The sequence below is a fragment of the Neopsephotus bourkii genome, unplaced genomic scaffold (genome assembly GCF_033783945.1).
Source record: "Neopsephotus bourkii isolate Nb327-2 ecotype Australia unplaced genomic scaffold, CSIRO-AGI_Nbou_v1 NB_1765, whole genome shotgun sequence".
NCBI classification, from domain to species: Eukaryota; Metazoa; Chordata; class Aves; order Psittaciformes; family Psittacidae; genus Neopsephotus; species Neopsephotus bourkii.
The window spans coordinates 6,796,453-6,922,128 of NW_026902239.1; the positions used below are offsets into that span (position 1 = coordinate 6,796,453).

The 125,676-nt window shown below is 39.2% G+C and overlaps 2 protein-coding genes and 1 long non-coding RNA gene across 9 annotated transcripts; 2 read left to right on the forward strand and 1 right to left on the reverse strand.

The window, feature by feature from the left end:
- Window positions 1-19,275: 19,275 nt before the first annotated feature.
- Window positions 19,276-105,564, reverse strand: AKAP7 (A-kinase anchoring protein 7). Of its 7 annotated transcripts, none has more exons than XR_009729238.1 (9): window positions 105,315-105,563; window positions 102,143-102,292; window positions 101,025-101,170; window positions 97,313-97,449; window positions 91,875-92,035; window positions 80,014-80,126; window positions 69,239-69,383; window positions 59,860-59,962; window positions 19,362-19,489 (listed from the first exon to the last, which is right to left on the reverse strand). XR_009729238.1 is itself a non-coding variant. In XM_061378386.1 (9 exons), the coding sequence occupies exons 1-8, from the start codon at window positions 105,499-105,501 to the stop codon at window positions 38,311-38,313; spliced, it is 1,065 nt and encodes a 354-aa protein (XP_061234370.1). In that variant the 5' UTR covers window positions 105,502-105,562; the 3' UTR covers window positions 19,363-19,489; window positions 38,306-38,310. The 7 variants fall into 7 exon arrangements, 6 of the variants coding, with proteins under 6 accessions (XP_061234366.1, XP_061234370.1, XP_061234369.1 ...); XM_061378386.1 differs by lacking the exon at window positions 59,860-59,962 and adding an exon at window positions 38,306-38,336 and having other exon boundaries at window positions 19,363-19,489; window positions 105,315-105,562; XM_061378382.1 differs by lacking the exon at window positions 59,860-59,962 and having other exon boundaries at window positions 19,276-19,489; window positions 105,315-105,559.
- Window positions 73,184-75,715, forward strand: MSH5 (mutS homolog 5). Its single transcript, XM_061378270.1, has one exon. The coding sequence runs from the start codon at window positions 73,184-73,186 to the stop codon at window positions 75,611-75,613; it is 2,430 nt and encodes an 809-aa protein (XP_061234254.1). The 3' UTR covers window positions 75,614-75,715.
- A 152-nt stretch (window positions 105,565-105,716) lies between the features above and the next one.
- On the forward strand, window positions 105,717-108,762 carry LOC133225696 (uncharacterized). The gene is made up of 3 exons (XR_009729241.1): window positions 105,717-106,341; window positions 106,800-106,887; window positions 108,415-108,762. It is a non-coding gene; the product is annotated as an uncharacterized LOC133225696 (long non-coding RNA).
- Window positions 108,763-125,676: the final 16,914 nt, after the last annotated feature.

The window sequence follows — 125,676 nt, forward strand, 5'->3', positions numbered from 1 at the left end:
GTAGAGAGAATTGTATTTGTTTAAAGGAACGGAGATGCTGAGACCATCAAGCATTTGGTTTCTTGGGCACTACTGGCATTTCACTTTGAATGCACAGAATGGCATTAAGGGGCTCTGCGGGGAGGTTCCAGATGGAGGTGGTGGATCTGCAACATGGGGCTGGGCTTGAGGGCCCTTGGCCAGCCAAGAATGGCTGTGGTGCACACAGAGTGCTCAGTTTCCCTCAAGAAAGATTAAGAGCTTGTCCCAAGACAAGCTCAGTGATCTTGTTTCAATGGGAAGGGGCTTTCATAGAATAGTTAGGGCTGGAAAGGACCTTAAGATTATCTAGTTCCACCCCCATGCCATGGGTAGGGACACCTTGCTCTAAACCGTATCACCCAAGGCCTCGTCCAACCTGGCCTTGAACACTGCCAGGGATGGAACATTCACAACTTCGTTGGGCAACCCATTCCAGTGCCTCACCACCCTTACAGGAAAGAACTTCTTCCTTATATCTAACCTAAACTTACCCTGTTTAAGTTTTAACCCATTACCTCTTGTCCTATAGCTACACTCCCTCATGAAGAGTCCCTCTCTAGCATCCTTGTAGGCCCCCTTCAGATACTGGAAGGCTGCTATGATGTCTCCAAGCAGCCTTCTCTTCTCCAGGCTGAACAGCCCCAACTTTCTCAGCCTGTCTTCATACAGGAGGTGCTCCAGTCCCCTGATCATCCTTGTGGCCCTCCTCTGGACTTGTTCCAACAGTTCCATGTCCTTCTTGTGTTGAGGACACCAGAACTGCACACAATACTCCAGGTGAGATCTCACGAGAGCAGAGGGGCAGGATCACCTCCTTTGACCTGCTGGTCACTCTCCTTTTGATGCAGCCCAGGATACGGTTGGCTTTCTGGGCTGCAAGCGCACACTGAAGCTGGCTCATGTTCATTTTCTCATTGACCAACACCCCCAAGTCCTCCTCCTCAGGGCTGCTCTCAATCTCTTCTCTGCCCAGCCTGTAGCTGTGTCTGGGATTGCTCCGACCCAGGTGTAGGACCTTGCACTTGGCATGGTTAAACTTCATGAGGTTGGCATCAGCCCACCTCACAAGCGTGTCAAGGTCCCTCTGGATGGCATTCCTTCCCTCCAGCGTATCAACCGAACCGCACAGCTTGGTGTCATCGGCAAACTTGCTGAGGGTGCACTCAATCCCACTGTCCATGTCACCATTTTGCACTGAATGAAGCTATTTCTGGTGAAGCCCAGAGCTGAAATGGGGTGTCCTGGCCAGGTGGGAGGCCTACTGCCCATGGGCAGCCCACTGCCCAGCCAGCATGGTGGCCAAGAGACACTGTGTGCTGGAAAGGAAAGAATATGCCTGGGAGCACTGGGTACAGAGCGAGGAAGTCCAAGCACACTGTCAGGAGAGGTGCTGGGTGTCCCAGCCTTTGCTGTGGGTGGTCAAACCAAAGCTCTGCCTGCCTGCCTCACCCTGGACAATGGCAGACGAATGGCACAGAGGAAGGAGAAGAAATCCATGTGAACAAACCTTGTGGACAAATGAGAAGGGTTGGGAAGTGTGGGCAAGAGGCAGAAATAAAAACCAGACCAAGAGCTTCCTCACTCACTTAAACTCTCATCAATACACCACACAATACTTAGGATTTCTATGCTGGAACCTGGGACTTTGGCAGGAGGATTTCTCTGCTGAACTGGGAAAGAAAGTCTGTTGACATCTATTAGCATCAGGAAAGGCCTTTGCAATGGAGAACATCACTACAACAGGTTTCTCATGTCTGCCTTACTACTTTTCTGATCAAAAAACGTTTGTAACAACAATTTAAATTTCAGGATCTGCTATTGTCAGTGTTTATTCGTATTTTTTCTTTAAGTAACATATGGCTGAAGTTGATTCATTCTGGCAGAAGGATTCAGCACTGATGAAGTGGCATGTTGCCACTTGAGTGACTTTCAGTTCTGTTCTGTGCAGGCCAGGGGACATAAGAAAACACGGATGTGGCAGTTTAGCACAGGTTTTTCCTTACCTAGAAAGTTCAGCTGTCCTCTGCAACTAAATCTTGGTACAGCTTTCAAAGTGTATGTTGAGAGTCCCATCCTTGCTTCTCGACTAGACAAAATTTAGACTGTGGGAATTATGGGCCTCAGTAACTCATTAAAAGCTGTACATTAATAAATCTGTAAACAGCCTGAACACAAACAACTGCAGCCCTTTTATTTGCTGGCAGTTGCCATTCAGTGACATGCTACAGCTACCCACTGTTTTGTGCTGCATCTATCATATCAGACTGTTTCATCCATGGGTATCCCTGTGTACATGTCCCTGCAAACATGGCCATTCTGCAGTGAAGACTGGCTGTGTCTGGCAGCAACAGGAACTGCAGCACATATTGGCAGTGTCCCGTAGGTACCAGCTCATCCCAGTTTGCAGTATTTGGTGGTGAGCCACAGATAGGCCATACACAACATACGTATGTATCTTTAGGTCTTTTAAGGTGGTTTGGTAGAACAAATTGCTCTCTTCCCCACTGTTCTTGTTCTTTCCACACCAGGTCCAGCCTTTCTGGTCCTAGTGGGGCCCTTCCTGGTTGCGTCACCCAGAAGTGGAGTGGACACATGTGCTGCCTCCTCCCCTGGGGGAAAGCAGCAAATTGGGGACACCTGAGAGAGGATTCTGAGGCCACACCACCCACAGAGACCTCTATCCCTTGCCACCAACACCAAAGAGGGCACAGGGAGGGAAGGGAATATGTGTCTGAAATGCCCAGACTTTGGGGGATCAGTTGCTTTTAAGGGCGTGAGTTTGTTCCTCAGTAGCTACATGGACCTTAGAACCATGTTCCACTCCTGCCTGACAGCTGGTCACTGCTTCAGCAGCTCACCTAAAGACTCTTAAATCCATGTATGAACAATTTAAAACGGAATCGTTTAAAATACAGAGTATGGATCTGTCAGGGTTTGCCACAAAAAAAAAGTTTCACTGTTGAAGTGAATGAGATTTTTAATTTGAAAACTGAAAAAGGAAAGTCCTGCTTTCTGAAGGACATAGAATTGGAGAGGAACACAAAACATGGGGCAGTGGCATCCCCCAGTGACCATGGGGAGCTTGATGTAGCCCCAGTTGCTGTGAGCACACGGCCTCCAAAGGCGTGGATTTTCTTCACCTGAGGTGGACAAGCCATTTTCACAGGCATCAGCAAATCTAGAAATAGAGAGGAGGCACCAGCTGGAGAAACGGACATGCCTGGATGGGAGTGCTGTGGCTTTATGTCACGAAAGAAAGCTTAGGTCTGTGTAACAGGATTATGAATTCATGTATTGTAATGACCTCGTGTCACACCCCCGGCTGGAACAAGAAGTCAGGGTTTTTCCATGGCTCTGTTAGGGTGTTGTACTTCTCAGCATGTCCTAGAGAGTAGCCTAGAGGGCATGCTACAAAAAGAGCTCATAAATGCCTCCAGTTAGGTTGTGAAAACCTCCCACTTCCCAGCCTAGTATCTGGTTTAATAGATGCTGGGGGAGAGGCAGGGAGAAGTGATTTACTAAGGGTTCAGAGTAAAGAACCTGCAGAGACAGGTAAAATTGCTTAAAAGGTTGCTTTAAATAAAATATGAAATAAAAATATTGCTTTAAGTACAACTAGGCAAAATTAGCATCAGATATCATCAAAATGCCTAGGAAACAGTAAGAGGGTTTTGTTAAGTAGCAAATAGAAACAGGAAATGTACTTTTCTCTGTACAGCAGGGAGGAAAAGGATCAGATCGATATGGGACTAATGAAAGTATTGAACAATTAAATTGCCTCTGGCATTGCAAATGAGAGCTGTAGACAACTGTACATATAAAGCTCATTTTGCAAGGTCAGAAGAGGACTCATGCAGCCCACAAAGAAGTGGCATCAGATCACACTTAAGAGATTGAGAATATTTTAACTGAATGAAGACCCTCAGCTGGAAAAACATACGGAGGTCCTGTGTTTGTTTCTCGATGTTTTCAGCATTGCTCTGAGGGAAGAGAGATTATTCCAAGCAAAGAAAGGTGTGAGCAGGTTTTCCTCAAAGAAAGGTTTCCACATGAGGTTTTCATTTCAAAATCAAAACAAATGTCAAACAAACTTTATGGGATTTTTAAGACTTGTTAATTTGGGGGTTTTAATCAGTTGTTCTCTGTTTCACAGATGCTGTGGGGATGGGGACTGCTGCATAGTTGTGTTAAACCTGTTCCCAAGGATTATTCAATCCAAAAAGAAACAGGAAATCCCAGTAATCATAAGGAAAACTTTGTTCTAATTCAGGCACAAGGTTTAGGTGCTTTTTTACTTGCTTATCTAAACACCTGCTGTTATCTCTAAGTTAATTTTCCAGGATTACTTATCAATGGCGGTTGTGATATCTGGAGCCAAAAACTGTTGCATTTGTTTGAAATTTATTTAAAATATTGACAACACATCTTGTAACCAAGGTTCAAATGTTTGTACCCTTGCAAATGAGGAGATGTACGCTATGGACTATGTCTAAATATACAAGAAAATTTCTGTCTGGATAGATCTGTTTCTCTGTCATTGTGGAAAACATAATCCTAAAGGTACATTTGCAGGTAGGTTTGCCCTGATGTAGAATAAAGCCACGTCAATAACACTACATTGACATATGCCAAAGATGTCCAGTGCTGAGTTTTGCATTTGTAAATAAAGACTTAAATTTGGTTCTTGTACCTGTTACTCTTGCCACATCCCTCAGAAGCCTGATGGGATCTGGAGTCTTTCACGTTTGCCTCTGCAGTGCTAAAATAGCAGGCAGGGTTGCCACCATACTTAGCAGGTTGGGATCAAGCCATGGTGCGAAATCTGATTCTGTTTCTAGCACTAGCAGAAGGGAAAGTGCTGTAACAGGCTCCTTGCAAGGACACAACAATTTGCAAATTAAAGAAATGGAATATCTGTAGAGAAAATCAATCCAATATTTGGTGGCCAATATTTAGTCTAACTTACGCAATATTAGTATCATAACTGAGTTTTAGAGATCGCTGAAACCAAGATATGCATCTTACACAGGAAAGAAAATATTTCCTGCCTGAAAACTGGAACAGAAGTCCAGATGGTGCAAAATGACTTTAGTATGACAGAAAATTGAAAGCAGTTTTCTTTCCGAAGGCCAAAAATAAATTTTCTTGTATAAAACAATATTAATTTCAGCATGCGGGATTTTCTTTTTGTTAAATTATTCCTCTCGCACAGAACCTTATTTCTAATCCCTTGAATTGGCTAAATCTAAATACAAGCAAGAGGAAACGAGTCTAGACCAAAGTTATTGTAATTGCTTGAAAGATCTCCCATCTTCTCCTTCTGACAAAGAACTGCTGTCTGAGTTTGTGTCCTAATTTCACCTGCGTGAGTCTTGGCAGAAGGATGAAAGGGGAGGCCCATGCAGTTTGACCTCTACCAGTACCTCTGTTTTCTCCCCTGAGGGCTCACCTTGCATGGGAGCTTTGATTAGCCAAACAGTTTTCTGAAAGGGAAGAAATACTCTTCTTTCTTTTTGGTTGCAAGGCCATGTGTAGCCCAAGGTTCTTCTGGTTACTGTTGTATTGAAAATTAGGTAGTTGTATATGAGCTCAACTATCTGAGCTTCTTACACAGCAGAATTAACTAACCCATGCCAGTTCTGTTACACTTGCACTGATAAAGGATCTAACACAGCGTATTTTGACACGAGGACCACTAAAACCTTTCATTCGGAAGTGCACCGCGCACTCATTTAAGGCCACTGGCAAGAGGTACCTGTTCTTACTACTTTCTGTTGAGCCTTTATAAGTAGCCTAACAATTCCAAAAAGTCCTGGACTTGAAAGCAGTTGATACAAAGCAAAGGTCTGCTCATCTGCAGGTGGGTGAAGTGCTAAGCCTGAAGTGTGGCACTGCTTTTCCTCTGTAATTTCCCACAGCAATGCAACAAAACACAAGGTGAAATCCATCTACCGAGCCATGAGTAAGTTCTGCTTCATTCAGTCCTAGGATGGTTTGAAATGACCAAACTGTACCCCATTGCTTAAAATCACCTGAGATCCCAAGGATGGGAAAATGATAAATGTGGCATCAGTACTTAATAAACCCGCTGGGGAAATGTGGAGAAGTACAGGGAGATAAAGCTAACTTGTATACTGAGCAGATTAACAGAAAGAATATTAAAAAATATATAAATGTGTTACACAGGGAATGAATCAACATGACTTTTAGAGTAAAATCTGTTGGAGTTATTTGAACATATCAACAAATGTACAATTAAGCATGAGCTAATCACCAAATCATTTTAACAATGCTTCTCCTCATAGCGCATTGAAGCAATTATGAGTATAAACTTAGCAGTGTAATAGGAAATTTAATAGCTGTAGAACTCCATAATGCTTGCAAGTGATCATGAAAAGAATGTGAAGAATTAGGAGACATACTTTGCTGATGATACTGAATTATTCACAGTAAAGATCTGTAAAAAGATATCAGTAAATAATGCAACAGCTGAAGAAATTCAATATTGATAAATACAAAATAATGTAAAACCTACCTTAATTACACATTCACAATAACAGTCTCTGTATTGCTAGTCAGGAAAAAGATCTTGCAATCACTGAGAGTATTTCTCTGAAAATTTCAATTTAGTTCAGGGCAATAACCAATAAGTTAAAATGAATGTTAGGAATTATTAGGAATGAAATAGGGATATAGAAGAACATATTATCATGCCAGACTGCATGTGTCTCTGGAATGACAACTGTACCTTCAATTCTAGTCACATCAGCCCAAAGGGCCTGTCCTAGAGCTAAGAGGTATAGCAATGGCCAAAAAGAATAAAAATACATAAATACAGAACAGTGCCCATACAAGAAGAAAACATTCACAAATAAAAGAGAAATTGCAAGTAGGTTATTTGTGTTCGTAAGGAGCTCTAAATTGATCTAAGGGGAAGGAGGATAATTTTCTGTGCTGGTGGTGGGAAAGATACTGCTGAAGCATGAAAACTCCCATGGGCTATGAAAGAGCAATCTGCACATCGTATCATCTCCAAAAGGCTGTCCTGAATTTTATTTATATTTTTATCCATAATCTGATCGCAGCTTGGTAACAATGCTTTTCATGTATATGATCATACATACAGTCAGCAATATTCCATACTCAAGGAGTAAGGATAACAAATTCTTACAGCTTTTACAGATGATCTCAATAAAAGACTTCAAAAAATTCGTATTTTAAAAGGCAGAAATAGTTTTACAGTTGGGACATTCATGAAGTGGATATGGTTTCTGTATCAATTCACAGTGGATTTCCCCTCCAAATACTCATCCATTCATCCCCCTGAGCCATGTAAAGATTTTACACTAACAAGATCCTTCTTCAGTACGTTCCACAGATCGATTATCTGCTGTATGATAAACCCATTGTTTGTTTCGAGTGCTGACAGCTTCCTCTGATGCCCCTTACTGCAACAGATAATACTGAAAGCATTCAGGCTGTCAAAGCCCCAAATAACAATATACCCCCAGCCTGTTGCCATGTATTTGAGAAGAACTATAATTTAAAAAAACATACATAAAAAAGGAGCATGACAGAAAGGGAATATGAATAATACTTTCTCTCAGGTTACCAGGTTTGATGCATTAAGAAGAACCAGACTTCTGTTAGCTGAGGGCTTTGCTATTTCACCCCATAACCAAATAAAAAAAAATAAATTGCAATTTCAATTCTAATTGCTATTCAGGCAACATTTCCCCTGACCTAATAACACAGTAAGACCATTTTCTTTCAAAATACATCTTTATTTTCGGCAGCCACAACTCTATCATACATTAGCTGTTTCGCCTAATGCATTGCATTTGACCCTCTGGTCATTTGAAATACATTTGCCCTGGGAGGGTGTGAATTATCCAAATTGCTTCTCTGTGAGAAGAAAACCTTGCTAATGTCAATACATCTATGTCAGGCAGAACCCCATGGCTGCTCCTCAGCTGGTGGCCATGGCCTCTGGGCCTCCCGTGTGGTAAGGATTTGCAGTGTCCTGTTTGAAAAACAAAGCTGTCCACCAACTTGCTGCAGGGAACATCCTCCTTACCACAACAGCCAAACGTTTCTGATTCAGCTGGGCAATAAAAGGACAGCTGTCAATCTCAGTATTTAAGTGCTTTGGGCAACTCTTGCCATAGGATGCTAAGAACCATGGTGTAGTATGAGCTTTGCTATTTCCTGTCCATGGTACAGGACATGGACATCCATGGACAGATTCATAGATAATAGTAGTAGAGCAAATGAGCAACTCAATCCACTCAGCATCTCGCAGCCCACCTTGACTGAGAGCTGGGACTATACCAAATAATACTTGATTAATTATTGTTAAATAGAACCGAGTTTCTCTCTAGCTCATTAATTCACTGATGACTTCAGCTGTCTCTTATCATCATCTTCTTTTGTCTCTTCTCTGCTCCTTGGAAATAATTTTAATTTTTGGCAATCAGGCTGGTAATCAGAGCCTCCAGCTCCACACACAAGCTCCCAGTCACAGGATCCCTGAAGGGCTGATTGCTCGAAACTGGGAGGATCTGCCAGGGAGAGAAACATTCAGCTGCCCCTGTTGAAGCAGCCATTGCTGGCTGCTCCTATAAGGCAGCAACATGGAGCTTTGCTCTGTCTCAGTTGTTACGTTCACATGAGCAAAGCAGATGGGGAAAATTTCTGGTTTGAAATATGCTTGTGCATGTAAACTACAGTTTGATATGTGCAATACCTGTTCAGACAGAATAGATTTCCTATTCTCATTTGGCTCTGAAATTATATAGGAAGGGACACAGTCAAAACAAACAAAAAATGCTGAGTTTTTCTAATGTTATATTCAATTATTCCTGCATATTTTTATGCATAATGATTTTTAAGCCCATAAAAAGCAATAATGAGACTTGTGGAATGAATCTGTAACTATGTTCACAGGTTTGCTTTGCATTATTTAACTGTGTTTATCCCAGAGCCTTGGAACAAAAGTCTTAAAAGTATTCACTGTTGGCTTAGGTTTACTTCCATTTCTGCTAATGTAAATGCCATATCCTGGGTATGTTTTTCCTGTAGACTGTTAGGTGAATTTACCTCATGTGGGTAGCAATGGCATTTTCAGTTTTTTAACACACTCTAAAGTAGTCTGACGAAAAATACAGCTACTTCACACATCAGCCAGCAGCCCAGTCTATAAACAACTGCCTAACAAATACTGAGTTGCTCAGGTTTGGTATCCTGCTTCTCCATCTGTCCTTTCATCTGATGAAAGACCTTCCTGATGGTTACTTTGATTTTAAATCTAACTTTAAACCTAATCTTCAAATCTAACTTTGGTGTCTCTTAGCCCAGGTTTGCTCAGCTTATGTTTGCTGCCACTCTGATCTTTTTCTCTCCATTGAAGCACCTTATGGTGCTCTTATGTATGAGCAAAACCCTTCTTGTCATACAAGACAAGGCATATGTGACATGGGCTGCTGTAGCTGCAGTATGAAGTGGAGGGGATACAAGTGGCCCATGTATAACCGTGAAGGAGTCTCAACATAGCCACCAGGTGAGACTTTCTGGCCTGTACTTGCTGCAGAACCTAGTGTACCCACCTGTACAATTCTCTGGTTTAAGAAATGTTTCTTTTGACAGCTTCTTAGTTCATCTGTATGATTTCCAGGGTAAAAGTTGGTAGGATACGAAGTTTCTTTAATATGAAGGGACCGGAACTCAGCTGCTGCAACATGGCCACACCAGACTGTGCTAGGTCTTTGCAAGGCTTATGTTTATTTTTAAATTGGTCTTATACAAAACTACAAGCTAAACAACATGGACAGTGAAGGATGAATTACACAAAACAGCTGAACACAAGCACTTCCATGTGCCTAGATGATTCCCAGGCTGCAAGATGATTCCCAGGCAAATCAGAGAAAAGACAGGATGACGTGCAATACAGAGATTTTATCTGTTTGTTCAGCATCCACCTCCTCAGGTTTCCACTTGATCTTGCCCATATTTCTCCTGTGCCTCTGTGATTAACCATCTGAGGCCAGCCATGGCTGAAACGATTTTCTGCTTGGATTTCTCTAGAGTGAGAAAAGGAGACAGGGTAAGAATCATTTGCCAAACAAACTTTAGCAGAATCAAGTGTTGTAGGACTTCTTTCAAGAATAATGATTAACAAATGTTAGCTAAGACTGTTCTGAAACCTCCTTTTTCTAGTCCTCGCAAGGACCAGTTGAGTCTGGAATATTAATAGTAACATTAATCCACTCATGCATAAACTAATGTAGTGTTTGTACGGAAATGTGTGCTGGTATGGGGAATGACTCTCATGACAATGTGGTGGGTGGCGAGGTTGCTGGTCATGTTGTGGCACTGGGGGTGATGTGGTGCAGGAGGCCACCTACAAGCATGTCTTTCTTAGCTCCTCTTCCCTTTTTGTGATTTTACCTTGGCTCATGGCAAAGCTAGGCCAGCCTCTGTAATACATCTCCCTCCAGCTGGGACTCAGCTGCTATCCCACCCTGGTGCCAAAGTCCTGCTATGACACATCCCCCCTGAGCAACTCTGATTCAGGCTGCTGAGAAAGATGTGAGACACTGTGGCAGGATCCCCATGCCAGGAATCACTGGGTCACACAGTCAGTGCACCAGCATTGGTAGAAGGGATGGCAGGCGACAGCTCAGCACCACAGAGGCTCCAGTCAGGAGGACTCTGCAGACCGACCCTTCTCCTCCCATCCAATGCCCACCTGGCCAGCAGAGGCTTTGGGGTGGGAAGCATGCAAATGATTAGCTTAGTAGTTTGTCTACTCTAATTTTTTAAGTTGGGTTATGTTACAAACTATCACTTCTTGCTTCTGAGTTGCACATGTCCCATTTGCAGTCTCTTTGTGCCTGGTTAAAGGTGCCCAAATAAACTGACAAAAAGAGAGGCCATAACATGCTTTCAGCTGAGACCTACTTGTGCTCGCCTTCCCAGCCCAGGTTTTCCTGTGCTGATGGGGTAGGTTGTTCACCCAGCCTCGTAGAGCACATTGCTCTTCTCCACAAAAAGAGGAGAGTCCCCACACATCTTCTTTTAGTCTCTGTTCTTGAGCCTGGTGACTTCAGTAACTACAGGGAAGATCCTACTTCCCTTTGATCCCATGGCTTCCAGCCTCTGTTAGTCCACCAGACTCCCTAGTGTAAATTATTAATGCATATAAATTATTAATTTGCATTGATGGACCAGAAATGCTACACTGGTAAAAACCCCAGAAACTTAGTAAGTAATTATGAAGGATCATCTTTGCAGTTACCACAAACGAAAGTGGTCTTCCAATAGTCTGAAATTACAGGATAGCAACGAGACAAAATGGCACAAATTGATCTGTGGCTTCTCTGTGCGTATCTTCTGTGTGACTCACTAAATCCAGTGATGTCCGGTAATGTGTTTAGTCTGAGTTATTTTGCAAGTATTAAACCCTGATATACTAAAACTGTCTAGTATGTAACTTAGTAAGATCATTTCCAGTCCCTCAAAGAAGTGCATAACTTCATCTGCTTTTTTATAATCTTTAAAGGTACAAGTGAAATGGGAGCCCTTTGTATTTCAGTGTTTCCCCTGTATTTCTAGAAAAAATATAACTATGTCTACATGGAAAATTACAGAATAAGTATGTAACAAAAATGCCAGGTAATTTATAACAAATGTTAACTTGATGAGCAATGAATCTATTTCTATATGTCTGCTACATGTACCATTAAAAGTAGTTTCAGCTATGTGTTTCTTTGATTAACACATTTTTTATGGTTCAAGTGTAATGGAGTTATACCTGCACTTGAATAGACCTGTCCTGTGCTTGAAGTTTTGCTGGGAAGGGTGAAGTTAAGAATATCTGGATTTACTAAAAAATTAAATTGCTTTTTCCTATTGCACCTTCACTTTTGAAACATTTTAATTACCTTTGCAGTATTACTCATTGAGAATGTTGGTTTATACACTCACCATATATTCCTTGTGTTAGCAATCATTCTACAAACATGAGCATCCACCCTGGAGCAGTGATACATCTCATTTCAGAGCATAATTGTAAAGCAGATTTTAATTTATCCACTTATCATATTTGCTTGATGATTCTGCCTGGTCTTGAAGTGCGTCTTTTTTGGTTATTAACCTAAGTAAGTTTGCTGACGTTGCCTATACAAGGAATAGAAATTTCCATTCCTCTTACCCCTGATTCGTATTCCAATTTACTGTACTTTTACAGGCATGAGGTAAAGCAGCCAGCAGCCTGATGCTGCAGCCATCACATTCACCCATTCGCAGGCATTCAGTCAACCATTCGCTTCTGGAGAAGGAAGGTTGGCTTCCCACTCTGCTCCGCTGGCTGGCAACATGGGTACCCCAGAATTTTGTATTATTTGCAGTTAACATATGTAATCTCTGTGCACATTTAAGGTTTGACTACTTAGTCCACTTCTATTGCTAGACACAGAAGTTCAGTGGACCTACACAATGATAAAATGCATTAGGAAAAGGAGCTTCAAATGTGTGCTTTGTTCCTTTGCTTCTTCCTGCTCTCCTAGAGAACATGTCCCTGAGCTTTGCCTTGACTTCGCCTCTATCCTGAATACTTCTTGTAGCCCTTCAAGTCAGTGCTCTGCCAGAGCAGGATTTCAAGGCTGCATGCTCATCCATCCTCCCCTCTCAGATGCATTTGATTGGAAAATGTGACTGGGAAATAGGACATTTGCCTGTACGGTACAGCTGAGTGACAAACACAGGTGTGCACCGTTCCACTGGCCAGATGCAGAGAACACTATCATTTTGCTTCGTTGCGTCCTTCAGACTTCTAAACATTTTGACTTATTACATCATTTATTTTTTTTGCAGAGGCAGTTACCTTCAAATTTTATCGGTAGCTGCTGGAGTTTGTTCTTGGTGTTGCTCGTTTTGTTACATTTTGGGTGCATGAGTTATGACTGAAGTTAAATCATATCAGCATGTTTTCTTCTCTTCTGACTGTTCCAGTGCCTGAAGTTCTCTGTATGGCTGGGGGAAAAAAAAAAAAAAGGATTAAAATAAAAAGGATTCTGAAACTGCAGAGCTTTGCCTGGCTTTGAATTCTAATTGTACTTTTGCTAGAATCTCTAGGGTCAATCCTGACCTCAAAACATCTCTGCCTTTCTTACCTGAAAGAAAAATTCCTTTTATTTCAAATACGCTTTTGCTGAAATACTCATGTGCAGTTCCTTTATCAACTCTTTTTAACTGCCCTAAATCTGCATTTTTGATTGGTTTAATCCTTAATCATCAAAAGCAAAAGAGGGCTTTATTTCCCAGCAATGAAGAGAGTCTCTTGCAACAAACAGTTCTGCTAGTGCATTTTATGCCCAAGAGTCACTGAACAAAGCACGTGAACAGCAGTGGGAGCAGAGACCAGCACCCAGCAGTTAAACTCCAGCCTCTTGCTGCAGAAGTATTCGGTTATCAATGCCAAAGTGCCCTTTTTGTTATGCCAGAAATGGTAGGCATATCACTTTTTGTTTTCCTATGTATTGTTCTAATTACTGCTCCTCTGCGAGTGTGTTTTATTTCTCATCCCAGCCATCTCTCGGGACTGATTTTCATTCAGTACAAATGTTCTCATTATAGAGACTTAACATGAGGAGAATATAAATGAGAAGATGAGTGCACGCTAAGAACTTGCTTATACAGAAACTGTATTGATCAAACGAACAGCGGAGTAAAACACATGTCAGCATTAACGTGCTCTATTTCCACAGTTCAAAGTGTTTCTTTTCCCATAAGAATGGTGTGACTCCTTGCCTCCAAAACCAGGTCAATGTAATGGTTTTGTTTGACTGAAAAAGTGCAAAGCACTTTTATAGAACATCATGGTAGGGCACTAATGAGCTCTTGAAAGCAAATGCACCTTCATCAGTTTCAGAGATTAAGACCCCTTATCACTCACTATGTGAACACTTAGGGAAGAGTCAAAATTCAAAAGGTTTTTACAAAGTAAATTACAACATGACCATGACTTAGTACAATTTTCATAAACCTAAAGCACCGCTTACTTTATCCAACTGCCCACTATTCAAGCAGTTGACCCACTCACCTTCTCAATTCTGGAAGGTGCACCCCTTTGGAATCGCTTATATCTGGTTTTGGGCTGTCTCTGCTACCTCAGGATCAGACAGTAGTCATCTCTAGATGAAGACTTCAGCAAACAGTCATGCAGGGCCTCCTCTGACCTCTGGCAGCTGGAGTCAAACCAGAGGTGTCTCTGCAAAGACATCAACCTCTTTGGGAATTCAGTGACAACTTCCTCCCTCTTCCAAAGGGGTGGAAACAGCGGAAAGCTACAGTATGGATTCAATCCCTTCTTTTCTCAGGCCAAGACAACATGCCATTAACAGCTGAACAGAGGCAGAGGGCATTCACAGATAAAAGACCGCTTTGAAAAATATTGTGCAAAACAAAGCCCCAGGTTAGAAGCAGAGTGAAGCAACCCTGAGGTGTCCAGGTCCACCTTAGGCAACCAGATTCCCTCCTGGCTTCCACAGGGCTGCACGTGGCTCTGCAGGTAATTCTTCATCTGCAGTGATAAAGTTTCTGTTTACACTTTATTTTACTAGTGTGTTCTGAGACATAACTGAATTTTGAAAGTAAGTATATATTTTTACTAAACTTGAACTTACAGCTCTACCGAGTGCTGTGGCTTTGCTCTTCTATTTTTATTGCTTGGAGACAGCATAAATGTGTGGGATCTCTCTCAAGACCTTTATAAAATCAGAATTCTAACAAGAATATATGAGTCATGTCTAGACTGATATAAAAATGAAATAGTATCATTCTTGTCACCAGAATGAAGCATAGCTGACACCCTTTGATCCATGACACACTCACATAGCCTTTAGGCTAAAATAGCATACACTAAAGAGTGCAGTTATAATCAGAAACTCTGATAAATGTATAATGTGAAGCCTCTTGAATCCTAACTGCGAGATTGTATAACCTTGCCATAAAGCAGTATTCTACCACTCAAATCATCTTACTTTCTTCAGTAGGATAGGATCATCAGTAGATACGGGCATTATCCAGTGTGGGTCCCATATCTGTATATCTGGCTACAGTGTCTGAATCTGACCTTAAGCTCCAATGCTTTTTAGATTTGTATCACGTTCAGTCAACACAGAAACACCATTTAGTTTCCTTTCTACAAAGATGCACATTCATCTGCTGCATTACTATCTAGCTACCAGACTGAGCATCCTTATTAGCAGGTCCAGCCATCCTTGGAGGTAATTGGTTTCTACAACAGCCTTTTTTCCTACATCAGAAAGTTGTTCAGGACTTACATGGATTTAGTGAGTTCTCTGGTTACTCTCGTCAATTCTTAAACGTTTCTAATGTACAGCTCAACAGTGCAGGCAATTTATGGCAAGGGCCACTCAGGTATCAAACATGTGGCTTCTGCAACTCCTGTGCTCTATACCCAGACCAATCATAGGAAACTGTCAGGAACAGTTTCTCAGTGGGTCATGGGCAGTCAAAAGATTTCTAGCTAGCCTAGTCCTGGAAGCTGAGCTACTGCTTTTAAACCTGTCACAGACACCACTACAATCAGCAGTATATAAATACCCTTGAGTATGAACAAAGTAGAAGGTAGAACTGAAAATAAAACATGGACAAACTTGCACCATCTGTTTTGAAATGCCAATACTTTCCCAGAATAACCTGTGCATCGCTGCCTCCAGACATTACCCAAAAGAAGCACTTAATTGGAAAAACAAATTGTTGTATGAAAATGATTTGTAAGTGTGAAGAAGGCAACATATTGGTTCTGGTGTGTGCGGCTCAGAGTTTCACAGTCTCTATGTATCTGCATTCTTCAGTGCTCATCTCACAGGTCCATACAAGAGATTTATGCTTTAATTTGGCAGCCAGGCTTCACTACCAGCAGAAAAAAAAAAATTATTAAGAAGAACAGCGAAAGAAAGAAGAAATGTTTCCATAAGAGAATTAATCCAGATGCAAGTTTTGGGTTTCTTTTTTTTTAACCCTGTTCTGTTTTCAAGTAAATTAATAGCAGTGTCTCGTCAAAACCAGAAATGAAGGCTATGGTTGGCATTTTAAAAGAGTGTGAATGGTTTAGAAACAAAAACTGATTTGCATCCGTCAAGACACCTGAAAATCAAAGATGGGGTTTAGTTGCTTAAACATAGGTATCCAGTACCTTTTTGGAGGCTCTGCGGTATCCTCTAGCCCGCAGTTCCTCATCCAGAATACATGTCTCCTGTAGGGTTTGTGTCATATTTGTCAGATCCATGCCAGGCCCACTCCGGGGTGCCTCAGATGATACTGCCTATATTGAGGCAATTAAGTCTCCTATATTTCATAATTTTTTTTCAGGGTTGCTATTCTTGATCCCATCCCTAAGAAGCAAAGTCTCTAATAACCAGGTCACTCATCAAAGTGTCTCGACATAAATTCAGTGATTAATTTCTACAGTTTTACTTTAAACTAGCAATGACTTACAATCTGAATGATGTAGAAAGTCACTTAATCATGGTAATGACTTGCATAAAGCAAAGGGAGATGCTAACCTGAGATTTAGATAGAATACAGTACACTGCTTTCCTGTTTTCTCAGCTGCTTGTCTGGTTTTGTGTTGTCTGCAAGTTGGATTTAAAATGCTTGATACCATATGAAAGGCTGTCTTTGACTGAACTAGTATTCAGTGAAGTCTGATACAATACAGAAACTTCTCTCTTCAGCCTATGGAATAAAGGAACAGAGTCACTGTGCAGGGGTGTAGAGATCCACCTGTGAAAGCTTTGTGTGTTTTGGGTTTTTTTAATCTCCAGGGATGACTACAGATTTTATTATTATTATTCTAAAGCAAATCTGAGACTAGTCATTAAACTCAATTTTTGACGCTGAAGAGCAGACCTCTAGAAGTTGTACCAGTACTTCCGTCTTACACCCACACTGCCCAGAATACAAATTAATGGCTGGAATCTCACAATTTTGTTATTTAAACCAAGACTTACTTGGGACTAACTTATCTGCATTAATGTTTTCACATGATTTCAGGACCCAAGCTCTAAGTCAGCATCTTGGCACAACAACCGTAGTCAATAGTGTGATTCATTCAAGCACTGTTTCTGTCAACCTTGTTATTTGCAAGTGCTCTGTTTTACTGAAGTCCATTTAGAGACAGGTGAAAACGTACATAGGGTGCAAAAGAAAACTACTTTATTGTGAACATAGCACGTATGAGATGCTTCTGAATATACTGTTACGTATGAGAAAAAAGCGCTCTGATGCATGAGATAAATGACCAGGGCTTGAGACCAAAGAAGTATATGCACACAGCTGTTCTATCAGCACAATTCTGATACCAATCACAACACATATTTTATAGTTTTTATGATCAGAGGCAATTTTAAACAATGTTTATAAAAAATGTAAATATTGGATCTACTCCTGCACTGTTGTACATCCAAAGCTTCAGTGAATCTTGCAGGTGTGTGGAGGGAGCAATGAGAGCAAACTGACACCCCACCTTGGGCAGCAGAAGGTAGAGATGGAGGAAACATCAGAAACAAAATACAAACCCACTGTTCTACAAAAGTAAAAAGGCAAGTATTATCCCAAGGAATATTATTATTTTCACAGGAAATCTTAATTGCAGCATCCCGACTCCATTAAAGCCAATGAGAGTCTGCCATTGAGATTAGTGGAGCCTGAATTTCATTCAGAAATTTAAAACATTCTTGCATTAGTGTAAACATCAGCAGAAACATGTCAGCATTTATACATGTATTCAAGTGCTGTTTAAAAAAAACCCCGAAAAACAGACAGTGCTAACCCAAAATGCCAGTACATATCCAAAAGGCAGATAATTAAAAGTTTCTTTTCAAATACACATTTAAAAGTATTTAAAAGCATCCATTTTTAATATTTGTATATCATTGCTAGGGAAGGGATCTATGAGAAAAATCTGAATTATTTGCAGTGATAAAGGAAGGGCACAGTGTTTGCTCAGATTTATTGGAAACCACTATTTTTCCACTTTGGAGTCATGACATATACCTGCACATTCAAGCACGTTTCAAAGGAGTGCTGAGGAGTGACTGCACTCCATCATTATGAGACATAGTCCTTCTGTGCAAGTATCCCAGCATGATCCCTCATGACCCATTTGCACCCATTCATATTTTCTGTATAAAAGAAACAGAAAGAAAAGTTCCTTGAAGAAATATTTTCTGTCTTTAAACAACCCGATGACATTTCACATCATGGCAATTTCCAATCATGCATTTGGAGATCCAGAGTCAATACAACTTTTCCATTTACTGTTAGACTTGTGCCTGTCTTCAAATAGTTCTTTGCTAATTTTCGTGCGGATCTCAGGACTGGATAACAGCTCCTTTATCTGATTCAGTCTGGATAACAGGGCCTGCGTTTCTCTACGTAAAGCTTCCTTTACTAAGGCTGCTTCATGGCTCTTTCCTAGAGGAAAAGAACAATATAATATGTTTTATAACAACTAATGTCTTTTAGAATCATTAATGTATGGAGAAAAAGAGATCATATCCAGCTTGGACAGTAGTAAATTCTCACTCTTTTTACACATATTCATTTTTATAAAAAGGAACTTTCTTGAAAAATATAATTTACATCAACAAATAATACCAAAAAGTAAAGAACAGTACAGTGTGAAGTTTAAGAGAAACTCCTGTCATATTACATACTGTGTAATAGTATCTGCGACGAATATCTGTAGTGGTAATTTTTAGCTTGGGGTTGACTGCTGTTGACTAGGAAACAGCACGTGCTCTCATATGGAGTAAGCAGCCCTGCGGCAGTGCCAAACCCTCGGGCAAAGGGCATTGCTTCCACTTATGGCCAGGCCTCTTCCACGGCCATTCATGACAATCCAAAAGGCAAACAAAAAGGGTTCAGTTTCTCTTCAGAAGCAAGGAAGGGACTCTTGGTATCATGAACAAGTGAAGACTGAAGCAGCCTGCTTTGCCATTCCTGTCTTTTTTCCTGTGTCCGTCCCTCCCAGCATTCAACAGATTTTCAGCAGTGCAAGCACATATTACACCAGCAGACTGTGTCCTTCAACTCAGAACAAACTTTTGATAAGAGACTCACAAAGCAGAGCGCCTGTCACCCAGCACCACTTAGCAAATTTCAGCAGGGAGCTAGGACATGTTTTTGTGGTTATTCTTGGTGGGATATTTGCTCCCGGGCTTTTTCCACAGTGCTCACTTGCTGTTATCATTGTCGCTCTCATTCTTACTGCTGCTTGCTGCTTCTTCAGTTTTCACAGGGCTTCCATCAGTCTGTCTGGTTTTGTTTTGAGTTTCTTCTAAATATTGCTGTACAGCCTTCAGCACTGCGTTCTCCACCAGCCTTTTGCTGAGGCTCACCAGCTCTGCATCGTCTGGCTCTGCTGCATGCTTTTCACCTATGCGTCACAACAGACAAGAGAAGGAACTCATTGCCACGGAAAGACAGGAGCTGTAATTGTATCAGGAGCCTCTGTCTGAGCTGGATTTTAAGTTATTAACTGCCTCTTCTTGATTGCAAAAAGTAATTCCCCCCCTCCTCAAGCTCTGAATCAGAAGTGTTTCATGAAAATGTATACAGTATATCATAAAAAATATTTCACTGCTCATCTTTATTGTAACCCTCAATAAAGCCATTGGCTAACACTGTGAGCACCCACTCAGCTTGTAAGAGTAAGTGTGCAAATTTAATTTCTTCTGGCCATGAAGAACACGGCACATGATAAATTTACATTTTTGCAGCATTCCTAAATTTAGCTGCCCCTGTTCTGTGATTTTGCTTAATAAATCTAAAATCTATTTATTCATTGATTGTAATGACATAGTTTCTCCTAGGAAAAATGACTAAAATACTCTAAGCACAGGATAGAAACATTCTTGGAAAAAACATATACTCCCTCCCTGCCTCCCTTCTGTCTTCTAACATAAAGCTCTCACGTTGAGGGAATGCAAACTCCAGCAGTCTATTCTTAGATACCTGCCAATAAAAGCAAGAAACTGGCATTTCCCTGCTTTGTTACGAGTTCACATGAATAAATATATACAACAAAATAACTGTATACATAGAAAGGACTCTCATACACCATTACATGTATTTTGAAATGGTACTTTTCCCAGCTAAATATATAGCCTATTGCAGCATCCTCCTTTTATGAGGTATGAAATCCTCTGGATGAAGAATGAAAATTTTCACTGGCCATGTAATTTCCCACTACGCAATTTTTTGTGTTAGGTATATAACTGTTTCCCTCCATCTATATTTAAAGGTCATGCTTTTAAGGTCCTTTTCTGAAGTTAGCATTCTGCAACCAGTAATAAGAGGCTGCTTAGTCACACACATCTGGTGAAAGAGATACTATTGTATGCTCTCAGCACAAAGCTTTGTACTGTTCAATTATCTAAATTTGTTCTTTTTCATACAAGTAAATTTATTCTAGTTTGCCAGCACATATAGATTATAATTATAAAGCACTTTCCTTAGTCTTCCTAGTGGCTTGCACAACCCAGGAGTGATTTCACTGATAAAACATAATTCATACAGGGATTTGTGGGGGAGAGGGAGAGGTACACAAAACTCTTGACTTTCAGAGGCAGCACTTTTATAAGCTGCTAATATAAGCACCTCACTCTGGAACAGCAAGACAGACCAAACTCTTCCAGTTTTGTGCCTCCACAGCACCATTACTGTGGGGAAGGAAAAACTGCACCCTCCAGCTCAAGAGGTCATCAGGCTAGACCCTGGCAAAGCATTTCATTGTATTTTGGAAAAAAAAATATTGGAAAAATACTCTAAAAAATATTTTAAAAGCAGCTATGGGAACAGTTTTGGTTAAAACAAAAAACAAAACAAAAACAAACAAAAAACCCAACCCAAACAAACCCCCTCCAAAAAAACCCCACAAATCTCCCACACCAACCAACCCAAACCATTAAAACAGGTTTAGCATTTTCAAAACCAAACATTTTAGGTTAATATGACAGTCCAGCAGAGGAACAGGCGCTATTCTCAAACAGCTACATACTCCATGTTGTCTGGCCCACTGCTTACCATGTTCCTTTGCTACCTGTAAATCCTGGGTTTAAGTCTATCCTTTAGTTTATTTAGAGAAGAAACTTCATTAAGGCTCTTATCTCTCAGGAGACCTCAGATATATATGAGCAGCATCTCCTCCCAGCTTTTACGAATTGATCTCACATGTTCGTTTCAGTGCAACCCTTTGATTCCAGATTTCCTTCACTTTTATTAAAGATGCCTGAAAAAATGTTTTTGTGGTTTCCAGCTGGAGAGCCTCTCATTTTTCAGAACTGCTAATGAATCACAGAAATTGTTACTCACAAACCCCTAACAATTTGTCCATGTAACTCTAAACAAAATCAATAGGAAATATGGTGCTCAGCCACTCCAACACTTGACCCTACAGTATTTAATATGCAGAACATGACTAATCAGTTACAGAAGCCTCCAGATACCATGAAACGGTAATGATTATATTTACTCAGAATGTAGTTTTACTTGTAGAACATTATGTGTTATTCTTACAGTCTAAAAAAGGACAGAACTCTTATGAATATTTTTTGTGAAACAGTTCTCATTTACATACACAAGTATAAAATCCATGTATCTACTATTGCATTCAAAACTTCAAAGCAAGTAGGTAGCTCACTGTGCAAGTAATTTCTCAAGCATGAAAGAAAAGTCAGACTGCTTAAAATAAGCCTTTGAAAAGTACAGTTTATATAGCTACTAAAGAATGTTTGGGTTTTTTTGTTTATTTTTAGTATTTTGAGATATTCACGGTTCACCAGCACCCTGGAGTTGAGCCTATAGCACCTCTTAAGCGAGCTCTACACTCCCACTGGGAAGACATACATGTGGTCTGATGGTGAGTGTGAATGAGTGCACATCCCTGTGCAAAGAGTGCCCTTGGATTTATTCGTCCAGCCACCTTGCTGGACTGGCACATGGGGCTACGTGATTCCCTCATGCTCTGTTTATATTCTCAGACTCCTGAAATAGCATTTGTATGAGTGTCTGTGCAATGCTGAGGCTCATTGGCAAGGTAGTCGCATACTGTTGTATCATTCCTATTTGCAGCTGCTGACAGAAAAGAAATAGGTCACGTAATAATAACAGGTATTGATCCTCTATATTGACTTGAATATTTAACACACATATATGTCCTGTTCATATGTCTCTCTCCATGCTGCACCTACTGTTTGCCCACTTCTTAGATATATATGATTCTTTTGCAGCATGTAAATGCTTCTTTGTGTGGACTCTCTTACATCATTGGAATTATCAGAACACCAATGACAAAAAGTCATTGTAGATATGAATGGTTTAGATTTAAAATGGAGGTCTGAAAAGTAAAAGTTGCTTTGTTTTTAAGTTCTGTTCTGAAAAGGGAACAGATATACCGTGTGCACTGTATCTGTATCTATGCTGTGCCTCTCAGTACGTGCTATGCCACTACTTTACTTCTTTGTCCATGAATATAAAACTTCCACTGCATTGTCCTGTATGTGGCTCAGAATAAAAACAAACAAAAAAAAAAGCACTTTCATTTTGTTTATCCCAGAATTGTCTTCCGGAGTTTTCAAAAGACGAAAACAAATCCATAATCTGTGAATGTATCTCAGTGCATCCACACTAAGCAGTGCTTTTTACTACTGAAAGTGAAGCATACCTATTGTCCTGAAATGACCACCAGTTTTTACAAAAGGGAAGTATCACCTACACAGAAGTGTTCAAAAGGGGTTTTACGATCCTACAGCATGCTGCTAGCAGGTACGGACATGAACCACGTCTGCATGCGAATCCAAGTTGGATTCAAAGTCACTGCTGTATCTCTCTATTGGACTGTTTATTCTCCAGCTCTACATCCCCTTACGCTTTTCAAGACTGTGATGGGGATTTTGAAATACTGCATTGGAACACATCAGATTTTGTGGTCCTGGTACAACATTTTCATAGTGACATGAACACAGCCTGTTTTAGAGTCCTTGTGGATATCGCAGACTGGGAGGGAGATGGAACAGTTACTTGGACCCCTCTCCTATTTCTACTATTAGAACGTGGGGTTTTTTTTGTGACAGATTTAATTGAAGGAACCAACAGTGGATCCCTTTGACAGGAAAAGCCAGTTTTACAACCTTTTACCACGTACACTCCAAGACAATGCTCTGCAATCCTTGCCTCAACACACTGGCTTTTGTTTTTCCTTTCAACAAACTTTCATCACTACAAAATAATGCCAACACTGAACAAATTATAAAGAAGACACTTGGTATTCTGAACAGGTGACTGAGACCAGCTGGGAAGTCCATGCTTTGGCAGCAGAGGTTACAGTGTGTACCCTGGGTAGGGCTGTGGTTTAACAGACATGCCTCTGTCTACCTTTTGGTTCATCAGTTTTCTAACACTGTTTTTACAGACTTTAGAAACAAAAAAAAAAAAAAACCCATGAGGGACTCAGGCAATCTTTCAAAACCTAAATGTTAAAAAAATTCCTTGTGAATGCTGGAAAAGTTATTTTTTTCTACTTATACTGTGCCTCTTACTGACAGCAAGAGGATAAGCCAAGTTGCTGTTGCATATATGCAAAGCTTTCACCACAAGACTCCTTTTCTATGGTGACTCCTCAGTGGCTCCAACTCATAATAATCCCTCACTGTAAGATAACTGATTATTAAGGCCTCTGTGCAGGGGCAAAAGCTTTGCTGGTATGATGTAGAAGGAAGGAGACAACTACCCTAAGCCATTGATGGACTAGGAAACCTTCAGCAGATTACTATCGATTATTTCTGTATATGGCAGGGTTGGAGAAAACAAAGGAAGGTAAACAAAACAAATGCCAGATAGACTTCAGCATGTGAATTCATACAGTTTGTGATGTCAATGGCTGTGCCTTTATCATAGTTCACTGTCTGTATGCTAGCATGAGAAGACCTAAGAATGAAGAAGTAATTTATACTCGCAAAACTTAGGGAGACATAGAGTATTGCAAGGCTGCCATGCCTGGCTGCAGCCTGTGCAAACATCTAGTTTTTTGCTACACTGTTGTGTCTGCAGAATCTGATTCAAACTTAAATTAAATCTCATTGACTTCCATGGGAATCAGATAAGGTTCCCACACCTATATACTGAACTGCAGTGTCCCATGCATCAAACCAATGTGTTTAAGATTTTATTTACTGAGGACGTTTGGATAAATTTGGTAGGCCATATATATTGACTGAACTGTAGCATTAGAGAAATATCGTCCCTCTTTGCCCTGCAGAGACAGTGAGTTGACAGTCGGTAATAAACTAAGTAACAAGCTATAAAGAGGCACCAGACCATTGCTTCTCACCCTTGCAACAGCCTGTGAATGAGCCAGCACATTCAAGATCATGGTTTTGAAGTAATGAACACAAACAAGAACATATGCCCATATCTAATCAACACAATAAGCATAGACAGGAAGTCGCAATTCTGAACACTTCCTTGTTAATTAGGAAGGACTTGCATGAAATGTCTCTTGAGTGGTCACTTAAGGAATTGGCACAAATAAGGACCTGAGAGGAAGGGTGAAATCATAATTTCATTATGACATGATGGTGGTGACATTTGTGTTGCTGGATGTTCCCACTTAATGTTAAGCAACATGTTTAGTTTAGTTCTCCTCTTGGAAATCAAACAAACTTCTTTAGTTTTACATATGTTGCTCTGTGAATACAAAGCTCTCTAACAAGGCTATACATGCAATACTGTCCTTCATGCTCAATATGTGAGTTTCTAGTCTGCTGGAAACATTTTTGATTTCATATGGATCACCATGGAATAAACCCAACAAAACTGGGAATATCAGGTAAAGATAAAATGGAGGGTGTTGCAGCTATTCAGGGAAAATGGTGCTTTTTCCAGTTTCAGTGGTGACAGTAAAAATACCTCCAGCTCCCTTTGAGCTGGAGGCTTGGCAAACATGCCAAAAGTTTGTTTTGTTTCAGACAAAACCCTTTGAAGGGTAATCTAAAATTTCTGACTATCTCGAACTGAAAGTGGAGAAACAGGATGTGCTCTGCTAAACCTACCCTTCCTTCTGTGAGCACTGGAGGATATGATGCCACAGGCATGAACCTTCAAAACAAACATACAAAAAAGGTAACTAAAACTCTACTTCTGGCATACCCCAAGCTCTGTTAAATATCTTGGGTTTATTTTCTATTAAAAGACACTTGCTGAAAAAGAAATTTCCTGACTCCCTTAATGATGTAGGTTATTACTTAAACTTAATCAATTTATAAGAAGTCTAGTGTAACAGGAAACAAAGATAATGTAACAGCTGAAGGAAAGATGGCTTAAAAAGCTATGAGTTTTACTCAATTTTCTCATCAATACGCAAGTAGAGAAAAAAGTCCAAATGACAGAGGAGATTTTACATAACCAGAGGAACATCCACTGTGCATGCTGATAATGGGAGAACCAAAACATCCAGTCAGATTATAATAGCAATCATCCAGGCAGAATTATTCACATACACCCCCTTCACCATTCACAGTGCTGCGTGGTGCTAACAGCAGGAAACAGTGAACAGGAGCTGTCTGGGATGGCAGGAAGAGCAGAAGAGTCCCTACTCCTCCAAGACAGAGCCTCCCACTGTTTACAGAGCCTGAGAGAAAGACCAGGCTTCCTGGCATTTGTGAGAAGCTGAATTCTGGAAAAGGACAGATTCAGCATCGTCAGTGGCCCTCCAGAAATACACTGAGAATGTAATGCATTATGTGAGACACTGTAGGTTGCTTCCCCATCAATCTTGGTCGCCAGTGACCACAGACCTAGATGTTCTTGAAGGCATAAAGTTCCCCTGATAGGTTACTAAGTTGAGAGGGACGTCTAGGCCTCAAAAATTCAGCATCTAACCAAAATAGGATGTACACAGAATTTAATTACTGAAGTCCAAATGTGTTGCCAAATTCTCAAAGTCCCTGCTCATGAAACAGTCAACTGCAAAAATTGAATGTTTACTCGCAAGCATGATGAGGGAAGTCATTTAATAACCATTCACCTCTCATTAGTTTATCATAGAATAGTTAGGGTTGGAAAGGACCTTAAGATCACCTAGTTACAGCCCCCCCTGCCATGGGCAGGGACACCTTACACTAAACCATATCACCCAAGGCCTCGTCCAACCTGGCCTTGAACACCACCAGGGATGGAGCATTCACAGCTTCCTTGGGCAACCCATTCCAGTGCCTCACTACTCTCACAGTAAAGAACTTCTTCCTTATGTCCAATCTAAACTTACTCTGTTTAAGTTTTAACCTGTTACCCCTTGTCCTATCACTACAGTCCCCAATGAAGAGTCCCTACCCAGCATCCCTCTAAGCTCCTTCAGATACTGGAAGGCTGCTATGAGGTCTGCATGCAGCCTTCTCTTCTCCAGGCTGAACAGCCCCAACTTTCTCAGCCTATCTTCATACAGGAGGTGCTCCAGTCCCCTAATCGTTTCATGGCCCTCCTCTGGACTTGTTCCAACAGTTCCATGTCCTTTTTATGTTGAGGACACCAGAACTGCACACAACACTCCAGGTGAGGTCTCACGAGAGCAGAATAAAGGGGCAGGATCACCTCCTTTGACCTGCTGGTCACGCTCCTTTTGATGCAGCCCAGGATACAGTTGGCTTTCTGGGCTGCGAGCAGACACTGAAGCAGGCTCATGCTCATTTTCTCATCGACCAGCTCCCCCAAGTCCTTCTCCATAGGGCTGTTCTGAATCTCTTCTCTGCCCAGCCTGTAGCTGTGTCTGGGATTGCTCCGGCCCAGGTGTAGGACCTTGCACTTGGCATGGTTAAACTTCATGAGATTGGCATCAGCCCACCTCACAAACGTGTCAAGGTCCCTCTGGATGGCATTCCTTCCCTCCAGCGTATCAACCGAACCACACAGCTTGGTGTCATCGGCAAACTTGCTGAGGGCGCACTCAATCCCACTGTCTGTGTCAGCGACGAAGATGTTGAACAAGACCGGTCCCAACACCGATCCCTGAGGGACACCACTCGTTACTGGTCTCCAGCTGGACATTGAGCCATTGACCACAACTCTTTGTGTGAGGCCATCCAGCCAGTTCTTTATCCACTGAGTGGTCCGTTCATCAAATTGATGTCTCTCCAATTTAGAGACAAGGATGTCATGTGGGACAGTGTCAAACACTTTGCACAAGTCCAGGGAGATGACATCAACTGCTTTACTGCTGTCCATCAGTTCTGTAACCCCATCACAGAAGGCCACCAAATTGGTCAGGCAGGATTTCCCCTTAGTGAAGCCACGCTGGCTGTCACCAAGCACCTTGTTGATTTTCATGTGCCTTAGCATGCCTTCCAGGAGAATCTGCTCCTGTCCTCCTTAAACTTTCTCTGAGCTACATTTTTATTTCTTTAGAATTCAATTGTTACTATACAGCTTCCAATGGGGCACTGTTTTGGCTGAGACTTCTTCACGCTTTTCTCAAGTTGTCTAAAAAAAGAAACCTTTTATGGACTAAGACAGATATTAAACAAGTACTAATAAGTGAATCTTAACAAGCTGATCCTGTGTTGTTTCTCCTCCTGACCATAGAAAAAGATTCCATACAAACTCATGCTATCAAATAGTCTCTCACACAGTATGTGGCTTTCCTCAAGGAAAATGACTGGATATATTTGTAAAATGTGGAGATAAAAGTCAAATTTTAATCAACATGCATTTTCATTTATTTATTTCAATTGCAGCAACATGAGTTGTGAAAGGCAGCTGCATACTACTTGAACTGCAAAAGGAGGATGAAATCTTGTCCAGAAAGGATTAAGATGAAAGCATAATTGCAATTCAACAGGATGTCCAACTGTGTTGCACACATCCATAAAATACTGTAATACCATGCAATTTTTAATGGAAAATGTCATTTGCAAGGTGTTTGTAATGTAACTGTAATCATACTTATTTAGACCCTAAATCTAATGGAAGGTTAGCATCACCTCTTTTAGTAGGAGCATCTTACATAGGTTTGAACTGGTAGTGTAACTATATTCTAAGGCTGTCAAAATAGTTGGGTCTAACCCCTTTTCCTCAGGGTCTTGCATGAAGGAACTGCACCCACTTCATCAGTTTCTTGGGCAAAACAGGAGGCTATGTATTTTTGAATGTAAGAGTAGTACTGTTGCTGTCTTTCATTTAATAGATCAAGCCTACGGAATCTGACTAAATTTGTTAATAGTTTTGGGAACACCCTTCAGTCAATTTGAATGTCACAAAAAATTATTAAGTAATAGCAACACTTCTTCCCTAAGAGTAATTTCCTACAGCTCTTACACTGTACTTTAGCAAAAGAGTAACTCCCTTCCCTCTCTTCCCCCATATTTCTACTTCTCAGACTCTGTGAGTCAAAGCCTATTCTAGCAGCAGTTCAATGAAATCAATCCAGAAAAATACAACTGCTATGCCAAAACCTGAACTAATCCTCACAACTTTTACCAACTTACACTCTGTACCATAATGGACTGCTCATTACCATGCCTTAAAACTGACTATTCTCTTACCATTCCTTTCTTCACTCAAGAATTTTATCTCTTCCTACACAGTATATGCAATTCCATCCCTTCCTCTTCAGTTTCCTAATAATTCTAATTCTGTCCCATTAATATCAATGGAGAACTGCTTACTTATGCCAGCTGGTCTTTTGGTCCTTTAGTTCTATCAGGCTTAACAGTTCTAAAATGTAGTTTCATCTTTGTTTCTTTATCCCCTCCTACTTCAATATTTTTCTGTCTTTCTTCAACTCATATTAAAATAATAAAGGTTGACTATTCATGCCAAAACCAATTTTTACATTTCTCTTCATCACATTCAGAACCAACTGTGAAATCAAAAGCAGGTATTTTTTCTTGCTCCTGCTAAACAGCAATGCATTTGATTCCATAGTTCCCTTTGCCTTTATGTTTTCCACATAGAAAAGTTCTCCCACTTCTATGTTTGGACACAGGGGCCAAGAAAAGTTCATTACGAAAAGAAACGGGTATTCAATCACTAGAACTCAGCTTAGTCACAGGTTCTACTTTGCAGAACTAGAAGAATAAACTTTTCATTTGTGCTGGAAAATCTTTTCACATTCTATTAATGATGTGTATGTGAAAAGTCAAAGGGCTGAGAGCAGAAAGGAAGAAAAGAAAATCTTTTTGATTGCATTAGGCTATAATGGATGGCATTAGGCTATAATGGATTTTTCAGGCAGCAAAAAATGTTACTCATTTGCTCATTCTCCTCAGCCACAGTAAGTGCTGCACAAAACATGCCTGATACCAAATATGTTTTTGTTCAATCCTTGTGCTTTGAGCTAAAGTGGAAAATTGGATAAAATGCCTTTTAAAAAATTATTGCTAGGATGTGAAACAGAGTGAATAACACAATAATAGACCATGGCATAAGACATTTCTCATTTTAGCAAAAGGATACAAGTTCTCTAGCAAGAGCAGGTGAATTATCCATGCCTGAGGATTTTAACTCACAGGAAACTCAGCAAGTGCCCAGATGAAATTCACCTGAGACTGGCAGACATTCAAGGGGATTAAATCATCAGCAGAAAAGATAAAGTTAATAGTGGATTTGGGGATTTTGGGGATTTTGGGGATTTTGGGGATTGGATCCAGAGGAGATACCTAAGAAGGAGTAAATTTTCTCTATACCAACTTAGGACATCAGTTTCTGAGGTTCATGAGAGTTACATTCAGGGTGAAGGGCCTGACAACTTCAGCTGCATATGCTAACATCCAGATTACAACTCTAAAAGCACTGACTGTTGTAAAAGTTTGGCAGTGCCAAATCTATCACTGGTGCGGTGTACTTGCAGCTACTTAAGGCCCAAAGACTTAGTCTGTAATCAAATGTTTATCAATTGAAGGTATGCGAATTTTAAACATTTGTGACACCAAGTCCATTTTCCTTTCATTGGGCAGAATCATTTCCTAGCCCTTTGTCCATGCTAGCTTCTACAGCACAGAAAACCCTATAGTCCAAATCCCCCTAAATCCCAGTCTCTTCTGCCAATTCTACACTTTAAGCTTATGGAATCACTCACATTTTAGGAATGGCAAAAGGTAATATGCATGAAACATTACTAAAACAGTGATAATCAGCTGCTGACCAAGGTGCCAGTATGCCTCAGTACAATACATTTCAAGATAACATATTTTCCACTCTGTGTATAATTCCACAAATAATAACAGATCAGTGTCATCTAAAGGACAACCCCTCACTGGAGCAAGGACCTTTGCTCGCCTTGTTTTCTTTGTCTGCATTAATCTGAAAATGTCGGTCACAATAATGCAAAATGTAGAGACTCTTCAGTCCAGAATCTGTCACTGACAGGAAGCTTTCCCTGAAATATATGCAAAATGTTCTCTCTTGTACTCATTTCACATGACGCAACTGAAGTAATCCCATGCTATCTTAAGAGTTGCTTAATCATGTTAACCAGTCCCCCCTCCTGCTTTCTGGCTTTGCCGCTTTGTTTTCTGTTTTAACACCAAAACTAGCTGGTTCCTATTCTCAGAGCACGTGGGTTCCCAAAGATGTAGCTCCATAGCTCCCCAGGCCTTTTCTGCAAGTGCAGCCTTGGCTCCCGTTTCTCATTTGGAGCATTATTTTCTTTTGAAAATATACCCTTCCTCCCAGCTTCTTCCTCCTGTGCTCCAGGATTGTGCCTCCTGAGTTTCTAGGACAATAGTTACACTGATCTTTAAAGGGCAGTTTTAGCTAGCACTGCACACACGCCATTTCTGCTATAACGTTGTAGGTTTGGTGGCACATGATTTTGCTGGAAAAAGAGACAGGGTTTGGCTTTGCTTTTTAAATTCAAGAGGTGGACCTTCCCATAGATGAAACCTGTTTTCCTCCCTTTATCCCTTATCCCTTTTTCAGAGAAGACTCAGTACAGCCTCCTGATCATTCCAGGTCAGTATAGAAATATCAAATTTGAGAATCTGATTATTCGTTTCTAGAGACCTTTAATGGAACAAAATAACTTAATTTGTCTTTGTTAATTATATGGTATCTTTAAGAGAGGCTGTGCAGACTAATTTTATTTTTTATATATATTCAATTGTAATATTTTAATGGTTTCTGGAATAGAGGTTAAAACCTGCCTGCCTACTTCCAGGAATACCATTCTCCATTAGAAAATAAAGCACTCCATTAGGTAGCATTAAGCACCACAAACAAGAGACTATAAAAGAAAAACAACCACATTTAAAACATCAGGTTAGGAAGTAGACAACTGCCACATTTTGGTTGTATAACACTTTCCCACTCCCAAATGTGGCTATTCTATTTCTGTAACAGGTATTTTTTCCATATGTTACAACTTCTACATTATGACTGGCTCCACTGTAAACCCACAGGATTAGGGTACAGTAGGACCTGTCACATAGCAATACAACAGGTTGAAGCAAACAAGTATCTAAATTGGGGTAGTGGTTCATATATAGTAACAGAGAACGCTCTTTCATGTTTAGCATGTGACACTTCTTTTTTAGCTGTTTTATGGATTTGCTCACACATCACTTTCAAGCAGAGAAAAAAAATTCAGCTTGGGTTCTATGTTAAAATTAGTCAAACCTCCCGTCCTCACAGTAACATCTCTGATACCCAGTGTTTTGTTCAGAGGTACCTGGCTACATTTACATAAGTGAGCTCTGCAGTGCCAGTACTTGTTCTTTGGTTATGAGGTCAGTTAGCACAGAGCAGCTCAGGTCCATCCTACCAGCTCTGCAAGCCTCTAAAATGGTGTTGCTGCACCCAAACTGCCTGCTGGGAACAGACCTGGGTTGGTCCTAACTCCTGCTCAGGAGCTGCTGCAGAAAGTGCCCTTTTGCACTTTGTCAGAACTATGTTTTGGTCACGGCATGGGAAAGACAGTCCCAGTGCCCAGGCTCATCCCCAGACACCCCACTGTGCAGTACAAGGGAGTATGGGACATGTAGAGTGGTCTGCAGAGCTGGGGTGTGTCTGTAGGTGGCAAAGCTGAGAATACACTGAGCCAAAATCTGCATTCACAAAACAGTTACTTCTGTGGATTTCTACTGGCAGAGGTTTTGACTCATAACTTCAAATCAGCCCTGCACAATGAAAACTGAAATATGAACTAAGAACAGTTTCAGAGAGTAATGCAGTAGTATCTAAAGGAACGTGTGCCAGAGGACAGGATCTGGCTCGTGACTCCAGTAAAGCTGTGGGAACAACACAATCCCCATTTCTACTTCCACTACAATGAAATCCTACTGCGTTAGTGATGATTTGATCTCCAGAAGTAAGGAAATGGAATAGTAAAATTCATAACTAAGTATTTAAACTTTGAGATGCTTTCTACTTTTCAGGGCAGGTCTTACAGCACCTCAGAATACCATGCCGCTCCTTCTGTTTGGTGAGTAACAAGTGGCACAATTTGTATAAGAGAATTGAGAGGCACTGTGTCAGAGTATACATAAAACTCAGTAAACTCAGAAAGGAGCATGTAATACTGAATATGAGAAAAGATACTAAGGGGATTTCTGGACTTCCATGGTACAAAATAAGGTATTTGGACGCTGTTCACTGGGAGCATAAGGCAGCTTTTCATATTACCTGGTAGCAAAACCTGTAATTTACCTTTTGCAAATCAACAGAAAGACAATTTTGTAGCCTTTGCCTTATTCAGTAGTAAACTTGGGTAAAGAAGAGTTCCTTTGAGAACCCAGTCTTCCCTATGTGGTGGCAATGGCGTTACTAATACAGTTTTTAAATCATCTTAACTGCTTAAAAGGCAGAATCTCGTATGTAGGTGCATACGGGGTAAATAAAAACATAATTTCCATCAATGAGCAATTATGTTTACCCTGTGTACTTATAAAAGTATGAGAAATCTAATACACTTCCTTTTAAGTGGAGCATTTGCATACAGGACAGTCAGTGAAGTTACTCTCTTCAGTTCACCCATGTTTCCTTTGTCTTTTGCTCTTTATTCTCCCTTTCACACCCAAAAGGATATAAGGTAGCAGCAGACTCACTGCTTAAGCAAACCAGTGCAAATGCAGAAAATTTGAAAGTGATCTTGTTTTCCTTCCAGGCTGACCCTTGCTTTAAGAAATCATGCTGGAAGTCTCCTGCAAGAGCCATGGGAGCAACCTACCAGGCTGATTTGTAATGCCCAGGGCTGCAAGAACAGCATTTTACCCAGGCTCCTTCCCTTATTATGCACATACATACAAAGAGGATTCCAGATGGAGTTGGCAATTTGTTGGTTTGCCATCTGAACCAATCTCTCTGATATTATTTATAGAAGGTCTGCTTTCAAATGGGCTAGCTGATATTCTCATCCATCTCGCTGCAGCCCTTGACTCCAGCGACTGCCAGTGACTGTCACAGCCATGACACTTGGCAGGCCAGGTCCTCGGTTGGTATAAATCAGCACTGTTCTTGCTCACTGCTGCTAAGGGTTTCACTTGACATTTTCACTACTGCTTGATTCATGCCCCAGACAATCTGTCTTACATTCATGGATTTACTTGCATGTTTAGCAAAACCCTTAAATGCTTATTCTTGAATAATAGCTTGCTTGTAATTAAATATTTCAACTGAAGTGTCCTTTTAGAGAGCTTCCAACACTGAAGTGCTAAATGGTATATTATAATTGAAATTATTGTTTTTAGTGAGTATAAACATTATTAAAATTTCCAGTTCAGTTACTGTATGTTGGACATTTTTCTGAGATTTCATCACTATCAGAAAAGTATAATTTCTATTATACAGAAATAAATTTGTAGGCAAAAGCAACATGTATTCTTACTTACATTATGTTGCAAACTGACAGACAATAGTTAAGTATCATTATTTCCCCTTTATTAAAAATAAGAAGTTATTGTCCATTATAGTTTATTTTAAAAGAGTTATTAATTTCTATTCAAGTTTTTGTTCTAACTGTATGCTGGAGATGCACGAAACAAAACCGACTGCACTATGAAAATGTGGCCCAACAAGAAAGAGTATTCAGCATTCTTTGGTCTGTACTACTGTTCGGTTTTTTGAACCAAGCAGCAGCACAATTTGGAATATTAAATGTAATTTTCAGCTGTAATCTGCCACTGCAGCTGGTGGCCCACAAGAATGCCCAGGGATATTTGAAAGCTATTACAGCAGAACTCATATTCTAAATCACTGTAAAGCTTCCTTTTCCCTGGACTATCATATGGAGTGTTGTGGATATATTCTTGGGCCACCCCTCCCTAAAAACGCAAGGAAATAACCTGTGGTGGGTGGAATTTAAACCAGTATCTGTATTACCTAAGAAATACAGGGCTCAATTCTGTATCTAACTTAAGCTTCTTGTCTCCTCAAACATTTGCCAATTCGTTTAATTGAAGGAGCATCAGTGCACTCAGTAAAGAAATCAAGAAAATAGTACTGGACAATACAGAATGGAATCTGCTCTTTTATTCATATGGTTCTTTGAATTAACTATCTTCCAGAAACAATAAAATGTCTGGCTAATGTCATGGTTAAACATCTCCACATAAGCAAGCTTCAGTGCACTGCCTCTCCACGTGGACTGCCTGACCTTGTAGCAGTTCTAAAGTGTACTAAAAGGTTACTTGGCCATAAATTTTAAAACAGTCACCAAAAGCAAGGAAACAAATGAAGGAAATAAGTCCGTGTATCAATGTGCAGTAAAGTAAATATTTAAGGAAGGTGCCTCTCTTTGACAGGAGATTTTTTTTTCTTTCCTTTACAGTGCTATACATGTAATAGCAGCAATACCACATGCTACTGATCATCATCTCTTACTATGTTTTATTTCCACCCAGAAAGAATTGCATACCCATAGTATAACTAGGAGTGCCTTTTTCACAGCCCCTTCAACCAGCAGCCTCTGTTCATCTGACAAGTGTGCTGACTAGTTGCAGCAGTGGTGACCTTTGCATTGGGCTCACTGAGATCACAGGCTCAGTTCTCATAATCTTCAAAGAAACCTTCACCTGTAAACAAAACTATTTCAATACTAACTCTCATCTTTGCTCAATGAAAAAAAATCCCATAACAAAGTTATCGATTGCAGTACTAACATGACTAAACAATGAAGAACCTGCTCTGGTATAATTAAATAATTATTTAGCCTAAAAATCCACAAATAGCTCATACAATGCCCTTCACAGAAGAAATGAGGTGTAATCTTGCATTACTTGTTTCATTTTTTTCTGTGGCTCTTAACATTCCCAGACTGGCATAAATTATAACTTCTTTGTCAATAAATCAATTTCTGGTATTCTCAAGTGAATTACGGTTTTGCGTATCAGAAGAGGATGGGGAAGCATACAAATATGAAGGTAATCTTGTGAAATATAAGCATGATAAATGGTGCAGGACCTTGGAAGTCAGCCAACCAACAAGAAGTACAGCACTTTATCCTGTGGGGCAGAAGCCACATGAGGCAATACAACTGAGAGGGATGGCAAAAGGGAGATACATAGTCCATATACCTCTCAGAGATTCATCCTTCCAACGATTCTTGCTTCAATTTACAAAAGTGTTGGACTACAATCAGCCAGATTCTCCCTGTTCTCTCCATCTGACCAAGTGTAGGTAGAGGCATCATTTCACTGTCCTGAGAATGCTGAACTTAGTGGGAAGGCTGGCCCATCTGGTGTCTACATGATTTAGTGTTTGATCCACAAGTATCAGTGTATCAATCTGCACAAAACAGAGCTTATTACTTTAGACAAAGTAAAATCCCTTTCATTGCACCAAGGGAGTAGTGAAGTTTTACATTATCTCAATATAAATATTACTAACAGAGCCTGTTGAGAAAGACACCATAATCAACCTATTCTGGTCAGTGTCTCTTCCCTTGCCCAACTAATCCTTCTCACATGCAAGGAAAGCTTCAGCTCCTTGTCACCCCAGCATCCTCTGAGGCAGCAGGAAGCCAGCATCACCACATGTGCACATGTTCACAAGGTACTGAGGCTGCTCAGCACTCTCCAAGACTGACCCTGTTCATATCTGAAGCAACAGATACTCTTTACTAGATCCAGTCATACAGTGGAAGAAGTTATTGTGGCTAGGTGATGGTCACCATCATGTGTCCTTGTATGATCTCGTACTTCTTACTAGAACTCACTATGAAATATGGCAGCTTGTAGCAACACACCAAAAAGCACAGGCAGGGTTACCAAAAATGTGGCCAGTTTCCATCTTGGTATCAAGGAAGGCACACAGTGGGTAAAGAGGAACGTGATCATAATGAAGGTGAAAGCAAAACACAAGAGTTATCTTACGCCCCCTCTGCCAGTCAATTTAAGCAGATCCAATATATATATATAATTCTCTCTCTCCCAATGTGTTTGGGACCTAATACAGTTACAGAGGTGCTGACAGTAAAATAATAGTGATATGGTTTAGAGCGAGGTGTCCCTGCCCATGGCAGGGGTGTTGGAACTTGGTGATCTTAAGGTCCTTTCCAACCCTAACTATTCTATGATTCTATGAATAGACGATGGTACACTTGACCTCTATATGGAAGATACATGCAATTTCAACAATATAGGAGGAATCTTCTTCAAAACATTTTATCACCCTATAGCTGAAAAGATCCTTATTTTTTCCACCTACTTCAAGCGATGGTCTAGCAAATACACTGACAGTAAGATGGCCATTTAGCTATTTACTGTTGAATACTTCAGATAATGGACAGTCTAGATAAATCTGACAGGAACAAACTGCCCCAAAAACCATCCAGGAGGGAAGTTTTAAGAGGATCTTAGCCATCATGACAGATATTTTCTGTAGCCAGTTCCCAGTGGTACCAGGGGAACACAGAAAACAACCAAGATACTGCACTAACAGCAGGCTGCCCTGAGGGACTTGGGCAGTTCTCATCTTGCTACAGAGTCACAAATGACTGGGGGCTGGTTCTTTGCTGACACATTTCTTGAAAGCTGATCATTAAGTTAATTAAGTCCCAACTCTGTCAACATGGAGTCAATTCTAGCAACCTCATCTCCATTTCAAAGTTTCTCACTGGTGTCTTCTGAAGATTTTTATTACTTTTTTTTCATTTTTTCATCTCTTAGCGTGATCAAGAAGTGTTGGTAACCATCCCACCATGAAACTCATCATAGCCACCTATACCAATGAGCTAGTCCTGGTCTTCTGTCTGCTACAGCTGAAATGAAATCTCTTCCTAACTTTTCATGGGTAATTCTTCAAGTCGTTTAATACAAACAGGTTTGGTTAAGGGCTTTGCTCAAGTTTCTCAGTGTTCAGTAGTTATGGATCACTGTGGTCCAAAGTACTCACACACGCCTTCATCTCAGACATAACTGCAAGTTATAAAGATTAGACTTTTAACCGAATTTACAATTTTCATTGTTTCAGAACACTTACAAATTAGTCTGGGTATTTTTCTGATTATGAACCAAAGAACTCTCTGTCTTTGCTTATGTTTCCTTTCAGTGAAAAAGCAGTTCTGCCATATCTCTAAAGAAATTCTATCATAAACACTGCTACTTTTTTCCCCACCAGTAACATAACTTAATAGCAAGGCCACTACATTTGACTTGGTTTATGTCCAGAATTTCAGGTTGCAATAAATTTTACATAGAACATCATGCCAGGAAGGAGGAAGGGAGCCTAACATCTGAAATCTAATAGTTTATACAGCAAGACAGTCTGCTGCATACTCAACAAATAGGAAAACATAGCTTAGTTGTAAAAACAATACAATTCTGCTCTTCAAAATTAAAAAAAAACACCATGAAACAACAAATAAACAAAACACCAAAACACAACAAAACAAAAACTGAACAAGCAAAAACCAAAACAAACCAACAAACCCCACCACAAACCCAAAAATATAGAGGCAATTTCATTTCAAGGAGAATTGCCTAAGGATGCACCTAACATAATTTTAAAACCTCCCCAATTTCACAGTTGCTATTCCTTTTATTCCCTTAAAGATTACTATATTCTTTTATGGGGCCACAAATAGGCATTCACTGCTGAAGGCTCTTTAAAAGTCTCTTTCCTCTTCTTCCTCCACCTCTGCCTGTGTATATCTTGTGTATATGAGTAGAACCTATGTGTAAGAGTGAAGAAACAACATCACACACAGAGACTGGCAAGACACAACCAAAGTATAAGCACTGAAGAATGGAGTGTATTTAGGACTCACCAAGCTTATCTGATGAGTGTGTTTTCACATTCTGGGAAGAAGGGAAAACGATAATGTCTTTCTTTATATTGCCACAGCAGGTATTACTCTGATCAACTAAGAGTTAAAAGCTCAAGGAAAAGGACATACAACCTGCAGGACAGGGAGCTACCAGTACTGGAAATTAGTTTGACAGCCTGGCAAATGTACAAGGGCTGTTCAAAACCAGGGATTGACTTACTATTTGTGTAGGAAAACCTGTCCTTTCTCTCCTGACAAAGCCAGACAATGCATCTTTTGTACTATTGCCACATAAATGCAAAATAATTCATAACTTACAATGAACTGCAAATTTGACCAAGCCATTGATTTGCAAATGTAACTTTAAGGACTTTGAAAAATCAGTATAAGAACTAAATAAAATAACTGCATGTCATTCACTGAACTTTCTTTTATCCTCAGCAACCAAGTCCTAGTTTAATGCAGTTGGGCAATTTTTGGTCAGGTCCAAAAAAGGCCTGAATGTCGCTGGCCTGGCTGTGTGTTGGAGCTCTTCTGCTTCCTGTGCACAGGGTGCATAGCCCCAGGCTCTGTTCTTTTACTTATTTCCATAACTATTTGAATGTGTTATATTCAATATGGTGCACCATAAGCACTCACATTATTATTCTCTGCCCTCTCAAGTTGTGAATCTCATCTTTCAGAACACAGATAAATTTCGCATTCTATTTTGATGTGATCAGACTTATTTCATGTCAATAACTGCCTGACATGGGAATTCTGTATGTATCCAATATTCAACAGCCTTTTTTAACAATTTCTGGCCAGTACAACAAAGACTTTAATCTCCAGTTTCCTATTAGGCAGCAAATGGGCTAACACATGTGCACCTAAAATGAAGTGTACAATGTTTATTTTGTAAAATGCTTTATTTTATGCCACATTAAAACGTGTCATCCTATGAAGTTAAAATAAACAACTTTAGACCAAGCTTTCAATGATCACCAGCAAGCTTTCAATGACATAATTTCAAAAAGCAGCTAACGATCATTTGAGATCATTTCCAAAATGAAAAAGTACTTATTTAGCATTAACACAAGCAAATCAATACCAGCTTTAGCTCCAGGGTTATCATACAGGGAATTGCTTCATGAAGAATTGTTTGTTTGACTATACACTAGCCATTTTTTGGAATATACACTCTTTCAAAAGCTCCTCCTTATTCATAGCAAGCCAAATTTTGAACCGCCCACTGGAATTTAACATTTTTGAATGAGAAGAAATACAGTTGGGATTTTTTATTGTGTTGTTTGTTTGGTTTGGGTTTTTTTTTTTTTTTAATCAACCAACCAAACAAAACCCCAGATGTTTATCTTAGGACTTCTTATTTTGGAAAAAAAAAAAAGAAAAGAAAAGAAAAAAAAGGAAGATCTTCATAACTTCAATAAAATTTCAAAATTCATGTAACCTCAAAAACTATTTCCATTTACAAGCATAACTTCAATCAAATTTATAAGAACCTGAGGGATCTCTTGCACAAGATCAGGATAATAATATCAATATGGCTTCATCTAATGTACCTAAAATCAAAGAAAAAGTCATCAAGCCACTAGTTATTTAAGAAGAGTTGTCTGGTAAAGGACTCTGCACAGGATGCATAGATGAATAGACATAAAGGCATCATTTGGAGATGCTGAATCAGGTGTCTGCATCACTGTAGAGAAGCTACATGACCGTACACTGAGACAACTGAAAGAATAGGCTGTGAAGGTCCTAGATGTCTAAATCATAACAACTTCACTTGTGTCTCTGTTCCACAAACAGTGGTGAGGACAGATCCTTGCTTCCTTCCCTTCTCTGCAGAATACCCTAGCTCTTTGCTCCCCAGAGTACATTCTAAGAATTGATTTCTATCAAGCGTGGTGGAAAAACTCTTGATTTAGATAGTACTCAGTAAACATTCTATTTTTTGGCGTGGTTAATAAGATTCTTCACCAAATATGTATTTACGCATTGCCAGATGTTAGCAGAAATACTAAAAGTTTACATGGATTCGAGAGGTGACTGGAAAAATTTTGGAAGAAAAAATTATTAAAGACTTATAATTATCAAGGATGCCACCCCACTTCACAAAGTCTAGAAGCCTTAACTGCTGCAGCACCTGGGCTGTGTTTTGAGAAAACACCTTCTTACGCCTGCCCTTTCATAATGGTTTTATAAAGCACTCTGCGCCTACGATGCTGAAGAGAGGGATCTTAAACCTGGTCCAGAACCATTCTCTTACAGTCTTACCACAACCATAACTTGTCTAAATGTTTTGCAAGGTTATACCTGTATCTGAAGAGAACAAAGAGGGATGTAAAATACATACTGTGTGTGGATACAAGACACAAGCAAGTGGCCATTCAAACCTGATAACTTAGCTTCCATTTGTCAGTACTTTGGTGCATTTCAGTCATAGGCATCTCTTAATTTCTATATTTCTTTCTTTTTTTTTCCTATTTTTTTTTCTTTAAATGAAGGTTAGGTAATAAGCTGAGGCTGAATTCAATCCAGACTTGATGTAAAATAGATCTAAATTCAAATTTTAATAAGCACACCATGAAAGCAGTGAGCTTTTACTTCATTCAACACAAATACATACTATGTAACAGTAACAGATAGTATCATCCACTACACCTTTTGAAACCATGCTATACATGAAATGGAAACATTTTCTTACTGAGTAAGCAATGAAATCTTAGCAATTCAGTAACTGGCATTTGTCAGCTGTGTTTAACTTGAAGAACCTCAGATGAAACAAAACTTACAGGAAGACCATAATGAAGTTTGGACTTTTTCATCTTCACTGTCACCAAAGCAAGTCAGGTTGCCTGGCAAGCTGTTGTTTGCTGCAAATGCTTGCCTTCATTTAATGTACTTTTTGTTTCTCATATACAATAATCACATGATCGTGATTTGCACCTGCATGTTTGCTAACCAGGATCATTTAGTGGTGATAAAATGCCTACATTAATTTCCCAACACAATTAGTTTAAAGGCCATCATGATAACATGACAGGAAGATAAAAATGGATGTGAAAGTCATTCCCTTCCTCCTGTTCTGTGTGCCCAGCTTCAGACTACCTGTCTGACTGGGGCACAGCTACGCTGGTTATACAGCAGCGTTTCCTCCCACTGCCCAGAGGGAGAACCAGGTGAGTCAGAAGAGATGGAGGGGGGCCATGGGACTAGCTGAAAGGAGAGCCCTTTCTTTTCTCTCACTTTCCTCCAGACTGGGCTGGACTGCCAGAAAAGACAACCATAACCACTGTGCTCGTCAAATACTTCCTCTATCTCTCAGTCTTTAAGGTGTCTCAGTCTATTTTACTCCCCAAGGAACACTGGTAAAACAGTGCCACACCTACTTTTTCTCATCTCAAACACTGCTCTCTTACCTCGTCCATAGCCAAACCTTACTTCAGATTCCCACTGCCCTTCAAGTATCCTTTTTGTCCCCTCCTCCACTCTCAGGGGTTTGTGCCACACCTTTCAATTGCTACATGCCAAAAGCTCACCTCTTCCAAAACCTTTTGTGACTTTGCATGCAGTGACATCTTCTGAATGATTTTTTTCGACTACAAGCAGTTCTAGGTCATGCTACGCTAAACATTACATTCAGTGTATAATCCATGCACTCACAGGAGCTCATATGAAGAAAGCTGGTGCATGACAGGTAATGCCAGGAAAGTTGAACAGCAATGCAGCGAGGGGACCGAGAGAAGCAGGATGCAGAAGAATCTATTGCTTTTTTTGTATCTTGTATTCTGTGTTAAAAGAGCAAGCTTAAAATCAATTGATATTTGTTGTGTTCACCTGTTTTGTATATTAGAGCTGAGATGCACTACTTACTTTTCTATTCTGGCTATGTGATTAAGAAGTTCTGAAATGTAAAAAATTCCTAGCCATTTTCCCCATGCAATACTTGCAACATTTACCCCCATACCATGACCTGTGAAGGAAAGATATTTTAAAACAGCCAACTCATTTCCTTGAGATTTTCTTCTAGATTTCTTGCACTACTGGTGTACACGTTTACTTTTTAAACTCTCATTTTATTTATGCCTAGGCAGATTTTCCTGAGCATCAAGAGTGAAATACAAACCAGATCAGAAAACTGGATTTTCTAGCCTACAGCTAATGAATTACATGAATTTAGCTAAAACTCATTTCAGACACAATGTGACAGAAATTTGGCTGTATCTTCTAGAAGAAAGGTTGAAAATATTTCACTGAGCAAAAAGTCAACAGTAAATATTTTATTGTGTAACCAAACTTAGGACAAACATCATTTTCAGCTCATAATTTAAGCGTAACAACATTCCAGCCAAATTAGCTAGCTTGATTCAGTGTACCAAAGGATACTGAATGGGAACTGCTTCCTCTAATTTAACTTGTATTTACCCGACTAAAAGCAAAACCAGAGATAGATACTTGCTAGTCACTCCAGGCACTACCAGATGAATACACAGAGATAAAGTGTAACTATTACCTCACTCATCTGAAAACTGCACATCCAACCAACACCCAAATGGAAAATGTACTGATGGTTTCCTTCACTATCCCTCAACATTGCCACCAACAAAATATCCATTCTATCTGTTCCTAATGACCATTAACATCAGCATGTGCACCCCAGCATCAAACCGTTCTTTTACTCTGAATTGCACTTGTGAAAATCGCACTTGCATTTCGTCCTTTTTCACCTCTTACTCTACATCACACTTACCAAAAAAGGAAGATTAAAATGCTCACTTTGGCTACATTTGCACAGAGGAATGGGCTGCCAAGAATGCTCAGAAACAAAATCAGACATGATGACTTATCTCTATTACAGAGAAACCTTAATCTGCTTAGTGGAAATGCTGCCCGATTTGTCTCCACCTATCCCCACCCTTTCCCTAAAAAGCAGGCGGTTAATTTTCCAAGAGGAAACCCCAAACCCCAGGAACGCCGCCCGCTCCTATCCCCGCAGCTCTCCCCTCCCCGCGGCGGCAGCTGACCGCAGCCGCTGCTGCCCACTTACTGATTTTTTCCTCCCCTCTGGAGAAAGGGAAGCAGCAGAGCTGGCCCATGGCATTTACTGCTCTCCTCTTCCTCGTCCCCTCTGCCTGCACCGCAAGCTAGAGCTGCAGATCAGGCTGTAGTCCTGCTCGAGGAGAAGGGGGGGACCCTGAGCGAGCGGTAGGGCCGGCCCCGCCCCGCTCCGCCCCTCGGCTCCGCTCCGCTTCGGCACCGGCACTGGAAGCCCCAGCCCCGGACCCTGTGGGGGACAGGGCACCACTCACACCCCGCGCCCTCCTTCTTGCCACGCACTGTGTCTTAAAAGACAGCTGCCGGGTCTTCCCTTGCTCGCCCTTTTGCTACAGGAAGGATGGGCACGCAAGAAAATCGGCACCCTGTGGCCACATTAAATAAGGCAACGGCCGGTTAAAAGCGACAGTGTGGCCGGGTGCCGCCTGACACCACAGTTCCCCGCCCCTCCCCAAAACCGTGCTGAGAAAGGAGATAAAATGTGGTTAAGTATACATTAAGCATTTATGTATTAAAGTATTTATACTTAATAAAGGGGCTCTCCTTTCCCCCAGAAACAAAACTGAGATTAAGACTATAAGCAAGGAAAAAGCTGGTGGAAGAAAGATGGGGAGAGCATTATTAGCAGGGGCTGTTGTGATAGGACAAAGGGTAATGATTTTAAACTAAAAGAGGGGAGATTCAGACTGGATGTGAGGAAGAAATTCTTCACAATGAGGGTGGTGAAACACTGGAACAGACTGGCCAGAGAGGTGGGGCATGTGCCGTCCCTGGAGACATTCCAGGCCAGGCTGGATGTGGTTCTGGGCAACCTGAACTAGATAATGTCCCTGTGCACTGCCAGGAGGTCTGAACTGAATGAGCTTTGAAGGTCTCTTCCAACCCAACTATTGTATGATTCTATGGAGCAGTGGGAGGAGCAGCAGCCCTAGCAGGAGATGTTGAGAAACAAACTGTGATTATTGCTCCTGGATCAGTGGGGATTCCATACCCACTACAGCAGAGACAGAGCTGGTCACCTTCAATCCCGGTTAAAAGCCTTCCCTCCCAGCAGGGGTGTGTTACAGGTATGGGGGGTGAAGGTCCCCCTGGGGGTGTAATGGTCTTTGGCTTCTCTCAGGTAATACAAAACTAATGGAATGCAACATCAGTAAGGAGTAAATTAGTGATTAAAGAGGAAAAATAATCAAGGAGTCCCAACATTACCCAACACAGTCATTAATTACTCAAAAGTAAATAAGTAATAAAACACCTAAGAATGGAAGCTTGGTATACACAGGGACACAGGACAGCAAATGAGCACAGCCCGAATGGCTTGGCCAACTGGGTCTATTCATTCAGAGTGTGTAAATAAAGCCAAATGTAAACACATGCATTTTGTTTAAGTATTCTTGCATTCACCAGAACCAAAACCACCGGCTTCCTACCTATTGTGTGTTCTGGGTTCACTGAATTTCTAAAGGAATTAGACAAACACTACTGGGGTGTTCACAGGCTGTTGGCTATAGAAGCATCCTTGCAGGGTAAGCCAATTGTGAACATCCCATCTTTTGCTGCAAATAGCTGTCATCACCAACTGTTCTGTTAGACAACAAAGAAAGCACATGAGGTATGTTGCTGAGAAGTAGCTCTTTGGTGTCCTGTGAACTTCTATGGAAGACTGATGCACGGTAAGCCGTTGAGAACAACAACAGCCACTGGATGCCCTGTGGCTCTTGAAAGCTGAGCTCATACTGCAATTTTTCCATCATTGTGGGAATTAATAGAATCTGTCTCTTCTACCTGGATGTGTATTTCTGCTAACATGTAGATATTTAATATTTTGAGACTTCTACATCTGTTTAATTTACCAGAAACTTGCCAACAATTCTTAATGTTATTGCTGTAATGGGCAGACAACACACACACATACACATCATTAGGCTACTAACAAACACATGCACATATGCCTAGAAATTGTGGGATTACAGTATAGAAAGCCTGCACACAATTTCCTGCCCAGGAGATCCAGGAAAACCATGGTGTTTCACTGAAAGACCATCTGCATGCACTGGAAAAGCAGCCTTTCATGCCTGCAGTCACTTTGCCTTTGAAAGTATTTTTTTGTGTGTGTTCAGAATGTTAAAAAAAAAAAAAAAGAGAAGAAACCAAATCTAGACATACTTTCCATTAAAAGACGTACTCTTGCACACCTCCTCTGATAATATCTGCAGGTCACTGATACATTTTGAGTATTGATACATTTTGGGTATTGAATGTAACAGAGGGCCTGTGACAGCAATGGTTCTTGACATTTAACATTAATATGAAGAATGGATAAAGCATGTACTTGTTGTCCTTATCACACTGATAAAATAAACAATCAGATTTAGATGGCTTCTTTTTATATTCTTGTTTGTATACTAAAGACTAATATTTACAGTTGAATAAAGAATCCATTTATCACAAAATGAGGGTATGAACTGTGCTACCATTAACCTGCATTTTTATAGTGCTTTAGTTTGTATGACAACAATAATTTCACCAGTAGCAGAAATTCCCCACAAAAATGTCTAGTGCTTCATATTCAAACTACTATTTGATTCACAAAATTATATGTTTGTTTTCCTACATGTAAAAATCTCAGACTGGAGAATCCTATGAATATTTCAGATTTCTTACAGAGACAAGTCAGCTTACCTAGGAAGAACAAGTGTAATATATTTAATATATTTGTAGGGCATGGATCTCTATGAAAACAGAACTGTCTTTAGTTTAAGTATTACTCCAATACTAACATGCATTAAAATAAGACTAAGAGGTTTTAATTTTTTTTATTCTTTTCCATCACTACTTTGTTATTAACCATACTTAAATAATCTACTGTTTTAAGAAAATATCTTCCAGTAGCAGAAACAAAAAATCAGGATGGTATGCAAGTTTTTAAAATAACTATAACAGTTATTAAATTCTATATTCATAGAAACTCATTTCAGCTGTGCCATTGCCTCATTCGAGAAGATGCTGCTAGCCTAACTAAGAGCAAAAAGGAAAGAACATGACCCATATTCTACAACATCAGTGAATTAAACATGAATACTACAGGGCATATGTGGAGCCAGTCATCAAAGCACAGAGAGACTATTTCTAAGAATGAGCACTATCTTCCATTCTGCTCAGGATCAAAACGAGAACATAGGCAACATTTTAGGAAAGAAAAAAAATATTCTCCACCAGCAAAACAACAACAACAACAACAAAAAAAAAAAAACCAACAAAAACCAACCAGAAACAAACAAACCAACCAAAAAAATTAGAAATATTCAAGTAATATACCCAATAATATTTTTTGGGTTTATGTACGCATAGTCTCCTTCTATAGGCTGATCACATCTCCACAGAATCTAAATGAATATAAAACTCCTAGTGTGGTCTTTTGACAAGCATATTTAACAAAGCAGCATAGGAAGCATAAAGTCCTCCTGCACTTAAAACCAAGCATCCTTCTGTTAAAACTATAGTTCTTATTGATCACTTTCTAAGCAGTCCTGGCAATCCATGAATGTCAGGCTGACAATACTCTATTAAGCAATTCTGGAATAGTCATGACCAGTGACAGATCTCTTTCATCCATCTACTAGCCAACTAATTTTAAACCAAAACACATATGCACAGATGTGGATACAAGGAAGAAAAAAGAGGATTCAGGGAAGATGATGGCCTTTTAACACTGGCTACATCAACGCACATTCTCTAACTGGAAAGATGTGGGTAGGGACCATGAAGTCAATGGAAACCTCCAGAGTTTCATCTACCTTAAGAACTGGTCCACTGTAAGTATTTGGGCATATATTCGGTAAGAAAAGCGGGCCTGATCACATTTTGAGTGTTTCGCTAACTCAAGGTCTGTAGTATGTTCTGTTTGACATCTCTCGAAATTTTGGTGAGATATACAACATACATTTTGAGAGAAGTTACAGCGCAGTGTCACAGCTCTCAGCTGTTTCAGGTACATAAGTGTAACTGGATATAGAATACTAATAATTCTAGCTATATGAGGCCTAAACAGCCAAAGTATTATTAAAAGTGAACAATCCCCCAAAAGCATGTATTTTGCTGGGAGGTGGAGAAGCTGGAGGGCACCTGGGATTGAAACTAAGGCGTGGAATATTTTCCAGGTGAGAAGCAGCAAGGCGCTATCCGTTACCAAGGATGGATAGCACTGTCTAGACTAGCCAAGACAATCTAGTGCAGAACCAGCAAACCGAAATACCGGCTGCCACCAAGCAAACCTGTAATATTGAATCTAGGAAAGTGTCTCTTTTCAGAGCAGGTAACAACTAAGAGAAACTAAAAGGTTTTCATTCTAAGCAGAGGCAATTTCAGCCTTCTTCAGGCTCCTGAATACTGTTCAGCTGATGCAGAACAAATCTAGCAAAGTTTTTTTTAGATTATGCTTGTGGTGCAAATTATGTATAAAGTGGGTGAGGAAGAAAAGCTGATCTGCATTTCAATTTAAAATTATTTCTGCACTTAAAACTTAAGCTGTTCTGAAGCCTACGCATATAAACACACATACATGCACAGAGTGCAAAAGACAGCGTGTCACTGTCAGTGTTGTTTTGGGAGCACCTACCAAATCAGAATGACAATCCTGTCCTGGGTTCAGCAGTAGCAGTCATTTTTCTCCTTCTTAGTAGCTGGTGCAGTGCTGTATTTTTTACTTTCAGCCTGGGAACAGCGCTGATAACACCAATGTTTTTAGTTGCTGCTCAGTAATGTTTACTCTGATCAAGGACTGAGTCTCGTGCTCTTCCAGGGAGGAGGGGAAGCTGTGAGGAAGCAGAGACAGGATACCTGATCCAAACTAACCAAAGAGGTATTCCATACCACAGCACGTCATGCCCGGTATATAAACTGGGGGGCAGTTACCCAGAAGGGGTAGATCACTGCTCAGTGAGTCTGGATATCGGTTGGTGGGTGGTAAGCAGCTGCATTCTCTTCCCTTGTTATTTCCCTTATCATTATTATCATTGGTGGCAGCAGCAGTGGTTTGTGTTATACCTTCGTTACTGGACTGTTCTTAACCTGTGGGAGTTACATTCTTTTGATTCTTCTCCCCATCCCTCTGGGAACCTGGGGGGAGGAAGGGGGGGAGTAAGAAAATGGCTGCATGGCTGACTGAGTTTAAACCATGACAGTTCTTTTTGGTGCCCAATGTGTGGCATGAAGGGTTGAGATAACGACAGATCTGACCAGAATGTGTCTAATCGTATTTGTGATAAGCATTCCTTATTTTGGATTAAGTCACTCGTCACAATGCTGATTTATTGGCTCTCAAAGTTGTTTCTCTTGATCTCAGTTTCAGCATGTCGTACCTTAGTTAAAGCCGGTATTTGTTGTGTTAATTGGCTGGGGGTTTTGGGCTAAGGTTCTTGTTTCACTGTACTTTACCATAATGACTTGTAATACAATAGACTCATTGATCATGAAACTGATCTGGCTTGTGTTCCCAATGTGGTCACCACCTCTATACTTTGGGAGGTATATAATAGGAGTATATAGCAATTACACATCTTTTTTCCCCTCCTCGGGTGGTCAGCCTATGAGGGAGACATTCCCACACACCCTAGTGACAAGTACAGCAGTTACTCAAAATCTGACTACAACAGACAACACAGCTATTCTAACTCCAAGTACAGCAGCTGCACCAACCCCAGCAACAGGTTCAGCAGCTACTCAAACTCCGACCACAACAGACAGCGCAGTTACTCCAGCTCCAAGCACAGCAGCAACACCAGCCCCAGTGACAAGTATAGGAGCATCGTTTGAGAGTTCTGAAGGTTTTGAATGGTCTTTGGGTACCCTTAAGACCTGCCTGCTGATTGTGGTGGGGATCCCATGTTGGCACACATACAGTGTGTTTTATCCATGACTATTTCGTCTGATCTTGAAAGTTAAGTGGAGTCATGTTTGGGCCTTGTCTAGGATTAGGCTACAATATAGGAGGGCCACGAGATTTTCCCCGAGGCTGGACAGTCATGAGTGGCAGGGTGCGTGGGACAGTATAGGCAAGTATCTAGTCCACTGGGCCCCTCCACTGCTTTGGAAGTGTTGGAGATAGAAGCAGCTGTATGGAGTCCACAATGACAAGTTGCAGAAACTGCTGAAGGGAAGAGTGAATTATTTTGAGCCTGGCGGGCCCATGGCACCTCAGGCCATCAGGGCAGAGATACAACATACAGATGGACTCATGACTGAGGGGTGGACTTAGCAATGGACACTATTGCTCAGGTTATTCACGAGTGTGAAATGTGCCGCAGTTAAGCAAGCCAAGTGGTTAAAGCCTCTTTGGCATGGAGGAGGACAGCTGAAGTACAAATATGGGGAGGCTTGGCAGATTTACTACATCACACCCTCTCTTCTCCTCTGAAAGACTGCTACAAGAGATGGAGCTTGACATTGTGGACCGGATGGACTTAGCAGCTTTATAGGGATGGGTCCATGCACTAAGGAATGATCTCTCTCTCTCTGTGTATCTGTGGATGTATACATATGTATATATACGAGATAAGAGTGATGGTATATTGAAAATGTGGGATCTGAGCATGACGTGAATAGTATGGAATAAGGAGTGGATACTGTCCTGGGTTCAGCAGTAGCAGTCATTTTTCTCCTTCTTAGTAGCTGGTGCAGTGCTGTGTTTTTGACTTTCAGCCTGGGAACAGTGCTGATAACACCAATGTTTTTAGTTACTGCTCAGTAATGTCTAGTCTGATCAAGGACTTTCTGAGCCTCATGCTCTGTCAGGGAGGAGGGGAACCTGTGAGGAAGCAGAGACAGGACACCTGACCCAAAATGACCAAAGAGGTATTCCATACCACAGCACGTCATGCCCAGGATGTAGAACTGCGGGCAGTTACCCAGAAAGGGTAGATCACTGCTCGGGTCAGGCTGGGCATCGGTTGGCGGGTGGTGAGCGGTTGTATTCTCTTCCCTTATCATTGTTCCCCTTATCATTATTATTATTGGTGGTAGCAGCAGTGATTTGTGTTATACCTTAATTACTGGACTGTTCTTATCTCAGCCCGTTGGAGCTACATTCTTTTGATTCTCCTCCCCATCCATCTGAGAGCGGGGGGGAGGAAGCGGGGGGGAATGAGAGAGCAGCTGCGTGGCTGACTAAGTTCAGACCGCAACAAATCCCCATCTAGAATTAAAACCAGGGATAACCAAGTCACCTGTTGGACTCTCCAGAATGAAAACATTTTCCTACTGTGTTTGGTGGTACAGACTACACTCCCATTTCTTTCTGATACTTGGTTTGTAATACAATGTGTAATTTATCAAATTTTCAATCGTGTCCTTCTGCAAACACTTCCAATTCTTTTTCTTTTTTTTTTTTTTTTCTGGAGAAAAAGATGTCCTGGGTTCAGCAGTAGCAGTCATTTTTCTCCTTCTTGGTAGCTCGTGCAGTGCTCTGTTTTGACTTTTGGCCTGGGAACAGAGCTGATAACACCAATGTTTTGGTTTGGCCAAGGACTTTGTGAGCCTCATGCTCTGCCAGGGAGGAGTAGGAGCTGGGAGGAAGCAGAGACAGGACACCTGACCCAAACTGACCAAAGGGGTATTCCATACCACAGCACGTCATGCCCAGGATGTAACTGGGAGTTACCCGGAATGACACGAGATCTTCTGGGTTGGACTCGTTTTTCGGCAGGTGGTATTGTATTCTCTTCCCTTGTTATTTTCATTGTTGTTAGTGGTGGTAGCGGTGGTGATTTGTGTTGTACATTGGTTGCTGGACTGTTCTTGTCTCAACCCATGAGAGTTGCATTCCTTCGATTCTCTTCCCCATCCCTCTGGGAGCGGGGAAGGGGGGAGCCACCAGGGAGGCCTCAACTGCTACTGAGAGTGAGTGCACGAGCTGTCTGTCTGGGTTTAAATCACGACAAAGATTAAATGATTAGACTAAATTACTTTTAAAATATTTGATTTTCTTGTTCTCCAATGGCTTAAAGATATTCCTAAAAACATGCATCATAAAGAAAAAAAAAAGATACTGAGTTGGCATTTGCATTCTAAACCAGAAGTGCCTGATTTGGCTCTGCTTTTTAAAACCACATTAGAATTCTTCCAGGGAAATCTCACCGCTAATATGTGTTTTACAACACTGCCTTCTAGAGAGAGAATCTTGCTCTTAACCACTGTGAATCACTATTTCTGGAGTTCCATTTGCTGAACACATTGTACCTTTGTAGCAAAGGCTGGGACACCAGCCACAGATATGCCTGTCTTCTATTTTAAGTGCAACCTCAGGGCGAGGCTCAAGACCAAATCTGCCAACTGTCCAGACTGTTACTGTCAGGAATACATTCAGAGTTGTGTTTAGAATAAGCCATTGAGCACCTCTGGGGGAAAACCACAAATATATTCAAGGTTTGCAGAGTACTCATGGCACACTTCTTTGCAGAGTGGACGTGTCTATTTGTGGTGTGTACATCCGAGGTATCCTATCTAATCCTGCAATGATTTCACCTGAGCTCAGATGTACAAGATGGACTTCATAGTGGACCCCAGGATACATGGATGTGTCCCCCTTGACATGCGATGCTTGCAGATATGTGACAAGACAATGACAATGTGGAATGCTGGGGCAAGGCACACCTCATATTTCAGGGTCTTCCCAAGGCTCACCTTACAAGGCTAAGCCTCTGAAGTCTATCAAGCACTCATTTAATTCCATTTTCAGATAGTTCACGTGGAAAAGAAAGATTATGGAATGTGTAAAAGTTAGAGGACAAAAAACTAAACAATATGTTAGTTATTTGAGGGAAAACCTCTTCAAAATCACAAAAAGAAAATTAATCTTTTAATTTTATACAAATTATTAAATGCCCTTTTCAAAAAAACAGTGCTATTTAAGTCAAGGCAAAAATTTTAGTACTCATATACTTTTCCCTTCTAAAATTTCAAAGGTGAACTGAACAGTTGAGATAATGAGGCTTGAAAAGAGCTATGTTCATAGCTTGGCAGTCTCTCAATGATCCTGCCAAGCTGTAAGTAGCTAGAGACAGCTATCATTGTCTGATGGTGGCTTACTGAGAGAAGCTGACTGTGATAACACCAAAAAAGTTTTAAGGAGAATATGAAAACTCTCCCTTGCTTTCAACTTATTTACTACAGCAAAATAATTATCTTCTTTTTTCTTATGTGTATAAAAAGAGACAGATGTGGCAGTGGAAAGGCTCTAATGACTATGTTCTGATATCTACATTGGTATAAACCTTAATTTCCAACAAATTATCACTATGCTGTGATAACTGCCTTTTTTTAAGAGGAATTTCAACATTCCAAAGCTGCTGTTTTGAATAGTTCCTTTACTTTCCTGATTATATTTAGCATTTTTAAATGCTTATTTTGAAGAAAACCTGGCTACCAAGAAAAAGAAATTAGAGGTCTGTTCTTGTCCTTCCTTCCCTTGACAAATGTTTACACTTAAAATTCAATATGAACACAGCACAGCGAGATACTTTTTCCAATACATATATATTATTGATCACATGGTAAAACTTGCTTTCTGGAACACTGAGAGTTATGCATAGCCTAGAAGAACAATTATTGCTAAAAAAAAAAAAAAAAAAAAAAGGAGTTAATTTTCCACTAGAAATGAATATTTTTTTTAAGGCAAAAAAAAAGGTGACTACTAATATTCTTTCCCTTCAAAGTTTGTCAATAAAGTCAGTTAAATGCACTGTCATTGTACCACAGTGTGTCAGATCTGCTAGTGTCTCTGAACACAGTCAGTATTTTATTGCTGATGTACCGCTCTTTATTATTGTTCTATACCAGAATTCTTCTGGGATTTGGATCACTTATGTAAGTTTGCTCAATGACTGTGCCCAAAATTTAGCTGGCATAAGGTTGCACAGGACAGGGAGGTCATGATTACAGCCCCCTTTCCATTCCTGTTGCAACACTCTTCAGTGTTGCAACTTTTCTCCAATCTACACTGAAGCTCCACAGACTGATTTGTTAACTTTCTGAGAATATTACAAAGTTCACTTTCTCCTTCTTGTTACAGCTGTTGGCAAGAATGCAATTCAGGACAGAGTTGAGATTTAAGGTAGTCCTTAATTCTCATTTATTTAAGACATACTTGATAGTACAACAGCAGAAGACTCCTTAAATGTGTATTTTACAGTTAGAAAAAAAAGTAAATGTTGCACAGACAGTTGCCCTGTGCTCTTTGAAGCTCTGGAAATCAGCAGTAATAGGTTATTTCTGCTGACTTTCTGGTGACAACAAAATCCCGGTATTTTAGGTCAATTTTCGATCTTTTGCCCTTTTATTCCGATACGCCAGTGAAAACACGGTATTTGGTGCTGTGCAAATAATTACTTAGCATTATAGAACAGACACAAAGGGACTGATGCTAGTTACTGTGCATTACAGCTATGTTTTTAAGATTGTATCAAAGGCTTTTCATGAGTTGGCAAAGGAACCCATGTAAAACTTGTATTTAATAAACACAGCAAATGAGCTTTCGATGTTGTCAGCTGATAGCACTTGATAGATTGCTGCACCTTAACATGGTTCACTGAAATCCACCTGTGTGCTGTCATCTGCTTTCATAAACGGCATAGCTAACCAAGGAACACACATTAACCAATCTGTTCAGATTATAAAGAAAGAAATACATTCTGAGAGAAAAGGATTAACCCTTGACTCCCTTTCCTTTGAAAAACCGTAGTTCACCTCCAAGATTTCCAGAAAAGGAATCTCTAGATTTGAATATATCCTTAAACACATCCTTTTCTTTCACAGCCAACAACAGTCCTTTGAAAAAATGAGCTACAGCAAGCAGAAGGCCTGTGAATGAAGCAGTGGGAAAAAAGGATGCTCTGATCAGTGACTAGGTACACTAGAGAGAATCCTCAATTTTAAATGCTTGACATATGGCACACATACAAAACATGTAAAAAGTCAGATTAATGACCAAGACTGATCCCCAGAGGAACTCCGGCTTCCTCCACGCCAGTGATATGAAAAAGTAGCTTAGTCTTCTAAGCATTTAATTCTCCAACATTGCCAGGGCTTTGAGCACTGGCAGCAGGTAAACATCTTTGATCCATGCCTGCACCATGCACCTGTAAGACTCCATAGGAAAGTCACCTTTGCAGCCTACCTAAACCCATTCAGCTCAGCAAAGGGTCAGATGGGCTAACAGCCCACACTATAGCAGAGATCAGGCTAGACTATGGAACAATCTCTGGCTTTATATTTCATTCAGCTTCAACAGCTATTTTTGAGAAATTCAGCATTCTCCACCTTGAGTTTCAAACAGAAGTACTGACCCTTCAGGCTGCCCTTGTTTTAGTTGTTCATGTGCAGCACCATATCTTTCATCTGAGATGCACCATGTAATTTCAAGCAGTATGTACAAGGTTAAACCCGTATCTATGCCAGCGAGAACTGATACGTGGTGTACAATCTTTTGCAGATAGCAAATGTGCTAAACTGCTAAGCTCTGCTCTGAGGATACTGGTTAAACCAAAATCATTTCAAGAAAAACTCTGCTCTTGGTTCTTTCTTAAAAGACAAAAATGGGGCAATGTAAAATATTTCAGGATCTAGCCCACGTATATTCTAAATTACTGTAAACATTTAGTCAAGCAATCATTTATTGACTGTAATTTTAAAAAGCTGTTTCTTTCCTTTTGCTTTTTTTTTCCTTGCTGCTTTAATTTACACTATAAAAAGAAAAACAGCATGGAATTTGAAATGCTCATTCTCACAAACAGGCACAAAAATGTATTAATTATTAATACATCTTTGCAGCACGTGTATTGAATAATCTGCATTTATCACTTGCAGGTGACCCCTTAGCATATGGTCTACCCACACATCATAAACACCCTACCAAAGGATTGAAAGTTGAAAAACCGTTGGTGTAATTTTAGCTAATAGGTATTACACTGCCACAGCTGCCTGTGTGATTCTATCAGTCAGATTCATCATCATGAAGAGAAGCGCCAGATAGTCTCTACTAAAAGATCAGGACAAGCAGTAACACTGACTCATTTCTTTTGCTCTTCTGCTCCAAGGTTTTCTTGGGACCGAAGCAGAAAACTAATTCTAAATGTAAAGGAAAGGAGAACTGGGAATGTCAGCCAGCTTTTGCTTTCTCACATGACTGAACTCCTTTTGGTTAGTCATATACAGATTCTAGTTATTCCTTTTAGACATTCTTAGAAAAACCTAAGTAACACACAAATCATGTCCTGCTCCAATGTTAACAGTTACTTCTGTTGGAACCCAACCATTCTTTTTCTACAGATCAGCAGCCTCATAATTTTAATATTATTATAGAATCTTAGAATGGTTAGGGTTGGAAAGGACCTTAAGATCATCAAGTTCCAACCCCCCTGCCATGGGCAGGGACACTTCGCTCTAAACCATATCACCCAAGGCCTCATCCAACCTGGCCTTGAACACTGTCAGAGGTGAAGCATTCACAACCTCCTTGGGCAACCTATTCCAGTGCCTCACCACCCTAACAGGAAAGAATTTCCTCCTTATATCCAATCTAAACTTCCCCTGTTTAAGTTTTAATCCATTACCCCTTGATTTAAACAGTTCTTCCAGTTTCCTACCGGTCTCTGACTCCAGATGATATATTAGAGTTCATTAAAATCCTGCAAACCTAACTAAACTACTTACCCAAGAGACACAAATGTGAACAGAGCATACTTACAGATTTAAAATTAACATATTTTCAATTTAAAATAACATAATTAATTAAAAATAAACACATTTTTAAATAACCTCATATCAGGAAGTTATTTTGGAAGTGATTATGTATAAGAGTATTGACAACACTTAATCTGTTATGTATACGTGGAAGAAGTAAAATGTAAAGTAAGAACAAGTGAAACAAAGCTTGTGCATTATGATTTTCTATTACATCTCTATAAAGAGATGTAGAAGTGATGTCGATTTAGGATGAAGTTGGTAACACTGAAAAGCATAACCTGAAAGTCCTCCTAAAAACCGATGGAGTCACAAGCGAGCTAACAGCTAGGAGTCATTTACTGTACCTTCATCTAAAAACGTGTTCTTTTAACCTCGGGTTTTAAGATTTGTGAGGAGAAAGTGTTCTGGAATTTTAGTTCCATGTATAAACACCTTCAATTTGTACAAAAATTATATCATTGTGAGAAAACTATTTTAATTCTTCACAAGGAATGCAGGAATTGGGAGCTTTGACTATTAACCGAGTACAATGTAAGCAACTGAGCGGGCATATTTCAAGGACACAGTGATATTTATAAAGGTCAAAATAAAAGGAAAGTGTTTCTGCATTTGCTGTCAGAACAAGAGGATACAGTATCTACTAAGTAAAATAACAGATTCTTTCTCTCTTCCTCAATGTATTGAAAAATATTTCTTTACAAAATATATTCATGTATATCAGGTTTTAGAAGAAGTAAAATGGTTTCCTTTGTTTGCGCCAGATCCTGTTTCTTTCCATTAAATTTCTGTGTACTGTACTACAACTACTGTACTACAACTACGGTAGTACAACTGTGTTTGCCTCCTGGAGAAGGGAGAGAGACATCTGTTTTCATCCTTAGCAACAATAAAATATGTTTTGGAGATAGGAGAAATCACTAGTTATACCTTTAGTATATGCTGCTCCTGTTTTACACTAATTAATAAAATAGGATTTATCTACTTATATTATTTACAATGTTAAACATGAACTTTTTATTTAAGTTCTAATTCAACTTTTATGTAAGAATGCAAAAGATAGCATAAGCATAGCTTGAAAAATAAGACATTCAAACGACAACATCATATGACAATCAAAAAAGATGCTCCTTTAAATGGACATTCATAGGCATGTCAGTGTATGAGACTACCCCAACTGTTTCCAAAGAGAAGGAACATTTCAATGAATCATATACTAACAATACATGAGAAAACAAACACCTGGGGTGTACTCAGTCCAAAGCCTATCACAGGGAATCTACCGTGCAACTAGTAGGAAGCAGCTTTGATATATGTCAAGGTACAACACAGGTCCCATAGTCAAAGGCTGTCCAAGCCCGATTTATTCAATGCTTTTCTGGTGTGATTTTTCTTACCCTCCTCCATGTGAACACCACCCGCTTCTGTGGCTAAACTGACTAAAAGGTTTCCACCAAGAAAAGAGCTGCTTAAAAGGAACCTTTCACATTATCTCACAGTAAATACCAGAAGTTATGCTATGTAGACATGCATGCCTGAGCATATAAACCAGACGTTCTGTGTATTTCTGAAAAGAAATACATGAGAAGCCCTGACTAGATAACTCCAAGACAACTGTAAGATGTAAATGATTGAGATAAATTAATCTGATTATGAACTGGTCATTTGCTGAGGTGAGCAGCTCCAGAGAGGAAACCTTCAACACTGGAGTGAGGGGACACACAGTGTCCAGGGCCTCAGTTCTGAGCAGTGAGAGCCAGCAAGGGAGCCTCAAGTCCTCGACAGGACTTGCCCAGGAGCCGGCAGCTCATCAATTTGACAGATGGACCACTCGGTGGATAACAAATTGTCTGCACACAAAGAGTTCTGGCCTGGTTCAGTGTCCAACTGGAGACCAGTAACGAGTGGTGTCCCCCAGGGGTTGGTGTTAGGACTGATTTTGTTCAACATCTTTGTTGACAATGTAGACAGTGGGATTGAGTGCGCCCTCAGCAAGTCTGCTGACGACACTATGTGGCTCGGTTGATAATGCTGGAGGTAAGGGATGCCATCCAGAGGAACCTTGACACACTTATGAGGTGGGCTGATGCCAACCTCATGAAGTTTAACCATGACAAGTACAAGGTCCTACACCTGGGTGAGAGCAATCCCAGGCACAGGTACAGGTTGGGCAAAAATGATATTCAGAACAGCCCTGAGGAGAAGGACTTGGGGGTGTCGGTTGATTAGAAACTGAACATGAGCTGGCTTCAGTGTGCGCTTGCAGCCAGAAAGCCAACCGTATCCTGGGCTGCATCAAAAGCAGAGTGACCACCAGGTCAAAGGAGGTGATCCTGCCCCTCTTCTCTGCTCTCGTGAGATCTCACCTGGAGTACTGTGTGCAGTTCTGGTGTCCTCAACATAAAAAGGACATGGAACTGTTGGAACAAGTCCAGAGGAGGGCCACGAAACGATCAGGGGACTGGAGCACTTCCCATATGAAGATAGGCTGAGAAAGTTGGGGCTGTTCAGCCTGGAGAAGAGAAGGCTGAGTGGAGACCTCATAGCAGCCTTCCAGCATCTGAAGGGGGCCTACAAGGATGCTAGACAGGGACTCTTCATCAGGGAGTGTAGCTATAGGACAAGGGGTAATGGGTTAAAACTTAAACAGGGGAAGTTTAGGTTAGATATAAGGAAGATGTTCTTTACTGTGAGGGTGGTGAGGCACTGGAATGGGTTGCCCAAGGAAACTGTGAATGCTCCATCCCTGGCAGTGTTCAAGGCGAGGCTGGACAGAGCCTTGGGTGACATGGTTTAGTGCGAGGTGTCCTTGCCCATGGCAGGGGGTTGGAACTAGATGATCTTAAGGTCTTTTCCAACCCTAATCATTCTATGAATCATAATAGAGATACTTAGAGATTAGCATCTCTCCATCTTGGGTAGTATGTCAGGAAGAGAAATTACAATGTATAGCAAATAGAATTCACCTATAATAAAGAATGATTACTTTTACTCGCTTAATTGTGAAAATAATATCTCAAAAGATACACTAACAAGTCTCCTGCCAAAGGCAGAACATCGAAATCAAAATGATGCAAATTTTTACGATCCAATGGGTTTTGTGTTTGCAGGATGATAGACAGGTATGAGAAAGGAAAATTATAAGGCATGCCTGCATTTGAAAGATAGATTAACATTGACTGGGAATTTTAAAGCACTAAGAGCTGTTTCTGAATAAGCTCATATGTGAATGCTCTTATTTTGGAATAAGAGTGCTTTGTTCCTGTTCAGCTTGACCCACTTTCCAAATGTATTTAATTAGGAACAGGTTTATTTCCAAATGTATTTAATTAGGAACAGGTTTATATGTAAGAAAGCCTGTTGTTTGTTCTCTTGATTAAAGCAGTGAAGTTCAGTATCTAGGGTTTCGGATTCAAAACAGCCTAAACAATTAAAAAAAATAAACAATCTATGGGAACAGTGCCTAGGTATTAAAATGCAATTGTGACATTTTCACTGTTTCCTTAAATAAGTGATTTCAAAGGTAAAAGGTTTTTTAAAAAGTTTTCAGTCAGGAACTACTTTCACCTGTAATTCATAGGCTGTGGATGGTTACTCAGAATTCTTTAAGACAATCTGCCCTTTGCAAAACATTAAGTTACAGCAGAGGTTTTTAAAAGTATGTGCCAAAGGGTCAACTGTAGTATCTCAGCACTTCACAAATAGCACAAAAATTGTGCTATTTACCTAAAGTAAACCTATGCAGTCTAGAGAAGACAAGAGAAGCTTACTCTTCCAGTACTCACAGCTGACTCAAATAGAGGTGAACAGAATCTGTGATGCCAACTCAAGCTGTCAAACTCAGTACTGTGCCAACCACATATACCTGGATACCTGATCAGAATGCAAGTGGTGTGAATCTACAATCATTTGGAAAATACAGAGTAGGCAGTTTTAGAAATGCAAAAAATTGGAAGCCTAACTTCGGGTGTCCATAAGTATGTCTAGCAAGTGCAACTATATATGCCTGACTGACATAGGCCTGGTACCATTGCTTTGGCCACATAATCCTGACTTAGTGATGCTTGTGTAGAAATTAGTACATCACTAAACGCTACAGCATCAGTCTAGAGATGTTTATTAAGCTTTATTAAGCATTGTCATCTCCATCTAATGCCAAATGCTCCTTGCTGGTTCCACAGCACAAGCATGCTGGGTATCTTACAATAAAGTAATATCAGATAGTTTACATCATGAGTGGGTAACATGATTAATCTTACAATGGAAAGATGAGGAATGTTCACGCAAGATGAAAGGCAGTACAAAAAAGTTATTTCTTACACATTGTGCAGCTGTTTATTACTAGCTGTAAATGGCAAGTATTGGCACTGTTCTGCCTACAGTGACTCTATTTTAAAACACTTCCTCTGGTAAATTTTCAAGCTGTGGGGAAGGGGGATTAAGTGCGATGCTGGACTGTCCCCAACAGGATGGTTCACAATAAGGGTCCACATGCAGACTCAGACATACTTCTGTGGAAGAAATGGAAACTCTTCACTTATGTAACAAAGCAATGTGTTTTGAATTCTATGCTGCACCCTCCCAGAAAGTTCTTTGTACTCCATGAGTGACACCCTCCAAGTGCTCGTACCCAAGAGATCTTCCTAACTGTCCTATAAACAGAGCGGGGGTTCAGATTTCTCTTCTGTCATTAAAGCTTAATTCAGATCATAAATGCTTGGCCTTCATTTGAAAAACAGAAAATCACATACTCTGTATTCAGAAGGTACTCTGATGGTCATTTCTGATGTGTTTAAGAACAGATTAAAACTTCAAGTAATTTGGCAGGCTACTGTTAAGACAGTAATGCTATGTTTTAGCTTGTGGTTGATGTTATCTTACTCTTACATTCTAGTGCTTCCATAAGAAACAGCCCATTGCTGCTTTCTAGAAAACAAGAAATAACAAGAAATAATATGCCACATTAGCGATGCTTCTTCAAAATCTTTTGTATTTTACCTTGAAATTATTCCCTCTGAAAAGAAACCACTTTTACAAATATTAGGGGCTTCCAAAATAGTTTTGTACAGTCTAGAATAAGAAAACTACTAGAAATGAAATTATTCCATATTTCTATTTGTTGCAGAGTACTATCCTGAAAGAGAAATGTAGGTTGTGTTATTAAGCAAAACAAGACCTTTTCCTCAACAACTACATTTTTATGTCAGTGTCTGTATTACCCCTTAAGTACAGATCTCTAATGATCTGCAACCATGCCTTATTTTGGAAGATCCCACAGGAGTTAGGTAAGAAGCAAAGTAGACTTCCTCTGTTTAGCCATGCAGCATGCTGGATAAGCTGTTCAGATCCACAGTAACTATCAACAATTGAAAACTATATAATAAATACAGATAGACACAAGCAACAGCTTAGCTAGGAAAATTTTAAGAATAAAAAGTAGTTACCTTTTAATGATCTATTCATTTAAAAAATATTACATATTTATTTCTCTCCTCCTAGGTGGTCTGTTTACTTTCTGCAATTAACATTAATTAATATATCTTGAAATATAGTGGTTTACATGTTTTCAATGTATTTTTAATATATTAAATTTATTAATAAGTTAGTTGGTTGGACACCAAAGTCTACTTGGAGAAGAACGTCTTTAAAGCAGAAATACTTAACATAAAAAAAAAGCTGCTGGACGTTATTAAATTGCATTTTATAGCATACAATGTTATTTTGTGATAAATCAATTCTGCTTTTTTTATATACTCAACTAAATTACATTCTTACTTGTGTCAAATATGGTTTTGTGCTTTCTTGTCAGATTTACTTCATTAGTTTTATCCCGCTGTCTGCACATACTTTGACAGTAATTTGTGGAAAATCTTATTTTTACCTATTTTCAGTTACTGATAACAGCTCTGGCATGAAAACACATCACTGCTTCAAACACCTGTTTTATTTAAAAAGAGAATACCAATAGCCTTTTGAATAGAATTAGATTATGGTATTTTTTTTAAGAAAATTGCAAAAATTATTCTGTACAATAAAGCAAATACTACATACCTCATAATGACAGAATCATGAATCACAGAAAATGATGAGAAGTTTTTACTTTCTTTCAGTACTGGGAGATGAATGATTGAATTCTAAACCTCACGTTCCTGTTTTTGAAGCTCCCTGTCACTTTCTAATGAAGTTTGTTAAGACATTTGCCAACGTTAAAACTCAAACTCAAGGACATTAGAATTTGCTCTCAAAACAATGAAATATTACTCTGAAATTAAAATTTCCACTTTCAAACCATATTTACGTTGGTTATTTCCCTCTCAATCAGCTTGTTCTCCTTAACCACACAGTGAATGCATAAATATAGCTTTTAAGTTATAACTGGCATTACAAAATTTATATAAAATGTAATCTCATTATGAAAAATACTATACCAATGGTCAGTTTTTCAATACCAGAAAATTACCAAATACAGAAGAAACTACTCAGTGTAGTGATACAAGACACTAGAGCGTAAAAGAATATCCCTCAAGTTTTAATGTAAGACTAGTGAAAAGAAACGAATTGGGGACCACTCTGTTATCAGTAGTGAATGGAAAATATTTAATGTGTTTAACAAACTACTGGATCGCCACTTTCTATTCACTGTCCCCAAAAATCCTGGCTTTTACATGAATACCCCAAGTATCAGCGTTTCCTCGCCATGTTTAAAAGAATCGTTTTTGTAAGCTATACCTCATGACTCTTCTAAGAAATAGTGTTTTAGGGACTTTTCTGATTAGCACGCATTACCTGTTGCTTTCTATGTAGGCAGAGTTTCTAAGCATACAGTATGCACAAAATTGCAGCAGCTGTCCATAAACTCAACACAAACAGTGAATTAATTAATAATTTTGAACATTAAGAGACAGGCCCTGGGAAGCTGTCCAAGACATTTTTATCCACAAGCTGTAAGACTGCTATATTATTAATTAAAATTTGGGAAAAGTGCCAAAGATACGCAAGAAACTAAAGAGCAGTTACTCACAACCTAATAGAGTGGAGAAAGTAGAAGGTAGCTTACAAATAGACTATCAAGGAAAGAAAAATTAGGAAGTGAAAGAAAGAGATGTAAGGGCATTCTGAAATTACAGAAAAAGAAGAAAAATGGACATATAAAATCAAGGAATGATTAATTATTTTAGAAATGAGCTACTGTCATGAATAAAATCAATCGCATTTAGGTCAAACTATCTGTAGACAGAAAAGCAGAATGGTATCTAAAGGAGAGAAATTATAGTCTTTCTCTTCATTTAAGTCAGTGCCACTTTAAAAAGATTGCAGACAAACTGGGCAAACTTCATACTGCAGACTGTATTTGAACTCTCTTCTTCCATGATGCTGAAGACAAAATATTACTGTATTTTTTGCTTGACATCATAAGTGTATTTTTAAAAAAAGAGCAAACCAAGGGCTTTTGATGATCTACCCAACTATCATTTGGTTTCCAATTCTTTTCAGTTTTCTATTTCTTCTCAGTTTTTATTCTGAACTCACAGACAGATGCTATCATATCTGTTTTCTGTTTCAGGTATAGATGACTCTCTTCTTCTGTTCTTCTTTCTTCCATAATTCTTTCTTCTCTGTGGGTATCCCCCAAACCTACTGCTGACAAACTTATCTTCAGTCTGGAGAGCTCCTATACAAGGCACCAGCAGGAACATCTTTCTCTGTGACACGGGTGTTGAGTAGCTGCTTGGCTAACATCATAAAATGTAATTTGGAAGCATAAACTGCCCCATCAAATTCTAATTCAAGGCTATTAAAGTTTAAGTAACTGAGAAGTCACTTAAATTATTCAAATAGTCTACCAGCAGCAATCTGCAAGAATAAATTTTGTTTGCAACGTTCCATTCATGACATTATTACCTCCCAACTCTTTCTCTTGTAATTGAACATTTGCATCTTTATATTCATATATAAAAAATCAGCTAGCAAGCTAATTAATGAATATTAACAACTGTTCAAGTAGTGCATCTTAGACTCACATCTTGCCTATGTCTGACACACTCTTTTTCAGATGGGATGAATGACTTTCTGTAGGTCTCCCATTTCAGGCAGACTGCAGAAGGCACCTTGATGACAAGGTCAGACTGGACCCAGAACTTGCACATACTACTTCCACTGAAATGTAAATCAGCCCAGTAGTGTTCTGCTACTTACAAAGGCATCTATTTGAGGCATTATTTGAGCAGCAAGGAACATTATCTTTTACCATATTATTGAACTTTTATCCAGATAAAATCGTTATTTGTAGTCTGATATTTCAGTTTCCATGTTGCTACTGCTAGTTTGCAATGGTTAAGGGAAACTGTAACAGCACTTTAACATTCACCTTGGCACATATTCCAGATAAATGGGTTCTGGCTGTGCAGAAATTAAGACTAATCTGCTGGATGATTTCCACCAAGGAACAGACTTCTTGAAGTTTTTCTATCTCAGAGATAGCAGAGAGGAAGTCTGATGCATAAACTTTTTACTAGCCACTCAGGAGAACCTTATCACAGTTTACAAGCTGAATACAACTTGCCATATTATAACTTTCTTTAATGTGCATTTAATCTTATTTTACGATACATTATTATAAACAAATTTTCTTAATACAAGTCTATTAAAATCTTCACGAATGGATTCTGAAAATATTTAAGTGAGATACATAATGCTAAAGGTATATTTAACATGAGAAGATTTACATAATGCTCCCTTTAATGGTCAGAGGGTCTACTGAACATCTTTACCATGAGTTAAAGCTCAACTCATTCCAGCATTCACTGGTCTTCCTTGGGATGTAAGGTGACATACAAAAGCTGCTATGAGGTGGGTGGTCTGAAGAAGGACACTTTGCTGGATTACTATCTTGCCTGCTTTGAAGAATAAACTGAACTCCACTTTGAGGATGAAGCTTCCACATTATTGTCACTGTCACGTCAAATTTTAACTCCTAAATACATACCCTGTGTGGCTGGTGTGCAGATGCAGGGAAATCTTCTAGTGCAGCTGTCTGTAGGCTTTGCTAAAGACAGTGCATGCTGCTCTGTAATACACTGTCAAAGCCTGTTTATCTGCTGTGCATATTGCTGCAGGTCAGCAGGTGCTTCACCTCTGCTTTTATTCATGCAAATCTCTTATGCTTCCCATAACTTTAAAATGTGCAGCTACCAAGCTATGTATGATGCCACTTATTAGCAATTCTTTGTCATGTATCAATTTCTGTTTCTAACATTAGTTCTGATCTGTTTTGAGATATCTTCATCTTCTTAGATGCGTAACACTCAAGTCTGACCCAAACTCTAGCTAAAAAAAAAAAACAAACCAACTAAATACTGTTTTTGTATTTTCTATGCACTTCAAGGAAACAAGATAACTGCTTGAGTACATGCACAGGTAGAAAGAACCAGAACTGGATATGGTGTTTTGTCTGTATTTCTGATGTATTAATAGAAGTGCATTAACTCCCTCCTGTGTTAACTTTAAGGTCCTGGCTACCTGTAGTTACTAAATTAAATTTGAAAATTAGTTTTTCAAAATTCATAAAAATACAATTTCTTTTTAACTGAAATTAAAAAAATAAGTAATTCAGACTTTATTCCAGTATAGCTATTACCCTTCTCCTATTGGTGTTAGATAGATATATATTAGCATGCACAAATCAAGAAAATTAAATGCACATATTTGGGCAAGACGCACCTATGACCATATAGGACTGAGGAAAGTGGTGTTCTGGTGTCCCCCATGACAAGTGGAGATAGTAAAACTACACTTTCTTAATGTGGTGTCAGTGAAGAACATCCATTTCAATCCCATGGCTAGAGAAAGACAGATGTAGTACTTGTGTGAAAATAATTCTAAGGACAATTCTGTTAGGACTGTGAAAATGACAGTTCCCTTAACTTCTTTACACACTGTCGTAGCAGGATTGAGTTAAAGCCAAACAAACATCTGATTCTTGCTTTGAATACCAGTTGATTGACTGCTGTTATAAACCATTTAATGGGACTCATATTCAAAAGACAGCTGAAAGACTGTCTGTCTCATTTTAGCATTCTGAGACGTCAGTAACAAGACAAGTTCAAGAATAAGGACTTAAACAAATGTTTTGAAAAAACATTTTCAGTATCTACCAAACATGGCACTAATCAGTTTTTATTTGAATGAGCTGTTTACCAAATTCCTTAATCAGATACATATTCCAAAATATTCTTATATATGTTTGTGAACAGTGGAGCCTCAATTTCACCTAAATGAAAAATTTCATACAACATCATATAATCTTGTAATTTCCCTTTCTTTAAACATTTGGATGCACATAACTAATATTTGAATGTACAAACATGAACAGAAGACATTAGTTATATACACAAATATAAACACGAGACATGCATAACAAGGTAATAAATATGATAATATATTTAGATAGACAGATACATATAAATATATCTCACTTTGGTTTGGACTGTTCTGGATTTTGCAATAGTGTTGACACTAATTTAAACAAATATGCTACACTTTCTTTAACTCTGTACTGCTTTTGATTTGCTTTGTAACAGTAAGCTAAATAAAGGTGGCCCTAAGCGCAAACAAAAGCATGAACAGCAACTGGAATTTTCAAGTGCCTAAGGTGTTTAAAGTGTTGGCTAAGTATCTAACCACAAGTCCTCAAACAGTCCTCAAGACGAGTGAGCACTTCCACCAGCAATACTGCAGCACAGGAAAACAAGTTACCTCAAGGCAGAAACCAAATCATCACCAAAGCCCTACATGGAGACCTGGAAGCAGCACCAACTTTGTCTCCACAATGGTGTTTTATAGCATTAAGAATGAAATTATTCAGATATTGAAAAACAGCTGAAAAACAGCAGGTGAGGCACCATGTTATAAATGGGTTACACAAAGCATAACCAGGTATAAGCTGCTTATTAATCAGGTATAATTTTTATGATAATGAAAAAAACCCCAAAACGATATGTGTTCAGGAAAAATGGAGTACAATGCATTATTCACATGTATATCTGTCAATTAAGTCTTTGAAAGCTGGATCTTTCCATCAAAATTAACTCAACAAGAAGAGGAGGTGCCTGAATTAGAATTTTCCTTTATTTTATGCTCACCTTTAAAGGTTTTGCAGAATTTGGGGATAGACACAGTACCTTCATAAAGTCTTCATATTCTTGAGATTTCTTATTCCTTAACAATGTATCTTCATAACAAACAGAAGTTTTCATCTTTTTTTAGGTTTCTTAGTCCTTGAAGATGTATCTTCATAACAAATAGAAGTTTTTATCTTTTTGAGATTCCTTATTAGTTAAAGATGAAGAGAGGTCCTTCCTTTAAAACTGTCCACACAAGTAAAAGTTCCAGTGAAGATGTTTCAATTTGGCTATTTGGAGTGGCAACAGTCTTGGAAGATATCCCTGATGTTGCATGTTTTGTTCTTTCTGAGGCTATGATCATTCTTCATAATGAGTATTTTCATTACTAAGGCTAGTAATGAGTGGGAGTGGGAAGTTGGAGTGAGAAACATTAGATCCACAGAATAATTTGCTTGTTGGAATGATTTCTGGTCAATTTAAATTTTTTTAATATTTCTGGTTACTTTCAGAAATCTGGAAAATGTTGCAAGGTATACGAGAACAAATTTATCATAGCCTTTAAGTAAGCATTTTATTGTTGAGGGTCCTTGTAAAAGATTTTTTACATTTCTTTCCTATAATTAAAGATCTATACAAGAACAGATGTTCTCTTTTTCTTAAGTAGGTCACAGTTAAGACTTCGCTTTATGAAGATTTATGAAGACTGTCCATATTCTTGTTGAAATGGAGCTATTGCTCATTGAAAACATACTAAAGACAGTTTTGCTCTATTTCTAAACTTCTATTTATAAAGAAAAAAGACAAAGCTAAGTCTTCACATGAACTTTTCGTATGTATTTCAGTATCTCATTGTCTTCCAACACCATTACATTCAACCTTTGACATGGCTGCAGAAAAAAATTATCCCCAAAACATAACCCCCAAGCTGTACCAATATAAGGAATCAAAAATACAAACTGACCGCCAAACACCATGACCTGTTCCTGGCTATAAATCTTGCCTTTTAAGACTCACCTCTAACATGAAATATATAAAGAATGAGCCTAATTAGGACAGGTGAAAAAAGCAATTAATACAAAAACTTTTGCATTTTTCTGCATTGCTACTATTACATCTTCCCATGTTGTATGATTTCTTAAAGATCTGCAGGTATAGGAGTGGCATTTGTAAAGATATTCCAAACACATTACACAATATATTCCCAGATTTAAAGGGGCGACTGCATTTAAGAAAAAGTCCTCAACATTCTCTTGTTATTCCACTTAGCATTTTAAGTCATGTTCTTAATATGATTAATAGCAGCCCCAAGATCCACTATCAGCTAGTGGGAAGTAACCATCACAGAGGCATTTATCGTACATGCCATTTTGCCATAGTCTCTCAGTCCACAGACCTCCCATGTTTACCATCTGAAGTTCCAGCTATACACAACTTGTGGCAGAAATGAATATTAATCATAGGGGTGTGAAGCTTCTGTTCAAATAAAGCAGCAGGACACAACTGTGATTTCTAGCATTGTACTGATCTAGGCAAGGCGCCTGTACAATATTTAAAGTCCTGATGGGATGCTGAATGGGTCTTATGAAATCTGTTGTATCACTGAAATCTCTCTGTACATGAATATAGTCCAAGTAAGGTCACATCTCTGCCAAGCCAGAGACATTTCACCTAGCTTTAATCATCTATAATTATCGTATCTAATCCAATTTAGTCACACAGGCTGTCTTCATAGTAAACAGAGAGATGAGCAGCCCAGGAGAGTGATCCATCTAACTTACTTTGAACACTCATTTTAGAATGAGAAATGGAAATGGATTCCGGGGATGGATAGATGAACATAAACTTTAGCTGTCAGAAAGAAGCAGTGCAGAGTGCTTCTGGAGGGCCAGGGTTGAAAGACAGACTTCTGTCAGACTCTATGGGTATTATTACAAGAATCGCCTAACACAGACTTCAGAAAAAAAATGGCTTTTCAGGCATACAACTTAGAGACATAATGATATATATATAAAAAAAATGTACTTACCAAAAACAATAGAGGACTCACAGTAGTAGTAACCATTTGGTTGCTTTTTTTTCAACATGGAGCAAAGATCTAAGCGGTGCAGGATTTCATTTCCAAAATAATGGCTTTTAAAATCTTCATACAGGTTTGGGTCAATTTTTTTCACCTTTAAATAGTAACATAAAATTCAAGTAGGCATTCTACTAGAAAACTGATTTTTTGTGTTTAATCCCTATAGTTTTCATTTTAAAAGGAGGTATAGGTAAGATGGAAAACTACCTCAAGATGCAAAATAATACTGAAACAATAATGTGACAAATCTTATGTTTAAGTACTGTCCACTGTAGAATTAATAATATTAAATAAAACTGTCATTCTACCTCCTTTCTACCCCTCCCTCCTCAGTCTTGTAGGAAACAAATAAACATAAATGCTACAACTGCTTTAACTTCCAATGGCTTGCAACATTCTTCATGGAACATGTAACTGGAAATTATTCTTGCTGTCATCACTGGACATGCTACTAGAAGGAAGAATCTCAAATGCTTGTGAAGGCCATTTTTCTGGGTCTTTAAAATCGCCAAGCAGGATAAATACAACCAAAATGTGATTGTATTTAACTTGCACTAGACTTTATCTCAACAAATCTGAAAATATGCAGTGATTTATAATATCAGTATAATTATGTGGGTTTGTATATATGAAGTGGAACATAATATTCAGTTAAGCTGGTTTTTGGTAAACCTAACTTCAGTATTTAAGTGCGTAGGGCTCCTTCTTCCATCATATTTTCATTAAAAATACATGAGCTCTGTAGAAAAAGTATTTTCTCCTTCAATCTACTTCACAGTAATGATGTTTGCTTTTTAAAGACTTACTATATGCTATGGGATGTTAGGAGTGACCACTGCCTCCAGCAGCTCCAGCCCAGGCTGTGTCAGACTACTGCACCCATCAGCCCCATTTTACACAGGACCAGCCTCTTTTACTGACAGTTCTGTCCACTCCTCATTTGTTCCTCCCCATCCCCTACCCCTATACATGCCACATCCATTTGCAAATACCCTGAACCCTCAGCTTTACATCCCCAACAGCTGCAAAGTCCTGCTTTGCTTGTGGTTTACTGACAGCCCATCAGTGTGACTGATGAGGTTTGTTTCTTGGTTTTGTGTGTTGCGTTTGACAGGGTTTTGTCTCTCCATTTTGTTTATGGCTTCCCCTTCACCCTTACTGTCTTATTTGAGAAGGTCTGCAACCAAACAATCCTACAGAAATAAACATCCCCACACTCCACATGCTCTCATCAGCCCATGTGGCAGACCAGCTCTGGCTCATTACTGCTTCCTTCATTGTATGCTGGTGAGGTTTGTGTCACTGTATATGCTGTTTAAGGTCTTCTTTTCTTATTATCCCCTCTTGCACTTAGAAGGTCCTTTCCAGTCACCCTAAAGGGTACAGATGCTGTCTCCTTCCTCATACCCTTACGCTATATCCATTTATCTGAACATCATCACACTCACGCATTTCTTGTGGTGCTTTATTTACAGTTACTCTTACACAAGATAGGCTCAGTGTTGTTATGCCTACGGAGCTTCTACTTAGGTACAAAATTACTGACTTCAGAGGCACTTTTCTTGAGTAAGTACCTGCCTATTTGCTCCTCTACTAATTTAGAAAGTCTAATTTAGAGACTTTCGGTCCCCTTTAACAAATTAGACTTTTGGTCCCCTAAAGTCTAAGTTAGCGAAGGTCAGAAAAGTCTTTCCGTTTCCTTAATCTCTGAAACGGTGACATCTAGTGGTAGATGCTTTTCATTTCGGGTACACAATCTTGGAAGCACACATTTATTCCATCCTCATTGTCATTACTTAAAATTTGATATTCTGTGGCTAGATTAGTCCTTATGTACTCAACTTATTCTGACATTAAATCATCATTCTTTGCCTGGTTTGGCTGACATTTCTTTAAATACATTTATACACACATTAGTAATAAAAAAGGCCTTTTCAGCCAGCAGAACACTTGTCAAAAATGTGAAGCCTTGAGTAGCATGGAACAAAATGAGGAAAATACCAAAATCACTCCAATAAAAAAATACTATTTACGAGAAGTTGTGATATTGCTTGTCAAAAACTGGTAAGGTGTGAATCAAATGCTGAATGCTCAAGATCCGAGTTATGCTTGTGCTACTGAAAGATATTTGGAAAAGCAGCCATGGCAAAACTGTACTATTTTTAGCAACTCAGAGCAATTTCTCGAGCACTGTTTGTAATGAAATGTGAAAGGATGAAGTAATGCAGGTGCACGGGGAAGTCACAGTTCATTTCTTAATTGAAAGGGTCTGGCACAATACAGATGAAAGAGAGTTGCTGTTACAACATGGGAAAGCTATAGATGATGATATGCTGTAGTTGGGGGAGGGTGAGAAACAAGAGTACTTGAGAGGCCACTGTGAAGCTGGAAGGGAGAAAGAAGACACCTGCCTCTTGAGGAAATGTTATAGTGAATGGATACCTTTAAAGGGACATGGCTATGTCTACTCTCAGTCTGAGCCTCTCTGTGTGCAAGAAGGTAGGTGCAGCCTGCTGTCCCTGGCCTGCAGTTAAACCCTCCAGCTGCATGGACTGCCCATAGCTGCTGACAGCAGGTGGCCAGGCAGTGTTCACCCCTTCATGGGACCTGGGGCAGGAAGGCTCAAGTGGTGACAGGCCTTACACAGCTGGAAAGCGAGCCACCCAACATCCTCCTGGCAGCAGCTTCAGTTTAAACGTACCAGACACCACAGCCAAAATTCCCAGCTTCAGCACCACACATCCAGCTCTCTGAAGGCAAGGAGCTGCACATGAAGATTCATTTAGAGCTGCTTGAAGTAGCCATGGGTCCCACCAAGTGCTGGCAGGCAATGCAGATGCCAAGTGGGAGGGGATGTGTGGCGTTCCTTGCTGGCAGCACGCTTGGGCGGCTCATGGGGCTTCTTCCAACCACCTCCTCTCCCTTCTGCGCTCAGCACAGGGCTCCAAAGAGGCTGGGAAGGAGGTAGTGAGCTGCTCGCAGGGATGGGCAGGGGCTGGAGCTGAAGCTCAGAAGGTGAGCTGGGAGGCCCCAAGTGAGGCCGAAATTCCATTCACCCCATGTCGGCAGAGGCTTGCTGCCATGGGCCCCGGCCGCGGGGGGGCGCCTAGGCGGCTAAGGCAGCGCGGCAGGGCCGCGGGGGCGGGGTCAGCGCCACAGCGCGGAGCTTTCCTGACAGGGCCCGGCGGCGGGGAGCCTAGCGCCCTGAGAGCCGAGAGCCGCCTCGGAGCGGGAGGGGAAGGTGGGCAAGGTAAAACCTGCTGGCCGCAAGGAGGCGCAGCAGCCGAGTCGAGCAGCCCGGCTGTGGTGAGGAGGGTGAGCGGAGTGGGAAAAAAGTGGGTGAGGGTTGTAAGGAGGTTGCTGACTGCGATATGGATTCCATAGGGAAAACTGTTCAGCATGTTTGATCCCTGCAGCTTGATCTATACAAGTTATGAACGTGTATAGAAACTGGCACTATGTGATGGTGCTGCATAAATCCTGCGGTAGGACCCTGAGAAACAGTTTCTGTGGGTGTATTGTGAGGAGCACAGGTCAGCACACATAGGTGCCCTGTACCTCCGAGGGAGGATAATTTTGGATGTGGATGTACATGTACATTACTGTATTTATTGGTATTTAGGCATATATATGCTTAGACAAATAATGGATAAAACCCCCCCCAAAAAACAAACGAACTCTTCCAGCATTGCTGGTAGTTAGCTCAGTTACACCTTGCTTGGAAGCAAGATGGCTTCCAAGTAGTTACTGGCTGCATCTTTGCACTCGAACAGGTAACATGTATCTTTAATTGCAGGTAGCATCTCTATTACTCGAGGGATGAAAAAGAGTGAGTGCTAACCTGCTGTCATCAGTTAGTTACTTCTCAGGACTATTTGGATGAGTTACGAATAAATGACTGCCACATCAGCCATGAACTGTGCCTTGCCACAACTGCCTGGGCCCGAACAAGAGGACCAAGAGTGCTCTGAGACACACATGTCTGTTATGTGGTATGCAGGGCAGCTTGCAATTACTTATTATGATACAGAAGATTGCTCAATCTACTTCATGCCTGACATACCTGATAATGAAGACCTTAGGCTACTGCAAAAAGTAATTGAGGAAATTAATCCTCGGTGCATAGTGACCAGTGCAAAACAGGATCAGAATATTGCCAAATTCCTGACCAACCTTACTGCTGGTGGTACAGACATACGAAAACCAGAAACTGTCCTTTTTCCTAACATAGATTTTGGCCTAGAAGTCAGCAAGCAACGGATCCTATCTAGGCAATTTCCATTCATCCCATCTCATATGACTGCAACAGAGAAAATTCTCTACTTGTCCTCAGTCATCCCTTTTGAGAGCCCACTTATGATACGAGCCCTAGGGGGACTCCTGAAGTTTCTAGACAGGAGAAGGGTTGGAGTTGAGCTTGAAGAAAGCTCTACTGCAGTTCCTATTCTGGCCTTTAAAAAGTTTGTGCTGTCAGAGATTGTGAATATGGACCAAGACACTTACAGTGTCCTGCAGATATTTAAAAGTGATATCCATCCTTCAGTGTATAAGCTGTCCAGTGGATTAAAAGAAGGATTCAGTTTATATGGAATTTTAAACCGTTGCAGATGTAAGTGGGGAGGAAAACTGCTGAGGCTGTGGCTCACACGACCTACTCGGAACTTGACAGAGCTGAACAAAAGGCTAGATGTTATCCACTTCTTCCTGCAGGCTCAGAATCATGAAACAGTCCTCACTCTTCAAGGCTGCCTCAAGAATATTAAAAATGTGCCTCTTATTCTAAAAAGAATGACTCTTTCTCACACAAAAGTTACTGACTGGCAAGCACTCTATAAGACAGCTTGCAGTGCGGTATGTCTTAGAGATACGTGTCGCTCTCTGCCCAACACTATTGAACTCTTCCAGACTATTTCACGTGTTTTCACTGACGATCTGCACTACATTGCTAGTCTAATCAGCAAAGTGGTGGACTTTGAAGGCAGCATCTCAGAGAGCCGCTTCACTGTTAAACCCAATGTGGACCCCACCATTGATGAGAAGAAACGAAAGCTGATGGGCCTGTCAGACTTCCTTACAGAAGTGGCACGAAAAGAACTGGAGGATTTGGACAACCATATTCCCTCCTGTTGCGTTATCTACATTCCTCTGATTGGGTTCCTTCTCTCCATTCCACGGCTACCAAATATGGTGGATAAGAACGACTTTGAAATTGAAGGCTTGGACTTCATGTTCTTGTCAGAGGATAAGCTGCACTACAGAAGTGCTAGGACTAAGGAGCTAGACAGCCTGCTGGGTGACCTGCACTGTGAGATCAGAGACCAGGAAACACTTATTATGCACCAGCTGCAGACAAAGATCCTGGAGAAGTCTGAAGTGCTTAACAGTGTGATTGAGTATACTGCACATCTGGATGTGCTTCTGGCTTTGGCACTGATGGCCCGGGAGAATGCCTACTGCCGGCCAAGATTTACTCACCGCCATGGCTTCCACATCAAGGATGGAAGACATCCACTCATGGAACTATGTGCAAAGACCTTTGTAGCCAATCCTGTGAACAGTGGAGAGGCCACCAGACGCATAAAGATCATCACAGGGCCCAACTCATCTGGAAAGAGTGTCTACTTAAAGCAAGTAGGTCTTATAGTATTCATGGCTCTAATTGGCAGTTATGTCCCTGCAGCAGAGGCGGAGATTGGAACAATTGATGGGATTTACACAAGAATCCACACTAGGGAATCAGTTTCTGTAGGGCTCTCCACTTTCATGATTGATCTTAACCAGGTTGCCAAGGCAGTTAACAATGCCACAGAGAGGTCCTTGGTACTTATTGATGAGTTTGGTAAAGGGACCAACACACTGGATGGCCTGTCCCTTCTGGCTGCTGTCCTGAAGTACTGGATCAGACAAGGAACACAGTGTCCACAGGTCTTTGTCTCCACTAATTTTCACAGTTTAATGCAGCTAGAACTCCTGCCTGACACACCTCTTCTGGAGTACCTGACTATGGAGACCCACCAGGATGGAGATGAGCTGATATTTTTCTATCAGATCAAACAGGGCATGTCCACTGTTAGTCATGCTGCCAACATTGCTGCATTAGCAGGAATGCCAGCCAAAATTATTGAAAGAGGAGTGGAAGTGTCAGAACTGATTCGCAATGGAAAAGCTATCAAACGTATTGATGATCCTTCAAAAGGTGATCGGATGGAAAAATGCAAATCTGTTGTGGAAAAGTTTCTTTGCCTAGACCTTGATGATCCCCACGTGGACTTAGAAGAGTTCATGCGTAAAGAGGTGCTGCCTTCTGCAGCCTCAGTCATGTAACGAGTGTGTTGTGTGTAAAAGCATAGATTACATAATGTCTACCATGTTCAGTCAGACAGTTTGGTAACCTAAAGAATGATTGCTATGACTAACGCCTCACACTACATTACTACATTGTAACATACGGTCTATAGTTATGACCTTTTTTTAAAAAAAAAAAAAAAAACAAACACAAAAACCACCAAGTACTGTAGTTACATATCTCTACAATATGGTGTATGATATGAAAGCAGGAAGACTGAAAGAAGAGAATTTAAGAACCTCTTCCAGCCATGGAGTCAACAAGTTTGTGTATTTTCTGCCCTTGTTAGATCTTCAGATTAAAATAATACTGTAGAAAGATCACAAAGCAATTCTTCTGATCTCATAACACAGTGAAAGCAAAGTGCTTATTGTTTTGTATTGTGCCAAAGGGATCCTTTCAGCCATTTTAGGATCAGCATCTAAGATTCCAAATAAGTATGTGCCCCAGACTCCCATATCAGCAACAGTTGTCACAATACCACTGATTTACAGGCTGATAAATGTAAATACAGAGAGATTTAATGAGCTCTGTGGCTCTTCTTGTGCCAGTATTCCTGTTTAAAATGCCGGAGATCCCAGGAGTTACGGTAAAAATAATTCTGGAGATAATAACCAGCAGGGACTGATAAAGGAGAAGTGTTTTGGTTATACTGAGACTCACTCTCCTCATGAGGTCCTATATGGTACAGCTATGTATCTATGTATATGGGTATAAATAAAAGCAAAATTACAAATCTAGGAAACTGAAAAGTATACTAGGAATGTAATACAGAAATTCACATCTTATATTCTATTTTTGAGTACTGAGTAAAACTTAAAGGAGTAATACCAGAAGGGGAAGATTTCCCTTCACTTCTCTTGTCATCTTTACTGAACACAGTATTTGATGCATGCACATGCAACAAAAATTCATTAATAAATTAATGATGCGGGAGACATATTATCTAAGTACAGCAGACATAACAGCTATTCCTGCAATGAGATAAGTGCCTGAGATTCCTTATCTAAATAAGACAGAAGAGACATGAGCTAGCTTATTGTCTGACTGCCCAAACTGGCTGTAACTTCTTATAGGATGGCTAATAAAAGACATCAGCAGATGTACTACATCTCTCTTCAGCTATCCTTGATTTCACGAAGCCAAAAATAGTAACATCACAAACTCAGAGAAAATTTACATGCAAAGAAAGTAATTGCCTTCATAATTATCAGTATTAAACATCTGTCATGTCTACCTGAAAACAGCAACAAGATGACTGCACAGCAGAAGGATTTCAATTTGGAGACATTGCTTTCGGTTTGATTCAGTGTGGAATTTTCCCTCCTTCGTGATGAAGGAATTATTATTACTGCTATTATTACATTTATTATTACTATTGCTGTTATTGTTAATAAATAATTTATTTAATAACTTATCTATATATGAAACTAGGATAGTGGCAAAAATTTTACATAATTTACATTAAAAAATACAAGAATAAATAACTGAATCATGCAGTTATTGCTATTTCCAGTGCAGTCATAATAATACTGTCTCCAAAACAGTACCTAACACCCTATGTAATTACTATTGAAGCGGAATGGCAATACCGAATCAGGCCGTGTACAACACTTGTAAGTGTTGTAAATACAAATGGATTTTTCTCACTAATATATTCTCTTTTACTAATTATACGTACAGCATTCTAAAGAAATACTGTACAGAAGAATATGATACATTAAGTATTCATAGATTCTATTTTTTGGTATTTTTTCTTGTCAACCACTGTATAGGCTAAGGATATGCTCCATACTAATTAAGCAGATGCTATCAGAGTAATTTAGCTGTCAGTCATCTTCTACTTATGAAATCCATTTCACAGTATCTGCAGTTCTGGCAGTACTAGGTATATCAAAGAATATCCAAATGTCATACAGCATTTATCAAGTGTGCCTCACAACATGCCCTGAGATAAACAGCAGTCTGGATGAATCAAAACCACAAGGGTTGTGAAAAACCTGTGGCCATACAGCAGGCTAGGTGAAGAAGCAGGAACAGAAATGTTATCTTCAAGTGCAAAACTCCAGTTGCTTCTTTCATTATATTTCGTTAGGTTCTTTGAATAGAAGATGACGCTAACTCAATTCTTACCATTCAAACAACTGGGGAAACAGCTGAACATGTGCAAGTAAATTATATCCCTTTACCTCCTCCCACAAGGACACCTAGAAGTACACTCTATCTCCTTATTTTGGGGAAGTTTCCAGTGGCACATTTGATCTCAGAACTGCCCAACTAAGCCTGAAGAATGAGCTGCTCCCACTTCTGAGTAGGTAAATAAGTTCTTTAACCTGAGAAGCTGAAGGGAGTATAGTAACCCAGACAGCTCTTCTCTAAACCACTTTATTTCACATTCTTATCCTTTATTAATGGCTGTTTCCAAGTTTTTTGCATTTACCGTTTTTAGCTTAATGCTGTGTCTTCAAAGTGGAAAGCTGATTTCTTAAGATATTTACTAATTTTAAATTCTCAAATTCTTTGCTTTGTAAATGTCATTAACAGTTTGGGAAAGTTAAAATCTTTTCAGAATACATGCATTTCAAAAATTCTTTTAGCTATATTAAGGTTTTAAAAACAGGTTGTTTTTCTTTTCAGAGATAACTTTGGTGGGATTTAGATGCCATTATGAGGAGAATTGCTTAACAGAGTATTTATTCAAATAAGGAAACTTACATTTAAAAAAAATTAAATATATATATATATAGCTGTGAACTATACTCAACTACTTTAAGTTCTATTTGCTCTTTTTTATGCTTTCTCATGTAATCTTCATCCACTCCCCCTTTCTTGCTTTTCATACTGTTGTATGATCTGAAAATGTAATTAGACATTATATTAAAACATATTACAAAATAGTTATTCCTTTTGTTTCATGCTCTTATTATTTTCTGTCAATGCATAAAACTGTCTCACTGATACAATAAAACAAAAGATAGCAAAGACCAATGCTTATGCCTGACAGTGGATTGACAAGAGAAAAATATACAGATTTATCTATAGAAACATGGTTTGTTTCTATACAGTGTATCTTTATAAAGCCACAGCTGCTGCATTATCCAGCATTATGGAGGACTAAGGAAGATGATTTGGAATGACACTGACCTGGTTCTGTCAGCAGTAGTAAACATCAGAACACAGAAAGTATGCACCCTGACTAATAGCTCACACTAGGCAGAAAAATATAAACAAAATTAAAAAACAGCCCCCCAAAACAACCAAGAAACAGAACAGCAAAACCCCTAGCTTGGCTTTCTCAGATGTTTTAACCAAAGAGGTAAATTACTGAGCAGCCAATCCTGTAGAAGAGCTGTGGATTTTTAAAATGAGTGTTAACAACTGTTAATACAAGCAAAAGCTTATGTGAGCTTACAAATTTAGTAGCTATAATATACCACCTACAGCCTGTGGAAAAGTCCTTATTTCCATTTCAGAGCAGGTATGTGTGCTCTTAAGTTTCTCAAATCTCACCACCTTCTTTCAACTGATTTCACAGTACTAAATTAAAATGTGCACCTTCAGCATTTTTAGAGTTATTTATGATAAAATTTTTAAGTATTTTTGTTTAATACTTAAAGAAAAAAAAAAACACTTCAAAATATTTACATTATGTACTTCAGTTCTTATTTATTTTTTTTTGTCCCTGGAAATTATTTTCCTGGTCAATGTTAAAGGATCACATTCAACATTCTAGATAATGTCAGGAAAAAAAAAAAAGGAGGTATACCTTATGTTAAATACTCAGTATTTCTGTTAAATTAGTATGCAATGCAATTCTAGATACACCAGTATTGCTCATATATATTTATCATCACAACCTACTTTAATGTATTTCTGTATTTTTTACAAAAAGCTAATAAATAGACAGGAAATAACTACCTGCAAGAGAGACTACAGAAGATGTGTTTTATCCCTACTCTGAAATTCACCAAACCATATTCAACAGACTGAACTGACAGTCTGCCTATTATGCATAACACAAATTCCACTGTTTATTAGCTTATTTCCTCCAATACAGGAAGAAAACAAAAGTATCCGAACAAACTGCATACATATAATCTACACCCTCATAATAATTCTGTAATTTTGAACAAGTACTTTCATCCTGTGGTCTTGCCTAACAAAAATAGAAAATAGTACCGAGAATATCAAGACTGGTACAGATGTGTGATAGATGTACTGATTATTTTCTTCTTTAAAACCCCAGTATTATAAAATCTTACCTCTTCAGCTGCTTACAAAGTAGAAAGTATGATGCTATTGCATAAGCAACTCCTTTGTTCGACTCCAAATTAAAACTTTCTAGATTGCTGCTGAGCTGTGTGAAATGTGAGCTCACCTGCTTACGTAGTGGTGTGGATTTTGACAACTTCATGAAGGTCAGATGTGGTTTAAAATCTCTTTCTTCTCCTGCCAAGATGCCCTTTTCTTGAAATATCTTCTTCATAGTCTCTGAGAGGAGAAAAAATGTAGAGGTACAAAGATGTTGCATGACAGAATGCTTAAAAATATGCTTTCAACTGTAATATGAGTTACAGCCACCCCACATAGAAGAAACAAGATGATGAGTACTTTAAAAGGCAGAGAGATTTCTAGTTAACTTCAAATGTACATATTATTTCACATGGAAAATAGTCTTATATTTGCAGTTCCTATAGGTCACAAATTTGGCTTTACTGAAATAATGGCAAGTAGAAAGCTGTCCATGCTGTCTGCTTTTGCTACCAAAATAGGAACATGACAGAACTGTTCAGGAGGTACTCTCACTGGAAGCTTTGGAAACTTCAGGAAAACTCAAGAGTATCTAACAGAATGGTCTTTCTTCAAAAACACTGTTCCGTGGCAAATTCTGTGTATTTGGGTAACCTCTCACTCAGACCAAAGGAAATCTAAAACTGAAAGCTCAGAGTTCTTGCCTTGGATTTATGTGGCAGAATTAGAGAACATACCAGGTATGCTGATGCTTTTTGTTTGCTGGGGTTTTTTTTATGCTTCACTGCTGCCTTCCAAGCTAATTTACCGTTTTGAATGTATACTTTTATCTGCCTACAGAAAAATCTTAAAACACATCTTTTTACTTGCAAGTACAACTTCCAATTTTCCAGCAGCTGTAGGTCTACCTGACTCACACTATCCTTGAACTGAAATCAAAATAGGGGAAAAATTAATCAATCCTATCACATGAATTTAATCAGCCCTTACCATAACCATCTATTTGCGTTTAACTGTGTTATTTATTTGGCTTCACAGTTCAACTGTAACAAAAAGATCTGGTGCTTTATTCTCCCAGCTGGAAGAAAGTACATTACACTGCAAAGTGAACAGCGCAGCCGGCTGAATAAAAAAAAAAAAAAGGAAGGCTCAAGGAATGGGGATACAGCACATAAAGCTGGCTAGCATTAAGTCTGCCAGCTCTGCTCCTGTAACACGTCATTCCGGAATCCTTACTCTTACCATATTTTGTTTTCTATAGTAACTATTTAAGTGAGCTACTTTGACATCACACTTAAAGAGATTTTGCAAGCTTATGCATTACTTTGCAACAGAAAAGTTCTAAAAGCAGCTCAGAGTATTCATTTGGGACCTGGAGATGAAAATTCACCTTCTCTGCCATATATGATGTATAACCTTAGGCTCCATAGCCTATGCAAAAGTTGGGATTCTGAAAACAGACAAGGAAACCAAAGACCCAAATGCCATCTTTTACACAGGGCCACTTGAAAATCCTCTTTTAACCTCACTCCCCACTTCAAAGATGCTGATGTATTTTACTAAAAAGTATTAGCCCAACCTTTTATTCTAACTCACAGGATGCCAAAAGGACAACCAGATTAAAACTAGTGAAGGATTTACACAATAGTAATAGGGATAATGTTACTGTGGCAGATGCTGATAAAAACTACAATGGTTGAGGTAGGAAGGGACCTCTGGAGGACATATGGTCCAAACCCCCTGCTCACACAGGGCCACCTACAGCCAGCTGCCCAGGACTACAGATGGGTTGGGTTTGTGTATCTCCAAGGATGAAGATTCCACAATCTCCCTGGGCAGCCTGTGCCAGTGCTTGGTCATTCTCACAGTAAAAATGTGTTTCTTAATGTTCAGAGGGACCTTCCTGTGCTTCAGTTTATGCCCATTCTCTCTTTCTACCCATTGCCCCAGGTACGTATACATGTACAGACAAGCATAACTGCTATACAGATCTATTATAGACCTATATATCTAAATCTATACATAACTAGATGCACAGACCTACTATTTATGGATACAGCTATATATCTATCCGCAAGTACAGCTTACCTACTTGTATTATTTTAAATTGTGCCTGTGGGGATCATTTCTAAATTTAAACTGAAGCCCCATTAAGCTATTGTGCAGCTCTGCACACAAATGCTTCTAAACAACTTTATTAACATATCAAAATAGAAGACTACAAATAAATGTTTGCTATTTCTTCAAACTGAGATACAGAAGTTCAAATTAAGTCATTTAGTTATGGTGTGCACATATTCCCATGCATCTAACAGCCTGCTTATTTTCTGATGTTGGTAAGCTAATAAAACCCTACATTTATTTAAAACTGAAATTATCTGTAACAAACCCATTTTCTGGTCCCTGTGTTTGGACTTATGAACTGCATAATTTGGGGACTCATTGATTTTGATGTTGCAGCAGAGGATTAGTCTTACCAAAACCAGGTTTACGCTACCCTGTGATATTCTGGCTCAGTCTTGTGGATTGTAGTCTTTTTTTCTCCCATAAAAGATCAAATTCTTTCTGCCATTGTGTCTTATACCATGCAGTGCCTTATCTCCCAGTCTGCAATTAAGATCTCTGCTGGGGAAGATTTGTGCCTTTGAGGGTGTCCCCCTTACCCCAGTAAGAACTTACTGTCAGACCAGTGGTTTGCCAATGTGCATCTGATCACAGGATTTAAAACCCAGGGTTTTCAATGGGGTAGACTGATTATATGGCGCTGTAAACATGTGTTACAGGGGGACAGCAACCACATGGCCTGCATGTCTTAATTTTGTACTGAATAGCTTTGTTCAATGGCTGCTTCTATTTATCTTCCTGAATTCATCTTCATACCTGGCAATTCCAAACAAGAAAAACAATGAAAAAAACTGCCAGAGGAAAGAAAGCATAATTTCAGGGAGAGATTGCAGTTTTAGGTTTAATAGATTTATGTGTGTCTATGTGCATGTGTCCACATATGTTCTCATGATGATCAGACTTCTCACAGTTTTGTCATGGCATAGTTATCCTAAACATCACAGGCTCAAGAGATCAGCCACACCTGCTGGTACTATAAATATCTCCAGTTTTGAAGTTTTCGACACTTGCGGAAAGTGTGACATTTTACTGGATAGGTGACTTGGAAACATAATTAGCACAATGTTTCCTTCTTCTAAGATAATGAAAACAGAAAGAAATCTGCGTAGATGGGGACGAGCGTGGGGAGGGAGAGGAGAAACAAAGGGAAATGTTTTCCTGGCAGCACACGAAGGTTAAAAGATAATGCAATACTATTAATAGCCATGAAGCATTTTGAAGAACCGGCCACAAGAAAGGTTTAAAATAAATGCGGAGGAGGGATGGATGCTGTGGGCAAGAGAAAGTTCCAGACTTATGGGACAGCATGAAAGTGAATTTGAAGACTGAGCAAATACAGGAAGGCTAAAGTTTATAATAGGGATTGCCTGAACTGAGAGAAATTAGAGGCCACTGACAAGTCATAGACAGACAATGCCCATGGGTCTTAACAAACAAGGATCTGCCATCTTTCCCCACTCATCATCATTATTAGCTAGACAGAAAAATCAAACAAGATCTGTGTTTTCTTTTATTAGTCTCAGGATGCACAATGTCTGCAACTTCAAGTACACCCTAGAAAAGTCTAAGGCTATTTTTACAAGCTCAATGACTTCCTGGAACAAATTTTTGGACAGCTTTCAGGCTGTCTTTTGATGCAATCTGAAGTACTCTGCAATACCATTTTGTACCTTATTTTTATAATGTCAAAATTACTGAATGTCATCTGCTTCCCTTACACTGGATGCAGCTGAACCCATTATACAACTGTTTCCCCATAATTAGACTTGAAATGTGATACATGAAACTTACTCAGAACTACTACATACTGGAAAGGCTCAAAAATTCAACAGCTAGATTAATACAGAATGATTCATGGAAAAAAATTGCACATTGAGCCATATTCTGCAATACAAAAGGCCACCTTCCTTTTTCCAAGATTTCATGAGATATGGAAAACTGCAATGTGTGTACATTTTCTTCCAGTTTATTAATTTTTGCTTGTCACTAGGAAATGTTCCCTCAATTAAAATGTTTAGAATTTAGAAAAGGTATTCTGTCTCTTTACTGACAAATTTTTGACTTCACACTTGGAACAGAAGAAAAGCCAAACATTGATAACTTACAATTGTAACTATAAAGCTAAACTGTGTTAGATTTTTTAAGTTCTTTGTTTTTAAGAGTATTCTGTTGGCTGACAGCAGAAGTTTGGGGTTTACAAAGAAGGTCTTCTGGTCAACCTTTCTTTCCTAATAGCACTGAGAATAATGCTGATGCTAATATTTAGCACAACCTCAACTATATGTCACCAGAGGTGACCACTCCAAATTAAAGAAGTATATCCTAGATATCATGTTATGCTTGAAATATACAGTATATATTCAAATATATAATATACAATCAAAGGCTGCATCAGGCACCAAACTCTCTGCCATGATCTAGCTGAAGATGTTCCTACTCATTGCAGGGGAGTTGGACTGGATATCCTTTGAAGGTCCCTTCCAACCCAACTATTTCTACAATCCTACCATTAAGACCATTATGAAGGATAGGATCAGCATGGGGAATGTCCCTGGCTGCTGCCTGGCAAAAACTACTGACTCCTGAGCACTTCAGCAATCCCCAGTCTCTGATGAGAAAAAAAAAAAAAGGTGGCTAAACCAGGGTCAGGCCCTACCTCTAGTGCTGGTGATTTTTATCCACAGGATGTAAGAAAAGGAAAGGCCTTGTTTCTCATCTCTTCATATGAAAAGTGGATATTTTTTCTCCCCCTCAGTACTAGCAGTTCTCTCGTTGTTAGCTTTACTGTGCCAAAGCAACACCAACGTAACAGCTTTTTACTGTGCCAAAAGGTAAAACAGAACCAAGCAAATTTCCTGATGATTCTTCCAATGCTACTTGGTTCTTTATTACTTGGGCTTTTCCCCATTGAGCTGCCACTGTACCACACCACTATCATGTATCAGTGAGCTATATGATTATTTCAAATATGGATCAGCAGAATGCATGGGTTCTGTTTCTGTCACCATATATACATACAGACGAAAGATGTGTTCATTCAATTCATAAAGTAGAATTCAAGGAACAGCTGGACCAAGCAATCCCCACTTTGCATGGATGCCAGTATGTAAGGTAAGCCTTACAAGACAAACGATGACATGAAGGCTCGAAGTGCTAGAGTGAAACAGAAACTTAGGTAGTATTTCTTGATGCTACCTAAAAGTGTAGCTACCTAAAAGTTAGCTCTTTTACTGGCTTTAATCTGTTCCAATACATCCTAAAAGTTTGTTGCAATCACAAGTGTGAGAGTACCACCTTTTAAATCTCAAAAACCGTATCCTATCACTTCATTTTAATGAGACATTTATCAGTTATTGTTATTCAATGTTTATTGAATAACAGCATAATATGAAGAACGTAAACAAACATCTAAAAGCATTTGCTATCCTTGCTTTTGGAGTTCCATCCTTTACATTTTTAGCATTAAAAAAAACCAAATGCAGAGATCATTAGTGGGTGTTTTAGAGGAATGAAGGCAAGGAATATAGTGAACAGCACATTCATTAAATAATACAGCTGTGCTTACTGGCCTTTAACCAGATCAGCGTATTTGCTCTGTACAGAGAGATGTTAACAAACACATCTCATAATAAACAATCAAGGAGAAATTAAACAGCAGATTCAGAGCCAGGCATGGCCATCGTTAGTTTGTTTCATATATTTTACATACCCGTACTCTTCCCCTTGTAGCAGAATCTATCCTCTCTGTACCTTGCAAAAAATGCCATTATACAGACAAAATCACATCGTTTATTGATTTGGGGGTTTGTGTTTTGTTTTTTTTTTTTTTTTCCTGATGGTTATATTAATCACACAACACAGTAGATATATATTTGCTGGCACAGATAATCATATTCTTGAGATAGCAGAACATTGCAACTTTCAACTTGAGAGCATGCTTCACTTCTTGCTGTGGATGGAGCCAAATTTCTAGGATGAACCCAGTAAAGTTCTGATATACACATTAGTGGGAACTGTAACTAATGGCACATGCACTAGAAGAAAATCTAACATGTCACAGCAATACATTTTTAATGTAACGGTCATTTGTACATTTGTTATTTGTAACTGGATTTGGACTGGCAGCTTTTTGTTCACTTTGTGTAAATCAGTTGTTTTAATGGAAAATTACAAGAGTTTTAAGTTCTGAATTTTTCTGTCAAGTTAAATGACTTAATAACTGACAAGAGGCAAATTCAATTTATCTTAGTTTCAGGCATCTGGAACCAAAGTGAACTAAATTAACTGAACTAAACTATTTCCTTAGGCTCTCTGAAATCAGGACAATGTAACTCACCCTAAAATAGATGCTGAACATGTGGTTTCATAATTTTAAAAGAAGCTCATAAACCACCACCCTCACCAAAACATACTAGTCCTCTCCAGCCCCAAGCCTGCCCCTGCTCCTATCTTCTGTGCCAACAGTCATGTAGCTATTCAGTGAACTGCGCCGCAAAACTGTGAATAGGTTAAAAATCAGCTGGCAAAGGTAGAAACATTAATTTAACCACAGATGAATTCACCTTGTAGCTGCACAAATTCCCAGTGCAACAAAAAGGCCCAGACTGTTTTGGTATGGTGGCAATGCCAGCTTATGCTTGAGTAAAGCTGTAATGTACCTAGAGAAAATGGGCAGTATGACTCACTTTCCATTTGTGTGTCCAGTATGGGCTGTTAGGAAAATCCATTTAGTGAAATTGAACTAAATGTCATTTATATAAAACTAAAGGAAATTACTAGTTCGGGGTACTATATGTCTGTCCAGTGCATTCCTGTAAAACACTTGACCCAACAAATCAACATTTCTCAAAAACAAGGGACCAAATGCAAAGGAAATAATTATCTGCATAAACAGAAATGTAACTTTTTTATTCATGAAATACAAGCTCCCCCTCATGGTCATACCATAACAAGCATCATTCATCCCTAAAATCAAAATCTGCAAATCTGTGGGTAAAAGACAGAATTCACTTATTCACTTTCATCAGCTTCAAACAACATTCACAATATAACAACCAAAATGAAAACTGAAGCCAAACAACCTATTTACCTTTTCCAAATTCACTTAGTACTTGTGCTGGTTTTGGCTGGGGTAGTTAATTTTCTTCATAGTAGCTTGTATGGGGCTATGTTTTGAATTTGTGCTGGAAATGCAGCTGATAACTCAGGGACATTTTCATTATTGCTGAGCAGTGCTTACACAGAGTCAAGGCCTTTTCTGCCTCTCACCCTACCCCACCAGCAAGTAGGCTGGGGGTACACAAGAAGTTAGGAGGGGACACAGCTGAGACAGCTGATCTCAGATCACTGAGAGCTGCAAGAGAGCTGATGACAGGGATATTCCATACCATATGATGTTCATGCTCAGCACATAAAGCTGGGGGAAGAAGAAGGAAGGGGGGATGTTCAGAGTGATGGCATTTGTCTTCCCAAATAACCATTACACATGACGAAGCCCTGCTGTTCTGGGGATGGCTGAACACCTGCCTGATCATGGCAAGTGAGGAACGAATTCCTTGTTTTGCTTTGTTTCTGCATGCAGCTTTGCTTTACCTATTAAACTATCTGTATCTCAACCCACAAGTTTTCTCACTTTTCTGATTCTCTTACCCATCCCAACAGTGGGGAGTGAGTGAGCGGCTGTATGGGGCTGAGTTGCCAGCTGGGGTTAAACCACAACAGTCCTTCAAATGCTCTGTAGGGTAGCAAAGTACAAGAAATGAAAACTTCTTTTAAAAAAATCACTGTAACTATATACATCGCTGTTAGCTCAGGAGTTTTTAAAAAGACTTGGACAAAGAGTGATTAAAATACTCCTCAAACTTCTGTCATAACAGTTTAGCACTATTTCTGGTCAATACTTCTATAATGCTAATGCCTTTTAATGGATTGTTGGGAAATAACTAGCAAATCACAACAAAGAGAAGATCCATATTAGCTCTACTTTTCCTGAAGTTTTGGTTCTAGCAAACTTTCATTTAAATTGTGTTAGACATGCACTTACCATTATAATGCTGTACCACACTCAGACATTATTGGTATCAAACAAACTTCCATACAGTTTATGGAACTAAATGGACTCTTACAATAATCTAATTTAACATTTTTTTATATTGCTTCTTACAAATGTTTTTCCTACAACATTAATGCCGAACACAAAATAACACATGAAGTCAAAATTCACCTTAGAGCATAGCAGAAACCACCCATAATCTTGAAGTAGCAAATGAGTAACTCTGTGATGAACTGAACTTAGGTCTTGCAAAAAAATCAAACCAGCTGCAGAAGTGTTTTCTCCTTACTGTTCCTTGGACAACACCAGAACAATTAACATCTTGCAGGCAGCACTGGATATATATTTTTCTTTCTGCCAGGTTCAGTTTTAAAGTAGCAGCTTTATAGGGACACATTTTATCAACGGCAAGACATACTAGGAGGCAGAATAAGCTTGTGACAGATAATTTGTCACACATACATAAGCTTAAAACAGTATAGATGAAGAGCTGAATAGCAATCTTGACAAAGATCCTGACAATAGCAGCCCAGCAGAAAAGAATTTACAATATTTTCTCCTGCAGCTCTGAAATTGTTTATTCAGGATACCATCCACAGAGCAGGAATACCAGGCATAATTTTGACATACAGCCTGTTTTGAATTAATAATGAAATGTCTTACGGAAAATAAACTCAATGGCACATTTCTGCTAATGATTCTTTACGTTGGAAGGTGTATGTATTGTGTCACATACAACCCCGAGGAAGTGCTACATGTTCTTTTCTCCAAAATGCAACACTTCCCATGGGAGGTTTGGCCCTTAGAGGACTGTCTGCTAACGTTTTGTAAAAACTGCACACAAACTAAATTGTGTTGCAATGAACTCTGTAAGTGTACTCTTACATTAAAGGAATTATACATGTTATACGCTTGAAAAGGGGAGAGAATCCTAACGCCTGTTGTTTACCTCACCAGTTTTGAAGAGTTCAGATGGATTCATTTAATATTATTTTCTATTCCAAACTGCACTGCCCTGAAGGGTGTCTATGTAATAAGAAATCATCTGTTTTTACCAGGTTACTTATATTAAATGCTTTGCTATTTAATCTAATGAAGACATACATAGAAACTATTCAGTGCATTCATTTTCTTCCTGCTCATACCTGGCCTTTCCACTAATTTGACATGTAACTCAGCTAACTTTTGAAACACACTTGTATAATCTTCAGTGTTACCTAGTTACAGATGTAAAGTCTTTTCTTCTGGCAAAAGCATCAATATAAAAACTGAATTTGCTTTCACGAAGGTTATGTGTTACAAAATAATATTAGCACTTTCAAGAAAGCACAAAAAGATACTCCAAAATCAGCAGCAATTCAGAAGTTAGGTTACAACAGTCACTAAGAAATGTTAAGGTAGCATATCCTAAAGTCATGCCCACTAAACATTTCCAGTCATTTTATCATTTTCTCCTGGTAATGTTCAGCTTCCTACCTTGTTTCAGAACTAAAGCCAGAGAAAGCAAACATCACTGCAGGAGTGTAGAGACTGAAGGACAGGCCTAAAGCCAAGAAATGCTTTGCTGTTTGGCAAAATTTAGCAATGAAGTAAGAAACGTTTTTACTAAACAGCAGTGTTGTGAAAATAATGATGTACAGCTGTAGTTCTAATACAAGCAAAGAGGTGCTCACCAGTGTGTGTCAGTAATCATGCTTTACAAACATAGGTTTGCTTGTTTGCTAAATTTTAACTGTACTACGAGTTTGTCTACTAAGGACTGTCAAACTGAAAAACAGGTCAAAATCTGATCTCATCTTTTCTAATTCTTGATAGAAATCTGGTTCACTAGTCTCAGATGTGTAGAAAATCACGCATAACAAACTCCTTTATTACCTATAGTTAAAAAGATATTTATCTCTCCATGTCTAGCAAATTAATTATTTTGGAGTTCTTAACTATAAACTTCTCAAAATCAAGTTTCTGTCACTAACAAAAAGCATTCATTTCCTTCCACAAGAGGTCCTGAATGGGAATACCTTTTATTAATTATCTCAGTTTATAGAACAGCACATATACAATATTCTGTCACCCTCAAAGAAATGTAAAGACAAACTCAAAGATGAGGATGAGGAAGCATATTGTCCAAAGGACTGAAGAAATACTTGATAGATTCAATCTAGGAAACAATTATAGGATTATTTGACAACTGAAGCCTCTCTGGAACTCTAACAATCATTCCATTTCTACCATACTGAATATTAGAAGTACACTGCTATCAAGCACTGCTTAAAATAATAAAGCATTCCCCAATAACAGTATAAGCAATTTATTAAGCTGAAAAGCTCACAGTCTTCAATTGTTCTTTAAAACCTAAGTTAAAAATACTAAATATTTTCTAAAGGCACTTCAGAAATTAAACTAATGAATTGCTAGAGAAAGGCCTGCATTAATAATAAAGGCTTTCCCCATTTTTCCTCTGTATTGGACTGCAAAGAGGTAGCGTGACAGCAGCAGTCTTTGCTGCTCTGCAAAACGTCCTATATGGGTTATTGCACTATTAAAAAATGGTGTGACCCCACATTCCTCAGAGCACAAAAGGTAATTCATCAATCCTGAAAACTCTTTTAAAGAAACTTTTCCAAGGAATACTTGGAATTGTCGGGATAGTTTTAAAGGACACCAATGAATCATAATCAAAACTGTTCTCTGAAAATTTTTATTTAGGATCTGTAAACAACATACTTTAAGTATAGACTCATAGACAGATAAAAACTCCACTCCACCTTGGTTTGGTCTAGGTACTGAGAGCTGTTTCTCAGCTGGTATTTATACTCCTTTTAATTTATAGACTCCTACTGACTTGAACTGTATCCTTGGATGCATTTTATCTGACTGGCAAAGGCAGTAGCTTTAGCTCCACTGGGAAAACAGAACTGAGATGTTTGCTCTCATAGTAGCATGTTTCTGCCACATCTTTGCTACAGGAAGGCAATTAATATTGAAGAAGCCACAGACTGATTCCACAACTGCTTAAAAAAAAATAAAAAATCATCAAGCGAAAGCAGCATCAAATCCAACTTTGGCAGACAAGTCATGTCCTTTTCCTGAATGCCCCCAATTCCTCCAGGGGTGCAGAGAAAGCTCAGATTTTACTTTATACATATATGGAAGTATAAAAGTACATTTTATGATTCCATTATTATTACATTTATTTTGTATGCATAAAGTACATACATACGCCTATACACACACGTGTGTGTGTGTGTCTGTATATGCGCTTACCATGTGGGAGTGGTAAGTCACAATTCATTGACTGAGATTTAAGACTGATATGTGCAACATGCAGGAAACGCAAACTTAAAAGACTCTCCAGATCATGGAAGATGAAAGAACATCACTGTCCCTCAGTGCTCTACTCAGAATAAACACAAATGAGAGGATTATGTAACTTTGCAAGCCAGGTAAGATGTACCAAGGATACAGTTCTCAAAGTCAGGAAGTACGAATTTGCAAACTGAAAGGCGCACAAATATCTGCTGAGAAACAGCAGATGGTACTTGGACCAAAACAAGGCAGAACATAATCTTTATATTCATCTACAACTACTGTGTTTTTTACATTTACTAAGTATAAAGGTATCATAGAACAATACTGCCTGTAATTCATTAATATCCTTTTGAAATATGCTGGGAAATTTGTAACGTAGCCCTTATAGACATGACCGGTAAATTAACGTTGACTAAATTAGCACCAATTTATCTTTGTGCTCCATTCTCATCTAGGTTACCAAAATGTTTTTAAAGCATTTAAACTAGATTGACAAGTCGTACCTGCTATTTCTCTAAGTATAGCTGTATGATCATTTTCTGTCAACTTCACAAATCCAACTTCATTTTTGAAGTGATGAATCCCTTGAAAAGACAAATCCACAGTTTTTCCTTTCAGGAGATCTTCTATAAAATCTTTGCTGTCTGAAAGAGCGCCAACTGCTCTGTCAAGAGAAAAGAAAATACCTATTTGAAAGTTGTTTACATTGCTAGTAATCATTATTCTACGATTCTCTGTAAAAAAGAAAAAAAAATCACAAAGTTTTATTACTATCAACTTATTATCTACTCAGATACTTTTGCACTACTTCCTGCCAACGCACTCAGTATTATTACCCTTTAATAAAGGTAAACTAGTTCATACACCCAGCTGTAAAACCACAGAAATAATAAGGCAGACCTGGCAACAGTTGTAATTCCTCAAAAGAGTGTATCTCAGTCCTCAACATGACTACATATTACAACGACAGTGGTTCTATTACTCTGTACATCTCATCTGAATAAGATTCTTACTTGGAAGCCCTTGGTTTTCCATTCTTAAAGTAATTAACTTTTTTCATTAATTTTAATTAATTTTTTTCAGATGAGCTATCAGGCATTTCCAGTTATTAAAAGAAGTAGCATTCTAAACTGATGCTTACTTTATTTAAGGGATAAGCAGCACGCACACATAATGTACATATAACTTAGGAAAGTGGTGCAAGCCTGGTAGCTTTTTAATAATCTTATTAGCCACATTAAGTGTACATATGACTACATGAAGTATTCGTTTTGACTTGAAGTGATTAACTTGCTAAACAAAAACCATATAAGCATTCTTAGTGTGCTTCTAAGGCGCTCTCACACGCTCACAGTTTTTACTTCTACTGAAGGAAACGGAATTTCCACTAAACCTACTCTTACTTTCTGAACGCTAGATGGCAGAAACAGGTTAAAAACGTTCAAGAGAGTTTATATCACTTCTGTCCTAGCTGGATGAAAACCATCACTATGATTTCTAAAGCAGGCTAAATTATAGTCTTTAAGCCTGTACAATTACAAACAACGCTATACACGTTCCCATTGTGTTTAACAAGATGGACTCTTGATGAGAACTATACATTTAATTGAAACCTAGGCTAGGATAAGAAAGGTGTTAAGGTAGACTACATGACAAAATAGCTTTATTTGATGTAGTCCTCCTGTGGCTTTTTATGCAACTTTAATCTACAGCCTCCAAGTTCTTCATATCCTATATAGCCACTTTAAACAACAATGCCATTACTTGTTCCTTAGCAAAGATATTTTTCTTTCAGCATAATCTCTGCCGCTTAGATACCCTTTTATTACCATTAAACAAGCCTGTTCTTGCGTCTTCCATATGTGCTATATTTCAAGACCCTTTAAACCCACCATCTAATATTGATTATACCTGTCAGATTACTTCTCAGGTAATTGTGTAGGTTTATTTATTCACATGAACCTGAAAACTTCTCCAAACCAAATAGTCCAAGGGTATTTCAAATACTCTGTGTCAGACTGCAGCAGGCTTCCAAGCAGTGAATCATGCAAATACCTAAAACCAATCTCTGGATTTTTTTGCATCTGAGAACTGTATACAGAGAGCCATAGAAAGCTCTGATCCCCAGCTGAACAAAGTATTATATTTCCATACTTTAGGATGCACAGGAGAACTCACTGACCAGGTCAACTCCACCTGATTAGGTCTATAAAAGGTCAATTTAAAGAGTGGAGTGTGTTGTCAGTTTAGCACTGCATCACTTAAGATTTAGTTCTTCTTTTTCTTTAATAGGTAATCTTGTATACAGTAAAATATTTAGAAGAATAGCTGTCATCTCACTCTAGCATATTTTGTATTTTTGTATTCTATCAATCACTTTATAACATCTAACAAATGCTTTCTAAGAGTAATGCACAAGGACAAACATTTCTACTGAAGTCAATAGTAACAAAAACAACAGTGCTATCTTCTTGTTATTTCATACCAAATAGTATTTACGATGCCAAACAGTAGTTACACTCAATGCAGCTAACCCTCAGGGATAACAAAAAAGTTTACAAGCATTTTGCTCCGAAGTGGGGAAAGGGAATTAAGAAAAAAAAAAAAAAAGCCTTAAGCAGAATATTCTAAGTGAATACAAACTAGGATTACAGAAGCAGTGCCTGATGTTTTCTATATTGTTGTAATGTTAACATTATAGCATTTAAATTCTAAGTGATTTTTTTTTAGAAATTTCTGAATTGTTAATTTTGATTACGCGTCAGAAAAAGTAAACCTGGAAAAAAAAAAAAAAACAAACAAAAACCAAACTGAATCCTTCCAGCCCTCATATTTGTAATGAAAAGGTTAGATTCACAGAGTCTTTTACATACAAGAAGGAAGAAGAACTTGACACTATGGTCTGGTAATGAAGGCATTTACTGCAAAGGCAGGTATCCTGATTTCTGGTACCTGATCACATGGCTATGCACACAGTTATCATGCACCAGAACTTCTTTGCTTTAAGGGAGTGCTTGCTTTTCCTTATGGCTTTTAAAATCTCACATTCTTGATTTCATATAGTCCTACAAAGAGAGATGCAAAGTGCATTCATGAAGGTTAGAGCACAGCAAATCAGTCAGGAAACTCGCATGGGTATTGCAGGTTTGGATTCCCTTAGAAAGAGTGGCCTGGAATACAGATCTCCCATTTTCAGGGTGAAAGCTGTATGTACTAAAATACCATACAAAGGGCTTTGTGCTGAATTGAATGTTACGTTTAGCACATTCTTATCACGCATTTTGACTACAAATAGCATTCAACACATTTCATTGCTGTATAGACAGAGGCACTATTGTACAGTAGAAAAACTGTAGATATCTAAGTAATTTTATGGATCCAAACCTAAGGATCTGTGAACTCTACCATACTCAACTGACTACCTGCACTTTATTTGAGGGATTACTATCAGCCTACATTACACACAGGTCCTTTTGCCAGCCTGGATCTTGGTTTCTTCCCATTAACCTGCTATCAAAAAATGGTGAAGGAAAGAAAAGAAAATTCAACTTTTTTACTCTTCAATTTCTCCCAAAAGATTAAGAAAGCAGAATCCCATCTAATAGAAAAGGCAATCTAGAATACCTGAAGATATCTGAGCTAGATGCATACAGGAGGCATCTGGCCAGGGAAGGGGGTGAATCTGGAGAAGCTGCTTCTGACTAGAAGGACAACTCCTGGGTGCCTCGACTGTGGAGTTCTGCTGGGAGAGGCAGAGAAGAACTCCGTAAGTAAGTGTTTACGTGGCAGTCAGACAATGAAAGCTGAGGAGTTCCAGGAGTAGCAGAGTATACTGAATTTGAGAATCTTCATTTGATAATAGTTTAGGACTTAAAAAGTATTTATGAGGAGGCATATTTGCCTTCAAGATATCCTCTCACATTCTCTTTTTAAAAAGTTCATGCTTCAAACCCTTTTTTAAAATAAACTCAGGTATGCAGTCAGTGTTTGTTCTCACCCATGTTCAAGTGCTACTACAGCTTGCTCATCAAGCAGGGCAGGAGGAAGCTGATGTGTCTACCCCAGGAGACAAAAGGCACATGGAGAGAAGAGAGTCTACCAGATGTAATATCCTCTGCTTTCCTTTACATTCTATGTTCCTGGCTGCCTGTTTCTCTCCCTTTAGATCAGATCATTGGAGACAAGGCTGCTGACAGACTTGCATACTCACAGTGTAGAGTCCTCAAGGACATAGCATTCAAGGAAATGAGTGTGAAAAACAAGCAGGGCAATTGATTTAGATATACTGGTGTACATCATTTTTATGTGTGTTATATATTTTTAGCTAAAATACTCCTCCTTAGAAGCATGCCCTTGACTACCAAATGGTTCTTATGTTCTGTCTTGGATTCTTGCTTTCTTATGAGCAACATGAACTTTAACAGCCAAACCTTTGGAGGAAAAAAATATTCAACATATGCTTATTAGACACATTATTTTGTAACTGTACCATAACCAAAGCAATGTCTCACTGCACTTACTCAATATTTTATCTAGGTAATTCAGTACATGGACCACATGCGTGCTAACACTGCAGAGAAAGCCAGTAAGATAAACATATACATATATATACACACACACACACACACACACATATATGTATGACAGAGGGGCCCTGAAAGAACACATCTGGGGGAGACGAAACCATGAGGCTTTTCTTTCACAGACTGAAAAGGATATGATGAATTTTAATTCATTAGCAATTCACTACAAAACTGACACATAAGCAATAGAGGATCCCCAGATGTTCTTATAATGCCAGTAGGCCATTTATCAGCACTTCACACAGTATTCTGTTGGTTACCAAAGTGTTTGCGATATCAATTCTGCAATTATAATATGTGAATATTGAGACACCACATATGCATGCCATTATGTACTACATCTAAACAGAAACTGCCAAGAAAGTCTGTGTAAAGTAGGACTATTAAATACACTGTTTGTTTTCATTTCAAAATTACAACTAGACACAAAAATTATTATTCTGAACATTTATAAATTACAGCTGTATAGACAGAAGTCTGAACATCTTTGTATCAACCACTAAATTTGTACATTGAAGTAGGCCTGTGATAAATAGTGAAAAAATAACCAAAGAACTGCATTTTATAAAGGAAGCAGTTGCATCTTAGACATGACAGACATCATTGTATAAGTACATCTTTCCACAACTTTTCTACATTTTATATGATAAAAAAAAATCAGCTATGTCACTGAAGTAACATAAAAATTATACTTTTGATAAGGCCTAATAGCCACCTCTCTTTTAAGTGTACTTAAATTTTGAGCATAATACATTTAGGGACATTGGAAAAAAAAAGAAGCAAACCTGTAACTGCATGAGGCATAAAAAACCTTGGAGTTAGGGTTTATTTCATTGAAATCTTTCAGCAACAATTACTAATTTGGCTTATAACATTTGCTAAACTATGAAAATTCCCCTGATACTCTGCTCATTGTGCTTTGCAACAAAAGGCTGTTTTAAAATGATTACTTTAGCAAACATGAGATTTGTGTATGCAAGTTCAGCACACAATAAGGAAAATGCAACGGAAAAATTCATACTTAGTTCAGAGCTCATGACATACTGCAAATTATGAAAATTACTAACATTAAGATTAGCATTTTAAGAACAAGAATTAAATATTCAGTAACCCTAGTATTTTAAGGCCCTGTATTGCAAAAAATAACCATCAGTTACCCCTTCTATGAACCCCTTTTTATTAACTTCTCCATCAAGAATACTTGTATAGGCCTTGTATATAATTTAACACCTGTATATATACATATAATTTATAATTATATATACATATAATTTAAATAAAATAAAAATAATTTTTATGTAGCTATAATTTATAATTATAATTTAACACTTGTATATAATTTAACACCCAATACCTACATGCTAATTTCTTCTTCATTGGATAAATGCATCACGAACATGGTGACATGCAATGAGCCAGCATGAACCATTGCTTTGGAAAATCTTTGATCCTTTTGTATTACTGCATCTTGGACAGCCTGAATACTCCTATTAATCTGGGAAGAAAGATATAGAAACAACAGTTGGCAGTTACAATTACTGTATCCCATCATGCAAGTGAAAAGAAAACACACAAACTGAAGTCAAACTTTTATGTAAAAACCATTCTAGCAGAAGAAAGTTTTATCCTCTCACAAAGCTGTGTTAACTGAGCCGAGTAAACCCAAAGTGGGTACAAATGGAGTGATTAATAAATCACTGGACACTCCCCATCACATCTTAATAGGAGTCTGCTTCCATATGTATGATAAATTCATGGAAAAGATTAAGATCAATCAGTTTTATACTGCCATTAATCCAAATAAAAAGCTTCTTCAAGGACTTTCTCTGCCTGCTTTGCTAAATTTGTGTGGTGCTATGTGCAGACATGTCTGGAAAGACACTTTTCAGGATCAGGCACACAGGATCATACAAAACAGGAATATCTAGTAATAATTTGTAGAGATACCTGATCTAGAATTCTGATTATACTACCCAATAGACAGATATAATTTATATATTCTCTTCAAACATATTTTAGTGAAATTCCATACAACGTGTGCACAGTTCAAACTTCAGTCTTTTTCATTAAAATTAGTTGAATTACGTTTTCTTTGTTGAAAATCACTTGTATGGCTATACCTGCTTTATAAATTGTATACAAAATGTTAACTGTGCTTGCCATTGTAACAGTTTCATTGTAGTGATTTAAAAAAAAAAAAAACAAAAAACAGGCCAACAAAAAACCAAACCAGGCCAGAAAATAAAACAAAACACAAATCAAAACCACCCAAACCACCAAAACAAAACAAAACAAAAAATCTGAAACAATTCTTGAATATGTTACTGGAAATTAAACTAAATCAAGTAACCTTGACCATCTGACAAAATGAGTTACTTCTTAAAGCATGGTAAGCCAAGACCTAACAGATAAATGAGTTTTGGTGTAAAGGCTGAAAACGCACAAAACCCCAGAGGGGTTACAACAAGGCAAACAGATAAGCAGGCTCACATCTATATAAAATCCACTAGGAAATCAAGCTAATAACATAACAAATAACATATCTTTGGAACAGGATTAATTCCAAAGATGGACAGTTATCAGTTTCAGAGACAAGCTACTGCTGAACCCACCAAGAAAGTATGAAATACGCTGCCTTTAGGATAAAGGCAAAATTTCTATTGAAGACTGTAGGTTATTTTTGTCTGCCTAAAGTGACATTATTCTACACAATCTACACTATCTGGAATTAATTAAAAAAAAAATATTTTTTGGTGAATTTCAGGAGTTTATTTTTAATATGTTTTCCCAGAAGTTATGTTGTCAAAATGTAACACAATAGCTGTAGCCTAGCTGTGCCGTCACAATGCATACTAAAACTTCAGATTCATTCTGTTTTCTTCAATAGATCTAAGGTACAATTTACAGTTGAGTGTGTTGAATTTTAATTAAGTCAAACGGGACTCTTCCAACTTCTCTGTATAACTAGTTATGACCCACTGCATAAATGAAAACTTTAAATTGCTATTTAACCTGCTACTTAACGTTACCTTACAGAGTTTTATGTTACATATCAACTGCTATCATGCTATTTCTTTTAACTTGATATTTCCTAACTTAAAGAAATGTCAGCAGGCAGATCATACTTAACAATTTCCCCCTCAGATTATTTTAAAAAGTGCTCCAAAATAAGGCCTCAAAATTCTGATTTCAAAGTCCTCTCTCTCATTACTTGGCATATGTTATTCTGAAGAGTAAGAAAATAACTTAGTTCTGCTTACTGCAAGGATGCTATTACTAAGTGAATATAAAGACTGTAAGCTTTAAAGATTTAACAGATTAATTATAATTATAAGCAAGACTGGAGGACGCTGAAAGGCAAACTGACCAAGTGGTTTCATCAGAAGAAACACAATTTAAAAAAAATTTACAAGATACAATAGTATCATCCATTTAACTATTTTTGCACAAGTAATAATGCAAAGTTCAAGATAAATTCAAAATTAATGGTATACCACATTTTATTTCTGAAGATTCAACACATAATTAAAATGAAAAAAGGGAAAAAAAAGAGTTTAATTTCCAAGAGGAAGAGTTCATTGAATGGTCCAGAAACATCCCTTATTACAAAATTATTCTCTGTGTAAAGCTTTTAATGCGACATAAAATATAGAGTTCTAATGCCTAAAACGCTTCAGTAAAATAAAATCAGATGCTCAAAAAAAAAAGGTCTCTCATTACTAACTGAAATACTACCAGTAATTATCAGATTCCCTCTGGCTATCAAGAAACCAGGTGTCTTAAGTCTAAATTTTGGTTATTGTTGCTCATACAAATTCCAACATGTATTTTCTGTTTCAGAACAACTCTACATATAAGGAGGCAAGTATAAACAAAACTTTCTAGCAAAGTCCTGGAATTCCCCAATGCTCTGAAATCCAGTATAGTTGCTCTTTTACCTCTGTAAATTATATAAGGCTAAGTACATGATATATAAAAACGCATGCACAGTTAAGAATTTTCCACTCAACCAGCCATTTAACCAGCCATAGTAACAACTGTGAGCAGGAAATCTCAATTATCAGATTATATAACCCCTACATTATTCTTGCACTTGTTAACTCATGGAAGAGACAGGAAGAAAAGGTATTTCAGACTAAGATGGCACAAAAGATCTCCCACCATATTTGTGTCAGGCTACCCTGGATCTTACGAAACTAGCCTCTGCAATCTCTTCTTCACACAGTATGTTTTAAAGATTCAAAGGCTGCACTGTAATTTTCAAACCTATGTTGGTTTATTTTCATTTTGGCATTTTTAATATTTGACTTTGTCAGAGAACAGATAGTATAGCTGTATGATGAGTTATAATTCACTTGAGATAGCTTATGGTATTAAAAAATACACCTAAATTTGGAAATGGTGGTAAACTGATTGGTTTAACATTATGTATCTACTTTCCTCATTTGCAGACAGAAAAGGTATCAAAGGTGTACCAGACATCCTGCAGCATGCAAGAAATCATTCTCATTTGCTGTCCAAATCAGACAACACATGCTATTACAAGAAAATACATTTTGTTAAAGAGCTCTCTGTATTCCTTGAATCCATTTGAACATTATCTCACTAAAACAATGGACTGTTTGAATTTTAAATAAGATGGAAAATGTTAAACTACAAACTGACCAGTTAAAACAGTAAAAGATTCAAATTCCTACCTAAGGAGAGCTAAAAGTATTGCTAGGGATTTTCTTACTAAATTAAATAGGAATGTCTCCCTTTTTCTAAGTAAATGACAAAATAAGCAATACTGGAACAGTACAAAGCCAACTTCAGGCAAAATAAGATTAAATCCGTAAGACTGACAAACTGAATAAAAACATATTTTTCCCCTACTCTTTTTGAGGTAGGCAATTTTATTCACAAAAATCTTACATAATATAAAGTTATTCTTTGAATAGGCTTCTAACATTCCTTTAAAACTACGTGGAAAAAACTATTTTGCTAAAGATCAAACACTGTTATTCTATAAACATATGCAACTGTTGAAATAATTTGATTATACCAAATCAGTATAATAAAGAATTTCACCTCTGGATTAGTAATTGGAAGAGAAATGAAATAATTTGGCTTATACTGTTTTTTATTTTTCTTCTTTCTCTCAGTGTCTTCCTCAATTTCCTTCCCAGTAGTCCTCTTCCTTTTCTTTTTTATATTTAATTCAGAGGTTGTGTGCACTGAAGAGATAAAAAAATTACTTTCAGCACATAGAAAATCAAACCAAAATCACAGTATCATGACAAAAGGAGCTGGACATCAGTTAACTGACGGGAAGGTGTCTTGCCAGCCATCTAGTCTGCCCATGCTCTGAACTGGCAGATCCTACTCCAGCCTGAATTACTGTAGGTTAGACAAGTGGGGAGCATACCTGAACTAAGAGCCTACACTACTAAGCAGAGTTTACAAGCTGCTAACATCGACATGCAGCTTCCAAACTACTGTGTTTCATGTAGCCAGCTCCAGTGTAACGGACCTCCAAATTGTCTACACTTGAATACGGACATGGCTTTAGAGCAAAAGGGCCAATATTAAGTTTTAAAAATCCCACGCATGCTGCATTTTGAAACAGAAAGGACAATATTACATAATACATAGGAATATTAAAGAAAAAGGTTGTATTAGACTAGGAGTGGCCAACCTATAGTTCAAGGACCAAACCCAGCCCAGAAGAAAATTTAATCCAAGTTAGATCTATTCTCTACCTTCTTTCCCAAAGACACCTTCCAATACAGTGAAAGTGTGTGTCCTCAATTCTTCTTCTGCACCATAAATTATTTTTCCCCCGTCTACTTCCTCAGGCCTTTGCAGACCCTCTCCCACCATGCGGCCTGATACATACCTGTAAGATGACCAGGCTGCAGATATCCACTGTCTAATTAGAGGTGTACTTTTAGCCCCATGTTGGGAATATACGTATTGGAAGAGAGCTCATAAAAGCTGTCACTTGAGAAGTTCATATACAGTAATGTGACATACAAGGTGTCTTTATTCTGTGACTCATTGCTGCAATGGATCCCCAAATGGTAAATTTTTAATATACTCCAATATTTGCAGGACTGAATACTAATAAGAGAGACTCTCTTCCATGTGCACAGCCCGCTATGTGCATGATGTGTCTATGCTTCTACACTACTGTTTAATGTACTTACTAATAAACTTATCCTCAATATCTGTGTCGACAAATGGCATTTCTGCCATCAAAGAGTCTACTGAATCAGCAGGACGTGGCTCTTCCATCTGTTTTGTCTCTTTCTCATTCTCTTCAAAGATTTTCTTTTGCTGTACATTTTCTAGCCCACCTGAAATATATTAAAATAACACACTGGATCTTAGGTTTTGACAGTGAAGAGATATTATAGACAGACAATATACCAACTATATATTTCTGTAATTATCATAAATAAACATTCACATATAAGCCCCTTCAGAATACCACTCTTCTTCCTTTTCAACATATCAGCAAAATACTGCTTTGTGTGGAACAGCAACAACAAGGAACTTGAGCACTCTAATTAAATAGTTTCTGGTCTTGTCTGGTTCTAAGTGAAAGCAATTACATGCAAGAAAAAAAATGATACAACTGAGCATAAAAAAAACAAAGTCTTCAGACATCACATAACATTCACTTTGGAAAACTGCATGGCATATGAACTCAGTGCAGACAAACACTGGCAAATTAATTCCAATGTGTAAACACACAGAAAATGAGGCTTGAAGGAACAGGAAGGGAATCCTACCATTCCTTATATAACAAAGTTTTCAGCTCACTACATCATTTAGACACGAGACAATTACTCTACCCCTGCATCTCCCACACTGTAGAACATATTACAGACAGCAATGTTCCGAACTTCTCACTCTGAAAACTGACTTTTAGTATTTAAGCTAAAGAAGGAATCAATGGAAATCAAACTTCATCTTGCATGTATAAAGATATGCATGCAGTTCCATCTCAGAGGAATACCACAATGACAGAATAATTTCCACTAACAAGTTTTTTAAAATGTCTTTTTTCCCCAAGAGTACTAACTAAGCATGAGTCATTTCCTTAAGCCTGCTTCATGTTTCTGCATCAGTAAACTCTAATATTGGCGTATTGAGTTATACCTTAAAAAATAAAAGAATAAAATCTTCTCTAGCAGCAAAAAAATGTGCACATAACAAGGCATCTAGCAATACTCTTTTGGGACAACCCCACAATGGGATTACTGTAGTGGAAGAAGCCTTATGTCAGAATTGCAGTTTATCCCAGGACAGCTCATTACTACAGAAAATGCATTTTCAAAGCTCCTTTTGTGACCAGTGCAGATAGTCCAAATCCGGCCCATGGGGAAAATTTGGCAGCAAAAGTGTATATTATATTCTTGGGTCATGCAAAGCTACACTACATATATAAAAATAAACATTACAGACCCAGTCTGGGTTATTATCATCCCATGGAATGTTTCTTGCATATATCGCTTTATGCTAGGGAAAATAAGTAAAAGAAGAACCTGACCAAATGCTAATTCATTCCAGTCTACAGTAGAGAGTCATAATCACTCTGTGGTTGTAATCTGACACCTGTCTTTATCCTGGAGGCTATTAAAGAGAAACAAAGTATTTGTTGCTTGTTCCCTCTGTTGACACTAAAGAAGTAGGCACTACAAGCATGTTAGAGCAATAATGAATTTCGTATTTAACATTCAGATTAAAGCTCACACAAAACAGATTGTTGCATACAGAAAACAACAGCCCTTCCTTGCAAGAGATCTCGCTGGAAGTGAAGGGCAAGACAGAAATCCACGAAGCCAACAAAAAAAATAGGTCAGTTTGAGGCAGAAAAGTTATCAACACCACTCAGAAATGCAGAATCAGAACCAGCTAGGAGCAAAAGGGATTTTTTTTTAAGGTAGCATCAGCTACAGAGCAAGGACTCTGAGGGGTGCACTTTGCAGATTTAGTGTTTACCTTGCTCTGCCTGCTCAAAAAACTGAGACCTAGAGTAACAAAACCAGCTTCTGTAGGAACTCCTTGACCATCATACTGTTAGATTAACTCCTTTTTCTTAATTGCATGCTTAATTAATTAGCCTGAATTTCACATATGAACAGGCGCATACGATATTCCCATATTTGTATTTAAGTGGCTGTTGACCTTCAGCAGTATTTAAGTCATCTGTTCCAACAGAAAAAAAAAAAAATAACCTCATACACTTAGCTCATAAAGGAGAGAATACAAACAATAAGAAACAATAAAACCTATTTGATTGCACCCTCTTCCCCACACATAGATTACAGTTTAAGATAATTTCAAATAATCTTCTATTTTTTGACACCTACACATCACAGCTCACAGTGGGATTAGGTCTCCAGGCACCATTCCCTGTTTAGTATGTTTATGTTAATGTTTAATATGTTTATACTATACATAGGACAAGGGATAATGGCTTTAATCTGAAAGAGGGTAGACTTAGATTAGATATAAGGAAGAAGTTCTTTACTGTGAGGGTGGTGAGGTGCTGGCACAGGTTGCCCAGAGAAGCTGTAGCTTCCCCATCCCTGGCAGTGTTCAAGGACAGGTTGGACAGGGCTTCGAGCAACCTGGTCTAATGGAAGGTGTCCCTGTCTGTGGCAGATGGCTGGAACTGGATGAGCTTTAAGGTCTCTTCCCGACCAAACCATTCCATGATTCTATGTTTAATATGCTTGTGTTCATATGTTTAATAACAAAGTAATCATTTGGACACCATTTAACTTAAATAGATGGTCTTAATCTCCAGGGATTCTGAACCTCTGGTGCTGGCACCAATGCTTGGACTGTTACGAGAACTGAAGGAGTTGAAAAACAAATAAACAAACAAAACAACAACAAACAGAGAACTCTGGAGAAAAGACCTGCAGATTTAGTATTCGGCCAGGTCAGACGTTTACACTGACTGCAAGCCCAGACACAGAACTGGGGAGGCAGGGAAAACAAACTCCAGACTTTTTAGCTACAGCCCGCACTTAACGTTGAATCATTTCCCCCTACGATCTCCACAGCCCCTACTATGAGCCCTTTCCTTACGATTCCTGGACATGCCTATACAAGCCACAGTTTTTACAGCCGCTCTCCCCAACGTGACCGTTTAACTCCTAACGGACATCAGCAACGACGGGGGGACCGTTAAGACCCACACGCTGCCCTTCAGCACCGGAGGGCGCCCGGACCGCGCTGAGGCGTCTGCGAGGCCCCGGGTTCACCTCTCCCGCCTCTCCCTCCGCAGCCGCTCGCAGCCGGCAGGAGAGGCGGAACCTGGGGCCTCGCAAACGCCTGCGTTTTTCCCTCTCGCCTCCTCACCCTGCTCCGGGGTCTCGCCACCTGCGCTCAAGAGGCCGCCGCCTTCTCCTTCTCCGGCTCCCGCCGCCGGCCGCAGCGCCATGAGGCGCAGGAGCGCGGGTACAGCCCGTTGGGCGAGGAAGGCGCTGGCCGCCGCCGGCCGCGCCGCGTAAAGCGGTGGGAGAAGCCGCCGCAGCAGCCCCTGCATGCCCGGTGAAGGCGAGCACGGCTGCCCGCCAGGGTACCGCGGGACGGAGGGGATGTAGCGCAAACGCCTGCACCCGGCACAGCAGGAACGGAGCCGTACGGCCAAAGGACTACAGCTCCCGGTGTGCTCCGCGCCAAGGGGCCCGTGTGCGGCATGGCGGGAGATGGGCTTGGGGAGGCGGCCGTCCGGAGTTGTGTGAACCACACCCACCCGTCAGCTTCGTCCGCATTTTGCTCTCTGCTGACAGTATGTGGCAGAACAGACCGGTTCCCAGCGAAGGCACTGGGATAGCGTGTCCTGAAACGTGGGGTCCGCATTTCAGTGTCCTGCTTTCACGCAATATTTCACTGACGGCGCTCGTCCCACAGAAGGGCTGCAGCCACAGGGAGTGGTTTGGGCTGGTGTCTCCCCAAAATAACCAGTTGTTGCTTAGGGCTGCACGACAATAATTGACGTCTTTAGCTGCGGTCTTGGGAAGAATGCATAGTCTTGTTCTAAATTTGCTTTAAACTCCTTCCTTTACATAGCTGTTCTGGATGGCCCTGGCCTCTCCTGATTGCCGGCACTAGGGCCTCTGAAGTGACCACACAGTCTCCCGTTGGGAATCTGCTTCTGGAGCATACAGGAGAGGCCTGGGAGATGCGCTTTTCCTGCTTAAATAAAGACTTGGTGCCACTGGGAAGCCCCATCTCGTCCTTGTGTTCTGTGGGAGAAGCCAAGCCAAGTGTTGCCTGGTGCTTTTGCAGATCAGCCTGTGCCCATAGACCAGATAGGAGGGAGCCAGTTGTCAGTGGAAGGTGCATGGGTGCTGGATGTTAGAACCTCAGAGTGAAAAATGAGGTCAGTTTCTGTATTTGGCTCTTTTGGGCCTTCACTTTGTGGGAGATAAAATCTGGAAATATTTTACCACTCTTTTGAATGATTTTGTGTGGTGTTTGCTTACGCCATCTTTCACACAGTGTTTTCATTTGGTCTGCATAGTCCTGTGGAGACCAAAGGCTGGGTGTGAGACACAAGTCCAAGTTCTAAGGGATCCAAGAGAAGCTTCAGGGTGAGGCTTCTGGCAATTTTTCTTACTGTATGCATTTCAGCTGAATGTCAGCTATCATTAGGAGATTAAATACGTAAGTGTTCACCTCTTCCTAGCCTGCTAGCACTGGCAAGTAAGATACCTCCATAAAAATTTGATTCCAGAGACTAAAATACTGGGAGAAAATCTTCTCTTATCAAATGTCTTTAAAAAATATTAATTTAAAATGCAGTTTGGGATCTGAAACTGCTCCAAATCAATTCATTAGGTGTTTTACATAAATTTTTAGCAAGAAAACACTGGAGAAAAACATTTCTGTTTGTACAGTTGACAAGGAAGTCCAGTGCAATGTTTAGGTAAGTTAGCATTTAATGGTTCTCTTGAAAACAAAATGTATTTTTAGTGGAGCTAAAATTATATCTGACCCATTAGCCTAGAACAAACATGTACGTGTATTGTTTAGGTTCACAATGTGCCTCCATATTATACTATCTCCAGGATTAGGGGAAGGAAGAAATGAAAAAGTATCTTAGCTGGACCTAGTAACAGTTATCATGAATTGTCCCTACAAGTCCTAGAAGTGGCATTGGAGGGAAGTGTTCAACTCGGGACTAAAAGATGAAGTAACAACTTGTGATTTTTCTGGCTGCCCAAATACTGCGCAGGTTTCACAGAGGTCACTGACCTGGTGCCTGGCAGAAACTGTTTCTCACTACCACTGAGGTTGGAGCCAAAGCCAGCACTGTATCAGTTTTATGTGGCCTTGCCTGTATTAAAGAGAGTTTCTGATTAGCCTCTCAGCACTACAGTTGTCCCTTTGAGGAAAAAGAAAGAAAAACATAACGACAGTGACGCTAACAGAAAGAGGAACCAGTTGTGTAAGCTCTGCAAATGTATTTGCTTACAGAATCACACTGCCCATACCTGTTAGCTTCTCACCCACCTTATGGTCTCTTAATCCACCCTCTAACTTCAATTCAGGAGAGAGTAAGAGGATTCAGATGTATGATCTTCCCACAACTCTCCTGAAAATTAGTAGTTTGGGAGAAAAGAGAAACTTCTTTAGCTTCCAAATGAGGAAAAGAAGAATCAGCGCTATGTATTATCTTAGTCAAGCAAGAGATATGGAGGAGTTGTGACTATATGGGACATGACTCACTATGGGAATTTAGGAAATAAAGGGGAAGGAACTCGATGCGTTACAGGAAGGCCTAAATATTAGAACACTGGGATATTGTGTCGGACGTGGGAGGGAGGTAATGTATTGTAGTGGGAAGGCATGGAGACTATAGGGGAAGCTTGGGTTATTGTGATCAGAAGGGAGGACATAACTGAATAAAACAAGGCTTCATTAGTGACACTATGATACAGCAACTTGTTTTCTGACAAATGGAGAAGAATGGATTATGATCTGGTAGTCATAAAAGACTTGCTGGAGAAACAAAGAAAAATGTGAGTTGCAGAACTGCAGTAAAAGAGGTGGTGGAGTGCCAGGGATAAAGTAATTTAATGCAAAGATCAAAAAGCAAATAGGCTAGAGTTTCTACAATAACTGGTATAAAAGGAAGAAGCACATGAAGATGTTATCTGTTGTATTTAATGAATAGAAATTACATTTGACTGGCATCGAACATGAATATGAAGATTAATGTGAAAAGGAGTAAGGTAAGTGGATTATCTTCATGATCTGTTGATCACAAGCAGTTCATTTACATTGAAGGAAGAGGGAATGGAACAGTGGGAATCAGCTGAAAAAAATTAACCGATTACCCAGAGCAGCAACTCTTTACTTGCTGCACTCTAGGTAGTCACTGTTAGGAGGGACACTGGCTAAAGATCAGCATGGACACTTGAATGCTATTAATGTCAAGGTGTTTTTTCAGAAACTTCCAGGTTCCTGCAGGCTTTTTGATGAAAGATAACTGTTGGGTGCAGAGAGGATTCCCCTAACAAAGTGAGGCATGAATATCTTTGCCAACAGGCTTGCCACTCTCATAAGGAGATCTTTAAAATAGGCTACTGAAGGATGAAGCAGTACCACCAGACCTAAGCTGGAAGAAAACTGGCAAAGCTAGAAGAGGTGTGCTGACAGATTAGTGGTGGATAATGGGAAAGCAGATGCAAGATAGGATGGTGGCAGAGGCTGTCCTTCAACCTGAGCAAGTTGCATGCTTGGGCACCCTTCCACGTTTCTGCACACAGGCTAGCATTTAGGGGCACTTCAGCAGGCTGGAGAAGTGGAACACGCATCAGATGCTTGATGCATGAAGTTCAACAAAGACAAATATAAAATCTTGCATCTGGGACAGATGAGGTTTGGCAAAAGCAGCTGGATACACATCTGCACTAACTTACAGTCCATGACATTTTTTACTAACTTGGACTCTGCGCTGGGCATTATTGTAGGGTGTAATTTCTAGCTTGAATTCCTACAGCCCTTGTTCCCTGAAAAAAAGCAACTATTAGAGCTAGTTCCTTTACCCATTTGTCCTGCAAATTATATCTTATTGACTAGTTTTAATATTCCCTCTTAAATACTTGAAGCAGCAGGGGTAGAGTATGCTTTCCTAATCTAACTCTTCTTTTTACCTGTCAGCACAGAAAATCCACCACAAGTCATGTACAGCAGGTAAATCCTTCTTCTGCAGCAATTACATCATCCTTCTATAGTTGACAAAACCAGTCTTCCCTGTGTTGCTCCACCATCAGGTTAAATGATGCTATTAATTTCTTTACCTTTGTCTCCGAAGTACAAATTCCATCCAACAATGTGATATACATTGCTTCAGTTTCCAAAATACAGGGTAACTAGAATATAAATAATATAATGGAATACTTCTACTACTTCATATTTTGTGATATGAGAAGATAGCTTTCTCTTTACTAAACATTTATATACACACAAAATTATTAAATAGAAAATAATTTTAATCAATTTTGATGACTACAATTTTGTTTTTCTTACTCTTGATATGTATAATTTGGATTTCAGCAAAAAGCTGCACATCCTGGAGACCATTAGGAATGGTAGTCTGCGAAGTGAAGACGCCATTTAGATAGGAAGCCTCCACAGATCAGCAACATGAACTGAAATAAAAGCACATTTCTGTTTTAGGAACTTTACTAAACCTGATGGACATTTCAGCTCTAAAGGTCAAGTTAGGTTTGATCTAGAATCTCCAGCTTCCTGGAACTGCTCTTATATTCTGACTGAAATAAAGTTTTTTAAAAAGCATATGCAGTGGACATGTGGAGGGAAAGTGTTTTATTTAAAGAGGTGCTGCCTGAAATGAAAAAACAGTTTGATTTTCAATGCAGTGAATATTGCCAACTACATGCGGAAGTCATACAGCAGAGACACTAGATCCTGCATTCCTTGAGCAAAAGACACTTTTACTGAGAGTCTTAAGCAAGTAAAGAATGCAGTTCTCAGTCCAAAATTCATATTATTCCAGATGTGGGTGGGAGAAATACGTATTTACTGGCTAAAGTGAAAAATCTTGATTCTTAGCTGCTTCTCTATTGTGTTCCCTGCTCTCCTCTTCTTTCCTGATCTTCTGCCTGTCTCTTCCTTCAGCCACAAGCTTCTGTTTTAGCTGTGGCTTCCTTATGTTCCCCACTTCAGGTACTGCACAAACACACCATGTATTCGTCACCACTGTGCAGGTTTCATGTGTGGCCTTGTATCTTTTTTCCTCTTTTACCTATGGTCTTTTATAAAGTTATGATGTTATGTGGAATAGTGTCAGTTTCTTTCATGCACGTTTGCACAGCACAAAGTCCAATTAAAAGGAAACAAATCCAAGCTTCTTATTGCCAAAACCCAAGACAGTGTCTCCTGAAATTCAGATTATCATTGTTGACCCTGTAACCATTTCTTCCTAAGAGCACCTGAGGCATTAGTTCACAAGCACTACCAGAGCTTCAGCCAGTTGCTAACTTAGCCTAAGATGTGAATGTACGTGCCCTGGGCCTCTTCAGGCAGACCGAGTCTTTTCCGGAGGGAAAATGTAGTAAGAGTTGTTCTAGAGATGCTCTTCTCTCTCCTTGGACAACAGAGTTGGCCAGGACAGCTTGGCTTGTGTCCTGCTTAGCCATGTCAGTTAGAAGGCTCAAGTTGGGTGAAATGGATCAAGCCCTGAGTTTTGTGATCACCTTATTCAGAATTAGGAAAAAAGCTTTGTGCTCTGCCTCAAGATTTCAGCCTCTGGCAAAACCTCTTGGAGCCCAGACGATTAAATTCAACATCTACTCTCTAACTGGAAACAGTTGTGTCAAAACAGCCTTTCTCAAATATTATATTAACCCTCATCCAGTTAGAAGAACCTGATGATGGCTATGGCTAATGCTACAAAGCCCAAGAGCTCAGAAAACTTCACGCAGTGTAGGTTTTGGGACTCTGCCAAGTTAGAGCCTACCTAGTAAGAAATAATTAAGCCGTGTTGTTTTGTGTTTCACATGAATTTTGAAATTGATTTACCCCTGGTGTTACTGGGCCTAACTGCAAAAAATTCCTCCCACTGCTTTCATACCAGCAGTCTCTTAAGATGTCTGTTTATATTTAACCAGAAGTATAACAAAAAAAAAGGGTGATATTCAAAATACCTTTCCAAGGAGCTATTCAGGGGAACAGTAACTTACTGTTTGAAGGAGAAAAGGGTCCCTGACCTAAACAGAAATGAGAGATCTCAGTTCTAACATTGTTTTAGCTGCCACTCACACCTGGAGCAATGTGATCCAGCATTCAGTTTCTGCCACTGAAATCTCTTGCAGTTATCAGGATCACTCTGTATGTATTTCTTTGAGGGTATTCGCCATCTCTTTGCTGACCATGGAGTTTCCTTATCCTCTTCTTGAGGCTCAAGGTTTTAATGTATCAAGTCACAAGGACGAACCAATTTAAAGCTTCCTTATTTACAATCATTATTTCTAACTTACATTAAGTGAAAGATTTCTGTCCACATTCTCATATTATGACAAAGCATGAAAAAGGAAACAAACACAATTAAACAAAAACACCTAAACACATTCTGGGTAATAGGGAAAGAGACAGGTTTTAATTCTCCAGCTTAGCACATTGCTATAACAGTCGGTCGGTCCCTTGAGGTTCTTGCTCAATCCAGCAGGCTTTTGCTGAGCCACTTTCAATTCACATTCACTTATACAGTAGCACTAGATATGTTGCAATAACTGAAAGGCAGGAAACCATTTACATTTCAATTGGTAAATCTGACTTTCGGTCCAGGTTAGAACAGTGTTTTCAGCAGCACTATTGCAAGGACCAGATTTGGGTCATTTTGTCAGGCATCCAGCCTGTCTCCATAAACCAGCATATGCTCGTTACCATATATCTGTGAAAGCGGACTAACAGCTGTTTAATACAGTTAGTATAAAGGGAGGAGGAGAGGGTGAGGAAAATCATCTTCCCAGGGCTCCAGAAGAACTGTAATTCATTTGGTCTGATCACAACAACTATTTGCTCTTAGCACAAGAACTTGTATCTGTGTAGGAGAGAAAAAAAGTCTTATTTTTAATTAGTTTCTGGGTGATTTTCATTTGAAGAGTTGAATTTTCCAGACTCACTTCTATGTAAAAAAATCAGCCTACAGCTTAAAAGTCATGAAAGGTGAACACGTGTTCTGAAACACTGAAAGGTGGCTCAGGTATGTATGAAAATGAACTCTATCAAGAGCTCTACTTTTGGTGGGCAGCCAGAGAATCAATTATTTATTTTTTTTTTTGACACATAATTCTAACTCAGTTCCCATGTAATATAGCATTGTGACATGGCTGCTCTCTTTATTTCTAATTTGCACTGTGTCCTAAAAAACTTCATCATCATTATTTTGAGCAAACAGACAAGCATCAAAATTGCAGATAAGAGGCAAATTGAAAATAGCAACAAATAATACTATGGGACATACAGTTGTTTTCCTGCTATGTCTTGGCACAATGGTATATACAATCCTAAGAATAGACTTCCTCACAGTCAAGCCGGCTGAGACAGGTAAGCTGCATGGAGACTTTTAAAAAGGGTGAGATCCTGCTCCAGAAAAGGTTGTATTGTGCTTTTGGGACAGTTAGGAAGAGCAGTAATAGGATCGCTCACTTGAGGGGCATTCAGTGAAAGAAGTCATGTTTTCCCTCAGTGGTGTAATATGGCCAGGATCTGATCCCTTAATTGAAGAGGAGCAGGACCAGCAGAAGAATAAGGGGGAAAAAAAGCAAACTGAATTGCCAAAGGAAATATTGAGCTACACTTTTGTCAAATATATGTGTGGACCTACAGCAGATGTTACCAATTATGTACTGTATCTGGAGGACTCCAGAGACTCATGGGAAGTACCACTAATGACAGTTGACTTGTCATATACATGCAATTAGAATGATCATTAGGGAGATTTCAGAGCAAGAGAGTGATTAGGCAGAGTTCACTGACTTCCCATAAAAACTGGCAACCTAGGAGGCCTTTGTCTGTTTGATGATAAGTCTGTATATACTTGCATTTATAGAAGTTACACATCTTACCCATTCAGCTCCAGACTCAGTCAACACACTGTTTACATTTGCTGTCTAAATTTTCCTAAAATTGCATGTTCTACAGTGCAGTTTGTGTTTTACAGCTGAAAAGTTTTCACCCACATCTCAAGTGTCCCAAGTGCTAGAAACAAGACTCAATCATTATTCTTAGTGGCTAGTTGACATCTTGAAAATCATATAGTCAGATTTAGAATCATAGAATTATAGAATAGTTAGGGTTGGAAAGGGCCTTAAGATCATCAAGTTCCAACCCCCCTGCCATGGGGGGGGGTGGTTTCTCTCACTGAAGTCTTGTCTCGCTTGCTTTTTTTATGACAAAATTGACTTCTGATCCTCACATTTTTCAGCACTGCCTTTGGAGGATTTGTTTTACCCTTTCTGTATACCCCTCACTTCTTACCCTCTTTCACTTAGAGCACAAGTTACCATCTTTATCAAGATCAGTCCCAGGTCTTTCTGTCCTTTATATTTGTTTCAGCCTGTTTATGATTGTCAATCTGCCTGTGGATGCCTGGCTTCCAGCCCACATACAACATCATGAAACACAGTTTGTCCTATCTCTCCATATTTCTTCAGTCACAAGCCACAGCTTCCTGCCCATCAGTTAGTACCTATCTGTCATGGTTTAACCCCAGCCAGACAGCTTTTTCACTCCTGGAGGGATGGGGAGGAGAATCAGAAAGAATGCCACTCCCACGGGTTGAGATAAGAACAGTTTAGTAACTAAGGTATAACATAAATCAGTACTGCTACCACCAATAATAATAAAGGAGTTAACAAGGGAAGAGAATACAACACCTCACCACCAGGCGACAGATAACTTGCCCCCCCCAGCCTGACCAAGCACCGCCCGATACCTCCTCCAACCCTGCAGTCCCCTAGCTCTTCCGGGTCACTCTTCAGCTACATCCTGGGCATGACGTGCTGTGGTATGGAATACCTCTTTGGTCAGTTTGGGTCAGGTGTCCTGTCTCTGCTTCCTCCCGGCTTCCCTCCTCCCTGGCAGAGCATGAGGCCCACAAAGTCCTTGGTCAGACTAAAACATCAGTGTTACCAGCTCTGTTCCGAGGCCGAAAGTCAAAACACAGCACTGCACCAGCTACCAAGAAAGAGAAAAAATGGCTGCTACTGCTGAACCCAGAACACATAGGCATTGTCTCAGACCTCTCAAAGGTTTTTGCTCAATCTGTCATGTGTTATGCAGAAGTCTGTATTTTAGCAAATAATTTAGGTGTCATGACTCATTCTTTATGGCTAATTGTCTTTTGTTTAATACTGAGAAAGTTGATTTATTTTTCTGGAAGATTTGTAACTTAATTTCTAAACAGGAGCTATCAGTTGTGCCTGCATAGCTGTCCTGGGTTCAGCAGTAGCAGTCATTTTTCTTAGTAGCTGGTGCAGTGCTGTGTTTTGACTTTCAGGCTGGGAACAGAGCTGAAAACAATGATGTTTTGGTTTGGCCAAGGGCTTTGTGAGCCTCATGCTCTGCCAGGGAGGAGGGGAAGCCGGGAGGAAGCAGAGACAGGACACCTGACCCAAACTGACCAAAGAGGTATTCCATACCACAGCATGTCGTGCCCAGGATGTAACTGGGAGGGACCTGGAAGAGCTAGGGGACTGCAGGGTTGGAGAAGGTATCGGTCGGTGCTTGGTTGGGCTGGGGGGAGTGAGTTATCAGTCGGCTGGTGATGGGGTGTTGTACTCTCTTCCCTTGTTATCTCCTTTATCATTATTATTATTGGTGGTAGCTGTAGTGATTTGTGTTATACCTTAGTTACTAAACTGTTCTTATTTCAACCCGTGGGAGTTGCATTCTTTCTGATTCTCCTCTCCGTCCGTCCAGGAGTAGGGGGAGGGAAAGAAGGGGGGGAGTGAGTGAACAAGCTGTCTGGCTGGGTTTAAACCATGACAATAGCTCAAGACAAACAGACCAGATCTTAACAACTGGTCTTGGGTGCTGGAAACTAGGTGGCTGTATTACTGAGGCTGTACATCTGGATGAATATATTGTGATCCTTAGCTGGGTAAACAATGCAAAGATAATACTGCACTAATGAATTTGTTCTGCTTCCAGTTGATTTTAACTCATTCAAAAGCAGCTCAGATATCTGTGCACATCATTACATTAGTACTGTGCAGACACAAAATCCATGTTTCTTCTTATGGTTCTTTTGTTTGCAAAAAAAAAATAAAAAATGCTGTTAGCACCAGCAAAACTTCTTTGTTATTCTCCTTGAAACTGTTATTTGCTATGATATTGCCAGAAAAAAAACAAAATCCCAAACAACACCACCACTAATCCTTACAACTGCTGAGCTAGTAATGCACTAAGACAATCTTCTAAGCCATTTAACGCTTATGGCTCCCTTGTATATATCCCTGTCTGTCTGTCTCACATGGAGCTTCTCTGCTTTAAAACTAGAAAAACAACGAACAATAATCTGGCTCATGAAAACTGGACAAGAAAACATATTGTTTGTGTGATATATACATCAGTTCAAACCTTGACAGAACAGCTGATACCCTTTGTAAACCCTTATTTTAAAATCTCATTTTAAATTATTAGTAAATAACTTCAAAAAGAGCCCATAAGTATACCAGTAAATTGTTTGTCATAAAAGGCACATCTTCCTCCAAATACCTATTCCTGAATCTTTTAAGGTAGTATTACTTGAAAAGTATACTTTCCTCCAGGTATACTTCCTAATGTTGATTTCTGAAGGACTTACTGCATCCAACACTGCTGAAAATGATCCAGTTAATTACACAGGATGACATCTATGTTGGTAGAAATCCAGGATGTAAAGCTGTAATAAAATTTGTACTAGAAGGAATTACCCATATAATTATGAAGTCCTTTATATTTTATTTAAATTTGCCTTTTTTAAAGTGGTGGGGTATTTTTTCCCCTGATTTACACCACAAAACCAGGAAATAATGTATATTGCCTATCTACAGTGAGGACACTGTAATATTAAAGAAGCCCTTTGCAGAAAAAAGGGGTATATGCTTACTGTGATTCTGCTGGGCACAGACTTTTTTTGTGTGTGTGATTCTCCTCTTGCTGGCAAAGGGTGGTTAAATCCATCTGCTTCTTGCTAAACAGTTACTACAAAACTACTAGCACACTGAAAGGAGACAGTAGCTTTTGGAATACCAGGGCAATTTCTGCCAAAAATACTGTCCCCTTAGGATCAGAAATCAACACTGTTGCTGTTGTGTTCCTGCTTTCAACCAGACTGTACATGCCTAACAGTGAGCAAAAATTGAGCATAAATATATTTAACAGAGTTAGCTTATTACAGTTTCTTGATACTGAAATAGCTGAGTATAAACCAGACGATAAAGTATCTAAGTAAGTTGTTTGCAAAATGTATGTACTGTATTTTTCCTTACTATCTTGTGCTAGTTTTTCCATGCCTTGTCACTGAGTGCTCACTGTGAAGGCTGCTGTACTCCTCTTACTCAGGGAAAAGGAATTTTTGCCAGAATTAGGACTTCATGAGCAGGTTCTGTACATTATGAACCAGCACGTGGAAGGTCATTAGGAACTGGCTGAACACTGAGCACAGAGGCTGGCAGTTCTCTTTCTTTCTCCTTGTATATCCTGCCAGCACCTGACTTTGTTCTGATGCATCTGAAAATCATATTTTTAATACTGCAAAACTGTTTCAATTTCTGGTGTTCATATCTCTGGCTGCACTGTTAATGCCAATTTTATGGAAAACAGGTCACAGACCTATTAACTGACACCGGTTTAAGAAAAAAAAATGGAACCAGGAAAGTTTAAATGCTTGCATAAAATATTTGCCTAAACTATAAATGTGAATATAGGCACAGCAGAATTAAAAGCTTTTTGTATCTTAACTAAGTTCTGAAAAGATCAGGATAGTTCTAAGTCTGGAGCAATACTAATTTTATCTTTTGGTCCTTTAATCATTCTTTTCCCATATTTACGATTGGAATTTGTAATGGCAGGGCAGATTCTACCCACAGATAATGTTTCATAGGTTTTACTCCTATCCTAGCACAGAGTCACAACTATTGGAGTTTATTCAGTGCCAAGACGTTGAATTAATGGGATATTTTACTCCTGATGTCAGTGGGGCTGGATTCTTGCCCTTGCTCTGTGGCTGCACAGAATGAAATTCTACCCACTCTGCAGTAAAAGACAAACTTTCTGGTATCTTCAGTTAGGACAGAATTTCACGTCAGGGGTAACTCAAAATTAATTCCCCATTAACAGCAGATCCACTTGAAGACTCATCTCCTTGCTCCTTTCCTCCCTGGAGCTGTGCACATTTGCCCCTGCACCACTAAAGTGGAAAAGATGAGAAAGAGAATGTTGTAAAAAACTGGATTAACAGTACCTTAAAAAAATTAATTTGAGTTTTTATATTTATTCCTAGTCATTTTAGCAAGCCACCTTACCGTAGCATCCACAGACAGCTGTGTTCACACAACTGATGTGGATGGGAAGCACAGTACAGATTTGATGAGGAGCAGTAGAAAAGAGCCTATCAACTTGACCTGAGTTGAGCTGACTTTGCTACCAAAAGCAGTGCTCCATATTTCCCCTGGTTTCCTAAGGTGCACGTGATTGTATTGTCAGCCATTGCCCTTTAGCTTTTGAAGCCAGTAACCAATTTGAGCCATATGTGCAAGAGGGTAGTGACCTTAAAGACAATTAACATTTTACAAGCTTTGTAAAAGAACCCCACAGTTGGCTAGAAGAGAAAGCAAAATAATTCTTTAGCAGATGGAACCCTAGGCTCAGCTACTCTCCTTGTTCCAGGTTAGCCACAGGTCATATTCTCCTTTGTCTAGGGCAGGTGTTACGGAAGAGAGAGGAGGACCTGAGATCACTGCAGTAGGGAAGGAGATTTCAGGACCAGAAGACACACATTTTTACCTAACCAGACTCTATTAGTTGTGCTGTTCAGCGAAATATTTGCTGTTTCCTCATTAACAGCTACTAAATGTTCCTGACATGAGTGCAAATGAAAGACCAGTAGCTCAAAATTCTCTGGCAATGCAAATAAACTGATTTTTATTATGAGGTAAAAATAAAACCATGAAGAAAGAATTAATGAAGAAAGAAATAACTTCCTGAACAGCTTGAAGGAATCAGGAGAAAAGACCTATCTTTTTTCTGCTTTCTTCTTTACCGGATACAGAGCTCCCAGTATCCTGGAGCATAACACCTATGAATAAGTGGAATCTGATAGTCCATTTTTAATTACCGCCTTTATCTGCAATTCTGCAAACCAAATAAATTAAAAAGCCTAAATCTGGGCTTGCACAGGGAAAACCTAGGTGTTCGTAGGACTGAATTCACCACACTTTTCTCTGCACTGTTTCTCTTTTCTTCATTCCGACTTTTGAATCTGCCCTGATGCCCTCATCTGACACAGCAACTACATCAGGGAGAGAGAAAACAGGATAGGCTTTCACTTTTGTCTGGCAGCACAAGCTTGCATTCTGTGCTTTGGAGGTTTTCAGAGGCTCTTTATTCCATGTAATGTTCCTGGAGTGGGGAAGCGTATCTTTTGTTCTTCCCTATAAAGGGATATTTTTATACACAAAGATATACAGTACACTGAATTACAAGAGTTTTTATGTATTGGATTGTGAGGCTTTAACACAGAAATTTCTGATGATTCTTTAATTCCGCCTCATCCAAAGCATTTAACTTCAAAAGCCTTAAAGCATAGATGAATTGAAGCCCCAGAATCCATCCCAACACACCAACTAATTGTCTGACATCAAAACCAGAATGAGACTCTTAATTTAAACAGATTTCACTCCTAGCATGCTAAACATGCAGCCTGCGTGTATGTGCTAAGCTGTATTATCTCATACATAGCCATACATATGTATGGCTTTGTACATTTGCAAGTAATTAAAACAAGAGAGACAGACACATATCTTCTCTGCAAACAGAAATAATTCTTTTATGTTTAAACATATCTCTTGCTTTAAACACAGCTTTCACGTTTTCCCTGTGAAACACTGTATGCCCAAAGTGTCAAAGCCTGTATAGGTCTTCTGATTCCTTTAATATTGCTTCCATATTAGATAGCCAGATGGTGGAGGGTGATAATACTCTGTACTAATCACTTAGGAAGTCTACAGAGTGGTGCTTTGAGATTTAGACCCACGGCTACCGCCATCACTCTTTTGATGGGAAGCTGCAGATACTATTCCAACCAATTGAATGTTTTTAAATATATCAACACTGAACAAATTGTCTAAACAGGAAAAAGACTGATAAATACCATTCAGTGCTAATGAACAGAGGGTTTTGTCTGAAGGAAAGAATTGCTTTTACAATGGCCAGAGATCAATATGGAATATGCAATAGTATTTATACACATCTAAAAAAATATTTTTGTTTCTTTGTAGCCATCACAAACAGGAGATGTGCACTGCTAAGTTACTTTGCAAAGAAAAACAAACAGCCTAAGGAGCAGAATAATTATCTCAATGAGTTCCTTAGGGTTTGATTTTTAATTCCACACCAATCTGTTCTGCCACTTTTAAGATCTTGTAATTCCTACAGATAACTCAGCTGAAACCATTTTTCTTACAGCAATTTCCAGTTATGTACCGGAATACTTTTTTAGTTTGTGTTTGTACCTTGAAAATACTTGGGTTTTCTTTCTGAACAATGCACTGTTAATCTGTGGGTGCATTTTATAGGAATGAAATGTCAGATGTGCCCATTTCTCATGTCATAGATTTTTTCATATGCTTTATTGTTCTGATTTCTACATAGGAAGGGAAAATATTTCTCTGTGAATTTTAATTTTATTGCTAAGCCTTTCATAAAACCGCACACTGCAGGCTCCACTCCACGCTGGCAAGCAGAAGCTCTGGAGAAAGAGACTGAGGCAGCACTAATCAGCACTCAAATATGATAAGCAAGCAGACTAAGCATGTAAACAAGTCCTGTGCTGAGTGCTTTGTTTTCGTAGCACCAATTGTCATTTCAGTAGAGGAACAAACAAGTCACTTCAGACTATCTGAATTGTAGAACAATTTAAATAGTAAATCAGAACACTTTAAATAGTAAAGATAAAACACAAAGTAATGTTAAGCAAAAAGGTCTCTAAGTCAGTGCTCAGAACTGGACTGCTCTAGAAAGAATTCTCAAACGGTAGCAATGCTTTCCTCCATCCTTAGGGTAAAATGAGCATCTTCATTGTCCTAATTGTACAGTATGTACTAATGTTGCAGAGATGGTGGACTTCATAGAATCTACCTATTCAGTATTATTTTCTCAGCACTACTGAACACATACTTGCTCAGCATTTATGAAAATCGGGCTGTTTAACATCTGAGAACAGAAAATTAAAGATAAAGTCATTACTTAAAAAATAATCATGTATCAGATACAAGCCCAGAGGAGGGCCACGAGGATGATCAGGGGAGTGGAGCACCTCCCATATGAAGACAGGCTGAGAAAGTTGGGGCTGTTCAGCCTGGAGAAGAGAAGGCTGCGTGGAGACCTCATAGCAGCCTTCCACTACCTTAAGGGGGCCTATAGGGATGCTGGGAAGGGACTCTTCATTAGGGACGGTAGTGACAGGACAAGGGTAACGGGTTCAAACTTAAACAGGGGAAGTTTAGATTGGATATAAGGAAGAAGTTCTTTACTGTAAGGGTGGTGAGGCACTGGAATGGGTTGCCCACAGAAGTTGTGAATGCTCCATCCCTGGCAATGTTCAAGGCCAGGTTGGACAGAGCCTTGGGTGACATGGTTTGGTGGGATGTGTCCCTGCCCATGGCAGGGGGGTTGGAACTAGATGTTCTTAAGGTCCTTTCCAACCCTAACCTATGATTCTGTAATTCTTAATTCAATGCGTATTTTCCTCTTACTATGCTTAGTAAAAATATATTGTTCTGAATGCCACTATTAAATTGCTAACTTTAATTAATTTTTTTCCTGCTGTCCTAAATCTCTTACTCTGTATTATAATATGTATCATAGTAGATTCATTAGTTACATTACCATGCAATGTGCCATTTCATGATGCTGCCCAATCAGCCTGAACATAGAAAGCCAGATTTGAACCTTGAATGACTTCATGAAGTTATTCTTAATGCACACTAATATATTAAAAAAAAAACCCCACTGGATCATAAATTGTATAAAAGCAGCACTCAAGACATAATTACTGTTACAGCACGCAATTGTGAAATATATGTGAGAAATAAACAAAGCATTAAGGAATGTCTTTAAAATGAGGATGGTGCAGGCACATGGATAGGAAGAATATGTAAACAAGTGGTGGAAAAGAACAGATGTGTGCTGTTTAGACACACAGGCAACTTGCCTGAGGGGAGTTTGAATTACTGAACTAACATGGCAAAGATACATAGTCTGTTCACATTTAAATCATAAGAGGTTTTGTGCATCTTGTGTGAAGACTGTTCCTGCTACTTCTCTAAAGAAGTATGCAATTTGTTTGAGTATATCATAGTCATACATACAGCCAATTTACGGTTCAATTTGCTTAGAAATTTCCTCAGAAATGCTGGTAAATGCTGCGTCTAGTACAAAATTCAAGAGACGCAAGTTACAGAAGCCTCTCCAAGATGCTTCCAAGTCAAGAGAAAAAAGTGCTTCAATAAGGATAATAACTTCAGTAGGTGTTACTGGTTTGCTTCCATAGATACAGCACCCCTGTGCTAAACCTTTACATTTTTCAGAGAGTACAGAATACAGTTCAGTGCTGTCATTACTGTATGCAGGAGGTCCTGGATATACTTTTTTGTGGACAGCTTCCCAAGACAGTTGTGCATCATAAAAAACCCAAAACAACTGATGGAACAGGAAAGGGAGAACAGAGAGAGGTAACATCTCCAGACACTCTGATGGAAGTAGTCCAGAGATTGACAGACCACAAAACTCATCTGAGTTAACTTTCCTGCCTTCACATTAGTTATGATCCCAGTAAAAATATAAAATAGACCAAGAAGGCAACTTAACATTTCATCCACATTAGAAGAGAAGAAGGACATATTTTTTGAGTTCTGTTTGAAGTCTTTTCATTAAAAATGGTACATAAAGTGTGGCAAGCCACAAGAGTACCTATTATATAGGAATAGCAGCAATTTGTTCATGGTGAAATTAGGGTTAGAGCTGAAGACTGTACAGCACTAGTCAATAGTTCATTGTCACAAAAATTACTCTTCTGTATGACTCAGGCTTGCACCTTCTCACCAGCATCAAATTCTTTCCTACCCCTTGTCCCTGTCACATTTTGTCACTCAGCTGAAGCTTTAACAGAAAGCAGGGATTGAATACAGGGCCTTGCAACAAGTCAAACAGGGAAAGGAAGAGAGGGAAGGCTGCAGATGAGATAGGTGATGCTGAGTGAGGTGCAAGTTTTAAAAGGAAGAGTGTTTCATGTGGGGTGCCCTGGCTGAGCCCTGAAGGAATGGATGGACATGACTATCCCCCGCAACTCCAGCTATAATATTTTCTCTTCTCAAAGAAAAAGAACTTAAGAGGACTTGCAATGCAAGAGTTAGCGAGGCGTGCAGAACTGTTTGTGTGTTTCTCCACGTGCTGTTAGCAGACTTCTAGGAGGCATTTGGTTACCCTTTCTCCCTGCACAGTCACCCCCCTGTCCTTCCGCAGAACCCCAAATCTCCTCTCTGGGTCTTGCACTTTGCACCACACTGCTTGGCTCCAGCCCTTCCTATCAACCTAGAGAAAACGGTTCAGTGATGCTATCCTTTTGTAGTGCCTGTGGGGATATTTTTGCATTTGCAGTGGTGGCTTCCCATGGCAGGCTATGCACAGTGAGACTGTGGACTGAAGTAGTGGAATAGGAAGGAAAGGGGCCAACACCATCCTGGGTGCCAGGCACCTTTCACGGTAAGACCAGAAGAAGCTTGGGGAGCTTGGCAAAGTCTCTCCTGGTCCTCCTGATCTCACCTACAGCAACTTGCCCTCTGGCTCACCATGAAAAGTGGAGGAAAAGAAACAATGATGGTGGTGGGTAGGGAAGAGAGCCAACAAATACTATGATTAAAGGAACTCAGTGGGTCCTGTAAATTGCTGCTCCTTTTGAATTAGTCAGGGCCACTTTTCAACAGAGCCATGCTTGGCAGAAAACTACAAATAGACCTCACAAAACCAGGGTGACTGATGCCTGCAGGAGCAGAGAGGCTAAGACTGTCAGGCTTCCTGTAGGATAGAGGCTTACTGATCTTATTCGAGAGAGGGAGAATGAATAACACTGCTAGGCTGGGAGCCAAGCCACTAGAAAAGAGTTGTGGAGTAAAGGGGAATCCAGGCGAAGTCCCTGAACACCACCACCTCCAAATGACAGATTTGTGAGAGGCTGCCATTGTGCAAAGGAACAGCTGAAGGTGCCGAGAGATATTTAACTTCCCTTTGCAAGGCTGTGAAAAACTGTTTGGCTATAAAGTATACATGCAGTATAGAACTCTATTGTAAAAGTAAGCATAACATTATTTATACCTATTTTTTTATATACTTCCTTTTTTATTTATACCTGTAGTAAACAAGGTTGAAGGTATATGAAATTACAGACCAATGCTTGCCATGAGTTAAATTGCATAGGGTCTGCAAACACTATATGATACAGCAGAACATCACTAATCCACAATAATGCAGGGAAGCCCCAGTGCAGATTAGCAGGGTTTGTGGATTATGGACTGTGAGGGCATTTAAGGAGAAGTCAGCCATGCCTTACTCCAGGCTCCTCTTCCCTCTCAGTAGTGCAGCAAGTCAGTGGAAGGGGCTGCAAGGGGCACCACTGTTCTGCTCACCTCCAAAGGACATTACAAGCAACATCGATGTTGCTATCATTTCTTTTTCAAAAGCTGTAGGAGGCTGACTGCAGAGAAAGGCACTCCTGGTCTCCCCTGAATCACACACTTAGCACACACCTGCTGTGCAGACACAATTTAAAGTGAAGTTACTTTGTGCATATGGAATTGGCAACAAACTCTAACCTGCTCTGGGCACAACTCCCATGAGTATGTGTTACTCTGTGTGTGCAAGTCAGATCTTGAATGCAAAAGTTAGTTACCCAGAGTTTCTGGGCAAAACACTAGTGATGCAAACAAATACTGTGTTACTGCTAGTCTCTGATTTTATATATATGTATATATATAATGGCTATTTCCACTCACCCAGAGGACAACATCACTGCCTAATTCACATTAATCTAAAATTGCACATAGGATAACCATGTTTCTCACTAATGATACAATTAGCCACATAAATTTTTAATAGTGGGGGATGTTTTTATTTGTATGAAACTGAAATACTACTAGATGTCATATGAATAACAATCAAAGTTAGTATCATGATAAATATCAGTGTAGTAACCATTTTGATTAAAGATTTTATGGATACATGCAATAATAAAAAAATTGGAAATTGAATAACTAGGCCCAATATTTATATTCATTGTAATTTCTTCCTTTCAAGAAGCAAAATTAATAATCCATATCGAAAAAAGGAAGAGTGTGAAGCTTCTGGCTCTGGGTCAGGTAAATTTTAAATTATCTGAAAATCAGGATATTAATTATTTTTGATATAAGACATCACAGATGTCTCGGGAATGTCATGGCTACTATACATGGTATGCTTTTTTTTTTAATGCTAAGAAATGACCTGAGGCAAACACTTGAGATAGATGATTTTGAAGAAATTAGCTCTTCATGATGCACATTTTCCCCTCAGCACTCTGTAGGCTCAAACTGTAAGTTTGTGCATTTTGAGTTTATTGACCTTTTGGAATATAGTACTTGAAAACTGGTAGCAGATTTCTTTGAAAATCAATGCCAGTTGTGAACTGCTTGTTACCCACTATTTGTTCTTGAGTGTGATTAATAGTAAAACATCACATAATTGAAATTGTAAACTGTAATTGATTAAAAATGAAATACTCATTTCGTTCTTCCTGGGAAAAGCAAAATGTAGAAGAGGTGGGTATTTTATCTGGATCTCTCTCAGATACATATATTAATGTAGTTCATCACAGACCAAAAACACTTCCAAAAGTCAATCCTGACCTTTCCATGAGAAAACACTGTGTAGGAACAAACCAGCAAGCTCATTTGCTTCTTCATGTTATTTTCGTCTAAGCTCTAAAGAGTTGTTTCACACTGCTGGCCATATTTCAATGTAAAACATACAGGATAAATTTCAGGTCCCATTACTGTCAAGAGAGGTTGATTTTTAGTGATGCAGTGAAGCCAGGATTTGCCCTTTGTTTCTCCTTTCACTACTGAAGTCAGTGGACTGACTTTTTACTGGAATAGTGAGATTTAGAAACATCAATGTAAGTAACAATTTGGCTTTAAAATACATTTTTCTGACACATTTTCTGACAACAGTGCACATGGTCTTTTCTCAAGGAATTTGCTATGAAGGTATCTAAGCCTAACAGGCTGCATGGGAAATCTCCTGTGGGCGAACCTAGTTTCTAGCTCTGCAAACAGACAAAAGGTATGAACTATGTACCTAAAGGTCTGCAGGACTGAGGTCTTAGCAACCTTGGGCCAATCAATAAAAACATTAAAACCGAGTTATAGGGTAACTTGTCAATAGCCAC

Coding starts and splice junctions, on each gene's coding strand:
- MSH5 (XM_061378270.1), top strand. CDS start 73,184: ATGACTGCCACATCAGCCATGAACTGTGCCTTGCCACAACTGCCTGGG.
- AKAP7 (XM_061378382.1), bottom strand. CDS start 105,501: ATGCAGGGGCTGCTGCGGCGGCTTCTCCCACCGCTTTACGCGGCGCGG. Junction 101,171..102,142: donor TATTGAGGATAAGTTTATTA/GTAAGTACATTA, acceptor TTATCTCTTCAG/TGCACACAACCTCTGAATTA. Junction 69,384..80,013: donor CCACACCACTACGTAAGCAG/GTGAGCTCACAT, acceptor TACTATTTAAAG/GTGAAAAAAATTGACCCAAA.